General features: G+C 42.0%; 7 protein-coding genes across 20 annotated transcripts in view; 3 read left to right on the top strand and 4 right to left on the bottom strand.

The window, feature by feature from the left end:
* The window catches only part of LOC109902222 (calcium homeostasis modulator protein 5-like), a 5712-nt gene extending 2806 nt beyond the window's left edge, over positions 1-2906 (top strand). The window contains exon 2 of the mRNA XM_020498391.2: positions 1-2906. This exon is cut by the window's left edge and continues 1573 nt beyond it. The gene's annotated coding sequence lies outside the window, so the exon portion shown is untranslated.
* Positions 2907-9517: 6611 nt separating this feature from the next.
* On the bottom strand, positions 9518-11719 carry clec3ba (C-type lectin domain family 3, member Ba). Its single transcript, XM_020497506.2, has 3 exons — positions 11449-11719; positions 11153-11251; positions 9518-10112 (listed from the first exon to the last, which is right to left on the bottom strand). The coding sequence occupies exons 1-3, from the start codon at positions 11543-11545 to the stop codon at positions 9712-9714; spliced, it is 597 nt and encodes a 198-aa protein (XP_020353095.1). The 5' UTR covers positions 11546-11719; the 3' UTR covers positions 9518-9711.
* Positions 11720-25195: 13476 nt separating this feature from the next.
* On the bottom strand, positions 25196-46647 carry LOC109901510 (fasciculation and elongation protein zeta-2). Of its 5 annotated transcripts, XM_031786504.1 has the most exons (10): positions 46056-46647; positions 44953-45061; positions 44632-44748; positions 44164-44299; positions 43735-44006; positions 43306-43386; positions 27511-27586; positions 27236-27301; positions 26988-26998; positions 25207-26252 (listed from the first exon to the last, which is right to left on the bottom strand). In XM_031786504.1, the coding sequence occupies exons 1-10, from the start codon at positions 46577-46579 to the stop codon at positions 26220-26222; spliced, it is 1425 nt and encodes a 474-aa protein (XP_031642364.1). In that variant the 5' UTR covers positions 46580-46647; the 3' UTR covers positions 25207-26219. The 5 variants fall into 5 exon arrangements, with proteins under 5 accessions (XP_031642368.1, XP_031642365.1, XP_031642364.1 ...); XM_031786505.1 differs by lacking the exon at positions 26988-26998 and having other exon boundaries at positions 25201-26252; positions 46056-46644; XM_031786506.1 differs by lacking the exon at positions 43306-43386 and having other exon boundaries at positions 43714-44006; positions 46056-46646.
* Positions 46648-56016: 9369 nt separating this feature from the next.
* On the top strand, positions 56017-68554 carry LOC109902223 (protein cornichon homolog 4-like). 4 transcript variants are annotated; one of them, XM_020498392.2, is made up of 5 exons: positions 58318-58450; positions 58968-59036; positions 65596-65708; positions 67224-67364; positions 67553-68554. In XM_020498392.2, the coding sequence occupies exons 1-5, from the start codon at positions 58382-58384 to the stop codon at positions 67578-67580; spliced, it is 420 nt and encodes a 139-aa protein (XP_020353981.1). In that variant the 5' UTR covers positions 58318-58381; the 3' UTR covers positions 67581-68554. The 4 variants fall into 4 exon arrangements, with proteins under 4 accessions (XP_031642362.1, XP_020353981.1, XP_031642363.1 ...); XM_031786502.1 differs by lacking the exons at positions 58318-58450; positions 58968-59036 and adding an exon at positions 56017-56035; XM_031786503.1 differs by lacking the exon at positions 58318-58450 and having other exon boundaries at positions 58968-59537.
* A 126-nt stretch (positions 68555-68680) lies between these two features.
* On the bottom strand, positions 68681-83896 carry LOC109902224 (WD repeat-containing protein 26-like). Its single transcript, XM_020498394.2, has 14 exons — positions 83199-83896; positions 82245-82344; positions 81995-82051; positions 80961-81097; positions 80483-80580; positions 79605-79761; positions 77462-77600; positions 77152-77292; positions 76790-76909; positions 76531-76676; positions 76350-76428; positions 76127-76256; positions 75638-75832; positions 68681-73391 (listed from the first exon to the last, which is right to left on the bottom strand). Exons 1-14 carry the CDS (start codon positions 83489-83491, stop codon positions 73369-73371), a joined length of 1815 nt encoding a protein of 604 aa, XP_020353983.1. The 5' UTR covers positions 83492-83896; the 3' UTR covers positions 68681-73368.
* A 907-nt stretch (positions 83897-84803) lies between these two features.
* LOC109902225 (adenylate cyclase type 3) lies at positions 84804-118703 on the bottom strand. Of its 2 annotated transcripts, none has more exons than XM_031786500.1 (21): positions 118072-118703; positions 116249-117760; positions 114789-114938; positions 103108-103250; positions 102888-102999; positions 102455-102582; positions 101849-102007; positions 101324-101489; positions 100827-100946; positions 100193-100335; positions 99690-99851; positions 99499-99586; positions 96449-96565; positions 95824-96092; positions 95506-95587; positions 93565-93723; positions 89111-89257; positions 88798-88911; positions 88333-88459; positions 88097-88221; positions 84804-87616 (listed from the first exon to the last, which is right to left on the bottom strand). In XM_031786500.1, the coding sequence occupies exons 2-21, from the start codon at positions 116921-116923 to the stop codon at positions 87434-87436; spliced, it is 3369 nt and encodes a 1122-aa protein (XP_031642360.1). In that variant the 5' UTR covers positions 116924-117760; positions 118072-118703; the 3' UTR covers positions 84804-87433. The 2 variants fall into 2 exon arrangements, with proteins under 2 accessions (XP_031642360.1, XP_031642361.1); XM_031786501.1 differs by having other exon boundaries at positions 100827-100943.
* A 2294-nt stretch (positions 118704-120997) lies between these two features.
* On the top strand, positions 120998-128278 carry LOC109902226 (prolactin regulatory element-binding protein). 6 transcript variants are annotated; one of them, XM_020498397.2, is made up of 10 exons: positions 120998-121210; positions 122609-122785; positions 123007-123196; positions 123555-123805; positions 123909-123989; positions 124133-124260; positions 124380-124553; positions 126819-126891; positions 126977-127136; positions 127240-128278. In XM_020498397.2, the coding sequence occupies exons 2-10, from the start codon at positions 122651-122653 to the stop codon at positions 127332-127334; spliced, it is 1287 nt and encodes a 428-aa protein (XP_020353986.1). In that variant the 5' UTR covers positions 120998-121210; positions 122609-122650; the 3' UTR covers positions 127335-128278. The 6 variants fall into 6 exon arrangements, with proteins under 6 accessions (XP_020353986.1, XP_020353987.1, XP_031642358.1 ...); XM_020498398.2 differs by having other exon boundaries at positions 121005-121210; positions 123558-123805; XM_031786498.1 differs by having other exon boundaries at positions 121207-121465; positions 123558-123805.
* The last annotated feature ends 15901 nt before the right edge of the window (positions 128279-144179 follow it).

Below are 144179 nucleotides of genomic sequence, written 5' to 3'. Positions count from 1 at the left end.
CAAGGGTTTTTCCTTATTTTTTACTATTTTCTACATTGTATAATAATAGTGAAGACATCAAAACTATGAAATGTAATAAAAACAAGGGCTTCGGGGGAACACATAGTCCAGGTAGCCATTTGATTACCTGTTCAGGGGTCTTATGGCTTGGGGGTAAAAACTGTTGAGAAGCCTTTTTGTCCTAGACTTGGCACTCCGGTACCGCTTGCCATGCGGTAGTAGAGAGAACAGTCTATGACTGGGGTGGCTGGGGTCCTTGACAATTTTTAGGGCCTTCCTCTGACACTGCCTGGTGTAGAGGTCCTGGATGGCAGGCAGCTTAGCCGCAGATGTACTGGGCCATACGCACTACCCTCTGTAGTACCTTGCGGTCAGAGGCCGAGCAATTGCCGTACCCGGCAGTGATGCAACCAGGCAGGATGCTCTCGATGTTGCAGCTGTAGAACCTTTTGAGGATCTCAGACCCCATGCCAAATCTTTTTAGTTTCCTGAGGGGGAATAGGCTTTGTCGTGCCCTATTGACAACTGTCTTGGTGTGTTTGGACCATTCTAGTTTGTTGTTGATGTGGACACCAAGGACCTTGAAGTTCTCATTGGGTGCCCATAAAACTGCTGCATTTCTTCCGGCGCCATTTTAAATTCAGGTTGTAACCCAACAAAATGTGGAAAAGCAAAGGTGTGAATACTTTCTGAGACACTGTAGGTGTACGTGTTTAGACCTGCCTTCTCAGACAACCGAGGGCCTCAGGCGCCAAGTGCCTCTCATCTCAGCTCTCTATTACGTCATGTATAACTTCCATAACCTTTGGCTGCTTTGTTTCCTCAGTCTTGGAAGATCAGAAAGCTATTTAATTAAAAACAATCTGAAAAGTAGCTATATACTGAGTGTACAAAACATTAAGGACACCTTCCTAATATTGAGTTGTACAGCCTCAATTCATTGGGGCATGGACTCTACAAGGTGTCGCAAGCGTTCTACAAGGATAACGGCCCGTGTTGACTCTAATGCTTTCCCACAGTTGTATCAAGTTGGCTGGATGTCCTTTGGGTGGTGGACCATTCTTGATATACACAGGAAACTGTTGAGCATGAAAATCCCAGCAGCATTGCATTTCTTGACACAAACCGGTGTGCGTGGCACCTATTACCATACCCCGCTCAAAGGCACTTAAATCTTGTGACTTGCCCATTAACCCTCTGAATGACACACTTACACAATCCACGTCTCAATTGTCTCAAGGCTTAAAAATCATTCTTTAACATGTCTCCTCCCCTTCATCTACACTGATTGAAGTGGTTTAACAAGTGACATCAATAAGAGATCATAGCTTTCAGCTGGATTCACCTGGTCGTTCTAGGTCATGGAAAGAGCAGGTGTCCTTAATGTTTTGTACACTCAGTGTAGCTCTGGTTCGGTTTTCTTTAATTAAACAGCCACTACAAACTTCGGCTAACTTTAGCCACCACAAGCTAGCAGTCAATGGAAGTGATAAAGGGATGGGATCATGTATGTCTTTAATGGCCATATCATCTCCATATTTGGTTTCATGTCACGGCAGGGTAGCCTAGTGGTTAGAGTGTTGGACTAGTAACCGAAAGGTTGCAAGTTCAAATCCCTGAGCTGACAAGGTACAAATCTGTCGTTCTGCCCCTGAACAGGCAGTTAACCCACTGTTCCTAGGCTTTCATTGAAAATAAGAATTTGTTCTTAACTGACTTGCCTAGTTAAATAAAGGTAAAATAAAATTATAGGCAGGGCTCCAAATAAAAATAAATCCTTAAGTACTAATGCATCCAACTTAGAAAGGTTAGGAGCATAATATAAAATTCAGGAGAAAAATTGATTGAGATACTTTATAGCCTATATGAATTCCAGCTACTTCTGAAGCACGTGGCCTAGATATTAATATGTTAAGACATTTGGTTATTACAAAAACCTAATGTTGATACAAATACCTGTTATTGAAATTACAAAGGAATATTAGGTTTGTATGTTGTGTAAAAGCACCATTTTTCTATTGAGTGTAAGTTACCAGGTTGTTAGCTAGAACACTGTACAAGGTGTAGGCCTAAAAGGTTGTTAGCGGCCCGCGAGTAATACTCACTGGGTGAAAAGAGTCAATATCAAGGGATATCTTTATCTATATATTTACAGATATCTAACCTTTTATTCAATACCTTATATGGAATAGACATGCTCCAGATACGCAGATTCTCCAGATTCTCCGTAATGGGACAGTTTCTACATGCATCCAATCCGGACCTACAAAATCTTCCTGCTACCAGGGAGATATTTGGGGTGAGATACATTCAAGACACGCACCTGATACCCGCTTAGGTGCAAAGCTGTCATCAAGGCAAAGAGTGGCTACTTTGAAGAACCTCAGATATAAAATATATAATTATTTTATAACACTTTTTTGGTCACTACATGACTCCATGTGTGTTATTTCATAGTTTTGATGTCTTCACTATTATTCTACCATGTAGAAAATAGTAAAAATAAAGACAAACCCTTGAATGAGTAGGTGTATCCAAACTTTTGACTGGTACTGTATATTTTAAAGTTCAATCTTGTAGGTCTGTGTCATGACTTCCGCCGAAGTCGACTCCTCTCCTTGTTCGGGTGGCGTTCGGCGATCCACGTCACCAGCTTTCTAGCCATCGCCGCTCCATTTTTCATATGTCCATTTGTTTTGTCTTGTTCCATACTGGTTTTCATTCCCCAATCAATCTACATTTATTTAGTCCTCTGTTCCCCATCATGTCTTTGTGTGTAATTGTTCATTGTTAACGGTGTATGTTTACGCGCGATACTTTTATAGTTTATGTTCCGTGTTTTTGGGCACTTATGTCATTTTTGTGCCTATTGTTGAACAGAATAAAAGTTGCGCCTGTTTACTCTACTCTGCTCTCCTGCACCTGACTTCACCTCCCTTACACAGCCTTAACAGTCTGATTGAAAATGTGCTAAATCTGACTTCGAAATGTCCAGCCACCAAATGATTTTATGTATGATATCGGAGGGAATCCAAAATTTCATAATTGTCAAATTATTGAGCACGTGCTGAAAACTCAGAAATGCATCAGAAATCGTCCTTATTTTCTGTTACGTGGGGTGGAACAGGGGAACCCAAGAGCTGACTCAGATGAGGAGACTGGGATGAAGTAACCAAGGTATTTACTGAACCCCAGGGGGGAGATGGAATGAAGTCAGGGGAATCTTGGGCGGGCTGCTGGAAACCAGGTGTGGAGGCTGAGGCTGGAGCGAGAGGGGTTGAGACAGGGTAAGAAGGTCCGGAGGGGAATTCAAGCGGGTAGTAGAGTGGGGAATCCAGGACAGAGGAGCACGATGACGAGACTTGGGACAGGAGACAGGGACCAGAGTCAGAGCGGGCAGAACTGTAGCGGAGAGGAAAACAGCATCAGGCAAGGAAAACAGGATAGCAGGATCTGAACAGTAACAAACGGCTAGAACATGGACTGACTGAGCAGGGATTATGATCCGGTTGCGTGGAAGTGGCAGGGCTGAGTATTTGTAGAGGTCTTGATTATGGAACACGTTGCAGCTGGTGGGGGATCTGTTCTGACTCCAGCACACCTGTCTCCGCGCACACAATCACACACACACACAGAGAGAGAGGGAGAGGGAGAGAATACTGGGCGAGTGGTGGCAGGTCACGGAGACACAGGATGAGCAGTAGAGGGCGTTGCAGAAGCACATGTGACATTTTCAGCAGATCAAGATCTGGATATGGAACCCAGCCAAGAGAGGCATATCTGGATTCAATATAGCTTCCTATCTTGAATGTGCTGTGTAAACACAGGTATTGGATTGAATTACTTAATTTTTACCGAAGGAACTTCAGTTGTGGCAAGTCAGATAAGATAAAGATATACACTGTAGTAAACATATAAACAGCAACATTCACACATGACAGATACAAACGCTTACAAGGTACTGTATACAGTGTAGAGGTCGACCGATTAATCGGAATGGCTGATTAATTAGGGCCGATTTCAAGTTTTCATAACAATCGGAAATGGGTATTTTTGGGCGCCGATTTGCCGATTTATTTATTTACATAAATTTTTTTAGACCTTTATTTAACTAAGTCAGTTAAGAACACATTCTTATTTTCAATCACGGCCTAGGAACGGTGGGTTAACTGCCTTGTTCAGGGGCAGAACGACAGATTTTCACCTTGTCAGCTAGGGGGATCCATTCTTGCAAACTTACAGTTAACTAGTCCAACGCAATAACGACCTGCCTCTCTCTCATTGCACTCCACAAGGAGACTGCCTGTTACGCGAATGTAGTAAGCCAAGGTGAGTTGCTAGCTAGCATTAAACGTATCTTATAGGAAACAATCAATCATAATCACTAGTTAACTACACATGGTTGATGATATTACAAGATATTATCTAACGTGTCCTATGTTGCATATAATCTGACTGAGCATACAAGCATACAAGTATCTAAGTATCTGACTGAGTGGTGGTAGGCAGAAGCAGGCGTGTGAACATTCATTCAAACAGCACTTTCGTGCGTTTTGCCAGCAGCTCTTCGTTGTGCGTCAAACATTGCGCTGTTTATGACTTCAAGCCTATCAACTCCCGAGATGAGGCTGGTGTAACCGAAGTGAAATGGCTAGCAAGTTAGCGCGCGCTAATAGCGTTTCAAACGTCACTAGCTCTGAGCCTTCTAGTAGTTGTTCCCCTTGCCTTCTAGTAGTTGTTCCCCTTGCTCTGCATGCTTCGATGATGGCTGTTGTCGTTGTGTTGCTCCGGCCGCAAACCTGAACCTATAGGGGAGGGTCCGGGTGGGCATCTACTCTCGGTGGCGGCTCCGGTTCGGGACGTAGCCTCCGCTCCCTACGCTGATCCCTCCGCTTCTGTGGAACCGACTGTGGATTGTCGCCGGAGACTCCGGACCGTGAATCGTTGCCGGAGTAATTGGACCATGGATCATCGCTGGAGGAACCGGACCGTGGATCATCACCGGAGGCTCTGAACTGGGAGCCACCGCCAGAGGCTCTGGACTGGGAACCCCCGCCGGAGGCTCCGGACTGCAGCTCGTCGCCAAAGACTCCGGACTGCGGACCGTCGCCGGAGGCTCCGGACCCTCGCTACAGCCTCCGGACTGGGGACCCTCACTGCTGGCTCCTTTCCATGGATCAACACTGGAGGCTTCGTGCCATGGATTACCACTACAGGCTCCGGGCCACGGATCATCACTGGAGGCTTCGTGCCATGGATTACCACTACAGGCTCCGGGCCCTGGATCATCACTGGAGGCTTTGTGCCATGGATTATCACTGAAGGCTCCAGGCCATGGATTATCCCTGGAGGCTTTGTGCCATGGATCATCACTGGAGGCTTCGGACCATGGATCATCACTGGAGGCTTCGTACGTGGAGCCGGAACAGGTCTCACCGGACTGAGGAGACGTACTGGAAGCCTGGTGCGGGGAGCTGCCACAACAATCCTGGCTGGATACCCACTTTAGCTCGGTGAGTGTGGAGAGCTGGCACGGGATGCACTGGGCTCTGAAGGCGCACTGGAGGCATAGTGAGTAGAGCCGGCGCAGGATATGCTGGGCCGTGGAGGCGCACTGGAGGTCTGGAGCATAGAGCTGGCACAACGAGTCCTGGCTGAATCCCCCCTGTAGCACGGCAAGTGCGGGGAGCTGGAACAGGCCACACTGGGTTGTGCTGGCGAACTGGGCATACCGTGCGTAGAGCTGGCGCAGGATATCCTGGACCGAAGTGACGCACCAGAGGCCAGGAGCGCTGAGCCGGCACAATCCGTCCTGGCTGAATGCCCACTCTAGCACGGCAACTGCGGGGAGCTTGCACAGAGCCCCCCGGGCTGTGGATGCGCATTGAAGGCATGGTGCGCAGAACCGGATAACACGGTGCTTGACCGGAGTCAGGTCTGAACCCTGACTTCGCCAATCTCCCGGTGTGCCACCACACCCGGCCAATAGCAAAGAAATACAAAACATAGAATGCCCACCCCACATCACACCCTGACCTAACCAAACAGAGAAATAAAACGTCTCTCTAAGGTCAGGGCATGACACCTAGATTGTAAACTGTCATGGTCAAAACATATTGATACAACAGTAGTTAAGACGGGGAGAAGTATGTCCACAATAAGGTGCTGCTCTTCCTTCTTAACAACACTTTCAACAAGACAGGTCCTACAGGCCTTAGTTTTGTCACACCTTGACTGCTGTTCAGTCGTGTGGTCAGATGCCACAAAAAAAGGACTTAGGAAAATTGTAATTGGCTCAGAACAGGGCAGCACGGCTGGCCCTTGGATGTACACAGAGAACTAATATTAATCATATGCATGTCAATCTCTCCTGGCTCAAAGTGGAGGAGAGACCGACTTCATCACTACTTGTATTTATGAGAGGTATTGACATGGTGACTGCACAGAGCTGTCTGTCTAAACTACTGGCACACAGCTCGGACACCCATGCATACCCCACAAGAGAACAGACTATGGGAGGCACACAGAGACATGACTACATGGAACTCTATTCCACATCAAGTAACTGATGCAAGCAGTAAAATTAGATTTAAAAAAACAGATTTAAAAAACACCTTATGGAACAGTTGGGACTGTGAAGCAACACACACACACAGGCAGGCACACACACACACACACACACACACACAATAACATACGCACTATACACACACACAGGGGCGGCAGCATAGCCTAGTGGTTAAAGCGTTGGACTAGTAACCTAAAAGGTTGCAAGATCAAATCCCCAAGCTGACAAGCTACAAAATCTGTCCATGAACAAGGCAGTTAACCCACTGTTCCTAGGCCGTCATTGAAAATAAGAATTTGTTATTAACTGACTTGCCTAGTTAAATAAAGGTAAAATAAATAAACATACACATGGATTTAGTACTGTAGATTTGTGGTGGAGTAGGGGTCTGAGGGCACACAGTGTGTTGTGAATGTAATGTTTATAAACTGCCTTAATTTTGCTGGAGCAGGTGTGACAGATTACTTCATTGGCAAAATGGACTAACTTAGGCAGAAAATGACAACAACAAACAGTGAGCCATCATATTCATGCATAAAAAACGAATAATGAAAGAAAAGCATTGTAAGATTGAATTTTGTAAAGTTATTGAAAAATGATTGTTATCTATCAATAATTATAAACCTCCTGGCATTGACCACTTAGATGGAAAAGCAATGAGAATAGTAGCTGACTCTATAGCCACACCTATATGTCATATTTTTTTAATCTGCGCCGAGAGGAAAATGTTTGTCCTCAGGCCTGGAGGGAAGCCAAAGTCATTCTGCTACCCAAGAACGGTAAAGTGGCCTTTACTGGTTCTAACAGCCTACTGTGTCAGCTTGCTGCCAGCTCTTAGCAAATTTCTATGTACACAAATGAACAATAGACTTTCAGCATGCGTATAGAGAAGGGGACTCAACATTTACTGCACTGACACAAGTGACTGATGATCGATTGAAAGAAATTGATATTAAGAAGATTGTGGGAGCTGTACTGTTAGATTTCAGTGCAGCCTTTGATATGATTGACCATAACCTGTTACCTGAAAAAACGTATGTGTTATGGCTTTTCAACCTCTGCCATATCGTGGATTCAGAGCTCTCTAATAGAACAGAGAGGGTATTATTTAATGGAAGTTTCTCTAATGTTAAACATGCAAAGTGTGGTCTATCGCAGGGCAGCTACTCTTTTTTATTTTTTACCAATGTCCTGCCACTGGCATTAAAAACAAAGCCTGAGCGTCGATGTATGCTGATGATTCAACCCAATAGGCGTCAACCACAAATAGTGAAATAACTGCAACCCTAAACAAAGAGTTGTAGGCAGTTTTAGAATGGGTGGCCAGTAATAAACTGGTCCTGAACATCTCTTAAACTAAGAGCATTAGTTCTAGACCTCAGCTGAATCTGGTAATGAATGGTGTGGCTGTTGAGCAAGTTGAGCAGACTAAATTCATTAAGTGTTACCATAGACTGTAAATCGTCATGGTCAAAACATATTGATTCAATGGTTGTAAAGATGGGGAGAGGTCTGTCCGTGATAAAGAGATGCTCTGCTTTTTTGACGCCAGACTCCACAAAGCAAGTCCTACAGGCTGTAGTTTTATCTTATCTTGATTATTGCCCAGTCATATGGTCAAGTGCTGCAAAGTAGGACCTAGTTAAGTTGCAGCTGGCACAGAACAGAGCGGCACGTTTTGCTCTTCATTGTAATCAGAGTGCTAACATCAATAATATGTGTAACAGGGTTATATTGGTGATTCCCCGTTGTCACTGTATTGTTATTAAGCCAATGGGTTTTTGGTTTTAGTTTTGTCTTGCCTTCACCTACTCAACATGGCATCTTATTGGCTGGTTTGCGTAGCTTGCTGACGAGGGAGGATGTTTTATTAGAATCGTCCCAGTGAACAAGCACCAAACCAGCGGTAAGTTGTTGGTTGCAAAGCACTGTACACCAAAAGTGATTTTTATACTCCCAAGTGATGATTTAAATGTACAATTTATATAAATTTGTTTGTAAATGTTATTCGAACATCACACATAAGATGCAGCATTTTTTGGTGCATATTTGTTATGCATTTTGTTGTAGAGAATTCCAGCTAATACTAGCTAGCAACTTACTGTGTCTGGTGGGGGGGGGGGTTGTATATTTTGTAGTGCATCACGTGCAGAGTTGGATGGTGAGTTGTGCATTGCATGACGTGCAATTTTGTGCTGTTTCTATCAGGGACATTGTTCAAAATATTATATTGTAAATTGTAATTGTTATATTATTTTGTTAACTACATTGCCCAGTGAACAAGCACCAAACCAGCGTGCGTCACGTGCAGAGTTGGATGGTGAGCTGTGCATTGCATGACGTGCAATTTTGTGCTGTTTCTATCAGAATAAAGCTCCATGACTGGTGCTACAAGTTGGAGCTCGTGTCGATGATTGATTGTACACAACGCAAGAAGAGTACTGTTACATATGCATGCCAGTCTCTCTAGGCTAAGAGTTGAGTAAGGACTGCATCGCTTCTTGTTTTCATAAGTGACATTCATGTGCTGGAAATTCCAATTAGTTTGCATAGCCAACTTACACACAGCACTGACACACACACTTACCCCACCAGACATGCCACCAGGGTTATTTTCACAGTCCCCAAGAACAAATTCAAGGAAACATACAGTATTATACAGAGCCATGATTGCATGGAACTCACTTTCATCTCATATAGCACAAGTGAACAGCAAACCTAATAAATCAACACCTCGCCACACAACGCCTATCCCCCATGTGACCTACTTGTTGTGTATATACTGACATGTATGTGTAAATGATAGACGCAAACGCACACTACATGTTAATATTTGCATGTAAATTGTAAAGTATTTTTTCTGTAATGTCTTTTTCGTTTTTTTGTCAGACCCCAGTAAGACTAGCTGTCCCCATTGGGGATCCTAATAAAACACACAAAATATTCATGTATAAACAGTGCAGCATACCTTGCAGCAGTGGATTTTTTGTGTGTAGTATAGGTTACTTTTAATCATGTTGGTTCCACATTTCAGTGCTGAGACAGGTTATAATACAGATATTACAAAGATTATTGTGCATGCATTATATTTCCATATAGTGTAGGTGTTAAGACTGATACAACAGAACAAAAGCAGTTGGCTCTCAGACGATATTGAACTCGCAGACAGATGCCTTCTCAGCACGACAGCTCTCATCAAACCACTTTCCATTGGCAGTGGTGGAAAGGATGGCACAGTTGTGGGTACGTCCACCGTCTGGTTGGTTGGTAATGTCAGTCTCCCAGTTCTTAAAGCGCAGGTTGGTGCCCGCCTGGTCGAGCCATTCCCCCTCGGTCACCATGTCATTGATGCCCAGCCATATGTGTTCCTCAGGGCCGATGCTCCGGCGGACATAGTCAGCAAGCTGATCGTTGTCGTCCCCTGTCAAAGGGGTGCTGATTGTGCCCCCTTTAGCAATGCAGTCATCGTAGGCTGTGTGGTAGATCTTCTTAGCGGCGTCGGCCAGGAAACACTTGCCAATAATCTTGATGCCTTTCAGGCAAACTGGAAGAACATTTATATCAAAGTTGGATTATTTTTACAGCCCAATATCCAACATCGTCACAGAAAACATTTGATTAAAATACAAGATAATGGCAGAGACTGTGGCTCTCAGAACTATTCATATGTATTGTACTGCCATACAGTGCCTTCAGAAAGTATTCACACCCCTTGACTTGTTCTACATTTTGTTGTGTTACAGCCTGAATTGACATAATAGGGGGTTTAATTTTCTCACTCCAAGGTGGTGTAAACCTCTAAATAATACACGGGACGAGACTCGGAAAACAAGTGCACAATAACACATAACAACAGAACAGGTGCTCACAAGACCAACGGACATGGTAACAATAACCGACAAGGACAATGGGGAACAGAGGGCACATATATACACATACTAATCAGGGGGAATGGGAACCAGGTGTGCGTAATGAGACAAGACAGTTCGGGGTTGGTGGTAATGAATCCAGTTCAGTGGCGCTTTAAAATGCCGGTCTACATAGACCTCCGGAGCTGATGAACGGAAGTATGAATACTGATGTAAATGAGATATGCCTGTATTTCATTTTCAATAAATGTGATTGGATCTCTAAAAACAACATGTTTTCATTTTGTCATTATGGAGTATTGTAGAAAGATGGATGAGAACAAACAAACAAATTCAGGCTGTAACACAACAAAACGTGGAACTAGTCAAGGGGTATGAATACTTTCTGAAGGCACTGTTCATATCAATACATGCATACTTTATTGCATTACTTTATAATCTAGACCAACTGTTTGAACATAACATGTTAGTACATTAAATATTCATGTTAAGGCAACACCCCAAATTGAATGCAGACTCAACAACTTACCTTGACCAATGCAATACATTCCCTGTTGCAGGGCACAGGTGCTCCCTGTCATGTGAAGTGGTCTCTCAGATCGCTTCAGGGCACCACAATATACTTGGACAACCAGATCACTTGTGACTTGCATTTTCACTATGCTTCACTGAGATTAGAGTACAATTTCAATATCAACAGTAACATATCCCTTACCTGATTGCAAGGCTTGCTGCTCTTTCAATAGATTCAACTCCAGCACTATGTTATCAATCTGTTTCTTCAGCTCCTCAATGGCAGCATTATTTTCAGCATCTATGTTGAAGAAATTGGAGAAGAATCAACAAAGTTTTACAACTAGAACTGTACCAAGGAGGATGGTTTATGGTTGAGCAGTATTGTGCTCAACTTCTACCCAAAGTAAATGATAAATTAACATTGACTCAAACATATTGAGCATTTGTTTAAAAAAAAAAAAATCTTTCCACATAGAGATAAAATATGTGTCCTACCTTTCTTTCCGCCCTTTTTCTCAGATGAGGTCTGTTGGAATGTGGATTGCCCGAGGAGGAGAAGGCAAAACAACAAATGCACACCACTGACATGCATGGTGTATATCTTAGTAGCCTATATTGCCACTGATATGATGTGTAAACGACTGTTTATATTTCCACTACTAGCCAGGAAAAATATGTTTCGAGAATCGGCACTCTGGGAGTTGACAGAGGAAATCTCAACTTTGAGAGAACAAATGTTTTACAGATCTCAAACTGGCGTTTGTTCTTTTAGTCCCTTTTTCTTTTGACAAGGGGTGGAGCAGGATGTTCATTGAGGACTTTTTAACCCTGTTGAGGCGGGGGTGACATTAGCTCTATGTGTTAACATAGGTTACCCATATGTTTCCTTTTTGGTTCCCATAATAAAACATTTAAGGGCCATTTTCTATTTTACCATTGGCCTACGTATTTCCCCCTGCACCTTGTATTCTAAATTGAACAACAAGTTGTCGGGCTATTAGAATTAAATGATCAAAGCAGCATTAGTATAATCTTGTATAAACATTAGGCCTATAACTGCATTTATTACCATAACAAAATGTGACAAAGTTGTATTAGTAAACTCGGGCACTCTTTATAGACATCTGTTAAAATTGTAGTAGAATACTGGCTGAGGAACAGGGAGTATGTTTCCTTTGTTCCAGGGGTTCCAATGGTCTATGTGTTGGGTGGATTGGGAGCTCCATAAACCCTGCATCTGGTTGTTCTCAGCTAGCTGGACAAGGTTTGGCTGACATGTGGCAGTCTTACACCATGACAAAAGAGTGTGCGTTTGTTTTTGTATTTCACATGCACAGACCACAGATTCCCATTGTCTCAAACTTGTGGCCACGCCAAAATGCAAATATATCTCACACACTTCATTGCTGTGGGGAGTATAAGAAGAGTTTATTTTCAACATATTTTTCACATTTGTGGTTTTTCATCAGAAATTATGATTTATGGTACCTTCGTGTGTGTGTAAAATATTACTGTTCTCAGATTATAATTTTTTTGCAAAACGCTATACCTTTTTCCATTTTTTTTTTCTTTCACAGGCCTACACACAATACCCCATAATGCCAAAGTGGTATTATGTTTTTAGACATTTTTACAAATGAATAAAACATGAAAAGCTGAAATGTCTTGAGTCAATAAGTATTCAACCCCTTTGTTATGGCAAGCCAAAATACGTTCAGGGGTTATAAATTGGCTTAACAAGCCACATAATAAGTTGCATGGACTCACTCTATGTGCAATAATAGTGTTTAACATTATTTTTGAATGACTACCTCATCTCTGTACTCCACTCAAACAATTATCTGTAAGGTCCCTCAATTGAGCAGTGAATTTCAAACACAGATTCAACAACAAAGACCAGGGAGGATTTCCTGATGCCTTGCAAAGAAGGGCACCTACTGGTAGATGGGTAAAAAAAAGCAGACATTGAATATCCCTTTGAGCATGGTGAAGTTCTTAATTACACTTTGGATAGTGTTTCAACACACAGTCACTACAAAGTTACAGGCGTCCTTCCTAACTCAGTTGCCGGAGAGGAAGGAAATGGCTCAGGGATTTTACCATGAGGCCAATGGTGACTTTAAAACAGTTACAGAGTTAAATGGCTGTGACAGCAGAAAACAGAAAATGGATCAACAACATTGTAGTTACTCCACAATACTATCCTAAATGACATAGTAAAAATAATGAAGCCTGTACAGAATAAAAATATTCCACAACATGCATCCTGTTTGCAACAAGGCACTAAAGTAATACTGCCAAGATTTTGTGAAGCAATTCACGTTTTGTCAAGAATACAAAGTGTTTGTTTGGGGCAAATCCAATACAACACATTAGTACCACTCTCCATATTTGCAAGCATAGTGGTGGCTGCATCATGTTATGTGTATGCTTGTAATCGTTAAGGACTGGGGAGTTTTTCAGGATAAAAAAGACATGTAATGGAGCTAAGCACAGGCAAAATCCTAGAGGAAAACCTGGTTCAGTCTGCTTTCCACAATACACTGGGAGATTAATTCAAATCTACACTGGGGTTGCTTACCAAGAAGACAGTGAATGTTCCTGAGTGGCCGAGTTACAGTTTTGACTTAAATCTACTTATAAATCTATGGCAAGACTTGAAAATGGTTGTCTAGCAATGACCAACAACCAATTTGACAGAGCTTGAAGAATTTAGAAAATATATAATGGGCAAATATTTTACAATCCAGGTGTGGAAAACTCTTAGAGACTTACCGAGAAAGACTCAGCTGTAATCACCAAAGGTGCTTCTACAAAGTATTGACTCAGGGGTTTGAATACTTATGTAAATGAGACATTTCTGTATTTTATTTTCAATACATTTGAAAACATTTCTAAAAACCTGTTTTTACTTTCTCACTATGGGGTATTGTATGTAGATTGGTGAGATTTGGAGAAAAAAAAAGATACTTTTTTTAGTCAAGCTGTAACACAACAAAATGTGGAATAAGTCAAGGGGTATGAACACTTTCTGAAGGTTCTGTATATCCATTGTTTCAGTGGAATGGAATATTTGTATACTGTACATTTGACTGTGATATGTGGTTGTCTCACCAAGCTGTCTTAATATGAATGCACTTAGTCGCTCAGGATCTACGCATCTGCTAAATGTTTCATATACAGATCTCATATTACTGTATTTAATTAATTAATTATTTTATATATATATATATATATATATATATTATTTTAAAAGGCAAGGTTTTGAACGGTGGTGTAGATTCTTAATTTTCTACATTGTAGAATAATATTGAAGACATCAAAACTATGAAATAACACATGGAATCATGTAGTAACCAAAAAAAGTGTTAAACAAATTCTTCAAAGTAGCCACCCTTTGTCTTCATGACAGCTTTGCACATTCTTGGAATTCTCTCAACCAGCTTCATGACCTGGAATGTCTTTCAATTAACAGGTGTGCCTTGTTAAAAGTTAATTTGTGTAATTTATTTCCTTCTTTTTTTCATTTTATTTATATTTTTTCTATCACACTAACCAAACCAAAATAGAGACATAAAAAGGCCTAAGGTCAGGGTGTGATAGTTAGTGTGATAGAAAAAATATAAATAAAATGAAAAAAATAAGGAAATAAATTACACAAATTAACTTTTAACAAGGCACACCTGTTAATGTGATTTGGTGGGCAGTCTATGTTCCTTTTTCTACGTTTTTGTATTTCTTTGTTTTTGACCGGGTATGGTTCTCAATCAGGGACAGCTGTCTATGTTGTCTCTGATTGGGAACCATACTTAGGTAGCTTTTTCCCACAGGGTTTTTGTGGGTAGTTAATTTCTGTTTAGTGTTTTCACCTTACAGGACTGTTTTGGTTATTCTCTTGTTTATTTTTGTTATAGTGTTCAGTTTTAATAAAACAAGCATGAACTCTTACCACGCTGCGCTTTGGTCCGATGATTCCTCTTCTTCAGACGACGAATACCGTTACAGTAACCCCTTTTTCTCCCCAATTTTGTGGTATCCAATTGGTAGTTACAGTCTTGGTTCGGGGGGAACCTATTTCAAAACGAAAACGTGACTCTTCTACAGACACAGATTATTTAATATTTTCACCACCGGGAATGGGAAAGGTCGAAACCGATCTGTTAAAATCAATAAATGATAAACTGGGTATATTTGAACTAGTCAATAAGGTTATAAAAGAGATGAAGGCAAGCCTCGAGATGAGTGATGAAAAAGCTTCGAAATTGGAGAAAGACGCAAACAAGCTAAAAGGGACAGTCAATAAGATTGAAACTGAAGTGAATTAACTTAAAAAGGAGAACACCGTTCTGAGAGAAGCCTTACTTGACATACAGACTAGATCCGACTAGATCCATGAGAGAGAATCTGGTACTTACAGGTATTCAAGAGAAAGAATGAAAAGTTTCTGAATCTGTAGTTAGAGAGTTCCTTCTTACAGCACTTCAGATTCCACGCGAAGCTATCGACTAAATCAAACTCGAACATGTGCACCGCTTCGGACAGAGAGGGCAGAGGTATGAACGCCCAATCGTTGCCAAATTAGCTTTCTTTAAAGATAAAATAATGGTTAAAAGCCTGGGTAAAAGACTTTCTGGCACAGAAATTTGCATGAATGACCAGTTCCTGAAGGAAATTTCAGGATGGCGTAAAGTTCTGTATCCAATTTTCAAGGAAAATAGATTAAAATGGAAACGAGTAGTTCTCGTCGATAAACTATATATTGATAACCGGTTGTTCAGAGACACAAAGACTACTCCATGGCTATTTAAAAAATTACAAAGTTCTTATAGATGAGGAACATAATGAAACACACATTTCTAGCCTGGTTATGGATTGTAATGATACAACAAAACATATAGCTTTTCTATATATCTTCAAATATAACTAATTGGAACACAAAAGCACTAATTCAACATAGTGAAGATAAAAACTCAGTAAACAGAAGGCACAGTATGTGTGGATGGTGTGGTGTGTGTTTTTTGGTTTTGGGAAAGTGTGGCATTGAGTGAGAAAGGAAATGGTTGCATATCTCAGAACCAATGTATTGCTGTGAGCAGGGGTTGTGAGAGAGCTTTCAATGTTGTTCAGATGCTGGATATACTTTTTATAATGAATTGTTCATTTTATTTATTTATTTATTGTCCTATCATGGTGGAACAGCATATATATATATACAGCACATATATATAGCAGCATATATACATATATACATTTCATTTATTTATTGTCCTATCATGGGGAACTACATTTTTAAAATGAATTATACGTCTAATGTATTTATGTATGATCCTATATTGAGGGCTATGGGATCCGGGGGTGGTCTGCCGGGCATTGGGATGACAGCACCACTCAGGATGAGGAGGGCTTTTAGTTGGTGTAATAGTGGGGAACAATTGGAGATTTACTTAGTAGCAATGCAAATATCATGGTACAGCTATATAGACACTCAATCATCATGTTACTTTTTAATGGTACGTTTACAAACATATATTTTGATGAAGTTGTGTCTCATTATGGTAAGTGATGAAATAAGTATAGCCAGTCATAATTGCAATGGCTAAGCAGATAATAAGAAACGACTATCAGTATTTACCTGGCTAAAAGAGAAGGAATATAATATCTATTGTTTACAGGGAACTCATTCAACAATTTTAGATGAAGTTTGGTGAAAAATGGACTGGGGGGGCAAAATATATTTATCCCGTGGGCAAAGAAATTCAAAAGGGGTGATGGTATTAATTAACAGTCATTTTGATCCAAACATGCAAATTGTCCAAACAGATCATCAAGGTAGATGGATTATTTTAAATATGTTATTGTACAATAAACAGATATGTCTTATCAACCTATACAGTCTAAATAGTGATGATCCAAGCTTCTTTGAAAATATATATAAGAATTTATCAACTCTACAAGCAACACTAGACTTTACTATTATGGTGGGAGATTTTAATACGGTCTTAAATACCTCTATGGACCGTAAAGGAAATCACACTACAAACTATCACCCTCAGACACATAAGAAAATCATGAATGTCATGGATATATTGGAATTAGTGGACATACTGCATGGAGACTTAAATACCCTGCCCTAGTGAGATATACATGGAGGAGGATTAATCAAGCTAGTCATCTTGATTACTTTCTTATGTCATTCTCTCTGGCACCAAAAGTTTAAAAAGTGTTGATAAGGGACAGAATGCGGTCAGATCGTCACATAATTGGCATATATATTACTCTTACAGAATTTCCACATGGGTGAGGATATTGGAAATTTTATCAAAGCCTACTAGATGATAAATTGTTTCTAAAAATTTATAACTGACTTTTTCAGACATAACATAGGTACAGCAGATCCCCTTATTGTATGGGACATTTTTAAATGTGCATTTAGAGGCCATGCAATTCAGTGCTCATCCATAAAACAAAAGCAATTTAGATCAAAAGAGTCCATATTAACAAAGGAAATTGAAGGACTAACAGTACAGTTAGATAGCAATAAAAACTGTACAATAGAGCCACAGAATAAGTTAGAGGAAAAACAAAAATAAATAATGGAACTTATTCAAGAAAGATCCAGTGTAATATATTATAAAAATAAAGCGAACTGGATGGAATATGGGGAAAAATGCACCAAATTATTTTTAAATCTTCAATATAGAAATGCTATCAATTTTTTTATTGAGACTTGTTACAAATGATGGAGTCACGCATTGAATGATATTTAGAAAGAGGCAGTAAAGTACTTTAAGAATATATTTTCGTTTCAGTCTCCTCCATCTCCACTAACCGAAGCTAATTGTATGGATTTTTTTTCCTAATAATAATGTAAAATTAACATCTGTACAGAAATACTAATGTGAAGTCCAAAGGAGGAACTTATTGATGCAATTAAAGCCTTTAAGGCTGGGAAAACTCCAGGGCTGGATGGCATACCAGTGGAAGTATATCAAACTTTTTTTTATATACTCAGAGGACCATTATTAGCATGTTTTAACCACTCCTATATAAATGGTAGATTATCAGACATGCAACAAGAAGGTCTGATATCACTATTACTGAAACAGGACCCAAGTGGTATATATAAAGATCCAGTCCATTAAAAAAATTGGAGGCCTCTTACACTTCAGTGTTGTGATGCAAAAATCCTAGCTAAATGCTTGGCACATAGAATTTAAAAAGTATTGTCAGATATTATTCATCCTAATCAGACAGGTTTTTTACATGGACAATACATTGGAGATTATATAAGACAAGTACTGGAAACAATACAATACTATGAAATATCGGGGACACCAGGCCTAGTTTTCATCGCTGATTTTGAAAAGGCTTTTGACAAAGTACGACTGGAGTTTATATATAAATGCCTAGAATTTTTCAATTTTGGGGAGTCTCTTATAAAATGGGTTAAAGTTACGTATAGTAACGCTAGGTGTCAAATAGTAAATAATGGCTACATCTCAGAAAGTTCTAAACTGTATAGAGGAGTAAAACAAGGTTGTCCACTATCGGCATATCTATTTATTATTTCCATCAAAATGTTAGCTGCTAAAATTAGATACAACAATAATATTAAGGGATTAGAAATCCGGGGCTTAAAAGCAAAGGTGTCATTGCACGCTGATGATTTATGTTTTAAAACCACAATTAAGAAACCCTCCACAGCCTCATAGAGGATCTAGATACTTTTGCTAACCTCTCTGGATTAAAACCAAATTATGATAAGTGTCCTATATTACGCATTGGATCACAAAAAAAATCACATTTTACATTACCATGTAGTTTACCAATAACATTATCTGACGGGGATGTGGACATACTCGGTATACATATCCCAAAAGAAAGAAATGATCTCACTCTGATAACTTTTTATAGAACTGTCACGAACCCCGCTTCCTGAGTCTGTGTTTGCCTGTGTTTCTGTCCTGGAGTGTGTTTCCGGTGTCCTGGAACGCACCCTGTCTGGTTGCCGGGCAGATTAGCTTGTTGGGAGATCGATGTTCACCCGCACCTGTATCCCATCAGTAATCTGCACACCTGTCCTGATCATCACCTCTCCCCTTCAAAAGCTCTGACCTGACATCCATTCCCTGCCGGATCGTTAGCCATGAACAGTATGTTGTGCCATAGTATCAGCCTCAAGTTGGATAGAATTTGTTTTGTTGTTTTGTACGTCTTGCTTGCCTTCAACTTACCTCCGTTTGTTCTGTCTTCAGTTACTCACCCGGATCATTTACCCCATTCCCGCCTGGTCATCGGAGGATTCCGCTTCCCCATTGGATCCACCTATTTACTCCCATCAACTCACCACCGCTGCCCGCTACGCCACCTGGATGTATCTACCCACTCACATTCACTTGTAAATAAATACTCACCTTCTTCCTACTCTCCTTGTCCTGGTCTGCTTCTGGGTTCGATTTTGAAGAAACGTGACAAGAACGTTAGCAAAAAAAAGATCTTGCTACCATGGAAAGGAAAATACCTGTCTATTTGTTGAAAATTAACTCTTTAGTCAAATCACAGTTTACCTATTTGCTCATGGTTTCGCATACACCTAGTGACCTGCTTTTTAAATTATATGAACAAAAAATATTCAAATTGATTTGGAATGGCAAGCCAGACAAAATTAAAAGGGCCTATTTATATAACGAATATGAATTCCAGGGCAGAAATTTATGAAATATTAAAGCATTAGACCTCTCACTAAAGGCATCAGTCATACATTAAATCCAAACTGATTCTCTAGCAAATTGGTAGGAATGTCTCACCCCATGTTCAAGAATTGCCTTTTTTCCCTTTATTCAGATTACAACTGCTCACAATCGGTTGTTTGAATAGGAAATAATCTCCAAAATATTGTTATTTTTTAAACAAGGCTTAGAAAGTTGGTTGCAATTTCAGTTTAATCCACCTGAAAAGACCGAACAAATAATACAACAAATATTGTGGTTAAACTAAAATATACTAATTGATTAAAAAAAGATGTATATTTTGATGAAATGTAAAAGGTATACTTTTAATGAATGATATCATAAATAGGACTGGTGGAGTTATGTCACACATGCAGCTAACACAGACAGAAATGTCTGCTCTGCCCAAAATTACAAGCAACTAATTGCAGCATTACCACAAAAATGGAAGAGGCAAGTAAGTAAGGAAGTAAGGAACTTGTCTGTTGGCCCTGCATTAAAGAAATGTTTAAAGAAAAGTGAGATAAATAAAAACATATACCAATTTCATTTAAGGACCAAAAAATTGACAGCTGTGCCATATAAATTACAAAATAGTTGGGAAGAGAATTTTGATGTACCCATTCCATGGCACATGGTTGACGAATTGACACGCAAAACAACGCCAGATTCAAAACTTCTAATTTTTCCATTTAAATTACTTTACAAAATTCTTGCAACCTATAGAATGTTATATTTATGGGAGATACAACCTTCCCAGCTCTGCAGATTTTGCTGTGAGGAGGCAGAGTCATTAGATCATTTATTTTGGCACTGTCCACATGTGCAGCAGCGTAGCCTAGTTGTTAGAGTGTTGGAATAGTAACTGAAAGGTTGCAAGATTGAATCCCTGAGCTGACAAGGTACAAATCTGTTGTTCTGCCCCTGAACAAGGCAGTTAACCTACTGGTCCTAGGTCGTCATTGAAAATAAGAATTTGTTCTTAACTGACTTGCCTAGTAAAAAAAATGTAGCTTGTTTTTGGTCACGGGAATGGCTGAAGAATTGCAACATTTGCCTAGAACGCTGCAGATAGCAATACAGGGTGATTTGAAAAGCCATAGTCAATCAATCAATAATATAATAATTATTTTAGCAAAAATGTGTATCTTTAATTTACAATCTGTAGAAGCTATGAGAATAGAAAGGTTCAGTACTTTTGTGAAACATCACAGCACAGTTGAAAAATATATGGCAAATAAAAATCCAAAATGTATGGTGTTAAGAGATAGATGGGAGGGGTTGAATGGAGATGACAGGGTGGAACTAATAACAAGACAGACAATGTAAAACACACAGGGTCTGTAAAATGTATATAGGTTCAGAAATGTTGTGAAATAGCACAGTTACACATAGAAATCAACCTGGATGGACATCAGAAATAGAGGAAGGACTAAAAACAAACAATATATGAAATAGATTGTGTCTGTAAAATGTGTATAATATGTATAAACTGAAGGTAGAAGCCTAAGTGTTGTTGTTTATTAGTTTACTCCAATTGGGGGAAGGGTGGTAGGGTTTGCGGGGAATAATAAAGGGATATTCTAAAATAAGTATGCATATCTATGTAGGTATGTGTATGTACGTACGTATGTATATATGTGTATATGTATGAATGTGTATGTATGTACAGTATGTGTGTGTATGTATATATATATATATATATATATATATATATATACATACATACATACATACATACAATGGGGCAAAAAAGTATTTAGTCAGCCACCAATTGTGCAAGTTCTCCCACTTAAAAAGATGAGAGAGGCCTGTAATTTTCAAGTATTGAGATAAACTTTTGTTATTGACCAAATACTTATTTTCCACCATCATTTGAAAATAAATTCATAAAAAATCCTACAATGTGATTTTCTGGATTTTTTCCCTAATTTTGTCTGTCATAGTTGAAGTGTACTTATGATGAAAATTACAGGCCTCTCTCATCTTTTTGAGTGGGAGAACTTGCACAATTGGTGGCTGACTAAATACTTTTTTGCCCCACTATACCCCAAAAATATATGGGGGATTGGAAATGACGCAGACAATTACATTGACGGAAGCTGCAATCTATCCGCAATATTAAAGTTGATCTACCCCCCCCCCCCATAATAAATTTTTTAACTGTAACTAAGGGGTCTAGCCCAAACCATGAAAAACAGCCCCACACCACTATTCCTCCTCCACCAAACTTTACACTTGGCACTATGCATTCGGGCAGGTAGCATTCTCCTGGTATCCGCTAAACCTAGGTTCGTCCGTCGGACTGCCAGATGGTGAAGCGGGATTCATCACTGCTGAGAAAGCGTTTCCACTGCTCCAGAGTCCAATGACGGCGAGCTTTATACCACTCTAGCCATCGCTTGGCATTGCGCATGGTGATCTTAAGCTTGTGTGCGGCTGCCCATTTTATAAAGCTCCCGACAAACAGTTGCTTCCAGAGGCCGTTTGGAACTCGGGAGTGAGTGTTGCAACCGAGGACAGACGATTTTTACGTGCTACGTGCTTCAGCACTTGTGTAGCCTACCACTTTGCGGCTGAGCCATTGTTGCTCCTAGATGTTTCCACTTCACAATAAAAGCACTTACAGTTGACCGGGACAGCTCTAGCAGTGCAGAAATTTGACGAACTGACTACCGTAATTGCTGGACTATAAGCCGCTACTTTATTCCCACACTTTGAACCTCGCGGTTTATACGATGACGCGGCTAATTTATGGATTTTTTCCCGCTTTCGCAAGATTCATGCCGCCGCCAAAAAACTGAGCACCGTCACATAATAATGTGACGTAAATCGAGCGCGCTCAAACTTCCCATCATTCTGATTACGGTAGTAATTTTGTCACCGTCATCATGGCAAAGGCACAGAGAAATGCATATGATGCAGCTTTCAAGTTGAAGGCGATCGATCTGGCTGTTGGAAAAAGAAATAGAGCTGCTGCATGAGAGCTTGGCCTTAATGAGTCGATTATAAGACTTTGTAAACAGCAGCATGAGGAACTGACTCAGTGCAAAAAGACAACAAACCTTTCAGAGGGAAGAAAAGCAGATGGCCCAAAGTATTTGCAGCCACTCGACATCAGTGTAAATCGTGCATTTAAGGTGGTGCTCCGTGTTCAGTGGAAGGCTTGGATGACAAGTGGGGAGAAATCCTTCACTAAAATGGGCCGCATGCGAAGAGCAACTTATGGTCAAGTCTGCCAGTGGGTCCTGACAGCGTGGAGCATTGTCAAAAAATCCACTATCATCAACGGGTTTCGAAAGGCTGGACTGCTGCGTGTTGAAGGGGCAGCATGAGCTCAGCGGGGTATTTGCCTCCGGATGAAAGTGATGAGAGCGACAATGAAAACGATCCAACATCGGATGAAGCAATTCTGAGGCTATTCAACTCCGACACCGAAGGAGATGACTTCAGTGGTTTCAGTGCACAGGAGGAGGCTTGGTAGGCTACTGTTTTAATTTTTGTTACAAGCCGTGTTTCGTTAAAGCCTATTTATTTTTGTTACAAGCCGTGTTTCGTTTAAAGGCTGTGTAAAGTTCATTTGTTTCAATGTACCGGTAGGCACCTGCGGCTTATAGACATGTGCGGCGTATTTATGTACAAAATACATATTTTTTTATAATTCAGTGGGTGCGGTTTATATTCAGGTGCGCTTAATAGTCCAGCAATTACGGTAGTTGGAAAGGTAGCATCCTATGACGGTGCCACGTTGAAAGTCACTGAGCTCTTCAGTAAGGCCATTCTACTGCCAATGTTTGAATATGGAGATTGCATGGCTGTGTGCTCGATTTTATACACCTGTCAGCAACGGGTGTGGCTGAAGTAGTCAAATCCATTAACTTGAAGGGATGGCCACATACTTTTGTATATGTAGTGTAGCTGTCACAAATGTATCATTTGTACATTTCTTTATTAAAAATGTAGTTATGGCCCCCCGGGTGGCACAGTGTGCCACCAGAGATTCTGGGTTCGAGCCCAGGCTCTGTCGCAGCCGGCCATCATCCGGGTTTGGCCGGCAGGGATATCCTTGTCTCACTAGCGACTCCTGTGGTGCATGCTGACCAGGACGCCAGGTGTTTCCTCTGACACATTGGTGCAGCTGGCTTCTGGGTTGGATGTGCAGTATGGCTGGTTGGGTTGTATTTCGGAGGATGCATGGCTCTTGACCTTTGGCTCTTGACCTTTGCCACTCCCGTACGGGAGTTGCAGCGATGAGACAAGACTGTAACTACTACCAATTGGGGAGAACAAAGGGGGTATAAAAAACATAGTTATTTATTACATTTGACTATGTAAAAACGAGCAGTACTACTTATTTCTCTGAGTTGAGTTGGATATATAGCATTTTGCACAAAAAAATGACTATTTGTCTTCACTGAAATGAAATCCTCAAGTGATAGATTTTAAACAGATACATGTCTGTCATTGAACCACACCATGCCATGATTAGATAGTGAAAAAGTTAATTTACCGACATATATATATGGTAAATCATATATAATTTTGGTATGAAACTCTTCATGTTTTTTGCAGATGAGGCCTCTATTAAACATGAGATATTCTGTCATGACATGTCTCCATTCATATGCTCCATTTAGCAATAGTGAATGAGTTTATCTCAGTTTACCATGATGAAAATATCAGTTTCCTATCTTGAAATGTAACTCCATTTCGATATAATATGAATGTGAAATATGAATAATATGATATCTCTAGACATCTCTATCTCTAGATCTTTGTTTCATTCTCATTCCAAACAATAGTGATATTCTTGTGGTATCATTAAGTTCTTCATGGGGTGCCATGTGTTGGTTTGGTTGTCACGTGGCCTAATTTGGCATATATCATCCCACTCATCCTGCAATCATGTTCCCACCAGTAGGTACCTACAAGCTTGGCCTAGCTGCCAAAATACCCTTACATTTATTTATTTCATCTGGTTCCTCTCAGCTAGCTGGACATGGTTTGGCTGACACATGGCCAGCTGATAATGAAACAACAGTGTGTTTTGGAGTGTGTTTTTGTATTTCACGTGTATTATATGCACGTGTGATTTACTCTTATCCTCAAGTATCAAGACGCCTACTGCTGAGGTGAAAGACACTGTTACCAAAGGAGACATCTCTCTCACATTTGCACAAACCATTTGTTGTTCCTCTTTCCAATGTTTTTCTCCTAGTTGAAGTTTGAAAAATGTGTTAACTGTCAATGTTTCGTGTTCAATATAACACTAGCTTTATGATTTCCCATGTTCCAATGAGGATTAGACTACAGTGGCATTGAAAGAGCATGGCTCCCTGTTACAATATTAAAAGTACTGGCCGGGGGTATTGGCTAAAAGCAAGGTTGAGTTTGCATAACTAAAATAAGTTTTCTATGTTGTTCCATATCATTGTCATTGACGAGTAGCTGGAGTATGCTGTATGAGCAAGGATAAAAAAAGGGAGTTGACTCAGTAATGAAACAAAACCAGATTAAATTGGGTTTATCATTGACTTTATACATTTATTTGAAATAAAATATTTACAAAGTAAATTAATAGTTTAGCAGATAAGTAGCTTAGTATAATAACATTTTGTCAAAAATAAGTCAATGTACAAAAAATTCTGGCAAATACAAAGGCATCTTAATTTATTGTGTATAGAAATATAATAATGCCCAGCTTGTGTGCACAGCCTTCACAGACTGGCCAGGTCTGGGCTGCATGGTGCCTCTGATTCAGGGCTTCAGTGAGTCATTATTTACTCAAATGCATAGCTAGTAGTCACATCAGTGCTCTGTAATTAGTTACAGTTCTGTTCACATTACCTTAGAAGGAATTGCAAAGTATGACAACAATGGTACTACTACAGTATTTAGCTATGACTACAAAATACATGTGCAGTGCTTTTAGGGATGCCAAATGGTGGACTGAGTTGTGTAGAAAAATGTATGTATTTAGTTCAAGGTTTATTTTATTACTGAAATGTATTTAAGCACTTTAAAAACTAATCTAAAATGTTTCATATCCCTGATATTACAAGTGCTGTGGAGTGCAGCTCAGTCATTTCTGACCTTCAGATTAGGTTAATTCAATTAAGACACAAACCTTTGGATATGAGTAGCTTCGATCTTACTTCAGGGCCAAAAATGTAAGGCTCCCTTTCGTCCAAAAAGGCTGTTGAAATCAGCCACATACAGTAGATGCTACACTAGAATGTATGAGTATCTTTCTTATGACTTTGAGTACTGCATTTTACACTGTACATAAAGTAAAAACTATTTAAAAAAAATACTTGAAGTAATCAAATACACAAGGTATGTGAAATCACCATGCTCAACACGGAGAAAATAAAACTGAATGAGCTATAAAACATCTATGGGTATTACACAAAAAGGAGCAACTTAAGAATAAATTAAGTGTTCTTATGTTTTTATTTTTTATACACTGAGCAAGTCCTCTTCATTTTGCTTGTTGACATTGAAACCAGATCCCTCAACTCATTTCCAAAATGTCAGTTATTGTCCTTCCAGTCTATGTTGGGCAAAGCACTGTGGGAAAAAAACACATATTAATGAGTATGGCTGAGACTAGGTGTGAATGCCAGTTAGGCTACTACGGGAAAATATAAAGTAAGAAATAGAACAGGCTTGGGTGGAGAAAAAGGAATGAAATAGTAAAACAGGAGAAATAAAATAACCAAGTACCTGTATCTAGGTTTGATTAGGAAAACAGTCTCAAGGAATCCAAACACACTTGAAACAGATACGGCAACAATACACAATATGCCAATACAGCCATTTAGTATTCAGTGAGCCCAGAGGGAGAAACCGGTTCCGATGGTTGTAAAAGTAGTGATTCCCAGGGAGCGTTTTAGTAGAACCAGTAAGGTCCATTTAGGATCACTTGAGGATGTGAAGGGTTAGGCAAAGCAAGGTCGTGGGTCAGGGATAACTTTGTGACACCAACGGGAGCAGCAATGGGGTCTACCATACCCTAAACAGCAGCAGTGTGACAGTGAGGGGTGGGGCAGGGCAGTGACAGGACACAACGGCAGGGTACGGTTACATTACACTAAAGCTCAGTGGCCACTAGGGGTGCTCTCACGCAATGAGTGAACTACACCACACAGTACAGTGTCTGAATGTGTGCCACAAACCTCTCTGTCCATGGCTCTCACACCAGAGCTAGCAAGTACAATGCAGTGAGACATTGAACAGAAAATTGAGAATGGAGAGATTTTTTTTAATGAGTGAATTAATGAAGGAAAAAGGAGATCACTCAACTGTAAAGTGCCCTGTACCAAACACACAAAATAAAAGGCACAACAACTTAAATAGTAGAACAGCCTAGTTTAAAATAGCCTAATGTGAAAATCATGAGTTATCAATAAACGTTATGTTCTTGAATTCTACAAAAATTGAGAGACAACAACTATATAAAAATGCAGAGACAAGAGTATGCCAACAACACATAACTCACTGTAATATAGCCTACTAATGTTAAAATGTACATAGAGGCTGAGTGTATTCACCTTTGAGAATGTAGTCTGTCAGAAGGCTGGGCACCTTGTCACTGTCGTCTCTCATAGCTTGCAGGACTGCAACAGAAACACAAACCAATCAGAAAAATGTATTTATTCCAGGAATGTATTTGACCAGGGTATGTCAACCATCTATAACACTAGATAAACAACTGTACCCTGTACTTCAAGTAGCACAAATGTTTTTATTTATTTAAGATTCATGTGATGGGTGGGGGATAAATGCTCTGCACCTTACAGGTGCCACTTACTAAGGTGCCACTTACTTTGGGTAAGGATCTGAAGATCTTCCACCGATGGAGGGCCTCCTTTCTTCTCATATGGAATGACTGTGGTCAGATACTAAGAGAGACCATGGGGTAGAAACAATAGAGAAAAAGAGAGAGAATAAGTACAGTGCCTAGTGAAAGTGTAAACACCCCTTGTACACTTTTCACATTTTTCTGCCTTAATTCAATTACACATTCTATTGTTTTCCTACTGATCTACACAACCTATCCCACATTTTCAAATTGAAATAAGAATTATAGAACATTTTCCAAATTAATAAAATTTAAAAACAAGTCTTGATTGCACATGTCTTCACACCCCAGAGTTAATACTTGGTGGAACCACCATCGGCAGGCATTACAGCTGTGAATCATTTTGAATGAGATCCTACCAACTTTACACAAATGTTCCTCTCACAGCTGTAATGGCTGCCTAAAGTTCTTCCACCAAGTATTAACTATGGTGTGTGAAGACATATGCAATCAAGGCATCTTTGTTTTTTGTTCTATTTAATTAAGATAATTTTCTATAATTTTCCTTTACATTGAAATTGTGTTGTAGGTTGTGTAGATTGGTCAGGGGAAAAAAATCATCTAATTTAATCCCTTTTTACATGTAATTTTAAGGCAGAAAAATATGAAAACTGTGCAAGGGGGGTGTGAAGACTTTCACTAGGCACTGTACATGCTAAAAACAATTGTTCAATTGCTGCTCCAATGTAGAAAGGCAATTGGTGATGTTTGTTAAGACTCCTTAAAGACAGCAGAGAGGTGAGACAGCGAGTAATTCATGTTCAGTTTATGGAAATGTGATGCTGGGTGAATCAGCATTTTTAGGTGGGACTTGCGAAGCAGAAGTCCAGACTTTAAATCTTCGTCATACTTCTGACATTTTATTATTATTATTTAGCACATACTGGTCAGAACCAGTGTGCTTACATACAACTTTAAAAAATATATATATTTAATACTTTTTTTAAATGACATTTTATACTTTTTAAGTTGTACATTTTTTTTGTCCTTTTTGTCCTCCCATCCACTTTCATGGCAATTTCCTCAACATTCTAAAGGCCCCATTGTGACATCATCAATTCCAACATTCCATTCACTGTAAATTAAACAATGCAACTTTTTACACAAATCATATAATTTAACCAGTTAGTCAACAACTATTACAAAATGTTAGAGCATATGAAATCTTCATCTACTTCTATGCTTTTCAAATCTGAATGCAAAACAAACATATTTTATTCTGATAAAGTAACAGCTATTTTAGTAACAGCATCAACAACATTTTCTGAAACTTTTTATAAACAACTGAAATTTAGGCAAAAAGTTATGGGTATGACATCTTCGTCTACTTCTCTGCTATTCAAATCTGGCAACGGATTTAAGAATAGCTTCTACCAATCAACCGATAGAGCTGTTTTAGTAACCAATCAACTGCTCTCTTTATAGATGCTGTTAGTCATGTCAGAAGCTAGCAGGTTCATTACTTACCAACAACCGCTGCATATTCCATTAAAACTGAAACACGTTTTGAAGTTCACTTTCCTTGCTTTGTCTAAAAACACTCATGAATCTAGCAAATAACTTTTCTGGGTCAGAGTGCGGTATTTATTTAGTTTCAAAGCACAAATGTTTGTTAGCATGAACTTCTTATGGATCAAATCCCTTTAGCGGGATTGATTTGACAACATCCGGTGAAATGGCAGAGCACCAAATTCAAATTAAATATATATAAATATTCAACTTTCATGAAATCACACATGCAATGCACCAAATTAAAGCTACACTTGTTGTTAATCCAGCCAACGTGTCAGATTTCAAAAAGGCTTTACGGCGAAAGTAAACCATGCTATTATCTGAGGACAGCACCCCATCAAACAAAGTCAATCATAATTCAACCCGCCAGGCACGACACGGAACTCAGATATAAATATATAATTCATGCCTTACCTTTGACGAGCTTCTTCTGTTGGCACTCCAATATGTTCCATAAACATCACAAATGGTAATTTTGTTCGATTAATTCCATCGTTATATATCCAAAATGTCCATTTATTTGGCGCATTTGATCCAGAAAAACACCGGTTCCAACTCACGCAACATGACTACAAAATATCTCATAAGTTACCTGTAATCTTTGTCCAAACATTTCAAACAACTTTCCTAACACAACTTTAGGTATATTTTAACGTAAATAATCAATAAAATTTAAGACGGGATAAACTGCGTTCAAAACCAGAGGAAAACAAAGTGGAGCGTGCTTTTCAGGTCTATCAAAGAGTACACTTCACTCGACCCTTGTTCTGGACAGCCCTATTTCTTCATTACACAAAGGGAAAACATCAACCAATTTCTAAAGACTGTTGACATCCAGTGGAAGCTATAGGAACTGCAAGCAACTGCCTTAGAATTCTAGATTCCCAATGAAACCCCATTGAAAAGAGAGTGACCTAAAAATAAATAATCCTGGATGGTTTGTCCTCGGAGTTTCGCCTGCCAAATAAGTTCTGTTATACTCACAGACATCATTCAAACAGTTCTCCTCAGTGTTGCCATGTTCGCAGTTTCCTGGCCAAAATTGGGCTACTTGGAAAACGATGTCACGGGTGAAAATGTACTCGTTGCGCGTTTTTGGTTTTTGGGCTATTTCTAAATTGCACCGCAGCAATTTAAAACATATATATTTCACTGTGACCTGCTCCTGACTGTAGGCAGTGAGTCATGCTGTTGCTGAGTGATTGAGAGATCAGGAGTGGTGTGTGTGTTGAGAGAGCACTACAGTTATTGGCTGAGTCAGGTGAGCGAGAGGAACAAGAGCAGCACGCGTGTACGTTGTGACAACTTTTTACCAGTTGTTGGTAGGTTATTTAGATTGTCATTGTGGAGCCACCTTTTTCCATAAAATATGTTCATACTCTAGAACTGATGCACATCAAAAAATAATGGAGACCAGGCACTGGAAAATGACTTTTGGGGCGCACTAGAACACATTACATAAATCCGCTTGGTTTAAACTGCATTCTAAAGTTGACTGCTTAAGTGCTTTATGCATGCTCAGTTCATGGGTATCGGGGGCTGCCCGAGTGGAAATTTTAAATGGAAGTTATGGAACTTCCTCATCTGGTTCTTTTTATGGGGAAAAGTCCTCAATGAAACTGACTTTAGGCTAAATGTGGAGAATTATACATTTGCTTCTTTTGACCATCAAGTAAACCTAGTAATATATATGCCATTGTAGGCTACCATTTTATACAATAAATATGTTGAAATGATGATATCACTGGAGTCATAGCAAATCAATTTGTGAAACCTGTGTAGCCTATCTGGGGCTGCCGAACCAATTTAATAAATAGCTTATAACTTTGTTGTTGTAGCCTTGTGTTATTATGTAGTCATATTAGGCTACAGGTGAAACACATTCAGAAAAATAAACTGGCTGTTGTTTATCTAATTCAGTGATTGAGCCTATTCCAGCAGACTATTGGGGAAAGAAGAACTTATATTTGCAAAATTGCCTTGCTATTCATGTTGAATAAATTAGTCTTCATTTGAATGAAGCAAGTTTACATTTTGCCTACATCTTGTCTAGAATACTGTAGACTATCTGAAATTAGATGTAAGGCCTATACGGGGCTATAGGCTACCTGCCTTTATCTGAGCAGACTATGGTAAAATTGAATTAGAATCAAAAACCCTGAATTTAGTTTGAAGCCTATGCCTATTGAAATGACAAGTCAATGGCGGTTCGTAGTCTTAACATCTGGCACATAATAACAGCACAATTGCCAGAAAAGAGCCTAACATTCATTTCTTTATGTTCATCCAAGTGTTTCTTGCTCAGAGATTTTGAGACCCTCTATTCAACTTTCATCACTCAAACTCTCCTGTGGGATTTATCTATAGTTATGCACATGCACAAAGGGGATAAGGGCACAAGGCGATACCCTGTAACCATTAATAGCCTTGGTTTCATGCATGTTAACATTAGAAGCCTCCTGGCTAAGTTTGTTTTATTCACTGATTTGGCGCACTCTGCCAACCCGGATGTTCTAGCTGTATCTGAATCCTGGCTTAGGAAGACCACCAAAAATTCAGAAATGTTCATCCCAAACTACAACATTTTCAGACAAGATAGAACTGCCAAAGGGGGCGGTGTTGCAATCTACTGCACCATAATTTCAAATAAATTCATCAAAAATCCTACAATGTGATTTTCTGGATTTTTTTCTCATTTTGTTTTTTTTGTCATTTTGTCGTAGGTACACATAGTTGAAGTGTACCTACGATGAAAATTACAGGCCTCATCTTTTTAAGTGGGAGAACTTGCACAATTGGTGGCTGACTAAATACTTTTTTGCCCACTGTAGGTGTCTGGTTAGACTGTAAACTCTCCTTCCAGACCCACATCAAACATCTCCAATCCAAAGTTAAATCTAGAATTGGCCTCCTATTTCGCAACAAAGCATCCTTCAATCATGCTGCCAAACATACCCTTGTAAAACTGACCATCCTACCAATTCTCGTCTTCGGCGATGTCATTTACAAAATCGCCTCCAATACCCTACTCAACAAATTGGATGCAGTCTATCACAGTGCCATCCGTTTTGTCACCAAAGCCCCATATACTACCCACCATTGCGATCTGTACGCTCTCGTTGACTGGCCCTGCACATTTACATGGAACTTTAATTTAATGTAATTTATAAAGTCTTCATATCTCAAAATTAATGTTATGTGGTAAATCTAAATTATATCTAAATGAAAATAATACAAAACTAAAAGTAACTTTTATTTTCATTGCCAATATGTAAAAATAGCCTACATAAAGACAACAAATAAAAACATTGCAACCTGCAGGTAGAAAATATCCTGATAAAAATAAAAATAATCTAAATCACATTGGCTATGCATGACCTGTCTGCAAGGAACTTGCATTGTGTCAGCTATTATATTAACTTGGTCTGGCCTGAAGCTCCTGCTAGCAAACTTGCAACATTGTATAAAATATTCTGGGTCCTCAGAGTTTCCAGCTCCAGTGAACTCTAGACAGACAGACACAGCTGCAGGCTATTTTGCACAAGGGATAAGAAGTAATCAGGTAGACCTATTTTATGACGCTTCCACCGGATCAGAGCATGACATTTCTTCCCCTTTCATGCTGAGCGGTAATCGAAAGGGAGCGAGCTGGAAAGATGTTTCAAATAGGCTGTGTTGAGGAACAACTGTAATTTTCAATGGATGTAAAAACAGACTTTGTCTACTCGCTGCTTGATGTGAAGAAAAAATGACGTTCAGAAATTCCACAGTGATGGTGAGTTAAGACAATCATAAATAGTATTAGATCCTCAAATGGGCACAATTATAGACCTACATTTGCTCACAGACCAAGTAGACTAGTCCTACTTCTATATGCGTAATCAGTTGTGTGTTCCTTACTCAAGATTGACAGGAGTGCTCAAAACAAAAGACAATTAATAAATTGACAACTCATACATGGAATGAAATAAACCATAACTTTTTTCTCACAGCCTAAGTTGTGCGCTCTGCAAACAACGTGTCCACTCCTACAATGACAACGGTAAAACTGTAATAAAAATAATAATATATTGAGTGCATTAACAGAAATTACCAAGGCCAAACAAACATTGTAGATTAGAAATTATGGGAGTTAAGAGTAAATGTACCTCCGGTGATACTGGTGTGACATCCCTGCGGCCTCCGCAATAGATTAGTCCACTCAGACAGGCGTGAAACAGACAGGTTTCTTGTGTGCCATAATTTGTTTATATAAAAGTATGCGGACACCACTTAAAATTTGTGGATTTAGCTATTTCAGCCACACCCGTTGCTGACAGGTGTATAAAATCGAGCACACCACCATGCAATCTCCATAGACAAACATTGGCAGTAGAATGAAGAGCTTAGTGACTTTCAACGTGGCACCGTTATAGGATGCCACCTTTCCAACAAGTCAGTTAGTCAAATTTCTGCCCCGCTAGAGCTGCCCTGGTCAACTGTAAGTGCTTTTATTGTGAAGTGGAAACGTCTAGGAGCAACAATGGCTCAGCCGCGAAGTGGTAGGCCACACAAGTGCTGAACCACGTAGCGTGTAAAAATCGTCTGGAGCAACAACGGCTCAGTCGCAAACAACGACTCAACCAAGTGCTGAAGTGTGTAGCGCATAAAAAATCCTCTGTCTTCGGTTGCAACACTCACTGCCGAGTTCCAAACTGCCTCTGGTAGCAATTTCAGCACCAGAACTGTTCGTTGGGAGCTTCATGAATGGGTTTCCATGGCCGAGCAGCCACACACAAGCTTAAGATCCCCATGCGCAATGCCAAGCGTCGGCTGGAATGGTGTAAAGCTCGCTGTCAGTGGAATTGCGTTCTCTGGAGTGATGAATCATGCTTCACCATCTGGCAGTTCGACAGACGAATCTGGGTTTGACTGATGCCAGGAGAACGCTACCTGCCTGAATGCATAGTGCCAACTGTAAAGTTCAGTGGAGGAGGAATAATGGTCTGGGGCTGTTTTTCATGGCCCCTTAGTTCCAGTGAAGGGAAATCTTAACGCTACAGCATACAATAACATTCAAGATGATTCTTTGCTTCCAACTTTGTGGCAACAGTTTGGGCATGGCCCTTTCCTGTTTCAGCATGACAATGACCCCGTGCACAAACCGAGGTCCATACAGAAATGGTCGGTCGAAATTGGTTTGGAATAACTTTACTGGCCTGCACAGAGCCCTGACCTCAACCCCATCGAACACCTTTGGGATGAATTGGAATGCAGACTGCGAGCCTGGCCTAATCCCCCAACATATGTGCCGACCTCACTAATGCTCTTGTGGCTGAATGGAAGCAAGTCCCTGCCGCAATGTTCCAACATCTAGTGGAAAATAGGGCTAGGCTATATATCAAATTAATGTTTTTGCGCGATATTCCAAATGCCTGTATCGCAGAATCAAGGTTTTTGTATTTTTCGTTTTCATGAGCACTTATGTCGGCTTGTTCTCATGTTATCTTTTTGGTCTCGTCTCGTTCGCTCCTTCTGTGCTGTGTACCTTCCCATTACACCAGAGATCTGTATATAATGACAAGATGCTCATGTCTCCGCCCTAACAACAGGTGTCGTTGTTCGAAAGGAGGGAAGGCAGGCAACAAGCTTAGGTTCAAAATAAGTGCATAGGAATGCATTGGCCTTATTTTGGAAAGATTTTAGCGAGAGTGAAACCTCTCATTTCGCCTCTTCCTCCCAAAAAAACCCTCCCCCTACAACTCACAAAAACAAAGATGAGAGATCACTTCTTCCTCTCTGACAAACGGTTTCAACTTGCTATTTGCATTTGAGGTTTGATCCAACAGAATCGGTCACATGGACACCGAAACACATGGAGACATTATTTCACTGTAATAGAGGAGAAGGTAACCTTTCAAACCATACCCTGTTTATGTTTTAACTCCTCAAATTTCAAGCAGAGCAGACTACTAAAATGGATGTACCAATGAACATTCATTCTGGAAAATGAATGATCAGTTTGTAGCACGCACATTATGGTACCACGTATCGCTAGCAGCATTTTTGTCAAAGAGAGATATACTAGCTGTTTAGTCTGTTTTATAAATGTGCAATAAGAATAAAACAATTATATAAGGAATTGGCAACTCGTTCTCATTCTGAGAAAGAAGGTATGCCACTTTATTTCAACATCTGTTCAAATAGTTGGAGACGGACAGAAGGTTTGTGTTCGTAACAATTCAACTGTTTTGCCTTGTCAGCTGAATTCAGAGCTTGTGAAATTATACCTAGATCCAATTTGGCTAAACTTGAAATAGAAATATTATCTGGTTACTTACTAACACGTGGGCTTGTGCTTGAGAGATTGTTTATGAGACCGGTGTTAATTTTCTATAATGCCTGATACATTATTAGTTGATGTGCATTATGCATAGTTCTGGTTAAATTTGAAACAAAAATAGCATTTTTGTAGACAGACCGGAAAGCCATATCAGTGATTATTACCAAAAAAAAGGAGGTACAACTATTGTGATAAAATAATTAAATTATTAGTGGGTCTTATGGTTGTTGAAGGCATATATTCAGCCTAGGTATAATTTCACAAGCTCTGAATTCATTAGATTATTGCTGACTGATTAAAATACAGTGCATTTTACCTTTTAAATTGTACAACAAAGCTTATTTAGAGAAAACATTAAAAAATATATATTGCGAATATAAGTTTGAGAAAATCGAGATATGAGTTTTAGGCCATATCGCCCAGCCCTAGTGGAAAGCCTTCCCAGAAGTGTGGAGGCTATTATAGCAGCAAAGGTGGGGACCAACTCCATATTAATGCCCATGATTTTTGAATTGAGATGTTCGACGAGCAGGTATCCACATACTTTTGGTCATGTAGTGAATATTTTTCACTGCTCGACTAAATAAATCTCGGTCGACCAACAGCCTATCGACCCAAACAATCGACTAACTGGGGTCAGCCTTAATACACTGCTTTCAGAAAGTATTCATACGCCTTGACTTATTCCACATTATGTTGTGTTACAGCCTGAATTCAAAATGGATTAAATATGTATTTTTCTTACCCATCTACACACAATACCCCATAACAACAAAGTGAAAACATGTTTTTGGAAATGTTAGTAAATTTAAAAAATAAATAAATACAGAAATATCTCATTTACATAAATAAGTAATAACACCCCTATGTCAATACAGGGGTTACCCTTCTACCGAGGGTAACTCCTCTCCCTGTTCGGGCGGCGCTCGGCGTCGCCGGTCTACTAGCCGCTACCGATCTCTTTTTCTGGTTGTTTTGTCTGTGTTCCTTTTCACACCTGGTTTTCAATTGCTTTGATTTCTGTGGGTATATAGGGCACCTGTTACCTGCCGTAATTCGTGCAGGATTAGACTTGTGTGTATTGCGCTCGATTGTATTTGATGTTGGTTGTTTTTTCGCTATTACGCACGTGTATGTAAAGTGTCGGAACTGTGTTTGTTCCTCCGTGTGTTTGCACGAGTTTCTGATTATTCGAGAGCGTAGTTTTGGGATTTTTTTCTGTGCCGTTTTGTATTGGTGGACTATATTATTAAACACGCTTCTCAGACATCCCTGCTCTCCTGCGCCTGACTCCTACACCTCTCAGCAAGACGCATGTTATCACAGAATCCTGCACCAATATAATTATGGAGTCAGCAGGAGCGGACGCACTCCCAGGGTCCGTGGAGGAGCGAGTTCAACACCACACGGCAGTGTTACACCGACTGGGGACCGCCATGGATCAGGTGTAGGAGTTTCCATCGGTGCTACAACGGTGGAGAGTCCAGACCAAGTCTCCACCGTGCACATTACCTCAGAATATGCCGATTTGGCTATCGCCTTCTGTAAAAAGAAGGCGACCCAATTACCACCTCATCGACGAGGGGATTGTGCGATAAATCTCCTGGTAGGCGCTGCACTTCCCAGGAGCACGTGTATCCCCTGTCACAAGAGGAGACGGTGGCTATGGAGACATACATATCGGAATCTCTGGGGCAGGGGTTCATTCAGCCCTCCATCTCACCTGCCTCCTCGAGTTTCTTTTTTGTGAAGAAGGAGGGTGGTCTGCGTCCGTGCATTGACTATAGAGGTCTAAATTCCATCACAGTGGGGTATAGTTACCCGCTACCACTCATTGCCACGGCGATTGAGTCATTTCACGGAGCACGGTTTTTCACAAAACTGGATCTCAGGAGTGCATATAACTTGGTGCGTATCCGGAAGGGAGATGAGTGGAAGACGGCGTTTAGTACCACATCCGGCCATTATGAGTACCTCGTCATGCCGTACGGGTTGAAGAATGCTCCAGCAGTCTTCCAATCTTTTGTGGATGAGATTCTCAGGGATCTGCACGGTCAGGGTGTGGTGGTTTACATCGATGATATTCTGGTCTATTCCACTACACGGGCCGCGCATGTGTCTCTGGTGCGCAGGGTACTTGGGCGACTGTTGGAGCATGACCTGTACGTCAAGGCTGAGAAATGCTCGTTCTTCCTTGGATATTGCATTTCCACATCGGGATTGGTGATGGAGGATGACCGCATTGCAGCCATGAGTAATTGGCCGACTCCAACCACGGTAAAGGAGGTGCAGCGGTTCTTAGGGTTTGCCAACTACTACCGGAGGTTTATCCGGGGTTTTGGGCAGGTGGCTGCGCCCATTACGTCACTGCTGAAGGGGGGGCCGACGCGTCTGGGGTGGTCGGCTGAGGCGGACAGGGCTTTTGGTCGCCTGAAGGCTCTTTTTACCTCGGCTCCCGTGCTGGCGCATCCGGACCCCTCTTTGGCATTTATAGTGGAGGTGGACGCATTCGAGGCTGGGGTTGGAGCCGTGCTCTCCCAGCGCTCTGGTGCGCCACCGAAGCTCCGCCCCTGTGCTTTCTTTTCTCGGAAGCTCAGCCCGGCGGAGCGAAACTATGACGTGGGGGATCGGGAGCTGCTAGCTGTTGTCAGAGCCCTGAAGGTGTGGAGACATTGGCTTGAGGGGGCCCAGCACCCTTTCCTCATCTGGACTGACCACCGTAATCTAGAGTACATTCGGGCAGCGAGGAGACTGAACTCTCGTCAGGCAAGGTGGGACATGTTTTTCATCCGATTTAGGTTTACCATCTCCTATAGACCAGGCTCCCAGAACACTAAGGCAGACTCACTGTCCCGACTATATGATACGGAGGAGCGGGCCATTGATCCTGCGCCCATCCTCCCGGCTTCTTGTCTAGTGGCACCTGTAAGGTGGGAGGTGGACACAGACATTGAGCGAGCATCGCGTGTTGAGCCCACTCCACCACAGTGTCCAGAGGGACGGGTGTATGTTCCGCTGGAGGTTAGAGACAGGTTAATTTGGTGGGCTCACACATCCCCCTCCTCTGGTCACCCGGGGATCGGGAGGACGGTGCGATGTCTTAGTGGGAAGTACTGGTGGCCCACTTTAGCCAAGGACGTGAGGGTTTATGTGTCCTCCTGCTCAGTGTGCGCTCAGTGCAAGGCTCCTAGGCACCTGCCCAGAGGGAAGTTACAACCCCTTCCCGTTCCACAGCGGCCTTGGTAACACCTGTTGGTTGACTTCTTGACCGATCTGCCACCGTCACAGGGCAACACCACGATCCTGGTCGTTGTGGATCGGTTTTCTAAGTCCTGTCGTCTCCTCCCTTTGCCCGGTCTCCCTACGGCCCTACAGACGGTGGAGGCCCTGTTTACTCACGTCTTCCGGCACTACGGGGTGCCTGAGGATATTGTTTCTGATCGGGGTCCCCAGTTCACGTCCGGGGTGTGGAAGGCGTTCATGGAACGTTTGGGGGTCTCGGTCAGCCTGACCTCTGGGTTTCACCCCGAGAGTAATGGGCAGGTGGAAAGAGTGAACCAGGATGTGGGTAGGTTTCTGCGGTCGTATTGCCAGGACCGGCCAGGGGAGTGGGCGAAGTACATCCCCTGGGCGGAGATGGCCCAGAACTCACTCCTCCACTCCTCTACGAACCTGTCGCCCTTCCAATGTGTGTTGGGCTATCAGCCGGTCCTGGTACCATGGCATCAGAGCCAGACCGAGGCTCCTGCGGTGGACGATTGGGTGAAACGCTCAAGGGAAACCTGGGAGGCCTCCCACGGGTACCTTAAACGGGCCGAAGGGCGGCAGAAGGCCAGTGCCGACCGCCATCGCAGCGAGGCCCCGGTGTACACACCGGGGGACCGGGTCTGGCTCTCGACCCGAAACCTGCCCCTCCACCTGCCCTGCCGGAAGCTGGGTCCGCGGTTTGTGGGGCCATTCAAAGTCCTGAGGAGAATAAATGAGGTGTGTTATAGGTTACAGCTCCCCCCGTATTACCGTATTAACCCCTCGTTTCATGTGTCTCTCCTCAGGCCGGTGGTGGCTGGTCCACTTCAAGAAGATGAGGTGCGGGAGGTCCCCCCCCCCCCCCCCTGGACATCGGGGGGTGCCGGCGTATGCAGTTCGGTCCATACTGGACTCGAGGCGTCGGGTGGGGGGTCTTCAGTACCTCGTGGACTGGGAGGGGTACGGTCCGGAGGAGAGATGCTGGGTGCCGGTGGAGGACGTACTGGATCCACCTATGCTAAGGGAGTTTCACCGCCTCCATCCGGATCGCCCTGCGCCTCGACCTCCGGGTCGTCCTCGAGGCTGGCGTCGTCGCGCGTCGGGGGGGGGGGGGGTACTGTACTTCTACCGAGGGTAACTCCTCTCCCTGTTCGGGTGGCGCTCGGCGTCGCTGGTCTACTAGCCACTACCGATCCCTTTTTCTTTTTCTGGTTGTTTTGTCTGTGTTCCTTTTCACACCTGGTTTTCAATTGCTTTGATTTCTGTGGGTATATAGGGCACCTGTTACCTGCCGTAATTCGTGCAGGATTAGACTTGTGTGTATTGCGCTCGATTGTATTTGATGTTGGTTGTTTTTTCGCTATTACGCACGTGTATGTAACGTGTCGGAACTGTGTTTGTTCCTCCGTGTGTTTGCACGAGTTTCTGATTATTCGAGAGCGTAGTTTTGGGATTTTTTTCTGTGCCGTTTTGTATTGGTGGACTATATTATTAAACACGCTTCTCAGACATCCCTGCTCTCCTGCGCCTGACTCCTACACCTCTCACCAAGACGCATGTTATCACAACATGTTAGAATCCCCTCTGGCAACAATTACAGCTGTGAGTCTATCTGGGTAAGTCTCTAAGAGCTTTGCACACCTGAATTGTACAATATTTGCACATTATTCTTTTTAAAATTCTTCAAGCTCTGTCAAGTTGGTTGTTGAACATTACTAGACAGCCATGTCGATTTTTTTAAAGACGATTTAAGTCAAAACTGTAACTAGGCCACTCAGGAACATTCAATGTCATCTTGGTAAGCATCTCCAGTGTAGACTTGGCCTTGTGTTTTAGGTTATTGTCCTGCTGAAAGGTGAATTTGTCTCCCAGTGTCTGTAGGAAAGCAGACTGAACCAGGTTTTCCTGTAGGATTTTGCCTGTGCTTAGCTCTGTTCCATGTATTTTTATTCTAAAACACTCCCTAGTCCTTGCTGATGACAAGCATACCCATAACATGATGCAGTTGTGTTGGATTTGCCCCAAACACAACACTGTGTATTGAGGACATGAAGTTCATTTCTTTGCCACATTTTTTTGCACATAATTTAGTGCCTTATTGCAAACAGGATGCATGTTTTGGAATATTTGTATTCTGTACAGGCTTCCTTCTTTATTCTCTGTCATTTAGGTTAGTATTGTGGAGTAACTAGTATTGTGGGCCAGTGACACGAAATCTCAATTGAATCCATTTAAAATTCAGGCTGTAACACAACAAAATATGGAAAAAGTCAAGGGGTGTGAATACGTTCTGAAGGCACTGTAGTTCTTCAACTACCACACAAACTTTTTTTTGTGTGTGTGTGAATTTTCCCCCGTTTTCTCCCCAATTTCGTGGTATCCAATTGTTTTTTTAGTAGCTACTATCTTGTCTCATCGCTACAACTCCCGTACGGGCTCGGGAGAGACTAAGGTTGAAAGTTATGTGTCCTCCGATACACAACCCAACCAAGCCGCACTGCTTCTTAACACAATGCGCATCCAACCCGGAAGCCAGCCGCACCAGTGTGTCGGAGGAAACACCGTGCACCTGGCAACCTTGGTTAGCGCGCACTGCGCCCGGCCCGCCACAGGAGTCGCTGGTGCGCAATGAGACAAGGATATCCCACCGGCCAACCCCTCCCTAACCCGGACGATGCTAGGCCGGACGATGCCCTTAACCACTGCGCCACCTTGGAGGCCACAAATACTTTTAAAGAGTTGTCACCACTAGATATTTCTCTCCCAAAATAATAGCGTACAACTTTCTAATCATTACATCATCATTCACCTAAAATCAAACTTTGAATGTAAATTGTGCATCTATTTATCTGAAACCCACAGCATGATTGATTCAGAGTTTCTTTGCTTTCCTAAGAATGTTGCCCACATGATCCGGCTTTTTATTCCCATCTTCTAACAAAAGAATGCTTTGTTCTGTGTTTCTTCTTTAACTTCTTGATGCACACAATCTGTTACCGGGATCATTTGTCAACATCCGCTGAATTGCAGAGCGCCAAATTCAAATTAAATTACTATTTTTTTTTCAATTTTAATGAAATCACAAGTGCAATATAGCAAAACACAGCTTAGCTTGTTGTCTGATTTCAAAAAAGCTTTTCGGCGAAAGCATACCAAGCGTTTATATAAGGACATCTCTCTCAGTAGACAAAACATTACAAACAGCTAGCCGCCAAGTAGATTGGTCACGAAAGTCAGAAAAGCAATAAAATGAACCGCTTACCTTTGATGATCTTCGGATGTTTGCACTCACGAGACTCCCAGTTACACAATAAATGTTCCTTTTGTTCCATAAAGATTATTTTTATAGCCAAAATACCTCCATTTGGTTGGCGCGTTATGTTCAGAAATCCACAAGCTTGAGCGGTCACTACCAGGCTCGAGCGGTCACTTCCAAATGGTCACGTCCTGACCTTAGTTCCTTTTTTAGGCCTCTATTTTGGTTTGGTCAGGGCGTGAGTTGGGATGGGCATTCAATGTTTTTCAGTCTTTGTTTTGTTCTGTGTGTTGTATTTCTATGTGCCTGGTATGGTTCCCAATCAGAGGCAGCTGTCAATCGTTGTCTCGGATTGAGAACCATACTTAGGTAGCCTGTTCCCACCTGTGTTTGTGGGTAGTTATTTTCTGTTTAGTGTTTTTGTTGCACCTTACAGAACTGTTCGTTTGTCGGTTTGTTGTTTTTGTTCTGCTATTCATCTTCATTAAAAGTATTATGAATACGTACCACACTGCATTTTGCTCCTCTTCTCCTTCTCCCGACAACAATCCTTACACAAATAGTATCCGTAAAGTTCGTAGAAACATGTCAAACGTTTTTTATAATCAATCCTCAGGTTGTTTTTACAATCGAAAATATTTCAACCGGGACTGTAGCTTCTTCAATAGGAGAGAGAGAGAAAATGTCTGCTCCAAGCTGTTGCGCATGCAAAACGCTGCTGGCACCCAGCAATACAATGACGCCATGTGATCTTTCTTGCGAATTCTTCAAAATAAAAGCCTGAAACTATGTCTAAAGACTGTTCACACCATGGGGAAGCAATAGGAAAAGGAATCTGGTTGATATCCCTTTAAATGGAGTGAAGGCAGGCAATGGAACAGAGAGCTTTCAGGAAAAACAGCACTTCCTTGTTGGATTTTCCTCAGGTTTTCGCCTGCAATATCAGTTCTGTTATACTCACAGACAATATTTTGACAGTTTTGGAACCTTTAGAGTGTTTCTATCCTAATCTGATTATATGCATATTCAAGATTCTGGGCCTGAGAAATAGGCAGTTTTTCATCCAAACATCAAAATACTGCCCCCTACACTCAACAGGTTAAGTTTTCATAGCAACAACTGTAGCTGAGACCTTTTTGTGATCTAACTTCCCTTACAATCCAAATTAATATGGTTGATATAGTAGTTTATCAAAGTAGTTATTTTACGACAATAAACGTTGACTATATGCAACTGCTTTGCTTTAAATAGTAAAGTAAAATGTGTTAAACTTCTACCACTAACACAAAAATACTTTTAAAGAGTTAAAGCAAGTCCCACCAATTGTACTTCATGTACAATTACCATCTAGTTGACCAACAAAAACACACACAGCACCAATGAAGAGGGCAACAGACAGAGAGAAAGAGAGAAATATAGGCACCTGTCTTTCAATGCCACCACTCCCAAAAGTTTGCCAGAAGCCATTTTGAATGGCAGAGGAGAGGCCCTCCATGCTGAAGCGCTGGAGAGGAAGGAAGTGATGCAGAGAAATGGGAAGTAAGAGGCACACAAACAGGAAACAAGCAGGTGAAGAGAGAAGGAACCATACGCAAGGTTTAAAAGGTCAAAAATGCCAAAACAATAAACCAGTAAATTAGTTTGTAAAAAGAGCAAAGTAATAAGGTATCAAGAAAGTAATAAGGGGGACATCTGCACAAGCAATAAATAAGTTGTATAAGGTTTGAATACATTTTAAAAGGTTACTAAAACTGTCCACTCTGAATGTAAGCAATGCCATGAAACAGTGGATCAGCAGGCATTGTGTGTGTGTTTGTGTGTGTGCACGCACAGCATGGATGGTGTCACTCACTGATCCTAGTGCTTGTGTTCTCTCTGGTCGGCCCTGCGGGGCCCCGGCACCACTCTTGAGTTTTTTCTTTTTCTTCAGTAGTTCCTTGTGTTCCTTTTGTCTGTTCTGCACATCTATCAGGATAGAGATGAAGCTGTTCTTCACCTCTTTTTCAAAGTCCAGTTCGTCCCTGAGGGCCAGGTGTTGAATCAGCTCCTCACTGTAACGTCTGATGACCGTCTCCACCTCCTCTAGCCGCTCATTCAGCTCTGATAAACACAGGGTCCTCTCTCCTACACACACACACACACACACACACACACACACAACCACACACAGACAGAAATGTAGCATAAGAATGCAAACACACTTTCAACCTCCCTCTAACCCTCCCTCACACCATTTGCACACACATGCACACACACACCTAATTGACAGCGATATACTCACGCTCTTCATAGCTGTGGTTTGTTCTGGAGCGCTGGATGTTTAGAGAGAGCATGGAGAGGTCTGACTGAGAGGGGTGGTTCTGCTCTGACTCCAGGTCAGGAGAGTCCTGCATCATCTCCTCTATCTCCTCAATAACCTACAATACACAAGGTAACACCACACATTTGGGATCAATTGCATCGGACATAGAGAAATTCTATGTAGTGCTATTCCATTTCTTGGAATAACATTTTATTCTTGAATTGACTGGAAATGTCAATAGAATAGACTCCAACTCTGGTTAACACACAAACACCGGCTCAGTCCACCTGTCATCTGTCTATGTGAAGCACATTCAAGCAACAGGTACAAGCCCCATACCCAGCTCTGCTCCACTGTATTCTATCGTTGATAAAGTGCAGGTCAATCTTGGTCTATTCCAGGCAGAGCTGTGGGTTGGTAGGTTGGTAAATTGGTGGGTAGCCCTACCTGTTCTGCGGTGAAGAGGGGTTCGTCATTGAGGCAGGAGACGATGATGGTGTGCATGTCCATCTGTTCCCTCAGCTCCTCATCGTCGGACAGCTCCAGTGTTGCATCATCCACCCTCTGACAGGTCAGGGGAAGGGATTTAATCAAAACTAAATCCTGGCACAATGAAATCTGAATTTTAGATTGGAGCTATAAACAGATTGGACAGGAAGGTAGGGGCAGGGAGAGGGGGAGTGGTAGAGATATAGGGAGAAAGAGAGAGTGGGGATGGAAGGAAAGGGGCAAAGAGAGAGCCCTCTATGAAGCAAGAACTTGACTCACTGGTTTGTTTTCGAGGTTTAGACTGGGGAGATGGAGGGTGCGGGTTCTAGACTGTTTCCAGTCTACTGCCATGACATTACCATAATTATCTGCAAGAGCATTCCAGATCCTGTGTGGGAAATGAGATGAGAGACACATAAAAGTGAACACCACCGTCTCTAGGTCCAAAGCCCATGTAGAGAAGTGATAGCTAACTTCTAATAATGGTCAACAGTGGTTATATTTGGGATAATGACACTGCACTGTGCATGTAGCCAAATATTGGTTACCAAGTGACAGATGCCACAAGGTCACAAACATCTTACAAAAGATTTACCCAGATGATACTGTACATTTTCGATCAAAAACATGCATGGGAAGCAGTAAAATGAGGACTAATCCTCCAGCTGTGCGATATGTTGGGCTGTTGATAAATGCTACAGCCGCACTGCTTTAAGACAGTATTATGAATATTGAAAAGGTGAGACATTAATAACTAATATATCATTTATAAACAGCATGGTATTAGGCTAACTATTTATTAACCACAGACAGATCAGTGGGATAAACTATCTCTACCCAAGGCATTATCCAAATCTTTCATCTTTTAGGAGGGGATAAATGTGAATTGTCCTATTCTGAACTCCAGGGAGGGGTATTTGGGTCAACATTCTAATCTAGAGTTTAGTGGGATGTCTTTGTTAGGCATATTTGGGACACCATGCACGGACATGTTTTCAACAGAGATTATGTGAGTTCTAAAATCTAGTTTTCACGGAGAAGTCACATGACCACTGATAACGTTGCTTATTGACAGGTCATCAGCATAACTGGCAGTGAGCATAGCAACAATAATGCATGAAAAACATACATTTTTATAAACGTAAACTTCTAGTGAAATTTATGTAACCTTACTGTAAGCCTATAGCAATATTCTCGAATAGGTGTAAATATGATATACGCCTATCTAATACAATGTTGAATGTTGGCAGCTTGCATCAACTATCAATACACGTGACTGCATGTATGAGTGGAACGCAATTATGCAGAGCGAGACATTGAAATGTGATAGTATGTTGCAAGGGACGAACTGACTTTGGCCACGAGTCACTTAGCTTACTCACTCGTCGTTTCTCAGTGTTGTGTCCTCGGCGATAATGTTTACAGGGGCAATGTTCTCAGCTTTGGTGTTGAAATTTCGGAAACACATGGTCAATTTCTCGTCTAAATTGTTCACCAGATCTTCCGTGGACTTTAAGCTGCCCATTTCGCCCGAAAAGCTGTTGTTGAGCTCTGGAAGGACCTTCAGAACGTCTGTCACCTGTTCGACAACAAAGTTTACTCGTTCCATCCGAGTCCCCTGCTCTGAAACCGGCTCAAATTCCTTAAAATCGTGCCACTCATCATCGAAATGCGCAAAGGGCGCCGCCATGCCTGCCGGGCGAAACACCCTATGTGCCTCTGATGAATGATGTATGCGGCGAAGTAATGTCAGGACACTGCATCCTCCAGTGCGAGCTGTGTCTCTGTGGACCCGTCCGAAAACTATTTTTCGCCACCTCCAAGGTCCTAACCTCTTGGGGTTTGCAGATCTATACAAACAGGATATGTGCAATATGGTAATATAACATTCGGGGAGCATACGCATTATTGCTTACACCCTTCTGGGTTTTACAGATCTGCAATCACTGAACACTAAGGTCAAAGGAAAATGGAGCCTGGGGTTCCTTTCAGTTCGGGCTTCCCTCTCACAAAATGACCCTTTGACACAAAAACGTAACCAAATGTACTGACATAGATAGAGGCCAAACAAATTATCTGGCAGATTATTTTCAATAATCTAAAACATTAAATAATTTGTGGTCCCAAGACCCAAACTATGGAGTGTAATGACATTTACACAATAATAGTAGATAAGCTAGGCTCCAGTCAAATTCAGACCAGTCACCAGAGAATGACTAGACATTTTGATGTTTCAGGGACTAATTTGACATTGGTTTGCAAACATTCTGAGCCAACACCTTTTTGCTCTTGTATAGCAACACTACAAAGCAGCACCCCAACATCTGAAAAAGAAGAAATATGTTTCCTTTGGAAAGAATGACAGAATGTTCAACTGCACAACACATGCATGACAACATAATTCTTTCATACTAATTAGCCTATTGTAAAGTAACACTTTCCTTGACACCCAGCTTCATGTCATGTTATGACAGTCATAACCCTGTCATAATATGTCATAACAGCTAACATAACTTGTCATAACCTGTCATATTATGGTCATAGCACTGTCATGACCCATATATTTACACCTGTTGTGACATATGTTGCATTATTTTATGTTTGGTTATGACACCTACAAGAGTGTCAAACCCCACATTTATTCAAATGTATTTTTTCCCTGCCAAAAAGGTTCCTTTTGTTTGAAAATGTGTTTCTTAAGTCCTTTGTTGTTGTTGTAATGAATTCTTTACAGTCATGCATTTTTTTCATCATATTTTAAATAACTTGTAGAAAATACACTGTCATTAAGCATTATGACCATCCTGTGCCACTTCACTTGGACTAAGAAAATGCACTTTATGATACTGTCAAGAAGCTTTATGACCATCCTATGTCACTTTAGTTGGACTAAGAAAATACACTTTATGACACTGTCAAGAAGAATTATGACCATCATAATCATATAGGCCTATCACATACATGCCCTTATGTCAGTCATCAGTAAAAAAAAAAGGGTTGTCTTGTCCTGCTTCTGAAATCTGCTCCTGCATTCATCCCAGCAAAAGAGCGTTTGTCACGCCCTGACCATAGTTTGCTTTGTATGTTTCTATGTTTTGTTTGGTCAGGGTGTGATCTGAGTGGGCATTCTATGTTGGATGTCTAGTTTCTGTTTCTGTGTTTGGCCTGATATGGTTCTCAATCAGAGGCAGGTGTTAGTCGTTGTCTTTGATTGGGAACCATATTTAGGTAGCCTGTTTTGTCATTGTGGGTTGTGGGTGATTGTCTATGTTAGTTGCTTGTGTCAGCACAGTTCTTATTATAGCTTCACGGTCGTTATTCGTTTATTGTTTTGTATAGTTTGTTCAAGTGTTCTCTGTACATTAAATTCACAATGAGCACATACCATGCTGCATTTTGGTCCTCCGATCCTTCCAACTACTCCTCCTCAGACGAGGAGGACGACGATCGTGACAGAATCACCCACCAACCAAGGACCAAGCAGCGTCAACTTCCCGTGCTTACCGTAAGGAGCCAAGGAGGGAACCAGAGCCGGTCAGGGTGGTGTTGGAGGTGAGCGAAGCAGAGACAGTGAAGGAGTTAATGGGGAAATTGGAGGAGAGAGTTATGAGGGATGTGCTGTGTTGGTGCTCTGGCACGACATCCGCCCGGCGGAGCGTGTCAGGATTTGATGTCACCTGGGTCGGCTCTCCATACTCGTCCTGAGGTGCGTGCTAGTCGTCTGGTGAAGACTGTGCCAGCCTCACGCACCAGGCCTCCTGTGCACCTCCCTAGCCCTGCACGTCCTGTACCAGCTCAGCGCTACAGCGCTCCTAGCTGTGCCAACCGTGGCGGGCGTTGCACTGGTCAGGCTCCGTGTTATGCGGTGGAACGCACGGTGTTCCCAGTACGCGTGCTTAGCCCGGTGCGCTACATCCCAGCTCCCCACAACTGCCGGGCTAGGGTGAAGATTCAGCCAGAGGGCGGATGGTGCCAGCCCTGCTCTCAAGATCTCCAGTGCGCCTTCACGGTCCGGTCTATCCAGTGCCACCTCCACGCACCAGCCCTCCGGTGGCAGCCCCCCGCACCAGGCTGTCTCTCCGTCTTTTGTCTACAGGTGCTCCCGCCTGTCCAGCGCTACTACTCCTCCTCTCCAGCGATGCCAGAGTCTCCCGTCTGTCCTGAGCCGCCAGAGTCTCCCGTCTGTCCTGAGCCGCCAGAGTCTCCCGTCTGTCCTGAGCCGCCAGAGTCTCCCGTCTGTCCTGAGCCGCCAGAGTCTCCCGTCTGTCCTGAGCCGCCAGAGTCTCCCGTCTGTCCTGAGCCGCCAGAGTCTCCCGTCTGTCCTGAGCCGCCAGAGTCTCCCGTCTGTCCTGAGCCGCCAGAGTCTCCCGTCTGTCCTGAGCCGCCAGAGTCTCCCGTCTGTCCTGAGCCGCCAGAGTCTCCCGTCTGTCCTGAGCCGCCAGAGTCTCCCGTCTGTCCTGAGCCGCCAGAGTCTCCCCTCTGTCCTGAGCCGCCAGAGTCTCCCCTCTGTCCTGAGCCGCCAGAGTCTCCCCTCTGTCCTGAGCCGCCAGAGTCTCCCCTTTGTACTGTCACACTCTGACCATAGTTTGCGTTGTTTGTTTCTATGTTTTGGTTGGTCAGGGTGTAATATGAGTGGGCATTCTATGTTGTATGTCTAGTTTGTCTGTTTTGATGTGTTTGTACTGATATGGTTCTCAATCAGAGGCAGGTGTTAGTCATTGTCTCTGATTGGGAAGCATATTTAGGTAGCCTGTTTTGTCATTGTGGGGTGTGGGTGATTGTTCCCGTTTCCAGTGTTCCTGTGTTTGTGTTCACGTTACGGGACTGTTTCGTCTTCGTTCATTTTGTCGGTTTATCGTTTTTTTTCATTGATCAAGTATTCTATTAAAATGGATAATCATCACGCTGCATTTTGGTCCTCCTCTCTTTCGCCCGACGAAGAATGTTACAATATCTACATAGGTGTACAGAGGCCCATTATCAGCAACCATCACTCCTGTGTTCCAATGGCACGTTGTGTTAGCTAATCCAAGTTTATCATTTTAAAAGGCTAATTGATCATTAGAAAACCCTTTTGCAATTACGTTAGCACAGCTGAAAACTGTGGTCCTGATTTAAAGAAGCAATAAAACTTGCCTTCTTTAGATTAGTTGAGTATCTAGAGCATCAGCATTTGTGGGTTCGATAACAGGCTCAAAATGGCCAGAAACAAATAACTTATTTCTTAAACTTGTCAGTTTAGTCTTGTTCTGCGAAATGAAGACTATTCCATGCGAGAAATTGCCAAGAAACTGAAGATCTCGTACAATGCTATTTCCCTCATTAAAATGCAAATAAATTTTTAACATGCGTTTTTCTGGAGTTTTTTGTTGTTATTCTTTCTCTCACTGTTCAAATAAACCTACCATAAAAATTAGACTGATCATTTCTTTGTCAGTGGCAAACGTACAAAATCAGCAGGGGATCAAATATTTTTCCCCCTCAGTGTACATACAGTGTTTATAGAAAGTCTACACCCCCTTGAACAAAAAAACTAAAATGTGAGTTACAAAGTGGGATTGAAATAGATTTAATAGCATTTTTTGTCATTGATATACACAAAATACTCTAATGTCAAAGTGAAAAGAAAATTCTACAAATTCTACAAATTAAATAACTCAAATAGTCATTTCATTAGTATTCCCCCATTTCTTTAGGCAAGCCTAAATGAGTTCAGAAGTAATATTTGGCTTAACAAATCAGATACGTTAAATAGACTCACTCTGTATGAAATAATAGGGGTTGGCAATGATTTTTTAATAACTACCCCTTCCTCTGTCCCCCAAACATACAACATCTGTAAGTTCCCTCAGTCAAGTATTGAATTTCAAGCAAAGATTCAACTACAAAGACAAAGGAACTTTTCGAAAGCCTCATACAGAAGGGCAGTGATTTGTTGATGGGTAAGAATAACAAATTAGACATTGAACATATCTTTATGCATGGTGACATTAATAATTATGCTGTGGATGATGTATTAAACCACCCAGACACATCAAAGATGCAGTCGTCCTTCTGATCTGAGCTGCAGGACAGGAAGGAAACAGCTTCACCATGAGACCATTGGTGATTTTATTGTTGACTTCAATGGCTGTGATGGGAGAAAACTGAGAACTGGTAAACAACATTATAGTGACTCCACAATACTGACTTAACAGAATGAAAATAAATGAAAAAATATGCATATGTATGCAACAAGGCACTAAAGTAATGTGCAAAAAAACAGCATAGGAATACACTTTTTGGACTAAATGCAAGCCTTATGTGTATTTCTTCTTATTTGCTATCATGGCGTTCGCACATTTTGATTGTGCATACCGCCACCTACTGTGCGGTAGTGTGTGGGTCAATCACTTACATTTTGTGATTAAACAATGAAAAAGAAAGGCCGGAAAGGAAAATACTGCACCACCAACTAACCCTACACGCACAGTACCAGTCAACCAGCTTCATGAGGTAGTTACCTAGAATGCATTTCAATTAACATGTGTGCCTTGTTAAAAGTTAAGTTATGGAATTTCTTTCTTTATTAATGCGTTTGAGCCAATCAGTTGTGTTGTGACAAGGTAGGGTTGGTATACAGAAGACAGCCTCTATAGTAAAAGACCAAGTCCATATTATGGCAAGAACAGCTCAAATAAGCAAAGAGAAATGAAAGTCCACCATTACTTTAACTTCTTATGGCTGGGGGCAGTATTGAGTAGCTTGGATGAATAAGATGCCCAGAGTAAACTGCCTGCTACTCAGGCCCAGAAGCTAAGATATGCATATTATTAATAGATTTGGATGGAAAACACTCTGAAGTTTCTAAAATTGTTTGAATGATGTCTGTGAGTATAACATAACTCATATGGCAGGTAAAAATCTGAGAAAAAATCCAGCCAGGAAGTGGGAAATCTGAGGTTTGTAGGTTTTCAAGTCTTTGCCTATCCAATATACAGTGTCTATGGGGTCATATTGCTCTTCCTAAGGCTTCCACTAGATGGCAACAGTCTTTAGAACCTTGTTTCAGGCTTCTACTGTGAAGGGGGAGAGAATAAGAGCTGATTGACTAAGAGGTCTGGCAGAATGCCATGAGCTCAGTCAGGCGCGCGCCCGTGAGAGTTAGCTATGTTCCATTTCCTTTCTATAGACAAAGGAATTCTCCGGTTGAAACGATATTGAAGATTTATGTTAACATCCTAAAGATTGATTCTATACATCGTTTGACATGTTTCTACGAACTGTAATGAACTTTTCGTCTGGCCTGTGCCTCGTGAATTTGGATTTGTGAACTAAACGCGTAAACAAAAAGGAGGTATTTGGACATAAATTATGGACTTTATCGAACAAAACAAACATTTGTGGAACTGGGATTCCTGGGAGTGCATTCTGATGAAGATAATCAAAGGTAAGTGAATATTTATAATGCTATTTCTGACTTATGTTGACTCCACCACATGGCGGGTATCTGTATGGCTTGTTTTGGTCTCTGAGCGCTGTACTCAGATTATTGCATGGTGTGCTTTTTCCCGTAAAGCTGTTTTGAAATCTGACACAGCGGTTGCATTAAGGAGAAGTGTGTGTATGTGTATATATATATATATAATAATATAATTAATAATAATATAATATAATATAATATATAATATAATATAATATAATTAAACATAATTCCATGTATAACACTTGTATTTTCATCAACATTTATGATGAGTATTTCTGTAAATTGATGTGGCTCTCTGCAAAATCAGATTGGAAGCAAAACATTACTGACCATAACGCGCCAACGTAAACTGAGATTTTTGAAAGCCTTTTTGAAATTGGACACTGTGGTGGGATTAACAACAAGTTTATCTTTAAAATGGTGTATAATACTTGTATGTTTAAGGAATTCTAATTATGAGATTTCTGTTTAAATTTGGCGCCCTGCACTTTCACTGGCTGTTGTCATATCGATCCCGTTAACGGGATTTCAGCCGTAAGACGTTATAAGGCATGAAGGTCAGTCAATCTGGAAAATGTCAAGAACTTTGAAAGTTTTTCAAATGCAGTCGCTAAAACCAGCAAGCGCTATGATTAAACTTGCTCTCATGTGGACCGCCACAGGAAAGGATGATCCAGAGTTACCTCTGCTGCAGAGGATAAGTTCATTAGAGTTACCAGCCTCAGAAATCGGCAATTAACTGCACCTCAGAATGCAGCCCAAATAAATGCTTCAGAGTTCAAGAAACAGACACATCTCAACATCAACTCTTCAGAAGAGACTGTGTGAATCAGGCCTTCATGGTCAAATTGCTGAAAGAAATCACTACTAAAGGACACCAATAATAAGAAGAAACTTGCTTGGGCCAAGAAACACGAGCAATGGACATTAGACAAGTGGAAATCTGTCCTTTGGTCTGATGTGTCCAAATTTGAAATGTTTGGTTCCAACCGCAATGTCTTTGTGAGATGCAGAGTTGGTGAACGGATGATCTCTGCATGTGTGATTCCCACTGTGAAGCATGGAGGAGGAGGTGTGATGGTGTGGGAGTGCTTTGCTTTATTTAAAATTCAAGGCACACTTAACCAGCATGGCTACCACAGCATTCTGCAGCAATACGCCATGCCATCTGTTTTGCACTTAGTGGGACTTTCATTTGTTTTTCAACCCAAAGCACACCTCCAGGCTGTGTTAGGGCTATTTGACCAAGAAGGAGAGTGATGGAGTGCTGCATCAGATGACCTGGCCTCTACAATCACACGACCTCAACGCAATTGAGATGTTTTGGGATAAGTTGGACCGCAGAGTGAAGGAAAAGCAGCCAACAAGTGCTCAGCATATGTGGAAACTCCTTCAAGACTGTTGAAAAAGCAATCCAGGTGACTACTTCATGAATCTGGTTGAGAGAATGCCAAGCGTGTGCAAAGCTGTCATCAAGACAAAGGGTTGCTACTTTGAAGAATCTAAAATATAACATGTTGTAACGGCTGTTGGTGGAAGAAGGTGATTAACAGAACAACCAAAACAGTTCTGTCTGGTGCAGACACACAAATACAGAAAACAACTACCCACAAACACCAGGTGGGAACAGGCTACTATGGTTCTCAATCAGAGACAACGATTGACAGCTGCCTCTGATTGGGAACCATACCAGGCCAATCACATAGAAATACAAACATAGAACAAAACATAGAATACCCACCCACATCACACCCTGACCAAACTAAAAAATAGAAACATACAAAGCAATCTACGGTCAGGGCGTGACACATGTTTAACACTTTTTTGGTTACCACATAATTCCCTTTGTGTAATTTTGTAGTTTTGATGTCTACAATGTAGAAATCAGTACAAATAAAGAAAAACCCTTGAATGAGTAGGGGTGTCCACACTTTTGAATGGTACTGTATATACACCATTATTTAATACAAATCTAAATCCCCACCCCATTCCACTACTTTGTCCCTAACTGATCCTACACCAGGCCAACGGACTGGGAGAAAGGGACTCGTTCGTTCAACACACCTTGAAACTCTTCTGCAGTAAAACCTTGTACACCCAAGTACTTCTCTGCAGCTGATAACCATGGCAATGAACGCTAAGAAGCCTACTACTCACCCTTGACCAATCATCCTCAACTCTCTTCACTGCCTCAGTATACGACACCTTCTGTTCTACTCTGACCCTGGCAACCTCAACCTTTCTCTCACACCGGGCACTTCTGATCCCCAGCAACATGGGCACCCCCACAATTGACACAGTTTTTTCCACCGATACTACAAATTTGTTCGTCCCATGCCCTCCTGCACACTTCTCACATCTCCCTCCTACACACTGCTGCAACATGACCATAAGCTTGGCATCTGAAACACCTTAGTGGTTCCGACACAAGTTATTTGGACTGACTGGATAACTGACATATCCTAACATGACTTTATCAGGTAAAGATTCTGCTTCAAAACTCAAAAGGACAGATATTGTCTTCTCAGTTTCACCACGCTCACCACTGGGTCTGCGTCGCACCAATCAGAGGGTGTCACAGACACAGAGATTTTTCCATTTCAGTTATAAGTTCCAGTCATCTCCTGGGATTTCTTTTAGGTAGCATTCTTTGTTTTTGCCAAGGCCCGTATGCGTCCTTCAGAAATGTGAGTATATATTTCTTATTCTTCATGTGTTTATGTTGTGGACACACTCTGCTATGATTTTTTTGTTTCTCTTTGTTATACTAATTGGTGTTTTTCAGCACAATAAGAGCTAAGACCTCAATATTTGTGGTAAACTCTACACAGTTGTGTTCTGTGAGTGTCACTAAGTAGGCGGATACCCCATTTCACGGGTGCACAATTCATAGGTTAGGCTGCAGAGAGCAGTATGAATGGCCAATACACACAATAGAATGATTGGAAAGGTGATTCCCCACAGTCAAAGTCCTGCAATAAGAGCTAAGACGGATGTTATGGATGTTAAACTGGTGAGTTTTTTGATGCTACCAAACATGCATTTGCACACTGCAGTCAGTGCACAACTGAGCCAAAGGCGCTGTTAATGTCATTAGCAAGCCATTTGTTTTCTCAGCAGTTTGAGTAACGTTAGTGTCCTGTCTGACAGTGAAATGTGGCTCAGTTAGGTAGCTCTTACTGTAACTTGGACTATGGAGTAGCTAGCTACTAGTAGTATTATGGCATTTGGATGTAAACTAACGTTAGCTAGCTTCTGTGTCAAGGTCAGCAGTTGTTGTTTGGCTCTAGCTAGCTAGCTAATGGCTGAAGTTATTTGTGTAACAAACCATCCATAAACAAATATAGCTAACTCCCTTTCTTTGCCTTTTCGTTAGCTAGCTAGCTGACTGGTGTTACCTAGCTACAGAGGTTAGCTGCTGGACTTTTTCTAGCTAATAATGTTAACAGCAGCTGTGTTGTTGCAGAGCAACTGAGTTTCTGACCTGGTTAAATAGATCTCTGAGATTTGGCTGAGTTGATTTGCAAATTTAAAAAAAGCTGGTATCTCAAACCTAAAAGAGTTCAATGGCTGTCCCCATAGGATAACCCTTTGAAAAACCCTTTTTGGTTCCAGATAGAACCTATTGGTTCCATGTAGAACATTCTCCGCAGAGGAGTCTACATGGAACCCCAAAGGGTTCTACCTGGAAACAAAAAGGGTCCTTCAAAGGGTGCACCTATGGAGACACCCGAAGAACCCCTTTGGAAAACTAAGAGTGTAGTGTAGGTAGATCCAATTGATATACCACCACGTTCTAATAGAATACCATTGTAAAGCAAATAAAATCCTATTTAATCTCGCCTTTTTTTTCAGGTGCAAAACCCTTGTGTCCTGATTCAACAGACACCTACCATGGTGAGTCATGTAAAGTTTCTTCCTTTTCTCTCTTGCTCATTCTCCCTGTCGCGCACTCAAACTCACATACGTGCGCAGTTGCAGAGAAGAGGAAGAGATTTGCCAATAACCTCCATTTCTAACAATGTTTGTTGCTGAAATGATATGTCAGACATCTTTTGAACAAGATTATATGTTATTGTCTCTTTAGTGCCTCTTTACACATACTTACATTTTTACAAGTAGCTTTCTTCTTTTAAGACTGCCAAGCTGTCCTCAATTGGGGGAACATCTGTCAGGGACAATGTCCTCAGAATTATGGAGTGTGTGTTTCTAAAAGGTTGTATGAATATCACAACATGTATTAGGATTAAGCTAAACTTTACCATTTAAAATGGGTTAACAATGGTCATTATCCAACTTCTGTCTAACGTTGATATCTTCTTTCTTAAAATGTTTCAGATTGATGACTAATTCATTAAATTCCCACTTCAATATGAAGGGACAGAGGAGCAAACATGCCTTTGATACGACTTTTTGTCGATTCTGTTAAAGATATTTTACTGTGCGTTATTGTTCTGTCGTGTTGTCATGACTGTCTTGTGAGGATCACAATGGGTCAGATCAGCTTGGAAATGGCTGACAATAACCAGACCTTCTCCCACCCGCAGAGGGGAGGATGGAACTGGTGTGGGTGTTTTGATAATACCTCCACACCCAGTCATAAATTAAGCAGGAGAGGACTCTCTCTCTACCCTCCAGTATTGGCTAAAGGAATGTCCCTTTGTCTCCAGAGACTTTTGCCCACCCAAAACTCTTAACGTCCAAAAAGTGGATAATGGAACAATAATTCTAACAAAGAATTTTGGGAATGGTCAGTGGGGAAATGTAGAAAACTAATGTCATATTGTTTTTCATTGTGTGATGTCATTAAAAACAAACTGTATGGACGAAATTCTGTAACTTGGAAAGGAAACCACCTTTATCTGTCAAGTTTCATCCAATACGTTGTGCATAGGACATGAACAATGCTGAAAGTATTTTTGTTAGGATAGATATTTGATTTTAGGAGTTATAAGGGATAACTTCTAATCATACCCTTTGCACATTAAGTAGCCACACCCTGAGTGAGGTCAGAAGAGCGTGTCAGACGGAAGGAGCCGTCCTTTTGGCCAGAGTGCATAACAAGTCTTGGTAATGAAATTCACATTAGACCAGAAAAGTGTGTGTGGAGCAATCGCTACACGTCGGAAATGGTTGGAACTTTGAACCTCAACACGAGGTGAAGAAATAAACTCATCTTCCTTTAGACCAGAGAGACGAAAAGCTGCAGCTCACGTCCATAGTGGTCAGAATTCTGAACCCTGAATAATCAACACGAGGAGGAGGTTCAGAATGATGAATATGATAAGAGGTAATGATTAATAAGGTGACTGTTTATCAATTAAATAGATATATACAGTTAAAGTCAGACAGTTTACATACACCTTAGCCAAATACATTTAAACTCAGTAAATCCCGGGTTTTCACAATTCCTGACATTTAATCCAAGTAAAAAATCCCTGTTTTAGGTCAGGATCACCACTTTATTTTAAAGTGAATTATAGTAGAGAGTGATTTATTTCAGCTTTTATTTCTTTCATCACATTCCCAGTGGGTCAGAAGTTTACATACACTCAATTAGTATTTGGTAGCATTGCCTTTAAATTGTTTAACTTGGGTCAAATGCATCGGGTAGCTTTCCACAAGCTTCCCACGAGAGGTTGGGTGAATTTTGGCCCATTTCTCCTGACAGAGCTGATGTAACTGAGTCAGGTTTGTAGGCCTCCTTGCTCGCACACAATGTTTCAGTTCTGTCCACAAATGTTCTATAGGATTGATGTCAGGGCTTTGTGATGGCCACTCCAATACCTTGACTTTGTTGTCCTTGAGCCATTTTGCCACAACTTTGGAAGTATGCTTGGGGTTATTGTCCATTTGGAAGACCCATTTGCGACCAAGCTTTAACTTCCTGACTGATGTCTTGAGATGTTGCTTCAATATATGCACGTAATTTTTCCTAAATGAACAAATGTCCAGAGAGGATTGCGTTTACGAATTACCGATTTATTAACTAAACTCATCACAGGCTGTTTGGCTGTAGCCCACGCCAAATAAATCAAGGAAAACAGTATCAAACAAAGGTGACCAATCTCTTATTAAGAGAAAAGAGGGAGAACAATGACTAAGTATGGTCTTAAACTTGCGGTGCTCCACCCCCTTCCAAACTATCTACTACAGTTCGACAGGTGGCAGTATAGGTAAAACCTGACCCTTCACACCAATTTTAAAATAACCGGAAATAGCAGTGAATGCGGAAGACGAAAGATGGAGGCGGCTGTGTTCATTCTATCGCTGGTCGACTGCTGTGCTTTGATTTTTCTGGCGGTGTACTTCGTATCCTTTTCTTGAACATTAGCTAATAGGTTGTGTACTGGATCTCTAGTACTATTCTTTGTTACAATCCATACGTTTTTAGCGCTCGTGCTTTGTGGGTCCATGTCTGTGGTAGATAAGTGCTAGTTAACGGTGGCCGTGATTTAGCCATTATCAAACGGATCAATCCAATCCCTACTGCTGTGTCTTGATAAACAGACGTTAGCGAACTAGCCAGTAAGGGCCAGTTAGCCAACGCCCTGTTCGTCCTTTGCACTTTAAAATGTCGATCTTCAGGCTGTCAACAGAAATGTTGACATATTTTAGATGCAGTGTCTGCTGCTTGTTTTTTCCTAGCAAAAGTTCAGTGGTTAAACAGACCGTGAGTCCCAGTTACTCACACATTCCTAAGTATTCAATGGCTTCCTCGCTTGAGTTAGCTGACATTCAGAATATAGAGAAACTGTTACTGTATAGCTAAACGTTAGCCTTATACATCTCTGCCAAGACAGTTTACATACCTTAACTTCATGAATAGGTAATTACCCTCTCCGATCTAGAATGTGACTACATCAATGCACGAGCCTGCTGTTCGAAGTTAAACAGAGTAAGCACAGTTGTCATGGGTCATTTCCTTTCAAATATATAGTTTTGCTTGTACACGCAGCTAGCTAGCTCTCGAGAACCCATGGGCATAGCCCCCCTTTACGGCTTTCGGTTAAAGGTGTAGACCACAACTAACTCACTGTAAACTATAATCCCGACACTGTTTTAACGGTTCGAAACATAAAATCTCGTTTGCGATAAGGTTTTGGAAACATTTGGGACTTAACTTTCACATTAGCAAGACATAATATTTCAAATTCCAAAAGATACATTTGTGAATCGCAAATCGAGCATCACCGGGCTACATTTTGGTGTGCCGACGTTTCCCAATGTTCTTGAATTTCGGATTTCGTTTTAAGATAGTTATAAATGGCAGAGCACCCAGCTAATAAAGCGAGATATCCCACCTTGTTACCCACTCCGCAATGCCGGGAGGCAGCCTGTGGTCAAAACGAGTGCAATCATTTTTACAAGGATAAACGCCCCCTACCGGTTCAACCTGGTGAGCTAAATCGAACTCGATTTCTTTTTTTCTTTTTTTTACACAGCAGGGTGTAACTTTGATAAACTGTACAGTAAGTGTATTTTTGATATGAAAGTTAGCTGCAATATGTAACTTTTTGGCCACTGGGTCAAATTCCCATATAAATGTGTGTTATAGATCTGTCTTTCTCATTGAAAGCAAGTCTAAGAAGAGGTAGATGTTTTATGTGCGAATTCTGTGCTTACGTTTCGTTTTTGCGTCTTTACTTTAGGTTTTGTACACCATTTTCACTCAAACAAATGAAATTACAATATTTTTGGTTATGGAAGATATTTCACAACGGTTTAGAATGGTACAATGTCAGAAACTGACATTTTTATTAAGTTCCAAACATTTCCAAAACCCTATCGCAAGTGAGGCGTATTTACGTTTAGACAGTGCATTTGGGTAGGGTCAGTACATTTCCCACTGCAAAAAGGATGTGGAATGCCATAGAGCCCCACAGTGGATGTGTCATAATACCCATAACCTAACGGTCAAACAGGAAAGTTGTTCCAATCGTTTTCCACCCATCTAAAAATCCCCTATGTGAAAAATTAAATTCTTAAAATAAGTGCTGTGTTTCGTGTAGGCTTACACTGGCGTTATCTTTTGATAACCATGTTCTATCTCGGACAAGGTGATTTGTCAATATATTCTGTTCCATTAACTCTGATTCGAAAATGCTAATTAAGATCAAAGTAGACATCATGCAAAACTACAAATCCCTGCAAGCACCTGCAAACCATCGCAAGCTGACACCTTTGCTAACAGGTACTGTGTCAATTTAAAACTTGCACGAGACAGTTCACAGAATTGTCCATTTAAAAGGAATTCAGCCAATTTATTCATTACTACATTTACCTAACATTAGATAATTAATCGAGTTCATTTTGCCTTGATTCGGCAGTCTCGTCCAGATCATCCTGACATTTGTAGTTCTTTATGATAGCCACATTAGCAGCTAACTAGCCGTTCATTTTTTTGTGTGTGGGGGGGGGGGGGGGGGTAAATACAGGCAATATATATATTTTTTATTTATTTATTTTTATTTCACCTTTATTTAACCAGGTAGGCTAGTTGAGAACAAGTTCTCATTTGCAACTGCGACCTGGCCAAGATAAAGCATAGCAGTGTGAGCAGACAACAAAGAGTTACACATGGAGTAAACAATTAACAAGTCAATAACACAGTAGAAACCAAAGGGGGAGTCTATATACAATGTGTGCAAAAGGCATGAGGAGGTAGGCAAATAATTACAATTTTGCAGATTAACACTGGAGTGATGAATGATCAGATGGTCATGTACAGGTAGAGATATTGGTGTGCAAAAGAGCAGAAAAGTAAATAAATAAAAACAGTATGGGGATGAGGTAGGTGAGAAAGGGTGGGCTATTTACCAATAGACTATGTACAGCTGCAGCTTTGATAAAAGTAACTTTATCCTAGAGCAGGAGTGGCAAAGGCCGACCTGATTCAATATGGCCCGCGGACCTCAGATCACATAAAGAATTTGCGATGGTAAAGTATTTATTATTCAAATTAAAAGCATAATGAATACTCGCCTTTGTGTAATGATATAACTCCGACCGCTTTTGGGGACATTTATTTTGAAGGCACGTATAAGTAACAACTGCAGGAGGACAGGCAGTGGCTGACACACACGTTACAAATAGTAGCTAGCTAGAAATTGCGCTAAAATGAGTTTTTCCAAAGAAAAGGAAAGTAGACAATGAATGTAGGGTGTTCCAGCAATAGTGGACTTAGAAATATTTCTTTATTGAGGTATCAGGGAAAGCTGTGTGCAAGGAGAGCATTGCTGTCTTGAAAGACGACAACTTATCCCGACACTTTCAGACGAAGCATGCAGAGAAATATAGGAATATGTCTTCTGAGCAGAGGGCAAGTGCATCGAAATAGTTGCAAAAGCAGCAAGGACTTTTCACAAAACTGCATTCAGCAAACGACGGAATTGCGAGTGCTAATCTAAGTACTGTCCTACACAATTGCTAAACATAGCAAGCCATTCGCTGAGGACGAATTCATTAAATAATGTTTCATAGACTCTGCAGCAATACTTTGCCCCGACAAGAAAGAGCTGTTTGAAAATGTTTCCCTGTCAAGACGAACAGCGACACGGCATGTTGAGGACGTCACAGAATATGGAACAACAGTTGATAGACAAGGCAAAGGATTTCACCTATTTCTCCTTGGCCCTGGATGAGAGCAGTGATGTATGTGACACGGCGCAGTTGTTAATATTCTTATGAGGCATAACCCCAGACTTTGAAATGGCAGAGGACTTTGCTTCGGTGCAGTCAGTGAAGAGCACAACCACAGTGAAATATTCATTGGAGGAGATTAATAAGTGTGTGACCACTGATGGGTGCCCAAACTTCACAGGAAAAAACGTTGGCTTTTTTGAAAATGATACAAGATCAAGTAGCTGAGCTGAACCCAGATCAGAACATTATTTTCCTGCATTGCATATTTAATCAGCAGGTGCTCTGAAAATGTGTTCTGAAAATGAGCCATGTTGTGCATGCAGTCACTAAAGTGGTAAACTTCATAAGAGCAAAATCTTTAAACCACAGGAAATTTGTCTCACAGTTGGAAGAGACCGAGTCGGATCACACACAAACGTGAGATGGCTCAGTTTGGGGAGGGTGCTTAAAAGGGTGTGGGACCTGAAGTCGGAGATTGCTGAGTTTTTGCAAATTAAAGGAAAATATGTGGATTTCCATCAACTGCCAGAGAAAGAATGGTTGGCTGATTTTTGCCTTCACTGTGGACATCATGGCCTTCATGAATGAACTGAATTCCAAACTACAAGGAAGGGCCTTTTTGCACATCAGATGTACAGCCTTGTCAAAGCCTTCAAGGGTAAGTTACTCTTCCTGACCTGCCAAGTAGAAGCCAACAATATCACCCACCTTCCGACACTACTAGTCTGTTCCCTATCAAGATGACCAGCGGGAGAAGTATACATCACTGCTGCGTGCTTTGAACGGTGAGTTTTCTCGTCGTTTTTGAGTATTTCAAATGTTGGAAAATAACATGCTGTTGGTTTCCTTTCAACTTCAATGTGGATAACGCTCCCACTGACCTGCAACTTGAGCTTATCGATCTTCAGTCTGATGCAGTGATTGGAGAACTATTCAGAACAATGTCCCTGACGAGGTTCTATGCATCTCTCGATGAACAAAACTTTCCAAAGATTAGGAGTCATGCTCAGATGTTTGTACTGTTTGGGTCAACCTAGGTATGTGAACAGACATTTTCAGTGATGAAATGTAACAAGTCAAGGCACAGATCATCTCTTACTGACTCACACCTCTCAGAAATCCTGCACATAGAGATGTCAGAAACTAAACCTGACTGAACTGCTGTAGTTAATGCCCATCAGAGTCTTCACTCCTTACTGATTGAGTAGTTGAAATGTACTGTTGAGTTCTCTCTCTTGTGTTTTTGTACATACCCGTTAACAAGAGTTCTGTCCGTGGTGCTGAATGCACAGTGTACTTTTCCCTCCGTGTAGTGCATTGCATGTTGAATAATGAAAATAACTACCAAAAGGAGAGCATGGATGTGGTTTATATCTGCATTTTAAAAAAGTAAAATAAGTAGCATATCTGGATGTGATTTACAGTAGATATATCTGTCAACAGTCATACACATGATGTATAATCCTGTAATATGATTTAGGCCTGCGATGGCTAAAATATATTCTAATGAGGCTCTCCATGGAAAAGAATTGCCCAGGCCTGTCCTAGAGAGATTTACACAGTTATCAAGAAGTCACTCAACATGAGAAACAGCCTTTATTTGAAGTGTTTCTAAAATCCCCTATGAGAGAAATGAATGGTGGAAAAATGATTGGAACCGTTTCCCTGTTCGACCGCCAGGTTTAATGGGTATTATGACTCATACTGTGGTATTCTATAGGACTCGTGATAAGTACAAGCTGTGCACCTGAGTGCAGAGCAGACATGAGAAAGAACGTCATATTTTGTTAATGTTGGTATAGGTTAAGGGAGTGAACAATATTTAAAATAAGGTTTACATGGAGAAAATCGGACCTCTCTGAAATGAAAATGGATGGCCCTACCTTCACTAAAATATATTTGACATAAACCCCCCCTTGAACGCGTCAACATTTTATTCTTTATCAACCCTCCCCTGTACCCAAAATAATAATTAAAACAAAAAGTAGATGGCAACTTTGACTCTCCTGAACTGCCCCCATAGTCCTACACAGCACAGCCATTGGTTAATAAACTGCGCACAAAAATGTTTTTGATTACCCAGAGCAGGCCAGGGCTCAGGGTTGGATTATCCATTGCAGTGTGTAATGTAGCCTAGTTTCATTTACACCATCCCAGCAGCTATCTTAGAACTATAACTTTGCTCTGTGCTTTTCGAGCATGCACTTCGTAGCCAATAGGCTATGGATCGTTTGATTGAGAACACACTAAATAGCCTATAGGCGCACTTGATATTGAGTGCCCAGCGGAGAATCCAAGATGAGGGGCGGGATCGGGCACACATTGATTAACAAGCAACAACTTCTAAAACACATAGAAATATTGACATTTCAATCAATTACAAATTACATGACCCTCCCCTGGACTAGATTTAATAAAATACTAAACCCTCCACTTGACTAATTAAAAAAGCATGACCTTCCTCCAGGTAACCATTCTATAAATGTCGATCCATCCCTAAATCCCTATCAAATCACTTTTTGGCAGGATCCCTTTTGATTTAAGTAAAACTTTCCAGACATGGTTGTCCATGGAAAAAGTGGTCAGAAAGTGACTTTTTGGACCTGATTGCCAAAAGGTTCAGGAGATAAAGGTGCCAAGAGTTTACCAATTATGTGTACCCCACCATACCATGAGACATCCAGGTCTTCTTCACTAGAAAGATAGTTTAGTGTGATATCATTTTAAAAGCTTACAAACAGTGTGGTCAAACTATTTTATTTATTTGAAAAATATGTTTGAATACAGAATGTCATTTTGAAACCTTGAACATCTATAATCAAAAAAAGTGTTAAATTTTTTTCTTTTCGTTCTCATATATCCTATTTCACATCATCTGAGGTTTTTGGTTGAGACACAACATGCCCTTGAATACATGGGGGGGGGGTCATTTCAATCATAGAAATATAATTCATAGAATGGAACCAACCCTTCAGACCACTGTAATTTAGCTGGTACTCTATTGACATTTAAAATGAATTGACATTTGTACTTCTAATTTCTACCACAAAGATGACCGCCCATCGTCGACTGTCAACTTAGGCATGTCTATTCTATTATCTACATTTCTATGATTTCAATGGGTTTCCTATGGATGATTGACAGTATAATTTAAAACAACAGATATTCCCATTCAAGTCAACATTCTCTGATGTGTGGACATCCAACTATCTTTGTGGTACCATTCAAGATTTGACATTTCAATTTTATTCCCATATTTGAACATGTATCAGCCAAAACATGACACCCACCTTGTATTCAAGAGCATGTTGTCTTAACCGATGACACAACACAAACATCTTAGACTATGTATAATAGGGTCTAAGGTACAACATATGCGAATAGCGTTTTTAGATAATTGATGTTAAAGGACATTATAAAAATAAATCTAGAAATTGTCAAACAATTTGACAACCCTGTTTTGTAAGGTTTTAAATGATATAAATCTCAACTGTTTATCTTTTCCAGTGATGACGACATGGTATGCAAAATGGGTTAACTTTGAGCACCTTTTATCTCGTGAATGTTTTGGAATTCAGGTCCCTAAAGTCACTTTCTGAGCACTTTTCCAATGGTTAAATAGGCCTATGTATGGAAGGCTTCATTCAAATCAAAAGGTGTGCAGTCAAAAAGTTATTGAATTCAAATGGATTTACCCTACATGTATGTAGTAACTTTCAGCTTCCTGACTTATACCTCTGTGGCCCATTGTCTTTTATTTATTGTGTCCTGTATGCTTGTGCTCATATACTTTTCATAATGTGCATCTGCAGTGGGTTGTACCAGAGCTGGTAGGCCAGGCCCTGGCAACAGTGCTGATGCTTGTCTCCCTGCACTGGTTTGTCTTCCTACTCAACCTGCCTGTGGCCACCTGGAACATGTACAGGTAAGTACGTTATACCTTTTTGTTTGTGATGACAACTGAATGTTAATGACCAACGGCTTCTTGTCCTATGTGGACAATAAAGACACTTTTGTGTCTGAGGGGTGAGGGGTTCCGCTCAGAGCTGTCATCAGTGGCTGTACAATAAGATATACTTTATTTTACATTAATATTAAAATTCATTTCTCGACGTCAGCATATGAACACAACACTATACACTTGAAGTCAGAAATTTACATACACCTTAGCAAATACATTTCAACTCAGTTTTTCCACAATTCCTGACATTTAATGCCAGTAAAAATTCTTAGGTCAAGTTAGGATCACCACTTATTTTAAGAATTGTCAGAATAATAGTAGAGTGATTTATTTCAGGTTTTATTTCTTTCATCACATTCCCAGTGGGCCAGAAGTTTACATACACTCAATTAGTATTTGGTAGCATTGCCATAAAAAAATTTTTTTTACTTGGGTCAAGCGTTTCGGGTAGCCTTCCACAAACTTCCCACAATAAGTTGCGTGAATTTTGGCCCATTCCTCCAGACAGAGCTGGTGTAACTGAGTCAGGTTTGTAGGCCTTCCTTGCTTGCACACGCCTTTTCAGTTCTGCCCACAAATGTTCTATAGGATTGAGGTCAGGGCTTTGTGATGGCCACTCCCATACCTTGACTTTGTTGTCCTTAAGCCATTTTGCCACAACTTTGGAAGTATGCTTGGGGTCATTGTCCGTTTGGAAGACCCATTTGCGACCAAGCTTTATCTTCCTGACTGATGTCTTGAGATGTTGCTTCAATATATCCACATAATTTTCCTCCCTCATGAAGCCATCTATTTTGTGAAGTGCACCAGTCCCTCCTGCAGCAAAGCACCCCCACAATATGCTGCTGCTACCCCCGTGCTTCATGATTGGGATGGTGTTCTTTGGCTTGAAAGCCTCCCCCTTTTTCCTCCAAACATAACGATGGTCATCATGGCCAAACAGTTGTATTTTTGTTTCATCAGACCAGAGGACATTTCTCTAAATAGTACGATCTTTTTCCCCATATGCAGTTGCAAACCGTTGTCTGCCTTTTTTATGGCAGTTTTGGAGCAGTTGCTTCTTCCTTGCTGAGCGGCCTTTCAGGTTATGTCGATATAGGACTCGTTTTACTGGGGATATAGATACTTTTGTACCTGTTTCCTCCAGCATGTCAAGCAAAGAGGCACTGAGTTTAAGGTATGCCTTGAAATACATCCACAGGTACACCTCCAATTGACTCAAAAGTATGTCAATTATCCTGTCAGAAGCTTCTAAAGCCATGATATAATTTTCTGGAATTTTCAAAGCTGTTTAAAGGCACCGTCAACTTAGTGTATGTAAACTTCTGACCCACTAGAATTGTGATACAGTGAATTATAAGTTAAATAATCTGTCTGTAAACAATTGTTGGAAAAATTACTTGTCATGCACAAAGTAGATGTCTACACACCCTTTGTTCTAGTGTCTCGAGTGTTGTCTACCTATTGTTTATCTGACAGGGTTTGGAAGGTGCCCATGGGAAACATGGGGGTGTTTGACCCCACTGAAATCCACAACCGGGGACAACTAAAGTCTCACATGAAAGAGTCCATGATCAAACTCGGCTTCCACCTGCTCTGCTTCTTCATCTACCTGTACAGGTAAGAGACTGGCCCTTGCTGTCTGGGATTCTATATGCTAGCCGCTGTCACGTTACAGTACTAACATAGCTAATCTTACTGCTCCTTTATTTATTGCTTAGTACAGGATAACATATGTTTAGCCTGAGCTTAAGTTTTGTTTTAAAGTAATTTCTTCACTTGTCACACGATTCCTTTCTCCTCCACAGCATGATCCTGGCACTGATCAACGATTGAGATCCCCATGGCTGTTTTAATCCAATCGGCCAAATCACAAACTATTCAGAATGTGGTGTTCAATATGTCCTGGTCCTCAGCTCAGCTGAAGTCACCTGACATTACACTCCCCTTGGACACCTAATCATTGCTCAGCCCCCTCCTCCCCTCCATTACGTACTTCTGTGTTCTCATAACTGCCCTGGAATTGTGTGCGTGCTTTCGTTCAGCCTGTGTCCAACAATGCTGTCCATGCACTGCTCCTCTGGGCAGATGGAAAACATGACAATCATACAGGCTAGATGGTGCATACGATTGGCTAACATATTTTCAGCCAAGAGCCTATCACAACAGCTAGCACATCCTCTTGCAGCCTGCCAAACATCATCTTTGATATGTCAGTGCCATATTTGATTGTCATATTTATTTTTTTGTCTCTTGTCAACATGCTGGAAAATCCTTGAATATCCTTTGCAGAATACTAACCTGTGTTTTGGAGATTTATTTCTATATTTTCTTGGTCTCTTAACATCAATAAGTTGTAGATCTGACATTCACTGACTGCTGAAAGTTGCACATTTGATTGGTATTATAAAATAGTGTTCTCAGGGGAATACATGCACCTGGATTGGAAAATGTTTTTCAACCCTATTTTTATCACTCGACTGTGTATCAATGGGCAATATAACCTCGATTCAATCCGTAGCACTGAAGAGCAATTTCTTTTAAGGTCATTTCCAATTGAGCTGATATGTAAAGTCTTTAAATTTGTGTAGTGTTTCAGATTGAATCAAATCCCTTGTCTGTATTATAGTTGTATTACATTTCACTATGTATGTTATTTGTGCAGTTTGAGAATGACCATGTTCCAGCCAAATGTATTTCTCCATGGGGAAAGGGTGCGTGTTATATTAAATCAAACTAAAATTACTCGCTTTTTATATGCTTTTGAAAATAATTTGTGGGGTTTCTTAAATAAACTTGAAAGAGAACAATTGGTGTATTTTTCTTGTGAGATTATATTGTGGTAGGGCTAATACTGTCGTCCAAAGTCCTGTTTTGAAAATATAATTTCCGTGACTTTCGTAAGCTGCTAATCATTAAAGCCATCACTCATGGTCTTAAAACCCTGAATGCTTTATTGAAAATATGCATACATAACGTTACATAACAGTACAATCACTTAAATGCAAAACGGATTCTTCCGAACCTAGCTGCTAACAAACTTAATAATGGCTTCTCACCTCGCCAAGCGTTTACAGCAAGGAGAAGGAAATAAGGTACGTCTCAAGAACAACTTGCATAAACTGAACCTAGAACACATGTGATTGTTTGATCTGTACTGAGGTGTGTGGTGTGTGTATACATATTTTTATATCTATCGGTCTTCTGTAATAGAACAAGCTGGTGGTGGCTGTAATGACCTGTGGGCAGGCGCTCGCCTGATGCAGGGGAGATCTGTGTCACAGAAAAATGCTTAGCCTATACGCTGTTCTTACTCTCATTATACATCCCATTAACATACAGATATATAGCACATCAGAAAAGCTTATTTTGCTTGACTGTCCAACAGGAACAATTTGTACATGTACAAATGAATACATGTTAAATTGTGGAAAAATACATGGTTGAAGAGGCCAATGATAGTACAGGGGAAATTAGAAAAAAACTAAAGCCATAAACAGATAAGCAAGTTTTTTCAAAGACATTTTATGTCAGCCTGTATTGAATACATAAATCAGGAAAAGGAAAAACAAAGCAGCAAATAAATGCTAATTTCACCACAGCTAGAGAAAAAATAAAGGTGAGGGAACAAGTGAGACGAGGGAAATGGAGGACACATAAATGAGATCAATGTCAAGGAAAACCCAGTTAACCCCGTTGATGTTAAGGGTGATACAACCCAGTTCAAACAGCAAGTTTAAGCAATTCCTTCACCACCTAACCACTCCACAACTAAACTCAGCAAAAAAAGAAACGTCCCTTTTTCAGGACCCGGTCTTTCAAAGATAATTCGTAAAAATCAAAATAACTTCACACATCTTCATTGTAAAGGGTTTAAACACTGTTTCCCATGCTTGTTCAATGAACCATAAACAATTAATGAACATGCACCTGTGGAACGGTCATTAAGACACTAACAGCTTAAAGACAGTAGGCAATTAAGGTCACAGTTATGAAAACTTAGGACACTAAAGAGGCCTTTCCACTGACTCTGAAAAACACCAAAAGAAAGATGCCCAAGCTTATCTGCGTGAACGTGCCTTAGGCATGCTGCAAGGAGGCATGAGGACTGCAGACGTGGGCAGGGCAATGAATTGCAATGTCCGTACAGTGAGACGCCTAAGTCAGCACTACAGGGAGGCAGGTCGGACAGTAGATCGTCCTCGCAGTGGCAGACCACGTGTAACAACACCTGCACAGGGTCGGTACATCCGAACATCACACCTGCGGGACTGGAACAGGATGGCAACAACAACTGCCCGAGTTACACCAGAAATGCACAATCCCTCTATCAGTGCTCAGACTGTCCGCAATAGGCTGAGAGGCTGGACTGAGGGCTTGTAGGCCTGTTGTAAGGCAGGTCCTCACCAGACATCACCGGCAACAACGTCGCCTGTGGGCACAAACCCACCGTCACTGGACTGGCAAAACGTGCTCTACACTGACGAGTCGCTGTTTTGTCTCACCAGGTGTGATGGTCGGACTCGCGTTTATCGTCGAAGGAATGAGCGTTACACTGAGGCCTGTACTCTGGAGTGGGATCGATTTGGAGGTGGAGGGTCCGTCATGGTCTGGGGCGGTGTGTCACAGCATCATCGGACTGAGCTTGTTGTCATTGCAGGCAATCAACGCTGTGGGTTACAGGGAAGACATCCTCTTCCCTCATGTGGTACCCTTCCTGCAGGCTCATCCTGACATGACCCTTCAGCATGTCAATGCCATACTGCTCGTTTTTTACGTGATTTCCTGCAAGACAGGAATGTCAGTGTTTGCCATGGCCAGTGAAGAGGCCGGATCTCAATCTCATTGAGCACGTCTGGGACCTGTTGGATCGGAGGGTGAGGGCCATTCTCCCCAGAAATGTCCGGGAACTTGCAGGTGCCTTGGTGGAAGAGTGGGGTACCATCTCACAGCAAGAACTGGCAAATCTGGTGCAGTCCATGAGGAGATGGACTGTAGTACTTAATGCAGCTGGTAGCCACACCAGATACTGACTGCTACTTTTGACCCCCCCTTTGATCAGGGACACATTATTCAATTTCTGTTAGTCACATGTCTGTGGAACTTGTTCAGTTTATGTCTCAGTTGTTGAATCTTGTTATGTTCATACATATATTTACACATGTTAAGTTTGCTGAAAATAAACACAGTTAACAGTGAGACGTTTCTTTTTTTGCTCAGTTTATAACCTCCTAAACATTCCCATTAGAAAGTTAGCCTCAGCACGTGCTTCACTAGGTCTAGCATGGACTCTGAAGAGTAAGAGCATAGCCACCATATAATCAAATGCTATTTAGCTGAACCACAGGTGGTCAAAATTGTTTCTTCTGGCAGCAGTGAGGCCTAAGCAACATGCACATCAATCTCACCATCCCATCCTTTGGGGAAACAAAGCTACATCCAAGTTAAAAGGGTATTTAACTGTGTTAAAAAACACTAAACAAACGTAATCATCATAACCATACAAGCATCTCCAAGATTCACTTAGATTTGTGGATTTTATATCCATCCGATTCAGTTAAAATGCCTGTAAGTCCTGTCATTTAAAAATAGCTAAAAGTTTGAGGTGAAATAAAATATGTCATTATTTTCAGCGTGTAAAAACCCCAATCTCATATACGTTGAGAGGTTTATTAGAGGCAATAAATAAACCAATAAAAATTACTTTCCTGTTGAAAGAACAACATAGACATACAGTGCCGTGAAAAGTATTTGCCCCCTTCCTGATTTTGGCATATTTTTGATACTGAATGTTATCAGATCTTCAATCAAAACCCAGTATTAGATAAAGGGAACCCGAATTTATAAAAAAAATGTATTAACAAAGTTATGCAACACCCAATTACCCTGTGTGAAAAACTAATTACCCCCTTACACTCCATAACTGGTTGTGCCAACTTTAGCTGCAATGACTGCAACCAAATGCTTCCTCTAGTTGTTGATCAGTGTCTCACATCGCTGTGGAGGACATTTCACCCACTCTTGCATGCAGAAATGCTTTAACGATATGCTTTAGCAATATTTTGGGATTTTCAAGCATGAACTGCTTTTGTCAAGTCCTGCCACAACATCTCAATTGGGATTAGGTCTGGACTTTGACTAATCCATTCCAAAACACAACATTTGTTACTTTTTAACCATTTTCATGTAGACTTGATTGGGTGTTTTGGATCATTGTCTTGCTGCATGACCCAGCCCATCGCAGAGTTGACAGGTCACCACCCCTCAGCTCACAGACTGATGGCCTGATATTCTCCTGTAGAATTCTCTGATACAGAGCAGAATTCATGGTTCCTTCTATTAAGGCAAGCCGTCCAGCTCCTAAGGCAGCAAAGCATCCCCAAAACATCCCACTACTTCCATTAAGACTCTTGGAAGAATGTTCTATGGACAGATGATTCAAAAGTATAACTTTTATAATGACATGTGTACCATTACGCCTGGCAAAAACCAAACACTGCATTCCAAAATAAAAAGTATGATGGTGGTAGTGTGATAGTTTGAGGATGCTTTGCTGCCTCAGGACCTGGGTGACTTGCCTTAATAGAACAAACCATGAATTCTGCTCTGTATCAGAGAATTCTACAGGAGAATGTCAGGCTATCCGTCCGTGAGCTGAAGCTGAAGTGCAGCTGGGTCATGCAGCGAGACATGATCCAAAACACACAATCAAGTCTACCTGAAAATGGCTAAAAAGCAACAAATTTGATGTTTTGGAATGGCCTAGTCAAAGTCCAGACCTAATCCCAATTGAGATGTTGTGGCAGGACTTGAAACATGCAGTTCATGCTGGAAAACCTACAATGTCGCTGAGTTAAAGCAGTTCTGCATGGAAGAGTGGGCCAAAATTCCTCCACAGACTGATCAACAACTACAGGAAGCGTTTGGTTCGAGTCATTGTAGCTAAAGATGGCACAACCAGTTACTGAGTGTAAGGGTGCAATTACTTTTTCACACAGGGGAATTGGGTGTTGCATAACTTTGTTTATGAAATAAGTATGTCATTGTTGTGTTATTTGTTCACTCAGGTTCCCTTTATCTAATATTCGGTTTTGGTTGAAGATCTGATAACATTTAGTATCAAAAATATGCAAAAGTAGAGAATTAAAAAGGGGCAAATACTTTTTCACGGCACTGTATATACCCATACCACTCTCCACCACTACAGCCCTCTCTCTATATATCAACGTACTAATCATGACAATAAATAATACTATCAATAATAAATAATAAACTCTCGACGAGGCAGGTGAAAGGTGGCAGACCTGGGGTTAGCTCCAAGACGAAAGAGGATGGAGCCTGGCTGAACACAGGAGGTGCAACAGACATATCAGACACTGTGAGCCACACAGGTAAGAAGAGGTGGGAGGTCAGTCAAGGTGCCTGCTTGGTAATCAGTTAATTTAAGTGATTTGTCTGACATCTCCGTGTGTGTGACGTTATCACCTGCCACTGGAGCACAGCCCCAGAGCAAAACCTTCAGAAAGCAGCTGTCAAAACGCAATAGTTTCTCTGCTTCATTCGTTAGAGTTTAGTGTTTTTCTCCTGGATTCGAGAAGTAGTGTCTTCTGCTCCAGGGTCACCATCAGCTGTCCATGCTACAACATTCTTTCAGGGAGAGAGAGAAACAGAACAGCATTTTCATTTATTGTTTACTTTTTGAACATTTATTTTTGCCCATCCCCTTCTTCGGATGACAAAAATAAACAGTTCTACAGTCTTTTATTTTCTTGTTACATGTAGTCTACACACGTTTTACATAGATGCCACTTTTGATTTTCTTTACAGTAGTTACATAGCAAGAATAAAATAATTTGATATTTTTATATACATTACATCTATATAGACTAGTACTTATTTATACATTACGTTGTCAGTCATAACTATTATAGAACATGAGCTTTTAAAACCACCCCTCAGCGACTCTCAGACCATCCCACCTATCACCTTAACCCCACCCCTCAGCGACTCTCAGACCATCCCACCTATCACCTTAACCCCACCCCTCAGCGACTCTCAGACCATCCCACCTATCACCTTAACCCCACCCCTCAGCGACTCTCAGACCATCCCACCTATCACCTTAACCCCACCCCTCAGCGACTCTCAGACCATCCCACCTATCACCTTAACCCCACCCCTCAGCGACTCTCAGACCATCCCACATATCACCTTAACCCCACCCCTCAGCGACTCTCAGACCATCCCACCTATCACCTTAACCCCACCCCTCAGCGACTCTCAGACCATCCCACCTATCACCTTAACCCCACCCCTCAGCGACTCTCAGACCATCCCGCCTATCACCTTAACCCCACCCCTCAGCGACTCTCAGACCATCCCGCCTATCACCTTAACCCCACCCCTCAGCGACTCTCAGACCATCCCGCCTATCACCTTAACCCCACCCCTCAGCGACTCTCAGACCATCCCGCCTATCACCTTAACCCCACCCCTCAGCGACTCTCAGACCATCCCGCCTATCACCTTAACCCCACCCCTCAGCGACTCTCAGACCATCCCGCCTATCACCTTAACCCCACCCCTCAGCGACTCTCAGACCATCCCACCTATCACCTTAACCCCACCCCTCAGCGACTCTCAGACCATCCCACCTATCACCTTAACCCCACCCCTCAGCGACTCTCAGACCATCCCACCTATCACCTTAACCCCACCCCTCAGCGACTCTCAGACCATCCCACCTATCACCTTAACCCCACCCCTCAGCGACTCTCAGACCATCCCGCCTATCACCTTAACCCCACCCCTCAGCGACTCTCAGACCATCCCACCTATCACCTTAACCCCACCCCTCAGCGACTCCCAGACCATCCCACCTATCACCTTAACCCCACCCCTCAGCGACTCTCAGACCATCCCACCTATCACCTTAACCCCACCCCTCAGCGACTCTCAGACCATCCCGCCTATCACCTTAACCCCACCCCTCAGCGACTCCCAGACCATCCCACCTATCACCTTAACCCCACCCCTCAGCTACTCTCAGACCATCCCACCTATCACCTTAACCCCACCCCTCAGCTACTCTCAGACCATCCCACCTATCACCTTAACCCCACCCCTCAGCTACTCTCAGACCATCCCACCTATCACCTTAACCCCACCCCTCAGCGACTCTCAGACCATCCCACCTATCACCTTAACCCCACCCCTCAGCGACTTTTAGACCATCCCACCTATCACCTTAACCCCACCCCTCAGCGACTCTCAGACCATCCCACCTATCACCTTAACCCCACCGCTCAGCGACTCCCAGACCATCCCACCTATCACCTTAACCCCACCCCTCAGCTACTCTCAGACCATCCCACCTATATCACCTTAACCCCACCCCTCAGCGACTCTCAGACCATCCCGCCTATCACCTTAACCCCACCCCTCAGCGACTCCCAGACCATCCCACCTATCGCCGTAAACTGCCCATCGTATGATTTCCATGTGCCATATATTTTTCAACTGTGCCGTTTCACATAAATTCTGAACCTGTCTAATCCTATAGGATCTACAGATTGTATGTTAAAGATCCACATTTTTACCCAAAGTACAATTATATTGTTGAGTGATTATGGCTTTCCAAATCTACCAACAATGCCGTATGTAGAGTTAATTATAGAAGAGGCACTTGCATGTATATTACCTTTAACTTCTTGGTCCACCCCTACACAATAGACTTAAAAACCTTTCAAATTGTATTTTACATCACTTTGTCTCATAATTACAGTGTAGAGACTATGGTAATAATATACACTGAACCCAAAAACATATGGCAGATATAAAGAGGGCTCTATGCCACTAGTTAAAGTATGATGACCAGTCAAATAAATCCGTACCGTTTAGCCCCTCAGCGTCCTGGACATCAAGGAAAGGGGCGGGCCCCCAGATTCGGACAGTGCCGTCGTCTGAGGCGCTGGCCAGGAGACCGGGCACTACAGGATTCCAGCTCACACAGTTCACTGTACGTGAATGACCTGTCAACTCTGCGATGGGCAGCTCACTGCGCCTGTGCCAGATGTACACTTTGTGATCTGTAGATGGAGGACACACAGTATAAACCAGACCATGTGAGTGTTAAACATTCGCCTCTACCTTTTCCTGGGTCATGTTCATTAGGCAACAAATGGAAGAAAACAGACAAACAGGGAGGGACTACCTGGCCTTTTTCCTTTGCAAACTGTTTGAAAACGTTTTCTGTTGCATGAGCTAATAAACAGCCCTGATGTGTGAGTTAGTGTGGTTATACTGACAGGCTTACAAAGAATACTGAAAGTAATGTCAAAGCATAATTTGGACACATCGACTAGAAGAGGACGTGGCCTTACCCTCACTCCCACTGGCGATGAAGTCTTCGTTGTGTCCTCCAAAACAGGAGTGGATGGTGTAGAAGCCCTGTGTCACACCCTGATACTTCCTCACCAGCACCCGGTCATGTAGGTCCCACAGGTGCACACCCTACAGACAGGCAGAATATTGACCGGTGCACTCTCAGACAGCTCGACATAAACCTGACCAACCCCCCCCCCAAAGAAAAGCCAAACCACTCACCTGAGTAGCCACATTCAGCAGAGCTAACCTCCCGTTCTTTGAAACTGTGAAAGACATGATTGGATGGTCCTCCTGGACTCTGTGGAAATGCAGCACAAACACAGAACTTGCATAAGCACAGGATGGGCCTCGTGCATATAGAGACAATGATTAGATATGACAATGGATGGGACTAACTCACATGTTTCTGTCCGTAAGGTCCTCAAAGTTGTAACCACGGATACGCTGGTGTGTGTCTGATGCTAGGACGGTCCGAGCGTCACCCAGGCACCACAGGCATTGAACCCTTACTCCTTCCCACGAGTCCAGCAGGTTACCATCCAGATCCTGGGGATAAGGTTATATCAACCTAAATGTACTGATTAGTCCCAACACACACAATAGCTCAATCTGCCCTTATGCGGAGACAGACAAGTTACACCCTGATGGAAGACACTCACACACTGGTAGAATTGGCCCCTCTGGCCTCCAGTGACAAAGCGTTTGCCGTCTGGATTCCAAGCCACACTGGTCAGACTGTCCTCGTGTGATTGGCTCATTTTTGTCCGCAACTCACCCGTCTGGCCAATGACAAGAGACATGGGTGAGTGAGCAGGGAGGACTTTTTTTTAAACCTTTAAACTTTTTTAATGCCTAGTAATAACATGACAATAAAAACTACAATTTTCATCCTGGTGAGAGTAAGATGTGGAAGTCATCTCTAATTTACACGCAACACAATCATTGACGAATATAACTTTGTAGAGGACTTTTGATCTTTCCAACAGCAAGCATTCTGGATAAAAAGTAAATCCAACATTACCTGTACGTTCCACAGCCACAGCTCTGAGCAGTCATCGGGGCCACAGGCAATCAAGTAAGTGTCATCAGGGCTCCAGGCCAGGTATGAGACACCGTAGGCGTGGCCCTCTAGAGTCTTCATCAGCTTCAACTGGTGACTCTCCTGTCAATCAGCAGCACAGTTATTACCACAGCTAATAATTTCCCCCAAAGTTCACATCTTCCTGCCCCTGCCACCCCTTTGAAACCCCCCTCTCTTATATGCTGTTTACTAAAACCTGATACACTTATCAGCATGATAATGGTTCATCTGTAATGAGAAAGGTTCCTACTGTGTTGACATGCCACACGATGACTGTGGTGTCTTTGGATCCCGTGGCCAGTTTGGTGCCGTCATTGGAGAACTTGCAGAACCACACTTCATTGCAGTGTTCGGTGAGGATCTGCTGGGTGTAGCAAGGGAACTGTTTCCTGTAGATAACAACACTCAGACGTCAAGGAGAGAGGGCATATAGGAGAGAATAAGGTTTTGTTAATTCCAGGAATAGACCTTATCACCCTGTGTGGGTACCTAATTTATATATTTTTAAACCAGGGCAGATAATGACAATGCGCTAAGGTTTTAGCATTGGTTTAAAGGAATCACTTAATTTCCTATCCAGTTAGAAAATGTGACCGTCAGAAAACGAACATTAGTCAATGGCGCGTGAATACATATGATCTATACTAGAGTTTGACCGATTATGATTTTTCAACACCGATACCGATTATTGGAGGACCAAAAAAAAGCCGCTACCGATTAATCTGCCGATTTTTTTTTTGTAATAAGGACAATTACAACAATACTGAATTAACACTTATTTTAACTTAACATAAAACATCAATAAAATCAATTTAGCCTCAAATAAATAATGAAACATGTTCAATTTGGTTTAAATAATGCAAAAACAAAGTGTTGGAGAAGAAAGTAATATGTGCCATGTAAAAAAGCTAACGTTTAGGTTCCTTGCTCAGAACATGAGAACATATGAAAGTTGGTGGTTCCTTTTAACATGAGACTTCAATAGTCCAAGGTAAGAGGTTTTAGGTTGTAGTTAATATAGTATTTATAGGACTATTTCTCTCTATACCATTTGTATTTCATATACCTTTGACTATTGGATGTTCTTATAGGCACTATAGTATTGACAGTGTAACAGTATAGCTTCCGTCCCCCTCCTCGCCCCTACCTGGGCTCAAACCAGGAACACATCAACAACAGCCACACTCGAAGCATCGTTACCCATCGCTCCACAAAAGCCGCGGCCCTTACAGCGCAAGGGGAATAACTACTCCAAATCTAAAAGCGAGTGACGTTTGAAACAGTATTAGCGCACACCCAGCTAACTAGCTAGCCATTTCACATTGGTTACACCAGCCATTAGGCTGATAGGCTTGAAGTCATAAACAGCGCTGTGCTTGTGAAGAGCTGCTGGCAAAACGCACGAAAGTGCTGTTTGAATGAATGATTACAGGCCTGCTGCTGCTCAGTCAGACCGCTCTATCAAATCAGACTTAATTATAACATAATAACACACAGAAATACGAGCCTTTGGTCATTAATATGATCAAATCCGGAAACTATCATTTCGAAAACAAAACGTTTATTATTTCAGTGAAATACGGAACCGTTCTGTATTTTTTAAAATCTAACGGGTGGCATCCCTAAGTCTAAATATTCCTGTTACATTGCACAACCTTCAAAGTATGTCATAATTACGTAAAATTCTGGCAAATTAGTTCGCAATGAGCCAGGCAGCCCAAACTGTTGCATATACTCTGACTCTGTGTGCAATGACACAATTTCACCTGGTTAATATTGCCTGCTAAACTGGATCAGTAGTTATAACTAGTGATTATGAATGATTGTTTTTTATAAGATAAGTTTAATGCTAGCTAGCAATTTACCTTGGCTTCTGCTGCGTTCGCGTAACAGGCAGGCTACTCGTGGAGTGCAATGGTTAGAGCGTTGGACTAGTTAACTGTGGTTGCAAGATTGGAACCCCTGAGCTGACAAGGTGAAAATCTGTCGTTCTGCCCCTGAACAAGGCAGTTAACCCACAGTTCCTAGGCAGTCATTGAAAATAAGAATGTGTTCTTAACTGACTTGCCTAGTTAAATAAAAGGTATAAAAACAAAATTATAATTATTTTTATTTAAAAAAAATTAGAATCGGAAATCGGCGCCCAAAAATACCGATTTCCGATTGTTATGAAAACTTGAAATCGGCCCTAATTAATCGGCCATTCCGATTAATCGGTCGACCTCTAATCTATACAAACAATCTTGTGACATAACCATAATAGAAGCAAAACAAACTATTACTGGGAATTAAGACCATTACAGCTACAGCTACGGTCCAAGGCAAGGCAATTTTGACGGCCAAATTAATGGAATGAACACAGAAAGGACAGACAAATATAGACAGAGCCTTACCGGCTGCAGGCGTGGTCCAGGAGGAGGGACACAGAGTCCAGGCCACTGTCCAGTTTGGTGTTGTGGTAGAGGCAACGCTCTCTCTGCAGCTCCACAGCCTGCCTCAGCAGGGTCTGCAGCCGGCGCGGAGGCAGCATCACAGAGGGAGGCAGGTACGCTGCAGACAGGAGAAGGGAGGGAACGAGGCACAGTGTGATAAGATAGGAATGAGGGGAACATAGAGAGAGGGAGAGAGATACATTGTTTAAAAGAAAGTCTATTCTTAAAATGTCACTCGGAAAAGAAGAGGAACAAAATATGTGTTTAAAGACCATCAATTCCGTTTCTAATCTGGAGAGTGTTAGGTTCTGAATGAACCTATTAAAACTCACGGACGCTTAATAAAGCTCAAACCAAACATTTTCACACAAGCACTGATATTTAACCCTTCTCCTACGCTGAGTCTCCTCCTACACATCTGAACAGCCAATGCATCTCTGTTGCTAGACAGAACCTTAGTGATACCTGTTCTTCCTCACTTCATCTGACCTGACCTCTGCCCCAAAGTGCTCACTCCTTCCCAACTCACGGCTGTCATGTTGACTCGTTCCAGACTGTGTCTTTTCTCCTCCCATAGGGTCCCTGATGGCTAACAATAACATATCCGGACAGAATGTAAACGTTATACAGTTCACTCTCTCCCTCAGTGACATGAATAAGTATATTTCATATTCTCAGAACCCAACAAGAGGAATACATTTGATAATAAAGGTGAACTCATCTTAAAACCGGGGGGAAGGCTGAATGGGAGGATGTGGTATGTGTGGGTGTGTGAGCTGTGCGTGTGTGTGTGAGATGTGCGTGTGTGTGTGTATGTGTGCGTGTAAGATGGCACTAACTCTGTAACTTGTCCAGGAGTTTAGTGCGGGAGGCAGTGCCTTTGCCCTCCCACTCTGCCTTTGCTCTCAGGTCCTCTGCATGGCTGCACATCAGGTACCTTGGAAATAGATGACATCGGTATTAGGCTGCCCTGCAGGACTCACCCCCAGCACCACGGAGACAGTCAGCTAGAATAATGGGATTTCCTGTCTAACTCAACATCAGCTCAAATTCAAAGAGGAGCAAAAAATGTGTCTTTAACAAATCCATACCATCGACCATACGGAATGAGGATTTGGCTATATTCCAACACAAACACTCCTCACTGATGGAATAGTTAGTTGTCACATTGCAATGGACGTGGATCAAATTAGTTTTAAAAGGTACTACAAGTGACAGTAGTTTCAATTTCAAAAGAGGCTTAGCTATATCTCTGTGATCTAGGCCATTTCTTTAGGGTGTGGTAGGGCATTAGGACTGTTGATCAGAGGTAGCTACCCGCTCAGGATGTGGATGCGCTCTGTGTTGTATTTGAGGGGAGTGAGCTCAGCTCTCAGGACCTGCAGCGCCTCCAGGACCTTGGCATCCTCCAGACACTCCAGGTACTTCTGCTGCAGGAGCAGGAACTTCATCCGCTATAGAGGAGAAAATAAGACAGACAGGGGAGGAAAATATGAGTTAAGCACATGCATCTTAAAACTTATCAAAATGGTTGTCTATGAAGAAAATGTAGCCTACACATCCTACTATTTTACTCTGACAAGCAATAGTTGTCAATGTCTTGTCCGCATTCTACTGTAGCTAGTGCTGAGTGACTAACTGAAATGTCGGTTATTTTTGGCTTTTTAAACAACTAATTGACCGATTTCAGTTCAATTATTTGAATTCCATTTTATTCCGTTTTTTTTCTTCTCTATGAGTGCAATTTCTCTAGAGATAAATCAGATCAATCCTTAACTGCGCAATGTAGTAGTTAGTTTCCAACAGGCCAATATTATACATAGTTTGGTGTAGAAAACATGGTAATTACCTACAATGACCATAATCAAGAGACAGAAGAACACACAATCAATAGGGATAGAGAGCAGTTGCTTTGTGTGGTATCGCTACCTGAAAATACATAATCTAAGATTGATAGATGGTAGCAGTAATAAAAGTATGCCTTATTTACTTGTGAAGAACTACTAAAATAGTGATTTTGTTAGACAGCATAAGCATCAGCTCTATAGAGATGAGATGATGATGTGGAATGAAATAATAGCAATCAAATAGGCCTAAAACAAATGTAACATACAAAACAACTGAAATATTTTATTAAATGTGTATAGATTATGGTTAATAAGTGATAAGCTGTAATTAATTGTTTTATTCTGTGTTACAGCATTCAACCCACATAATGCATAGTGCATTTAATGTTAAAAAACAAGAATTGAAAAGTGTTTTTTAATGTAATTTTTATATATAATCAAAACCGAAATGGACCTCAAAATGCACCAATCACTCAGCACTAACTGTAGCACTGTTGGGCTTACCACAATAGCACTTGGAGAATGCATCAATGCTTTTAGCTCATTCAGGTCACTTTCAGCCTATATTCAAACCCAAAAAATAGACACAGGTTATTTTCTGTTTTCTAACTACTGTACATTTCAACTTAATAAGCTAAATTGTTTAAAACGTTTGAGAGAAATGTATAAAATAAGTCAACAAGTAGAATAGATGTGTTGTGTACCTCTAAGGTTAGATGATTAAAAATAAAAACATCTCAAATGGTTTCATCACCTTGTCCCACTCTCCTTCCACCACATGGTTGCGGAACTTCGTGGCAGAGGGATGCTCCAGTCTGCAGCCAGACTCCTGCATCAACAGGTCCACTGTCTGACTGTAGATGAGAGGGGGAGGGTTAAGCACTTGCAATGGAGAAATACAAAGTATTTGCAAATACCATTATTTTATGTACAGATATTCAACACTAAAATATTTGTTACATTTCTTATTTTGTCAGAGCCCTGACCAAGTTATAAAAAAAGTAATAATTAATTTGAATCGTGTTTACTAACTTATTACTTGGTCAAGTACAACATCACAATGCCTGATCATTGTATCTTTATCAATGGCAAGTCCTAAACAATTCGACTTGTGCTGTATCAAATATGTAGACATATCTTTAACGTTGGAGGCAAATGTTGTGACGGTTCAATTTTCTAATTTCTTTAACGAAAACAGATCGATTTCATGTGACCTTGTGTCTTGATTGACATGCAAATACTATCGAGTAACCAAACATTCTCAAAGCATTCTGGACTAGATTTTCCAGTTCCCATGGTCTTGGCAACTCCCAAGAGTAATGTCATTATGAGCATATTTTTAATTACACTTAAAACATATATAAGTATGCATATGGCTGATGATTAGGGAAGTGTTGTTTCTTTAGGCTACTTAACGAGAACTGCATGTTCTTGTCATTTCATGAAGTCCCATGTCTGGACCCCAAAGTAACTAGCTTCCTACCAAGACTAGCTAAATTGTGTAATAATGGGCCATCTTTCTCCCTTCATACATTTTCTAAAGGACCCGTGCTGTATTCCATTTACCTCTACAAAGCCCCTCTGTTTATCTCACCGAACTAGTCGCTGTCAACATGATGACTTGCTTTATTCGCGTTTATTATGAAGAACATGATTTAGCATCAGCTGACAGCTAGCTAGGAAGCGAACGTTAGCTAACGTTACTTACTTAAGTCCTAAATCGTGTAAATGTTGCCCTATAAGTCTAATGACATCTTCCTCTGACTGAGAAAGACGTTTCTTCTTTTTCACGGAGTTTGCATCCGAAGACACGGTGTTGTTGGATGCTGCTGGGGCTGGGATACCGTCGTTGTTACTGACAGAGTTCCCATTGTTTGTTGTGGATAGTCCATTAACGTTAGTGTGAGCTTCCCCGGCGGAGGACGACTCTCCGTTTCGCTCACTGTTGTTTAGGCAGGACAGCTCCGAATCTTGACCCTGCCCTGCCCCGTTGGCCTGCATGTTATTAATGTTGATGTGGGCTATACTGTTCGGATTGAATCGAATGATAGGAGCAACGGGTGAATTGGGAAAAGTTCAAATCCCCACAACTGTAGACAGGGCCGCTGACCCAATTGCAGCCCCAAGCCCCCCTGCTCCCTCCGCCACCGAAGCTCGGTATTTCTTTCGCGGTGGCGGCGACGCTCCGCCGGTTTCCGAGTCGGAGGAAGCGGAGGCCAGAGTTAATTCACCGAGGGTGTTGGTGACAGAATGATGTAAAGTTGGGGCTAGCAAAGGTGTCAGAGACGAGACAATAACTAGTTTTATCGCTGAGCTTCTCTTGTTATTGTTGCTCTCCAGACAGCTGCAGACCCATTATGGATATTGAGACGCGGTGACGTCACCGGAAATTCCGACACTCCCTTGTGTCCGGGTAGTCCATAGGTGGTGCCCTTGAAGATCATACTGAACTGTTTGTTTCACTAGTTAATATACCTTAAATGTATATGTTTTGTTTTATATTTTAATTGTTTAATTATCTCTCGGAAAAAATATAACTAGTTTAATATAAATCTTCAGTTTAAACAATAACATCGCCCGTCCTGTATGTAACCACGGTAGCCAAACGCAACCACTCTCAAATTCATAGAGCTATGTCTGCATGGACTGACCATCCATGACGTCAAAATTATAGAATTAACCAGTTGAGGCTGTATAGCTTTTGTTTCAAATTACATTGTTTACAAACATTGAAGTAAAACAGCTTATATTTTCAGTTCTGATGGAGTATGACAATTGACCTAAGATCATGAGACAATATGTTATATTATTCAATAATCAATGGATTATTATTATATATACCATTAATTTAAAAGTCTAAAAATGGAAGTTCAATTGCAGGTTGCCCCTCTAAGTTTTTTTCAAGGTACATCAAAAAGGGGAACTCCTCTCAGTTAAGCAAAATTAGTTCAAATGTATTTTCAACATATTGTGCTCATTGGGTTCTGCAACTTCTGCATGCAATGGATCAGACATCACACTCTCACACATATGCAACAACTTTATGCTATCCAAAGAGGAGACAACAGACCTACCCAAAACACACTGAATTAAAGAAAGTATTAGAGACAATGGTTTAAATATTTTTTTTTAATCAATACACTTGAAAATGACAAATCATTTAAATGAAATACATTATTAACTTAACTTTAAACTCAAACACAAATAGTTTACAGACCATTCAAAGTGCCATTTTATTCCCAAGCCTGAGGTTCTTTAAAATACAAATCGAGAAACAGCAAAGACCTGCATTTTGGCCACATTTTCAGGGACCAAAGCCATTCCTTCAACATTGGCACTTTTACATTGGTTTAAAAAAGGAAATCTGTCCCTGACATCTGCAATAAATTAATTTAATGAACAGTAAACTGTATGTACAACTCAGATTCATTAGTCCTTTATCCCTTCACTTTAAATATAATCTCAGAATGAATGAAACTTAGTTATAAAAATATTAATTAAAGGGCCAGCAATGTTTTAATTTGTGTAAGGGGCAAGCGAGGACAGCGGGTTGTAGAAGAATAAACTATTGCACTTTCATCCAATTTTGGAGAAAAGACACTGATGGGGATACAATACGAGCAAAAGAAACTCACCCGCATCTGCAATACTGTTCACCTTACATACAGTCAAACAAACAAACATACAGTGCTTTCAAAAAGTACGTTAACACATTTTTCATACTGAATTTAATCAGATCTTCAACCAAAACCTAATATTAGATCATGGGAACCTGAGTGAACAAATAACACAACAATTACATCCTTATTTCATAAACAAAGTTATGCAACACCCAAATGCCCGTGTGAAAAAGTAATTCCCCCTTACACTCAATAACTACTTGTGACACCTTTAGCTTCAATGACTCCAACCAAATGCTTCCTGGAGTTGTTGATCAGTCTCTCATGTCGCTGTGGAGGAATTTTGGCCCACTCTTCCATACAGAACTGCTTTAACTCAGCGACATTTGTAGGTTTTCAAGCATGAACTGCTCATTTAAAGTCCTGCCACATCTTAATTGGGATTAGGTATGGACTTTTGACTAGGCCATTCCAAAACTTCAACTGTGTTACTTTTTAGCCATTGATTGTGTGTTTTGGATTATTGTCTTGCTGCATGACCCAGCTGTGCTTCAGCTTCAGCTCACAGACAGTCTGACATTCTCCTGTAGAATTCACTGATACAGCAAGTATTTTGCTACACTCGCAATAACATCTGCTAAATATGTGTATGTGACCAATAACATTTTATTTGATACAGAGCATCATTTATGGTTCCTTCCTTCTATTACGGCAAGTCATCCAAGTGCTTCCAGGTGTTTTTGTGGGGCAAATTTAAGTCAAATTTAATCCAAAACAGTCAAGTCTACCTGAAAATGGCTAAAAAGCAGCAAAATTGAAGTTTTGGAATAGCCTAGTCAAAATCCAGACCTAATCCCAATTGAGATGTTGTGGCAGGAATTGAAAGGAGCAGTTCATGTTTGAAGACCCACAAATGTCACTGAGTTAAAGCAGTTCTGCATGCAAGAGTGGGACAAAAGTCTTCCACGGCGATGTGAGACTGATCAACAACTACAGGAAGCATTTGGTTGCAATCATGGCAGCTAATGGTGGCACAACCAGGAGTGTAAAGGGGCAATTCATTTTTCACACAGGGGAATTGGGTGTTGTTATTTAAATAAATAAAATAAGTATACATTTGTTTGTTATTTGTAAACTGATGTTCCCTTGATCTAATATTAGATTCTGGTTGAAGATCTGCTAGTTCAGTATCAAAAACATGTAAAAATTGAGAAAATCCGAAAAGGGGGCAAATACCTTTTCAGGGCACTGCATTTCTACCCACCGGAATACCCATAATGGCCACAGGTGTCAGCTACTCACAAAGACCTGGTGACCACAAACTCTAAAATACCATGAATCACTCTTGCTTTACAACATGCATGCACAAACCTGCAATGCCTCCAAAAAACCCACAAAAACATTCAACCTGTCTCCAATTTCGCACCTGAGGACTCACACCTGGGTTCTGTACCCACTGTCAGAATAGCCTCAGATGCCGTAAAGAAATGAAAGGTGCCAATGTAAGCCCAGGGGGGAAGAGAAGAGAAGGCATGTGTTCCAAATTCATGGCAAACAGAAAGAGGGCATGGCAACATTACTTGATTCCAGATCGGAAAGAAAGTGAGAAAGAACACTTTGCAGGCTTACACACACACACACACACACACACACACACACACACACACACACACACACACACACACACACACACACACACACACACACACACACACACACACACACACACACACACACACACACACACACACACACACACACACACACACTGCATTAACTTTCAAACACTCTACCATCTTATCTCAGGTCATCTTCATCTCCAAGCAGTTTGGAGATACTGTAATAAACACAATGAAATCCATTATTTTCCAAATATAAAGTATTTTGTAAAAGGGGGAAAGTATTCAAAATGAGGCATTTAGTCCAACAGCCTGGCTGCATCTGGCTTGAGTGATGGCATTGTAGTGAATTCATTAATGTGTTTGTCAGACGGTCTGTGTCTGAAGAGTGTTTGTCTAAGAATGTGTGTAAATATGTGTAACTATACAGTAGCGTGATATGTGTTCATAAGTCTGTAGTGGAAGTATCTGAGCATTATTTTGAAAAGCTTTGTAGTTTGCAAAAAAAGTATTTGAACAGGCAGGGTGGGGGAGGCGGGACAAATCTTCTCTCTTTGCAAGATGTACATATCCTCTTATATTCTTTGCAATTCTGAAAGATGGAGTGTTGGTATAAGCATTATTTCAGATCTCACTTATACATTAGAATGTATTTTTCTGATTATGTGTGTGCGTTTGTGTTTCTGTGAGCGTTGACACGCAGGTCAGGAGTTGTCCACCACTTGGTGTGGCAGGGTGACCGAGGAGCCGTTGATGAAGGATCCCTGTTTTTCTCTACCCTTCAGAAAGTAGGTAAGCAGCTCTCCTTTCCCCTTCACAAAGATGGGTCCCCTCCTCACAAAACGGAATCCGTACTCCTTCAAGATGTGGTAGCAATCTTCCACCACCTGGGGGAAGCAGAATCACATTGAATTTTAGGTGATGAATCTCAATATGCATACAGATCCAGCCAACATGTTTTCTGCCCAGATTTGTTAATCCACTTAAAGATATTCCCTGATGTCACATCCCACGATCTAAATAGTAATCAAACAAAGTAGGATTATTCTTGTGTTATTATAGCCATCTGGGAGACAATGGCTGCATTCCAGGCCGACCACATTTCAGTCAACCAATGGTTTCATGCCACATCATCGACTGCGCAGTCAGGTATCAGATTGCTATATGTGGGTTTGAGATCTTGCAGGTGACTGCAATGCATCAATCCTTGTAGGCTATCAAGTGTTCCTGCTCAGTCCTCACCTGAAATCAGGTACATCAACGACCTTGCGGGCCAATGACCTACAGCTATAACTGATTGTCTGGTTGTCACCTCACTACTTATCACATCCTGCATCTCGTCGCACAGTTTTATGGAGAGGCCTTACCTGGATGTTACCCATGACCCCTGTGGACTCCATGCGACTGGCCACATTCACAGTGTTGCCCCAGATGTCATAGTGAGGCTTCCGGGCGCCAATCACTCCTGCCAGCACCCCCCCTTTATTCAAACCTGGGGAGAGGAGGAAGTATGGGATACATGATATGCATGCAGTACAAAACTAGGACACGCTCTCCATTCTCCTCTCACCTTAAAATATATGGCTGAAAAGTTAGCACTGACCTATGCGTAGCATAAAGTTGTTGAAGGACTGGTAGTTGATGTTCATGAGCGTGACCTTCATGGCCAGAGCAAAGTCAGCCAGATCTGCCAAATGCTGCCAGCGCTCTCTGTCAGTCAGCTCTTCTTTCTGCACAACAGAGCCCTCTACCTTAACCATCTTCATCACCATCATCAAGTTAAGTGAATTAATTTGATCACCCCCACCGCCACCACCACGATCATCATCACCCATAAAATTACAGAGGGTAAAAGATCAGTACTAAAGCTCTAGATCACATTTCTGACCTGCTACCACAAACAGTAGAAGATGCTCTAGACTGAGTTCATCAGGAGCTCTGCTGTTTAGCTATAGGAGTTCACATGATTATGTCATACTATAGGAGTTTACATAATATAGTTTACACGGCTAGTTTAAGCCTCCCCTGACCCAGACCCATTGGCTGATGACCATGGTAATGAGCTGACCTTCAGACAGGCGTAGCCGTTGCTGACATTGGGAGTGACACCTGATGCTGCCATGTAGGTGCTGCCAATGGTTTTGATTTTGGTGATGCAGCGGAACTGAGACTCGTCCAGGAGCTGTCAGAGGTTAAAGGTCACGGGTTGAAAGGTCAAGTCTCAAAGTGTTAGGCAGCATCTTTAATTCCTATACAGTGGCATGCATCAGGAATAGGGAGTAATAACATACAGTACCTCCATTGTTATAGCAAGCTAGTTCCAACATTTGCACGATTGTTACAAGTCACAAAATGAAATTATGCATTCATGAGCTTCTTACACTGTCAAAATCGGAGATGATTTCGTTTAGGAACCTGAGGCACTCAATCCCCCCGTTGTTGATGCTCTCCTCTGTGTAGAAGTCCGAGAAGTTGGGGATGGAGGCGAACATCACCCCAATCTCATCATATGACTGGCTGTACAGCTCCTGGAAGGGGCATACATTTCGGATTAACAGACATAGATAACTCAAGAGTATAACTCCAGCTGTAACCATTGCAATAGCTAAACAAACCTTACCTGTTATGCCCTGATCTGTTTCACCTGTCCTTGTTATTGTCTCCACCCTCTCCAGGTGTCGCTTATTTTTCCAGTGTATTTATCCCTGTGTTTCCTGTCTCTCTGTGCCAGTTCGTCTTGTATGTTTCCAAGTCAACCAGCGGTTTCCCCGTTCTGCTTTTTGCATTCTCCTTTTTCTAGTCCTCCCGGTTTTGACCTTTGCCTGTTTCTGGACTTTGCACCCGCCTGCCTTGACCACGAGCCTGCCTGCCACTCTGTACCTCCTGTACTCTGATCTGGTTTGGACCTTTTTGCCTGTCCACATACCATTCTCTTGCCTACCCCTTTGGATTAATAAACATTGCATGACTCCAACCATCTGCCTCCTGTGTCTGCATTTGGGTCTCTCCTTGTGCCTTGATAGTACCACTGTGATAACATGGGGGATGATCACCGCACACAGTGACCATGGCTGATACCTCTTTCTCAACTTCAGGAACTATACATGTATTGGTCCCACTTCACATTGACTGCCTTAAAACCTATGTATTTACTAGGCCTGGCACAATTACCATATAACCAATGGCTATGGATGAAGACCATCATGACAATTAAATAACTGTCATATCCATTAAATAAATATATATACACGTTTGGACAAAACCTACTCATTGAACGTTTTTTTCTTTATTTTTTACTATTTTCTACATTGTAGGATAATAGTGAAGACATCAAAACTATGAAAAAACACATATGGAATCATGTAGTAAGCAAACAAGTGTTAAACAAATAAATGTATATTACTCAAAGTAGCCACCCTTTGCCTTGATAACAGCTTTGCACATTCTTGGCATTCTCTCAACCAGCTTCATGAGGTAGTCACCTGGAATGTAATTTCAATTAACAGGTATGCCTTGTTAAAAGTTAATTTGTGGAATTTCTTTCCTTAATGAGTGGTGTTGTGACAAGTTAGGGGTGGTACACAGAAGATAGCCCTATTTGGTAAAAGACCAAGCCAATATTATGGCAAGATAAGCTCAAATAAGCAACAGGAAACAGTACGTCATTACTTTAAGACATGAAGGTCAGTCAATCCGGAAAACTGCAAGAACTTTTAAAGTTTCTTCAAGTGCAGTCGCAAAAACCATTAAGTGCTATGATGAAACTGGCTCTCATGAGGACCGCCACAGGAAAGGAAGACCCACAGTTACCTCTGCTGCAGAGTATAAGTTCATTAGAGTTAACTGCACCTCATATTGCAGCCCAAATTTCTGCAAAGAAACCACTACTAAAAGACACCAATAATAAGAGACTTGCTTCGGCCAAGAAACATGAGTAATGGACATTAGACCGGCGGAAATCTGTTCTTTGGTCTGATGATTACAAATTTGAGATTTTTGTCTCTAGCCGCCGTGTCTCTGTAAAACGCAGAGTTGGTGAACGAATGATCTCCGCATGTGTTGTTTCCACCTTGAAGCATGGAGGAGGTGTGATGGTGTGGAGGTGCTTTGCTGGTGACACTGTCTGTGATTTATTTCAAATTCACGCGATACGCCATCCCATCTGGTTTGCACTTAGTGGTACTATCATTTGTTTTTCAACAGGACTATGACCCAACACACCTCCAGGCTGTGTAAGGGCTATTTGACCAAGAAGGAGAGTGATGGAGTGCTGCATCAGATGACGTGGCCCCCACAATCACTCGACCGCAACCCAATTGAGATGGTTTGCGATGAGTCTTCCCAAACATGCTCAGCATGTGTGGGAACTCCTTCAAGACTGTTGGAAAACATTCCCGGTGAAGCTGGTTGAGAGAATGCCAAGTGTGTGCAAAGCTGTCATCAAGGAAAAGGGTGGCTACTTTGAAGAATTTCAAATATAAATTATATTTTGATTGGTTTAACACTTTTTTGCTTACTACATGATTCCATATGTGTTATTTCATAGTTTTGATGTCTTCACTATATTTCTACAATGTAGAAAACAGTAAAAAATAAAGAAAAACCCTTGAATGAGTAGGTGTGTCCAAACTTTTGACTGGTACTGTATATGAACGACCAGCTGACTGAAGACAGGATGGCCGGCCATTCGTGCAGTTGAGTCAGTTTCTGCTGTAACATGGACTCTACAACGTGATGAAACTTTGTTGCTCCTTGCTGAAACATGCAAGGTGTTGTAGCAAACAAGGCTTCGGTTGCCTAGGCAACACCCCACTCCCTGCAGCAGCAGCACAATGCAGTTAGGAGCAGAGGAGAAAATGTGCCTTTAAAAAATATTTATACACTGAGTGTATAAAACATTAGGGACACCTTCTCTTTCCATGACAGACTGGCCAGGTGAATCCAGGTGAAAGCTATGATCCCTTGTTGATATCACCAGTTAAATCCACTTCAAATCAGTGTAGATGAAGGTGAAGGAGACAGGTTAAAGAAGGATTTTTAAGCCTTAAGACATGGTTTGTGTATGTGTGCCATTCAGAGGGTGAATGGGCAAGACTAAATATTTAAGTGCCTTTGAACGGGGTATGGTAGCAGGTGCCAGGCGCACCTGTTTGAGTGTCAAAAACTGCAACACTGCTGGGTTTTTCACGCTCAACAATTTCCTGTGTGTATCAAGAATGCTGCACAACCCAAAGGACATCCAGCCAACTTCACACAACTGTGGGAAGCATTGGAGTCAACATGGGCCAGCATCCCTGTGGAACACCTTCGACACCATGTAGAGTCCAGGCTGGGGGTGCAACTCAATATTAGGAAGGGGTTCCTAATGTTTTGTACACTTAGTGTTCACATGTTTCGTACATCTATTATAATTGTTTTGCTATTCGAACGGTTATAACGGTGAACACGTTTATTTGGCTGACTAATAACTGTCATCCAAAATTCTACCGTCTCAGCCCTAGAATTTACATTGTTGCTACATTGTAGGTGCGGTCAGGGCAATAAAGTGTGACAATTCTGGTCACATATGGTCCTAAATGCATTTACAGGGTTACATATTACTTTCAAGGACACAACGTGTGCTTCAGAAGTAGCTAGAATACTTCAAGGCCCAATATACATTAGGCTATATCTTAATCGATGAAAAAAATATTTTCAGTGCTATCAAATGACATTTTTTAATTTAGAGCTCTGGGTTTTTATATAATTTTGCATATTTTTTTATACTGAATGTTATCAGACCAAAACCTAATATTACATAAGGGGAACCTGAATTTACAAATAACAAAAAAAAATTGGATACGACCCCAAACCATCACACTACCACCACCATGCTTGACTGTTGGTATGAGGTTCTTACTGTGGAATGCAGTGTTTGATTTTCGCCAGGCATAATGGGACCCATGTCGTCCAAAAAGTTGATTCATGTTTGCTAAAACACAACTGGAAGATCATCAAGACTCTTGGGAGAATGTTATATGGACAGATGACTGAAAAGTATAACTTTAGTCAACTTTTTGGACGACATGGGTCCCATTATGCGTGGCAAAAACCAAACACTGCATTCCACAGTAAGAACCTCATAACAACGGTCAAGCAGGTAGTGTGATGGTTTGGGGATGCTTTGCTGCCTCAGGACCTGGACGACTTGCCTTAATAGAACAAACCATGAATTTTGCTCTGTATCAGATCATTCTACAGTCTGTGAGCTAAAGTACAACCGGGTCATGCAGCAAGATGAGAATCCAAAAAACACAAAGTCTACATGAAGATGGCTAAAAGGCAAACAAGTCAACATTTTTGAATGGCCTACTCAAAGTCCAGACTGGATCCCAATTGGGATGTTGTGGCAGGACTTGAAAAAAGCAGTTCATGCTTGAAAACCCACAAATGTCGCTGAATTACAGCAGATCTGCATGGAAGAGTGGGACAAAATTCCTCCACAGCGACGTGAGAGACTGATAATCAACTACAGGAAGTGCTTGGTTCGAGTCATTGCAGCTAATGGTGGCACAAGCAGTTACTGAGTGTGAGGGGGAATTACTTTTTCACACAGGGGCATTGGGTGTTGCATAACTTTATGACATAAATAAAATAAGTATGTAATTGTTGTGTTATTTGTTCACTCAGGTTCCATTTATCTAGTATTAGGTTTTGGTTGAATATCTGATAACATTTAGTATCAAAAATATGCAAAAGTAGAGAATTAAAAAGGGCAAATACTTTTTCACAGCACTGTATATTTACCATGAAGGAAGAAGCCGGTACTGCATCTACAGTAGTAAAGCTGTCTCACCTCGTCCCTTTTCTTGGAGCCCAGGAAGTGGCGTGCTACGTGCTCTGGCAGCATGTTAGTGACCAGCGCCTCGTTCCAGCGCCTCATCTCATACACCTTCTCCTTCTGCTCATGGACCTCAATCTTCCACAAGAACAGAGTACGGGCTAGCTTCTCCACCTAAAAGTCAGGGACATGGTGGCAGGAGACAGGAAATAGGTTCAAATAGAGGTGGGGAGGTTAACAAGAATGGAGAGGAAGCAGAACATGTGTAAAATAGTGAAGGTAGTGATGACTTAGTGAGGTTGGAAGGTATATACAGTGGGGCAAAAAAGTATTTAGTCAGCCACCAATTGTGCAAGTTTTCCCACTTAAAAAGATGAGAGAGGCCTGTAATTTTCATCATAGGTACACTTCAACTATGACAGATAAAATGAGGGAAAAACATCCAGAAAATCACATTGTAGGATTTTTTATGAATTTATTTGCAAATTATGGTGGAAAATAAGTATTTGGTCAATAACAAAAGTTTATCTCAATACTTTGTTATATACCCTTTGTTGGCAATGACAGAGGTCCAATGTCTTCTGTCTTCACAAGTCTTCACAAGGTTTTCACACACTGTTGCTGGTATTGTGGGCCATTCCTCCATGCAGATCTCCTCTAGAGCAGTGATGTTTTGGGGCTGTTGCTGGGCAACACGGACATTCAACTCCCTCCAAAGATTTTCTATGGGGTTGAGATCTCGAGACTGGCTAGGCCACTCCAGGACCTTGAAATGCTTCTTACGAAGCCACTCCTTCGTTGCCCGGGCGGTGTGTTTGGGATCATTGTCATGCTGAAAGACCCAGCCACGTTTCATCTTCAATGCCCTTGCTGAAGGAAGGAGGTTTTCAGTCAAAATCTCACGATACATGGCTCCATTCATTCTTTCCTTTACACGGATCAGTCGTCCTGGTCCCTTTGCAGAAAAACAGCCCCAAAGCATGATGTTTCCACCCCCATGCTTCACAGTAGGTATGGTTTTCTTTGGATGCAACTCAGCATTCTTTGTCCTCCAAACACGACGAGTTGAGTTTTTACCAAAAAGTTATATTTTGGTTTCATCTGACCATATGACATTCTCCCAATCTTCTTCGGGATCATCCAAATGCTCTCTAGCAAACTTCAGACGGGCCTGGACATGTACTGGCTTAAGCAGGGGGACACATCTGGCACTGCAGGATTTGAGTCCCTGGCGGCGTAGTGTGTTACTGATGGTAGGCTTTTTTACTTTGGTCCCAGCTCTCTGCAGCTCATTCACTAGGTCCCCCTGTGTGGTTCTGGGATTTTTGCTCACCGTTCTTGTGATCATTTTGACCCCACGGGGTGAGATCTTGCGTGGAGCCCCAGATCGAGGGAGATTATCAGTGGTCTTGTATTTCTTTCATTTCCTAATAATTGCTCCCACAGTTGATTTCTTCAAACCAAGCTGCTTACCTATTGCAGATTCAGTCTTCCCAGCCTGGTGCAGGTCTACAATTTTGTTTCTGGTGTCCTTTGACAGCTCTTTGGTCATGCACATAGTGGAGTTTGGAGTGTGAGTGTTTGAGGTTGTGGACAGGTGTCTTTTATACTGATAACAAGTTCAAACAGGTGCCATTAATACAGGTAACGAGTGGAGGACAGAGGAGCCTCTTAAAGAAGAAGTTACAGGTCTGTGAGAGCCAGAAATCTTGCTTGTTTGTAGGTGACCAAATACTTATTTTCCACCATAATTTGCAAATAAATTCATAAAAAATCCTACAATGTGATTTTCTGGATTTTTTCCCCCTCATTTTATCTGTCATAGTTGAAGTGTACCTATTATGAAAATTACAGGCCTCTCTCATCTTTTTAAGTGGGAGAACTTGAACAATTGGTGGCTGACTAAATACTTTTTTGCCCCACTGTAACTAGTAGATTTCTGCCACAGCAACTTACATGTCGAGAAAAGTAGTAGAAACTGATCATCATGATGAAGATCATCACAGTCATGGCATATTTGGAGGGAACCAGGTAAGACCTAAAAACAGAGCACAGAGATAATCAGAAATCACCGGCATGCTCACATTGTTTACAGAACAGCAATATCACACTAAACATGGCAATCAGAGTTGCGGTTAATTTCATTTCAATTCAGTCAACTGAAATTCCAATTACAGTTTTACTAATTGAAAATAAATTATGACCACACATCCATAAACTGATGACCACCACTCACACCTGTTATACAGCTTATAACACCACAACCACATCCACCTGTAGTCCTGGAAGCGGGCCATATCGTAGCGGTCAAATATGTCCCTCCAGCTGTAGATGTTGACGATGCCCGTCGCTATGGTGATGAGGAGCATGAGTGTGACCTTGACCATGTGGCTGACCTGCACCAGCATGGTGGTCGCCATGAGTGCCAGCACAGCGATGTAGCTGTAGTACTTGGGGTTGTCCAGGCAGCCCTCTGCCCCGGATTGGACAACAGAGGAAGGAGGGGCAATTGTGGCGTTTCCCGAGGGACGGGGACAGCTCAGCTACAGGGCGTGGACAGAGAGGGGATAGAGGCCAAATGTCAATGCAAGGCCCGAGACACCACTCAATCGGGTTCTAGTGCTTCCTCCAAACTTACCTGGACCCCTTTTAAAAATCCTTGGTTTCACTTCCATCTTGTGGCTTTATTATGAATTTAAAACATTTAACTGCAATGCGTGCTGTTGCATATGGATGGTATGCATGCATGTCAATACCAAAAACGGACCCTTAAGCAAAACCATGGTTTATGGGAAGGCTTGTGTGTTGGCATGCTACTGCATAATTCAACACCAGAAAGCCATTGTTCTCAGTGTTGCGATTTTTTTTTTCTACTGGACTAACGATGAACGTTTCTCACCATGTCCACAATGTCGGCCATGGTGAGGATGAAGATTGCTGCCATGGCCCATGTGTTCCGTGCCCAGCGGGTGTGGTCGATCCATGTGGAGAAAGACACCAGCCTCTTAGGGAAAACCTAGGAGGAAAAATAACATGTTGGTCATCAACAGAAATATCATTAACCAGTCACGTGAACTACCAGTAATATATATCATCATCATCATCACCACCATTGTTGTATTTTGAGTAATGTTTTACAACACTCTTTTATTGACACCTGTGGTATATGTGGGGCAATGGCGGAACATGAAAAATGTTTTAACTATGATTGATGGTGACGGCCGTCTTTGCTCTCTGTAACCAACAAAGTAATACAATTGTAATCATCAACGTAATCATGTTCAGTTTTCAAACGCATCGTCAGATGGAAACCATAGTAGAGGTCAGGGTATTTCTCCGAGTGAGTTTGTACAGATGAAGATTATTCATTTGCGCCAGTTTGCTACAGCATAAAAATAAAAATAAATGATTATGTGGATTATAGTTATTGGACATTTCTGTTGGGATTGATGCATTTCTCATAAGAGAAAATCAAGTCTGAAATGTCAAAGTGGTAAACTCCAGAAGCATTTCTAAACCTCAAATACACTACAAGTTGTACATTGTACAGGAAAGTTCTCCTGCAACAGTAGGCCGTCATTGTAAATAAGAATTTGTTCTTAACTAACTTGCCTAGTTAAATAAAGGTGATCTTAAAACAGGGTGTTCAAATTAAGAGCCTACATCTGTACTATTAGTGACTTTCATGTTAGTGACAGTACAGTATACTACTATATAGTGCTGTATCTGTCAACGGTCATTTCAGATGAGCTGTGACAAACCTCATTGAACCATCAATCATGCCATTAGGAGTCATGCATCAGTCCAACCAGAGGGCTTCTCTATGAACATCTATGATGTGCAGGGATTGATTTTCCATAGATAAAGAATAGTCACTGGAGTGGAACTACTGTTGCGCGAGGGGACTCAGATATCCAAGGTTAAATCTGATCTCATTGGGTACAGTACATTCTTTCAGCAGCTGAACAATAATCTGGTCCATTTAGCTTCAAGTAAAAGCATTTCATTATGTAGCACTAAAAGCTCTTTTTAAATGGCTCTGGGGTGAATTGTATATGTGAGTGTGTGTGGTTTCTGGTGGTCATGTGGTTGACATTGTACTGTGACAGGCACAGACATGTCGACATGGACATGCATTTCGCCCTCGATATAGTAGTTGTTTATCTGTTTGTTTATGTGTGTACAGTGCATTCGGAAAGTATTCAGACCACTTCCCCTTTTCCACATTTTGTGACCTTATATTTTTACATTATATTTTTCCTCATCAATCTACACACAATATACATTTTTGTAAATATATATAAAAAAAACACAAATACCTTATTCTAAAATAGATTGTTAACTAGGCAAGCCAGTTAAGAACAAATTATTATTTACAATGACGGCCTACCCCGGCCAAACCCTCCCCTAACCCAGACGACGCTGGGCCAATTGTGCACCGCCCTATGGGACTCCCAATCACAGCCGGTTGTGATACAGCCCGGGATTGAACCAGGGTCTGTAGTGATGCCTCTAACACTGAGATGCAGTGCCTTAGACCACTGCGCCACTCGGGAGCTAATTTACATAAGTACTCAGACCCTTTGCTATGAGACACGAAATAGAGCTAAGTTGCATTCTGTTTCCATTGATCATCCTTGAGATGTTTCTACAACTTGTTTGGAGTCCACCTGTGGTAAATTCAACTGATTGGGCATGATTTGGAAAAGCACAAACCTGTCTATATACGGTTCCACAGTTGACAGTGCATGTCAGAGCAAAAACCAAGCCATGAGGTCAAAGGAATTGTCCGTAGAGCTTCGAGACAGGATTGTGTCTGGGGAAGGGTACCAAAACATTTCTGCAGCAATGAAGGTCCCCAAAAAACAGAGAGGCCTCCATCATTCTTAAATGGAATAAATTTGGAACCACCAAGACTCTTCCTAGAGCTGACTGCCCGGCCAAACTGAGCAATCGGGGGAGAAGGGCCTTGGTCAGGGAGATGACCAAGAACCCGATGATCACTCTGACAGAGCTCCAGAGATTCTCTGTGGAGATGGTTAAAACCTTCCAGAAGGACAACCATCTCTGCAGCACTCCACCAATCAGGCCTTTATGGTAGAGTGGCCAGATGGAAGCCACTTCTCAGTAAAAGACACATGACAGCCCGCTTGGAATTTTCCAAAAGGCACCTAAAGGACTCACAAGATTCTCTAGTTCTTTGTCATTATAGGGTATTGTGTGTAGATTGATGAGGAGAAACATTTTCATAAATTTTAGAATAAGGCTGTAACTTAACAAAATGTTGAATAAGCTAAGGGTCTGAATACTTTCTGAATGCACTGTATGTGTGTGTCTGTGTGTGTGTCTGTGTGTGTGTGTGTGTGTGTGTGTGTGTGTGTGTGTGTGTGTGTGTGTGTGTCTGTGCACACACGGTGCACAGATACAGTGCATGGGGTCCAAAACCCTTGTGGGCAATGTGGGGATGGGGGAGGAGTGTTGCCGTTAGGGTGATAGTAGCAGTCGATAGTGGTAGCTACATAACTGTCTGTAGCAGTCAATAAATGTGACGTTCCATGACCTGGCTCATGAGGTTAGATCAAAAGTGCTGATGCGTGACAGAAGAATGTATGTATGGGGTGCTGATTAGACACATTCTTTACCACATTCAGCTTACATAACATTGGGAGTGTATGTACACATCAAATGCACAGCATCATGAGATGCTTAGCACGTCTAAGTTATTTAACTACGATATGTTGATGCACTATCACAACTACCTTATTTTTACTCAAGAGTATACCACAACAAATATCTTCATATCTACAGATTTATTATGTTGTGGAAAATGTTCTATGATAAAATATGATTTGGCTGTGGGTTAACTGTTGCTCGCTCTGAAAGGCTTGCTTCTCTTTGGTTGGATGTTGAGCAAAGTGTGATAGTGGAGCAGGGGGAAGGGGCACTCACTCGAGGGAAGATGGCCGCCAGAGAGCAGACAGTTAGGACGAGCAGCAGGACCTCTCCCACAGCTAGGGTCACGTAGTTTGCTATCATCCTGTCAACCGCAAGACCACACAGAAAATAAGGAACACGAGAGAGAGAGAGAGAGAGAGACAGAGACAGAGACAGAGACAGAGAGAGTGTTTAGGTGCACTCACCGAGGGTCTATGAGGACCTCCATGGCTGCAGTGAACAAGAGCACTACACAGGAACAGCTGAAGGCAGCTCCGCTCTGCTTCTCCTTTTCTACAGAGTAGCGGGTCTCCAGCTCAGGGTCCACAAAGCGCAGGGACAGACGGTTGGTGCGTTTCCCCTTCAAACTGACAGGGCAGAGGGAGGGTTCACACGGTCTGTCTGCTCACATAACCATAGGATTCATACCTGGCTGCACAAGGCTCACTCACACACCCTCTGCTACTGGTTGTTTCTCTATGACTATCACACACACACGCATACACAGATACACACAGGCTGGCAAAATTCTGTGAATTTAAAATAAATTCCCTGGTTTTCCCAAAATGCCTGGTTGGGGGATTCCCGGAATCAGCATGAAATCCAGAATCCGCCAAACAGGATTTCAGGAAAAGCAGGGAATTTATTTAATGTTCCTGGAATTTTGTAACCCAACACACACCCTCACTCTCACTCTCTGTCTACTCACGCTTGTACGGTCTCTCTCTCCAGCAGTGCCTCATTGAGCAGTTTGTTGAGCTCCTGTTCGTTCTCTTGCGCATCAATCACCCTCTCGGCCAGGTCCCGCAGTCTTAGCCTCCGCCGAGGGTTGGGGAACGAAGGGTTCACCACCTGGAGTCACAAGGTGGCATTCCTGTTCTGTCATTACACCACCCACTGGATGCACCCCGATTCTCCACACTTCTTCTAAAGTGTGCACTTGCACACTCCCTCATGGATTTAACAATGGTCGAAACTCTCTCCAGCCAATACTTACACCAATTCAATGCTTTTAGATCCATGATGGGGAGTGTGCAAGTGCACACTTAATGAGAAGGGTGGAGAATCTGGAAGTAGCCACTCTTCATTCAGGTTTGAAGTGGAGAAGGTAGCACACGTTGGAGCAACTCCTGTCTTGGAGACAGCCAAAGTATTTGGAGGTTTTTGTACTAGCCAGCACACCCCTGAATTTACATATCGAGGTCTAAATATAAGACAATGATGAGTTAATCATTTGAATAGGTGTACTAATCCTAAACTGGAACAAAGGCCTGCACACACTGTGCACTTGTAGGACACAGAGTTGCAATCCTGTGTGTTAGGGGGTAAAGGTCATATGTTACCCGTGTGTCCAGCTCCTCTGGCTCGTCTGGTGTGGTGCAGGCTGTGTGGAGACTCCCATTACACTCAGTGGTGTTGATCAACAATGGAGAGTTCCCATTGGATGACATCACAGACAACTTCTGATAGGAAACGAAGAGACAGGAAGGAGGAGAGAGAGAGAGAGAGAGAATGTGAGGTGTGTTACAGTGACTGTGGTGTGTTGACAGGAGGAATCTGGAGAGAAGAAAATATTGACATTTTTGCAACGCTTTCTTTTACAGCCTGTTGTAAGCTGTTACTTACCGGGTATTTTCATGGTATTAACTAGGAAACTACGCTGGTAAATACCTCAAAGAATTCAACTAAATTGGTGACTGGTACCAAAGTTACAGACAAAAGTTATTTCTTAGTAACTACTACCTGGTTGTAAAATAAAGTTTTACGGAGGTTTTTTCTCAGTGAGACGAACCTGTAAGAATAAAGGTTGAATAAAACTAGGTGCTGAGGCAATACTCACCACCCCGTTGATGCCGTTCTTTCCCAGGGGCCCCTTGGGCACCACCACCAGGTAGGAGTCGATGCCCCTCTCCTTCAGGTACTCACAGCGGTCCCCCCCGTTCCCCGGCTCCATATCAAACTCCCCGTGCAGACACTCCATGGTGGCTTGGGAGATGTGCACACGCCTGCCACAAAGGTCAGGGGTTATAGGTTATAGGTCAGAGAGCCTGGCATATCAATGGCAGGGCGGGTGGAGGCTGACCCTATGCCCTCCCTATTGCAAACTGACTAATTCCTGCTGTCGCCCTCTTATTTGATATACAGTACATCAACATTTCCTTACAGACTTCATAACTTATTGCTAGCAATAATTCATTTTGTATTGGTATGTAGGGTTTGTATTGGGCACAAACACATTTGACAAATATGAGTGCATGAGGCAGGTAAATCTTGCCTGTGCATCATCTAAGGTTGTAGTAAAGATCTGTAAATAGAGTTTGGGAAAATGTAATAACTTAGAAGGGTTTAACCAGTTCCTTCTTACCCCGGTATTCCCCCCGCCTCCATCTTATTGGCCACGGTGACGTCAGTGGACCAGACGTCATACTGCCACCGCTTCTGTCCCAGGACGCCCCCCAGGACAGTGCCAGTGTGTACCCCCACACGCATGTCCACATCTGTCCCGGTCTTCTCACGAACATACCTACAGGACAACCCAGTCACCGTGACACAAAGCCAAGAAGAACCACCCTAGCCAGTCTTTCCCCTACCATTTGTTTTGCCTCCAGCACATCACATTATTCCTACTCTATGTGCAAATCTCAAATGACACCCTATTCACCACAAGTACAGAAGGACCTCTGAGATGTGAACACGTCTGAAAAGGAAGTCAATCGGAATACTGAAAGGTTTGGACTTAAAAGCGCATCAAACCTTTTAAGAAAATATGAATTGTGTATTTTTTTCTCAGCATTTATCCAGATACTGTAGATGTCAGACCTGTTTTCAGCACATGAAAGTAATATGTCCTACAGTAGTAGGCTCCCTTTGGCCCTACGTGGGTGAATAGGATGTCCTTTGACACATGCAGCCTATACCACAAACCACTTTAACGTTTCTACAGTCCACATTTCCATTGGGTGCTACTCACGAAATGGCCTCCACCATGGCCAGGCCCATCATGATGGAGCAGGCAGCGTGGTCCTCTCTGTAGTCTGGCAGGCCACAGATGCAGTAGTAACAGTCTCCCAGGATCTTTATTCTCAACTGGTGGTATTTCTACACAGAAACACACACACAGAAACACACACACACAGTGAGGTAGTGGAGAGGCCGGAACATTCAAATAAGTGATTTCATCTGTATGTGAAATGATGTGATTATTCATTTAAATTAACTTTCATCTATAAATAAATCTGTTTAAAAGATTAGTATACATGCCAACCAATATACATTTTTAGTCAGTAAGTAATATATTTATGTGTGTGTGTGTGTGTGTGTGTGTGTGTGTGTGTGTGTGTGTGTGTGTGTGTGTGTGTGTGTGTGTGTGTGTGTGTGTGTGTGTGTGTGTGTGTGTGACTCACGGCAGCCAGCTTGTCAAAGCGGGCAAACAGTTCATTGAGGAGCTTGACCAGCTCATGGGCACTGCATGATGATGACAGCTGAGTGAATCCCACAATGTCTGCAAACAAAATACTGAAGGAGAAAGGGGATTTACATGCAGTCATCACGTCATCCTGCCTCTGTGTTATATAACTTAGTATACTCTATAAGTTATGTTCTCCTAGCCATTTATAGTCTTACCTGACGTTTTCGTGGCGATACATGTACATGGTGTTGAACTGCTGCATCTCCTTCTGTCCAGTCTGACTGGCTTCTTTCTTCTTCATGTCCTGTAACATCTCGTCTGCTATATGCTTGGGCAGGATGGACAGCAAGAGACGCTCCTGTGGATGACAGGGAGAGTGGTGAGGTTTCAGTCGATATGAGGAGACTCTAAAGAGCCTCAATAGACGCAGGCACAGCTTACAATAAAGGCACTTCATTGTGTGTGATTGGCAGCAGAATGAATCAATGACTCAATCAGAATCAGAAAAGATTCAGTGACCTGATCAAACCACTTTCTATAACAAAGGAAACCGTCAGTTGAAAACTGTCCAAAGGAAACTGTCCGTTGCCATCCCAAAGCCTCCACTTCCATTTATATCTACTTCTATCACCCTTCAACCAATAGATGTGCTCAAACAGTACATACAGTGCATTTGGAAAGTATTCAGACCCCTTGACTTTTTCAACATTTTGTTCAATTACAGCCTTATTCTAAAATAGATTTAAAAAATAACTGTTTCCCCTCATCAATTTACACACAATACCCCATAATGACAGAGCTAAAACAGTTTTTTAAATTAATTCTTTTACATTTTTGCAAATGTATTAAAAATAAAAACCAGAAATACCTTATTTACATAAGTACTCAGACCCATTGTTATGAGACTCGAAATTGAGATCAGGTGCATCCTGTTACCAATGATCATCCTTAAGATGTTTCTACAACTTGATTGGAGTGCACCTGTGGTAAATTCAATTGATTAGACATGATTTGGAAAGGCACAAACCTGTCTATATAAGGTCCCACAGCTGACAGTGCATGTCAGAGCAAAAACCAAGCCATGAGGTCAAAGGAATTGTCCGTAGAGCTCCGAGACAGGATTGTCTCGAAACACAGATCTGGGGAAGGGTACCAAAACATTTCTGCAGCATTGAAGGTCCCCAAGAACACAGTGACCTCCATCATTATTAAATGGAAGAAGTTTGAAACCACCAAGACTACCTTGAGCTGGCTACAAACTGAACAATCAGGGGAGAAGGGCCTTGGTCAGGCAGGTAACCAAGAACCAGACTGTCACTCTGACAGAGCTCTAAAGCTCCTATGTGGAGATGGGAAAACCTTCCAGAAGGACAACCATTTCTGCAGCACTCCACCAATCAGGCCTTTATGGGAGGGTGGCCAGACGGAAGCCACTCTTCAGTAAAAAGTCACATGACAGCCCACTTGGAGTTTGACGAAAGGCACCTAAAGGACTCTCAGACCATGAGAAACAAGATTATCTGGTCTGATGAAACCAAGTTTGAACTCTTTGGCCTGAATGCCAATCGTCGCATCTGGAGGAAACCTGCCACTCTCCCAACGGTGAAGCAAGGTGGTGGAATCATCATGCAGTGGGGAAATTTAAAAGCGGCAGGGACTGGGAGACTAGTCAGGATCAAGGGAAAGATGAACGGAGCAAAGCGCAGAGAGATTCTTGATGAAACCCTGCTCGAGAGCACTCAGGACCTCAGACTGGGGTGAAGCTTCACCTTCCAACAGGACAACGACCCCACCTTCACAATAAATCCATGATCTATTTTAGAAAATGTAGTAAATTTCAGAATAACAGAAGAGCATACTCTGAGTTTTCCTTATGTTAGGTCCTGATCTGGCTATGCCAAATGGCTGTGGGCTACACTAGTTCATTCAGCAGACAAGATTTGCTTTGACTTCCAAGGCATTATTTTATAGTATAAAGAATACAATTGAACAAAGCTGAATAAAATAGAAAGGATATTTTCTCCAAATGATTTGAGGGAGTGCGGACGCGGCTCTTCTGTGATGTGCGGTTATCAAAGAAATAGGTACTCCTATATGCTTAATTTAGAGTTAATATTGTAACTTTAGTTGTTCTACAAACGTTGGGCTATATGTTTTGTTTGTTAATAAACTCTGCAAAAAATAAGAAATGTTCCTTTTTCAGGACCCAGTCTTTCAAAGATATTTGGATTTTTACGAATTAACTTCACAGATCTTCATTGAAGAGGGTTTAAAAACTGTTTTCCGTGCTTGTTCAATTAACCTTAAACAATTAATGAACATGCACCTGTGGAAGGGTCGTTAAGACACTAACAGCTTACAGAGGGTAGGAAATGAAGGTCACAGTTATGAAAACGTAGGCCTTTCTACTAATTCTGAATAACACCAAAAGAAAGATGCCCAGGGTCCCTGTTCATCTGCGTGAACATGCCTTAGGCATGCTGCAAGGAGGCATGAGGACTGCAGATGTGGCCGGTGCAATAAATTGCAATGTCCGTACTGTGAGACGCCTAAGACAGCACTACAGGGAGACAGGATGGACAACTGATCATCCTCGCAGTGGCAGACCACGTGTAACAACACCTGGACAGGTTCGGTACATCCAAACATCACATCTGTGGGATACAGGTACAGGATGGCAACAACAACTGCCAGAGTTACACCAGGAATGTACAATCCATCAGTGCTCAGACTGTCCGCATTAGGCTGAGAGAGGCTGGACTGAGGGCTTGTAGGCCTGTTGTAAGGCAGGTCCTCACCAGACATCACCGGCAACTACGTCGCCTATGGGCACAAACCCATCGTCGCTGGACCAGACAGGACTGGCAAGAAGTGCTCTTCACTGATGAGTTTCGCTGTTTTGTCTCATCAGGGGTGATGGTCAGATTCATTTTTATCGTCGAAGGAATGAGCGTTACACCGAGGCCTGTACTCTGGAGCTGGATCGATGACCCTCCAGCATGACAATGCCACCAGCCATTCTGCATATTCTGTGTGTGATTTCCTGCAAGACAGGAATGTCAGTGTTCTGCCATGGCCAGCGAAGAGCCCAGATCTCAATCCAACTGAGCACGTCTGGGACCTGTTGGATAGGAGGGTGAGGGCTAGGGCCATTCCCCCCAGAAATGTCCGGGAACTTGCAGGTGCCTTGGTGGAAGAGTGGGATAACATCTCACAGCAAGAACTGGCTAATCTGGTGCAGTTCATGAGGAGGAGATGCACTGCAGGACTTAATGTAGCTAGTGGCCACACCAGATACTTACTGTTACTTTTGATTTTGACACTCCCTTTGTTCAGGGACACATTCTATTTATGTTAGTCACATGACTGTGGACCTTGTTCAGTTTATGTCTTAGTTGTTGTGTTCATACACATATTTACACATTTTAAGTTTGCTGAAAGTAAACACAGTTGACAGTGAGAGGACGTTTCTATTTTTGCAGAGTTTACATTGTAATGCTGCATGATGCAACTCTAATGATGATTTGAAAAAGGTTGCTTGAAAGGCATGAGCTCTGCTTTGTTTATTGTGCAGGCTGTACACACTACATCAGTCACTAATTCACAATTTGATAAGCACTTGATAATGCCTAGAATTTCACAGCAGCATCCTGTGTGGCCGTAATGCACCCTAAAAAAATCCAGGCCTTTTGCGCCCAGTGGCCGTTGTGATGGAGTACTGCATGCGCCATCACGTGATCGGGTCTTTCTCACAGGCTACAAGTGAAGACAGACACATTTCGGACACAACTGCTTGCGTCCTTATCCAATTCCTAGGTGCATATTGAAGATATTGGAAGAACTGTTCAAATTTACTTTTCGTCAGCCAACAAGATAAGTAGGCATAACGAACAGCAAAAGCACTAGCCTATGTCAATCTACACTGCTCAAAAAAATTAAGGGAACACTAAAATAACACATCCTAGATCTGAATGAATGAAATATTCTTATTAAATACTTTTTTCTTTACATAGTTGAATGTGCTGACAACAAAATCACACAAAAATTATCAATGGAAATCAAATTTATCAACCCATGGAGGTCTGGATTTGGAGTCACACTCAAAATTAAAGTGGATAACCACACTACAGGCTGATCCAACTTTGATGTAATGTCCTTAAAACAAGTCAAAATGAGGCTCAGTAGTGCGATGGCCTCCACGTGCCTGTATGACATCCCTACAACGCCTGGGCATGCTCCTGATGAGGTGGTGGATGGTCTCCTGAGGGATCTCCTCCCAGACCTGGACTAAAGCATCCGCCGACTCCTGGACAGTCTGTGGTGCAGCAGTCTGTTGGTGGATGGAGCGAGATATGATGTCCCAGATGTGCTCAATTGGATTCAGGTCTGGGGAACGGGCAGGCCAGTCCATAGCATCAATGCCTTCCTCTTGCAGGAACTGCTGACACACTCCAGCCACATGAGGTCTAGCATTGTCTTGCATTAGGAGGAACCCCAAAGAAATGCCACCCCACACCATGACTGACCCACCGCCAAACCGGTCATGCTGGAGGATGTTGCAGGCAGCAGAACATTCTCCACTGCGTCTCCAGACTCTGTCACGTCTGTCACATGTGCTCAGTGTGAACCTGCTTTCATCTGTGAAGAGCAAAGGGCGCCAGTGGTGAATTTGCCAATCTTGGTGTTCTCTGGCAAATGCCAAACGTCCTGCACGGTGTTGGGCTGTAAGCACAACCCCCACCTGTGGATGTCGGGCCCTCATACCACCCTCATGGAGTCTGTTTCTGACCGTTTGAGCAGACACATGCACATTTGTGGCCTGCTGGAGGTCATTTTGCAGGGCTCTGGCAGTGCTCCTCCTGCTCCTCCTTGCACAAATGCGGAGGTAGCGGTCCTGCTGCTGGGTTGTTGCCCTCCTACGGCCTCCTCCACATCTCCTGATGTACTGGCCTGTCTCCTGGTAGCGCCTCCATGCTCTGGACACTACGCTGACAAGACACAGCAAACCTTCTTGCCACAGCTCGCATTGATGTGCCATCTTGGATGAGCTGCACTACCTGAGCCACCTGTGTGGGTTGTAGACTCCGTCTCATGCTACCGCTAGAGTGAAAGCACCGCCAGCATTCAAAAGTGACCAAAACATCAGCCAGGAAGCATAGGAACTGAGAAGTGGTCTGTGGTCACCACCTGCAGAACCACTCCTTTATTGGGGGTGTCTTGCTAATTGCCTATAATTTCCACCTGTTGTCTATTCCATTTGCACAACAGCATGTGAAATGTATTGTCAATCAGTGTTGCTTCCTAAGTGGACAGTTTGATTCCACAGAAGTGTGATTGTGATTTACATTGTGTTTAAGTGTTCCCTTTATTTTTTTGAGCAGTGTACTATCCCCCATAGTACAAAAGTCTACCTATTCTATTCTGTGTGAGTAATACATATTCCAAACATAGTCTGGGACAGTTGTGGGATGTGATAGATCCCAAAAGAATACAAAAAAACTTTTTGACACAATGTGGCTGACGCAACAGATCAGAATGCTTAGCTTAAAATGTTGATAAACTATTAGGGTATTTCTTCACATTATAAGTGCAGCAAAGCACACATGGTAGTAGGCTATAAGTGTGAATGTTCTATTAGCGGAAAACACCATTATCAAAAGCGAATGCAAATGCAATTATACATGTAATGCTTTTTTATAAAGCTGCATTTTTATGGTGAATATTATCTTCCCCAAACTTGAAACTCACACGCTGCTTACGTATGCCAGTTAGGCTCTACACCCCTTGTAAAGCGGATTAATATGTTTAATTTTAAGAAGTTATTTGGCCACTTTACCTGTGATACAAACATTATTAAAACATATAGGCCCGTGGGCTAGGCTACATGAGGTGTACGACAATGATTTTAAAAAGTAGCAAAAAAAGACTGTTTTCTTATGCTGGGCATCATTCAGAATTGATAATATATCATTCACAAGTGATAAGCTAATATTGTATTTACATATACTAAATAATATATGTGTGAAATTGGTTTTGATTTAGAATGGACCATTATCATTTACCTGTTTCAAAACAAGGGCAGCGGTAAAATTTACATGTCACCTATGCACTTAAATAGTGAATGGAGGACGCTTTTCCCGGTGGTTTGTTTTCATGCCAGCTAGGTAGGCTATGCTCCTGTTGTAAATATAAGCAATGTGCGCAATATTAGGAAAGTTGAGAAATAAATAGTAGGCCTAGTCTATAGAAAGCTGATGTGAGCCCCCTCTTTTTAGTAGAGGCCATCACTCTGTTTTCTTGCACAATTGCATAGCCTATTGAAACGTTACGCAACATGAGCTCATGGGCTCTCATGAAGTGTTTGATTAGATTTTCAAATACTTTTGCATTGATGTCAGAGTGATTAGCGGGACAATACAGTGCTGAGTACTAGGCAGTTAGCAAGTTTTGTAGGCTACTAATGACCAGCAGCAGCATCTGAGCTTGGAGAAGCCTAATTACCGTGACTAAATGGCCATGTGGAATTTGACTGCCTTCATGACCGCAGGTGTGGCGGTAGTACAGTCACCGAAATAGCTCTAGGAGAGACCTGAAAATAGCCGTGCAGCAACGCTCCCCATCCAACCTGACAGAGCTTGAGAGGATCTGCAGAGAAGAATGGGAGAAATTCCCTACATATAGGTGAGCCAAGCTTGTAGCTTCATACCTGAGAAGACTCGAGGCTGTAATCGCTGCCAAAGGTGCTTCAACAAAGTACTGAGTAAAGGGTCTGAATACTTATGTAAATGTGATATTTCCGTTTACATTTTTTCAAAATTTCCACAAAAAAACCAACTGTTTTTGGTTTGTCATTATGGGGTATTGTGTGTAGATTCATGAGAATTTTGTTGCGCTACAGCCTTATTCTAAAATTGATTAAATTGTTGAATCAATTTTAGAATAAGGCTGTAGTGTAACAAAATTAGGAAAAAGTCAAGTGTTTGAATACTTTCCAAATGCATTGTACATGTTAAAAATCACATCCCATGGTATGTATTAGAGATACGAAACTGCAAAATACCAATCCTTTACGTGGTTCTACTCTGATTTAGCCACTGTCTCCTGTATTCCTGACCCAGAGTTGGCTCTAGAAAATGTATCCTCCATATGTAATTCCTCTGGCATATAAATAAGCCCCTTTTAAACAATTCAGAGTCAAAGACAGAAAACCAAGGGTTAGATCTTCAGAGCTATCTGAGCTAGAGGTTGACCGATTATGATTTTTCAATGCTGATACCGATTATTGGAGGACCAAAAAAAGCCGATACCGATTAATCGGCCGATTTTTTTATTTATTTATTTGTAATAATGACAATTACAACAATACTGAATAAAAACTTATTTTAACTTAATATAATATATTAATAAAATCAATTTAGCCTCAAATAAATAATGAAACATGTTCAATTTGGTTTAAATAATGCAAAAACAAAGTGTTGGAGAAGAAAGTAAAAGTGCAATATGTGCCATGTAAGAAAGCTAACATTTAAGTTCCTTGCTCAGAACATGAGAACATATGAAAGTTGGTGGTTCCTTTTAACATGAGACTTCAATATTCCCAGGTAAGAAGTTTTAGGTTGTAGTTATTATAGGAATTATAGGACTATTTCTCTCTATACCATTTGTATTTCATATACCTTTGACTATTGGATGTTCTTATAGGCACTTTATTATTGCCAGTGTAACAGTATAGCTTCCATCCCTCTCCTCGCCGCTATCTGGGCTCGAACCAGGAACACATCGACAACAGCCACCCTCAAAGCAGCGTTACCCATGCAGTGCAAGGGGAACAACTACTCCAAGTCTCAGAGCGAGTGACGTTTGAAACGCTATTAGCGCGCACCCCGCTAACTAGCTAGCCATTTCACATCGGTTACACAAGCCTCATCTCGGGAATTGATAGGCTTAAAGTCATAAAGAGCGCAATGCTTGAAGCACATCGAAGAGCTGCTGGCAAAACGCACGAAAGTGCTGTTTGAATGAATGCTTACGAGCCTGCTGGTGCCTACCATCGCTCAGTCAGACTGCTCTATCAAATCATAGACTTAATTATAACATAATAACACACAGAAATACGAGTCTTAGGTCATTAATATAGTCGAATCCAGAAACTATAATTTCAAAAACAAAACGTTTATTCTTTCAGTGAAATACGGAACCGTTCCCTATTTTATCTAACGGATGGCATCCCTAAGTCTAAATATTGCTGTTACATTGCACAACCTTCAATGTTTTTTTTTTTTTTTTTTACCTTTATTTTACTAGGCAAGTCAGTTAAGAACAAATTCTTATTTTCAATGACGGCCTAGGAACAGTGGGTTAACTGCCTGTTCAAGGGCAGAACGACAGATTTTGTACCTTGTCAGCTCAGGGATTTGAACTTGCAACCTTTCGGTTAGTAGTCCAATGCTCTAACCACTAGGCTACACTGCCGCCCCGGCAGTGTTATGTCATAATTACACCAAATTCTGGCAAATTAGTTTGCAATGAGCCAGGCGGCCCAAACTGTTGTATATACCCTGACTCTGCGTGCAATGAACGCAAGAGAAGTGACACAATTTCACCTGGTTAATTTTATCCAGGCAGGCTTTTTATTTGCCAGAAATTGTGGTTAAATTGACCCTGGTAAGTTAATCAACTGCTCTTCCTCTGCCAGCCTCGATGGTTAACCCATCAACTTCTAGTGAATCTTTGTTTTTATTTCAACAATTTACTATATGTGATGTGCTAAATGCCTTGTTTAAGACTGGTAAAAAAAATCCACTGGGGCTGATATTCTTGATCCATTCTTGCTGCAGCTCTCTGCCCCACTGATTACTGAATCAATAACCCATATTTTTTACCTGACTATTATATCTGGTACTATCCCCAAGGTTTGGAAGGCGGCCCATGTACTCCCCCTTCACAAACGTGCAGACCCTTGTGATCTAAATGATTAAATCACCCTATTTCTAAACTTTCTTGCCTTAGAATCTTTGATTAATTCTCAGATAAGATCTTTCTTATTTTTAAAATGTATTCTAAATGTACATCAGTCGGGTTTTAGACCAGCTCACAGCACTATCTCTGCTGGATCCCTAGTTATAAATGATGTAGTTAACTGTATGGATAAAAGGCTTTAGATACTTTTGATCACTCATGGCTAATTCAGAGTCTTTCCTCAATTGACCTAGACCAGATTGCATGTAACTAGTTTTAAAATGTATTGACAGATAAAACTCAATGTGTATATCTACTGATGGTGTTAAATAAGGTTTCCTGGATATTACGAAAGGTGTCCTACAGGGGTCGATTCTGGTCCTGTGCTTTTTAACATTAACAATATCGACATGTTTTTTTTTTTTTAAGAAGAAACTGCACTTGTATGCCAATGATACTGTTGTGTATGCTATTGCTCCCACGGTTGAGCAGGCTCTATCTGAACTACAGTCTTCCTTCATTGTATTACAGAAAAACTTTATTGACCATGGAATTAGTATTGCATGCAGGCAAAACTGTTCTCTAGACCACATAGAAATAACTCTGATGATTGAAGCATGTCATTTGGATAGTGTCCATATTGATTGTGTCCCTGCTTACAAATATCTGGTTAGATTTAAAGCTGTCTTTTAAAAAGCATATTGATGAGTTATGAAGCGGATAATAAAAATGGTCTTCTATTGTTATGATTTTTATGAATAATGACTAAATGATGTATACATTTAACATAAGAAAGGAATGTATGTGTGTGTCGAAAGAGAACGAAGAGAAGCATTAACCTATGTTTGAACTGACCCGGGTGTAACTCTGGGGAAGATAAGATAGGACAGGGAGAGCCCCTCCAGAGGTCTCGTATCTGGGGGAGACTGAAACTGTCAGCTGAGTGGTAATAAACTGTGGTGAAACTCATGAGAAAATCCCTATGTTGGTGTGTATGTATGTGTGTAGGGTAAGAGAAAGTTATAAAAGGAAGGTCTTTGTATATGTACAGGAGCGCTCTGGTAAATAAACCTTACTGACTGTTGTAAACTGGCCTCTGTATTTCATTTTAATAAGAACCTTACAAATTCTTAGTAATAGACAGAGTATTTTAAGTGAAGTTCAGTTTATGAACATTGAGAACAAAATTCTCATAACATCTATAGAAATAAGTCCAGCCCCTCTAGTAGAAAGTAGATTATTCAGTCGACGTTCCTATCGGTCCTAGACTATGGCGACATCATCTATATGAAGTCAGCTGCCACTTCTTTAAAGCTGTTAGGTGCAGTTTAACATAGTGCACTGCGCTTTAATACGGGCTAAAATGTTTGTACTCGTAGTCACTGCATTCTTTTGATTTATTAGTATCCCCATTAGCGACAGCTTGTCTTACTGGGGTCCGACAGACAATTGGTTGGCCCTCTGATGTCACGTAGGTTGATACATTGCTATGTTTTTATTTAGAAATCCCTTTTACAAAACGTCCCACTGTACCTAACTTCTTTACTAAACTTTAGACATACGAGTTACCACACTCTGTCTCAGGGATGGCTAACTCTGGAAAATCCTTTGGTTGCTACTGAGTTAGGTAAATCAGCTTTTAGTTTCATTGCACCTTATTTATGGAATAATCTTCAAAATGTTCTTACATTTGATATCTGGGTGCCTCTAGGGGAATTCAGTAAGCTGATTGAGAACCTTATTTACTATTTTTTAACCTGACAAAGGCTTATTACTGATGAATGTGTTTGTATTTTACAACCGTGTTTCTTTCTGCTTGCATTTTGATGTGTGTATTTTCTGTTATATCTGTAATGCAGGGCTTATCTGTAAAAGAGACCTTGGTCTCAGTATGACTCCCTGATAAAATAATAAACATCCAACGGACAAACATGATATATAATCACATATTACACAGTACATAGACATATAGACCTATAACTTTTCTCCCTGTTAAAAGCACTGTCCCTATACACAAATCTGATTGGCCTAAAACTATCACTCATAAGTCCATCTGAACAGATTCCACCCTTGATGACCCACGACCAGAAACATAAACATTGGAAAACACAAACGCATCAGGCAAACAAAAGCCTTGAGTTCACACACACGTGGAGGGAGGAAAACAAATAACGTGGCAGGGTTTTTCTACATTCTTATCAAAACCTGACGGAGAGAGACAAAAAAAATGGGCAAGCGAGTCAGCAGAGTGATTACTGCGGACATCGTCTCAGGAGGCCGGTCGCCATAGTAACCTGCAGCGACCGGATGCTCCTTGATTGGCTGGCGGCCCTTGTATCCCGGCAGCCCATGCTTCTCCATTAGTATTCTGGGAGAGTCTCTCTCTCCCTCCCTCTCTCTCCCTCACTTCCATAATCACCCCTTTCCTCTCAGCGCTCTCTCTCTTTCTGAGCTCTATATAGCAGTGACCGTCTGTTCCATAAATAGTAGCAATCAAGAATGCCCAATGGCCACAGCTGTGAGACGGGGAGGGAGGGGAAATGACTGCTGACACAGTGCTAACTCAAACAGACAAAATATGCACAAGCACACATACACACACACACACACGTAATTAGCTTAGTGTACGTGTACTGTAACCGTAGATCAATATGGAGCTATAGATACTAAGAATTTGGTTTAAATTCCCTTTGGCTTCAACATAAATAAAACAGGCCTGAATCAGAATCACATACATTCAAACCAGGGCACTACTCTGGCACTGCCACATGATCCTTATTGCCCCCCACTCTCTAACCCACCACTCAAACCTACCAACCTCTGTCACTTTTCTCTCTCTGCACATGTTGTCTCCTGCCCTATATTGTATATGCCCCTCTGTCCTCCCGCCATATGTTTTTACCAACACTTCCTCCCTGTCTCAGTCTGTCAGTCTCACCTGTTGCTGGCTCTGTTCCTCCAGATTGAGTTTGACCTCCAGGGACTGCCGTGCTTCCAGGAAGGCCTTGCGGTGTTTCCGGTCTGCCATGTAGTAGGACATGACGCCCACAGTGATGGCACACACATAGATCACTATGTTGGCCAGCAGCTGGAGAACGCCAGAGTCATTAGACACACACATTTACACACGACATGCACACACCACCTGCACTATAACAAACACACAAACAGGCACGCACAGTAGCCTTTCACTGTTAGTCTACACCTGTCGTTTACGAAGCATGTGACAAATACAAATTTGATTTGACATAAGGACACACTCTGAACGCTGTGGGGAGGAGCCAAGTGTAGACTTATCATGATCTAGGCTAGTGGTATCTTACTGAATTGCTGCAGCCATGAATGTGGCAGACAGGAAAAAAGAAACCAGCACTCTAAATAAACCATTACCAAACTCTTATAGGTTGCAGTGAGGTGGCTACTGATGAGTTCAATTTCAAACAAAGTTTGTATACTGCACTGTTTTGATTGAATAATATTTTGATTCGCTCATCTTGAAGCTCTGATAGGGTGGTTGGTATTTTATTGGGCTGCCTGCCTCTCATTGGATTAATGTGACATTATGATAAAGACATGAGCATACTGAGAACCAAAAACTGTGGACCATTTGAGAACAGTATTGATGTCAAACAAGAGAATGACCTTTAAAATAACAAATATAGACAAATGACAAAACCACAGAGGCTTTTTTATTGCCATTGATAATTCTACCTAAGACTCTTTTAGTTGGTAGGAGATACTGAGACCCCAGCCTCTGCTCTGTCACTGAAACATTTGATAGCGTCAGCCTATTTGCAGACTCATCAGTAACACCTACTCATTGTAGATGCTGTAAGACAATTACAGGGCATAATGTGACATAAATAGTACATAGACTTGAGGCTAATCTTCTGCATGATGAATTTATTTCAACACACCAGTTGTTGTGATCAGGAAAGCTTGCATGACTTACCTGCACTGTCATTTTAACATTATTAAATCTGTTGTATATACCCTAGTAATTGCTCATAATTCCTCGAGTTGCAAGTGTAGCATGTTGCACTGTTCCTAGTTATTTTATGAGCTACTTCACAAGATATGTTCACATCTCTCTACCTGTCACCCTACTATCTACCGTGCCTCCCCCCCCACACACACACCTGCCTGTCTCCAACTCCACTTGCAACTTCATCCAACTCTTATGTGTCCACCCACCCCAGGTGTTTCCTGAACCACTCTCACCCGTCTCCCTCTCCACCTGCAACTTCCTTCTCCTCCTGCATGTGTCCTCAGCCCCCATTCTTACCCGTCTCCCACTCTACCTGCAACTTCAACCCCCATCACAACTCACCCACTCCCACTCCCGCTGCAATTCATCCTCCACCCAAGGTGTGTCCTCAGCCCCATCCCCACTCTCACCTGTCTCCCGAGGGCAGCCCCCTGGATATCCTCCTGCTGCTGCTGAGCAATGGTGACCCCCAGCACTAGGGTGTGGACCCCGCACGACACGGATGTGATCAGCACAATGGGCGTGAGCCGCAAGGGCAGTGTCAGGAAGAAGGAGAAGCTAAAGAATGCCTGCCAGCCCACTGTGTCACTGGCCTGGTGGAAGCGGGCATAGTTCAGGCCCAGGTAGCAGAAGATCTGGGCCGCTATGAGCACCCACAGGGCGTAGGGCACCACACGTCTCGAGATGCGGTCGGGTAGCAGGCCGTAGCGGCACAACACATAGAGTAGGATGTCTGATGCCAGGCCCAGTGATGCCACCACCACAGAGGCCAGCTTTTCGCCTGTGTAGACCACAGCGCACATGACAATGATGTAGCTGTCAAACAGGGCAGCAAACACAACCAGAACCAGTAGGGTTTCGTGTCGCTGCCGCCGGAAATAGGTCTGATAGAGGTTCTCCAGAGACTCGGGTGCAAAGGTGAGCCGCATGAAGCGTGGGAGGCAGAGGCAGCACCCTTGGCTGCGAACCGTTACCTCGTGTGAGCGCCCCACGGCATGGCCTGGGTCCGATGGTAGGGTCACAGAGCAGTCCGCCGAATACTCTGCTGAGTACTCCGGCTCTGAGAAGGCCCGGTTGCGAGGCATCGTGAATAATGACTACGTTTTGTATTCTTCCTGTGACCTCGTCGTAAAAAAGTGGAAATCTGTTTGTAGTTCTGCAGGTGTAAAACTCCTCAAGGTACTGTTGTAAGGTTCAAACGTAGGCCTACATCGTGCTCTCTCATCGGGTTTCCTTTTATTCTCCTGCGTGTAAACTGAACCCTTTGCCCTGAGGTGTCACGAATGTCCTTTAAATCCCACGTAGTGTCTTGATTATCAGGATCTGCACTTTGGAATAGCTTTGCTCACATATTTGTTAGTTACACGCCTCTGACAGTGTCAGTTGATTCACCAATCCAATGTTCTCTAAATGTAGGCCTAAGGCAAAAGGAGCCCATGGAAAATTCACTAAGAATAAAGTGGGGGCGATAATATAGCTTTGTTTCTTTTCGAATACAAAACTTTGTTTACATTGCCACCCTTCTCTCCATATTCATTGCATCAAGGTCGTCGCCAATGTTCACATGGGGTTTCCATGGTGAAAACTCAAAAGAAGTGAAGAATATGGGATGCTGTTTGATCATGAATTGTGGCCCCTCCACCTGAGATAACGCCTGACTAGCAATCCACGTTGGGAAAAACAGGGATTTATAAGAAAATTACAGGGAAATATGGACAGCCTTTGCAAGTTTTGCAAAAGAGGCCTAGATTCGTTTCTTCTTTGCAGTTGACAGACTGATCCCGAGAGCAATGTCTTTCGTTCCCTTCCAATATTTAGCTTGAGAAAACTGTGCCTCTGTCCTCAATTGATAATAACCCCGGAGCACTATGCGGGACTTCTGATTTGACAGTGCACACAGGAAATCGGCTACATGTTGCGCTCTATGAAAAAGACAAAAACGTTAGAACTTGTAAAATGGATGTCCAAAATGACACCATCGAGACTATCCATTTAAAATACTTAAGTATGTTTTGCCGTGTTATTAAGCAACACGGTTTTCCAGCCTACAGTATAAGGACATCATATTTACATATTTCTTGCCCTCATTACACATATTGATGAGTTTGTTGCCTGTGATTTCAGGGTTAAATCGCGTGGCTACATTTCTATTTCGAAAAGGTGCTAGAGGACTGCTATTGTCATACCCACTTAAATGATCGAATGACTGAAAATAATAAGCGTCATTATTTACCCATTCGGTATCCATTTAACATGTGGTGATGGCCAAAGATGAACGTGATCTTTCAATGTAGGTTTTCATTCTCCAGTGACTCGACGTTTGGCATCTCCTGTCTATCTATCCCTTTTAAAATGCCGCATGTGAACAGAGATTTTGTACCAGATGCTGTAAAAACCATCCGCATATTGTTGCATCCGCTTACAGAGCCACGAAAAAGCCACTTTCGATCTCCTATAGGTGGTGCTCGCTCTTTTAAGGATTAGATGCCACTTGTAATCAAAACAGTGCGTTTGGGGTGTTTGTTATAAGAATAACATGAACATGTCCCTCTCGACGAGTAATAGACTACAATGGACTCTCGCCTTCTGCAGAAAACACGGACAGCTCTGCTTTTTCGCCCTCGATCTTCACTTTCACCCCTGATAAGCCCGTCCCAGTCTTTAGATCACCCCCCTTGCCTCCCATGTACAAAGTCAGAAATTAGGACACACAATTCCAAATAGGATAACTAAATGTAAATAGCATATCGTTATTCATTATGACTGGATGAACTAACATGACACTTGATTTCATATTATGGATTAATTGCCATTAAAGGTCGCATAATGTTTTCCCGCCTCCTAGCCATACCAGCACAATGTCTGAGTGCACTAATAGACTCTGACCATTATCACACCAAATTATTAACTTCTACAGTTAAATAAAGGTTTTAAAAAAGAAGGAAAAAATATTCGAAGTTTGGGCCTACCCCTGGATCCAACAAACACCGTAAAAGAAATATGCATGTCACTTGAACCAGTCTTTGGGAGGGAACAATTGATAGCGTACTTATCGACAACTGTTCCCGCATCGGCTTGAACAATCCAAACATGAGCAGCAGTCCATTACACAACATCAGTTTATTTTGCTCACGCCCACCCTATTTTAAGTCAACGGTCACTTACACAGTTTAGAAAATCATATAGCGGGTGCAGTAAAATGCCAAACAGTGTGTGTGTGGAGCAGGAACTGAGTCTAGTCTATGTGCTCCAGGGCTGTTCATGCACCATATGGCGTCGTTGTTCATTATTATTTTTTGACTATTAGATGCGTTCAGGTTGTTGTGTCTGGTCATTTGTTTGTGTCCCAGAAACACTACTGGCTGTGCCGAACCTGCCGAGACAGGCTTCTTTCGTTGACACTGTCATTAGACCTGTATTGATTATTCCACTGAAACCCTGTATTGAACGTGTGGTCAATACCCAGACCATTGACCTTTTTTTACTGGAAACAAACTCATCAACAACTCCCTCCCTTCCTCTCAGGCCCAAATTGAACAATCTTACTTCCCCATAAATTCATTCCGCTATAGCCTGGGGTGTTTGATGCCCCATATCACAAGGTCCTCTCCCTTGTCACCATGCCCCCCCCCCCCCATAAACACACCCCTTGATCTTACTTTTGCTTCATTTTCTAAGTGCATGATGTATCAATTTGGATTTTGTTAAGGAAGCAGAGGTTAGAGACCACGAGAACACATGTGGACATATTTTTGAGAATGGAGAATTAACCTACCGCTACGGATATGTGCCTCGATGCAGCCCATTCAAATAGATGAGGCTTGTAGGTAACACTCTGTAAAAGTGATTCATTAATTGCTGGATCCCAAGACTGATGTTGCCGTGGAGAGACAGATTTCCCCAGAGAACAGCCAACAATAATTATTAAACAGTGCTCTTTACCACCAGCAAAGGCTGAGGTAGGACAGATGAAGATGGTGTGCAAAATTAGACACAGATTATGGGAGGCAATGGATTAGGGTACATCCTTTAACAGTTGACAGATGATTATGTAATGTCATGATTTTATTCAGAGGCATAACAATTGATTGCTTTGCTAAAGCGGATTTATACAAGTCTGGTTTTCAGAATGATCTCTTCCCAGTAGAAATGGGCAAGGGAAGGGAGTGACAAATGAATCCTGTTTATTGTGTCTAACCATGTCTCTCATCAGGTGAGGGTTTTCTCTAGATTCATAAATGAACATTGTCCTATAACAATATCACAATCATGCTCTCAGTATCACTATTGTTTTAGAGAGACCATTTTTTTCATCATCCCTCTCATGTGATTAAGCCAATACACTGTAACTATTTGAATGACCCTGTTGGGCAGAATCAGAATAGAACATCAGATGTGCATATTGTTTTCTATGGCATTGGCCACAGAGGACAAAGAAAAACATATTATTTGCATGAGGAAAGTGTTATTATCAATACATTGTTTGGCCAATATAGGCCTGTGCAAATCTTTTCTGCTGTCCATGATCTACAGAAGGTTTTAGCTCTATGTAGAATAGAATACATCTATGTAAAACATTTGTTTGCAAATATTTGTCTCTTGTTTTGCAATGCTATCAAAATGTTTATTGTGTTTAGAAAAACAACAACAATACAGTTAAATCAATACAGTGTCACAGAAAAATGAGATATATGTTTCACCGGATATATAAATCTGAAGCCTCCGGTTGGCATTTCCGCTCACCACCAAATATGGTTATGAGAGGAAGCCCAGTGGCTGGCAGTGGGAGAAGATGGAGTGAGATGGATTTGGGATTTTGATCTTAATAGTTTTCTGTTCCCCAAACTAGAATCTGTTATGAACAGAGTGGACCAAGTTTTGTAGACTTTTACCCTTTGCCAAAGTTAAAAATACATGTATAAAAATGCGTTGTTAGGTAGCGCAAGAACAAATGGAGTTATTGCACACGCACACTCCACAGAGTAGACGTTACCTAACGGAAATATGCAAATGTTGGCTAGAACGCACCAATAGGATTTCGCTAACTCGTGCTCGGCTCTGCCCACCTTGCATGTTCTGCCCACTATGATTACTTTTCGCCCATTGGAAACGACGGGGTGTGGTCTATCTAGGGCTAGTTCAAATGTTGTTGTTTTTTACAGTGTACGTACAGCGGCGTCTTTAATGACGTGGTCGCTCAGATTGCACGCTGCTGACGTGTATGTAGGGAAGTAGCAAGCTGGCTACCTAGCTAGCTAGCAACTTTAGCGTTATTTTCATTAGATATGTGCAGCCAGTGACAGCTCATAATGGGAATAGCCAACTAATTGAAATAATTGGCGTCAGAAGAGAAATCGGAGCAGATTACACAGGTAGAGTTTGCAAGACCTCATACATGAGCATACACTACCCAGTGCACCATTCATGCTCAATTAGCTAACGTTAATGATTGGCTGGCATGCTAAAAGCTTAGATGGCGAGTTAGCTAGCTAGTTAAACTGTCTTGTACAGATTTATTGTGCAGTGACAATTGCAAAGATTTGAAGTTATGTAGCTAGCTAGCTAACAAGACTTTCGCGATGGGATGTTTAGCGAGCTAACATTAAAATAACAACACCTGTTCTAGGGTGGGTATAATTTGTGGAACGTTCCAACAGGAATATGTTCCAAAAACTTCGTTGCCAACATATAACGCATATAATGTAGCACGATCAATTAACCTTGCTGACGAATAGGCATCAACTCACCACGTAGTTTATTCTTAATGTTTGTCCATAGGCTAACAGAGTGAGGACAGACATTTTTCGGAATAAACGTGGTGAGTTAAACACAATGAAATAGCCCACTCCCTACCCGGTATTTTATTCGGCCGCAATACAACTTTGTACGCGTTGTTTGTTTGGAAACCTTGTTATTTACGAAGTTTTGGAACAGATTCCTGTTGGAAAGTTCCACAAATTATACCCACCCCTGTTCTAGTTAGTTAGCAAACGATGTAGCAAGCGCCTTAGGCTTGACAGGTAGAAGATACCATCCCTACAGTTACTCTTGTTTGCACCGGAGGTCGTAACGCAATCATGGTTACATTAACACACCTTGGAGTCGGCGCGAGATATGGGTCAGAAAACCTACTTAATTGCAGGGATGGGATATGCCACTGTACTCCAAATGTTACCTTTATCCACACTGCTCCATCGAGAAGATTGAAATACTGCTAGTTTTCCCAGAAAACGTCACTTTTCATCCTCAGCTAGCATGAAGCCAAAAATGGCAGTTTCCCAGGAAAACTAGCAGTATCTTCTCAATGGAGCAGTGTGGATAAAGGTACAATTTGGAGTACAGTGGCATATCCCATCACTGCATTGAGGTACGTTTTCTGACCCAAATCTCACGCCGGCTCCATACGGTCTTAATGTAATTATGATTGTGTTCCCAGCTCAGTGTAAACACCTGTAATGGTAGGGTCAGGATCTTCTAAAACAGGAAAAATATGTGTACTGTCTTTAATACACAATTTTCCACCACCATTTTCGGGCTACTTAGGATGTTGCAAACCGTGTTCAGCCAAGGGTGTGCAGCATCCTAAGTTGTCTGAAAATTGTATTTAACTTCTGGAATCCCACGGACTGTTTTGTGCAACCAAATACAGTTAAAAGCAACACTAGTGTATATAAATACACCAGCATTGCTAAAAGCAAGAATCTAGCTACTATTGTGTAATTATAGTTTTTTGTCTTGTATTTTGAGTACTCATGCATCTGTTTCTACAGACAAGGAATTTGCCCTGAAGTGGATTGATTCCTTCAAGAGCCATGGGCAAACGGAGGATGCCAGACCTGTATAGGGCCCCCTTCCCCCTCTACACAATCAAAGTGGACCCCAAAACAGGATGGGTGATCACTGCAGGAGGGGGAGGCGGTTCCAAGACAGGCATAAAGAATGCAGTGGTAAGCTACTGAATGTTTAGGTCATGTAATGGTTTTGCTCTATGGGCACAATCTCTCAATTTCTAGTCTCTTCTCTGTCTTCACACCCTTTTACCTTGCATGTATTATGTAAGTGTGAAAATGCAGAAACATTGTAGACATTGTGATTCAGCATTTATTTTTATTTTGATTTTGATGAGTAATGTTGTACAGTATTTGCTAAGTTGGGACTGTCTTTTCAGCACTTCCTGGGTTTGGAGTTGGTAGGAGACCAGCACTGTGCCACTCTGGTGCACTCTCATGACACAGACACGCGTGCCACCATGAACCTGGCAATAGGCGGGGACGTGATCGCCGCAGGGCAGGACGGCAGATGCAGCCTCATGCGCTTCAGACAACACCAGCCCAGGGGCAAGGCCGCAGCCAAAGACGGTAAGGAAGGGACACCCCCAAAAACCTGCCATTCACTTTTATAAACCTCTTCATACACAAAGTTCAAATGATCTTTACAGATATATTTACTGTAACATCATTCCTATCTTACATTTAATCTCTTACATCTGTGTTTCTCAATCCTGGTCCTGGTGACCCAAAGGGCTGCACATAATTATTTTTGCACTAACACACCTGATTCATCTAATTAACTCATCATGAAGCCTTTGATTATTTAAATCACGTATGTTTGTGGTAGGGGGAAAAAACAAAAAATGTGCATCCCTTTGGGTCCCCAGGAGAATGATTGGGCAACACTGCCTTACATTAACACATCACTATGCCCCTTATTTTCCAGCAGGGGGTGGCAGTGAGAAGGGTGCAGCTAGGAGACGAGCTGGGAAAGGGGGTAAGGGTAGTGAGGGAGCTGCTGCTAGGGGCAATGTGTCTGAGATGAATGATAACACCACCCAGATCTCTGTTGACACGTTTGGGGAGGTGCAGTCGGACCTCAACCCCCAGGACCCCCTCCAGAAGTGTGTGAGGTTCAGTCCTGATCTCAGCCTCCTATTGACTGGCGGGACAGACGGACACATCAGAGTGTGGGAGGTGAGTTTAAGTTATGCCAAAATAGCCGCCATGTTGCGACTTCTCCCCAATTGTTACTGTGCAGGGTTTGAGCTTGACTGTAATGCCTCTGCTCTCTCACCAGTACCCCTCCTTAAAAGAGAAGTTGGACTTCAAAGCCCATGAGGGGGAAATTGAAGACCTGGACATCAGTCCGAATAACAAGGTACTAAACAGCTAATAAGTATATGACCTCAATGTCTGTCTGTGTTGGAATCACAGTAATGAGAAGGTTATAAACATAATGTGCAAGCTAAACTGGTAAGTGTTTTCTGACCTGTGTGTGTGTTCTTTTGTGTTTCTGTGTAGCACCTTGTGACGGTGGGCCGGGACTTTGCCTGCAGTATATGGAGTGGCAACCAGCTAGCCATGAGCCTCTGTTGGCATGAGAAGATGCCTCAGATAGCAGCAAAGTCATACCGCTATATGTCTTGCAGGCAAGCACATACCCCTTTCTCCTACAAATGTTCATATACCCTGTTACATCACCGACATATGGCTCTGATCCAATAGCCACACTAGCATACCACATATGTTTTTTCATTCTCCCGTTTAGGTTTGGAAAAGTTGAGGACCAGAAAGACACCCTGAGGCTCTACACCGTCCAGATCCCACACAAACGAGACAGAAAACCTCCACAATGCTACCTCTCTAAATGGGATGGCCAGAATTTCCTACCCATGCTGACGAACCCCTGCGGCACTGAGGTCATCTCCACCCTGGCTGTCAGGTGAGGGACGATGGAGATGATACCTAGGATTCAATCAATCTTTCCTTGCCCCCCCCCTTCTGAATTGGAGAAGGTCCCTCCACTCAGACCTTCTTTTCCAATGCATTTTGAGTAGGCAAATCAGAAAGGATGTGAGGAATTGAGCAAAGATGAATTGAGAAAGAGCCTTATTTGTTAATCTCTGATAAGGTTGCGCAACTGCTCATTGCAGGTATTTCTCTGTGACGTTACTGTGTCATAAATGTAGGGCTGATATGGCCAAAATATCATATCACAATATTTCTCACATTTATGTTATGTTTTTGAATAGTAACATTTCTAAATTTGCTTTATGCGTTAGTTGTGCATGATCCTAGGGTGGCTACACATACATTTGAAGTGATTTTCAAAGGAGCTTTCTCTGTTCTGTACAATCAAACTTCAACCAAAAGTTGATCTAATTTGACCATTTCCACACTGCCACGTAGGTGCGCACAATATATGCACAAAAAAAATCAAGGCCTTATTTTTAACTAAGTATTGCGATTTTAGGTCAAAACACTTGGGTGTTGGAATCATGGATATAGAATGATTATTCTACACTCACTGGAGAGTTTTAGGTACATCACCCCATTCACAAAAAGGGATTGCTCCTACAGACAGTGAGTTACGTGGCTTGCTATATAAAGCAGGCAGACGGGCATTGAGGCATTGTTACTGTTCGATTGAACGTTAGAATGGGCAAAGCGAGTGACCTAAGTGACATTTAGTGTGGTATGAACGCCGCTGCCAGGCATGCCGGATCCAGTATCTCAAACGTCTGGCCTCATGGTGTTTTTCACGCACGACTTTGTCTAGGGTTTACCTGAGAATGGTGCGACAAACAAAGAAATCCAGTCAGCAACAGTCCTGTGAAACAGCTCGTTGATGAGAAAGGTTGAAGGGAAAATGGCAAGAATCTTTTGCACTCTGACAAACAAATAACAGTGCAGTACAACAGTGGTGTGCAAAATGGCATCTCGGAACGCACAACTCATGGATGCGCAATTGTACCAGACGACCACACCGGGTTCCACTCCTGTCAGCTAAAGAAGAAGCGGCTCCAGTGGCCACGCAGTCACCAACACTGGACAATTGAGGAGTGGGAAAACATTGCCTGGTCTGATGACTGATGTTGCGTCATGCTGATGGCAGAGTCATGATTTGATGTAAGCAGAATCCATGGACCCATCCTGCCTGGTGTCAATGGTACAGGGTGGTGGTGTACTGGTGTGGGGAATTTATTCCTGGCACACATTAGGTCCCTTCACACCAATTGATCAACAATCACTTCCAACACCTTTTGTAAAATCAATGCCTCAAAGATTTCAGGCTATTCTGGAGGCAAAGGGGGTCCAACCCAGTACTAGTTTGGTGTACCTAAAACTGTCTGGTGAGCGTTAGAATGTAATAGTGGGCACTTTGAATACACTATTTGATAGGTCAATGAATGAAAAAGCCAAGCAAGCGTTCATAGAACATGGAATTTCAATACTAATTGGAGGTGTTGTTGTGACAGGGTAGGAACCAAAGTGTTGGTAAGTGTTTCCCATGGGAGTGGAACCCTATAAACTTTGGCTACATTAGAAGTTTCTCTTACTTCATGTAGCTAGCTAATATATTCATGCTTTGCCTATTCCTCTCTGATTTAGAAAACACTGTTGCATAAACAACATGCTGATTTAGGCCTACACCAGCACTGGTATCAGGCTGTATTGGCTAGCTACATTTGCTCAAACTCAGTACATTTATTAGCTAACTAGCGATTTGCATTAGCAGCTAAAACGATTTTAGCCACAACGTTCTAAGAAAAGACAAACTAGCTGTTTGCAGACAGTAAGATACAAACTAATAGTGTAATTATAGAACACTTATATTAGCAAAGTGGAAAGCAACATCGCTGTCATCAACATTGTTTAATCTGCTGCATTGACCATGCAGTGAAGGCAAATGATCTTGTGGTCTAACAGCAACTGCGCTCCTTCAGTGACGGGGCAGAGCTTGGGGAGAGAGACGACTCAAGTTGCAGAGTAAACTATTTTTTAAAAACGGAGTGGCGTATCGCATTTTAACAAACCAAACATTGAAATACCGTTACAGAAGGTGAAGTAAAAACTCAAACTGGTCTGTGCATCAATACAGTATACTGCCTATCCCTGAATAAATGTAATTGTTGTAGATATTTGTTCTTCCCTGTTAACCAGGAGTCAGTGGCTCTTTTTTTAAAATTCTCGCTGTGTTCCACAGTGACTCTGGGACTTTTCTCGGCCTTGGGACAGTGACGGGATCAGTAGCAATCTATGTCGCCTTTTCACTACAGGTAGACAAACACACACACAAATAATTAGCTCCCTTAGCTTATCCCTGTGTAACTCCCTATTTATCTTGTCTCATTGTCTCTGTAGAAGTTGTACTATGTGCAGGAGTCCCACGGCATTGTGGTGACCGATCTGGCTTTCCTGCCTGACACTCCCAAAGGCCAGAGCCTCAAAGGGAACAACGAGGCAGCCATGTTGAGTGTGGCTGTGGACAGCCGCTGTCAGATGCACACGGTACGAAACCGAAGTAAGTGGTTTGAATTGGTAGCATTGATTTAGCATTGTGAGCAGTATTGTCTTTTCCTTCACCCTCCATTGTTCTCTCTCTCCCTGTATCTTCACTGTCCCAGGATCCTTCCCTATCTGGCTGGTGCTGTTCTTCTGTGGCCTCATGGTGGTGGGAGCCGTCCTGCTCCTGCGGCACCTCTTCCCAGGATTCATTTAGACATTGACGGGGATGTTAATTGGAGGGAGAATGAAGGAATCCCAGACCGCCCTACAATCATCTTCAACAACCACAACCTCTGAGGAACTCCCCTGACGCAACTCAACCCTGGAACATGCATCCATCTCCTACCTATAGCCATCTTACCACACTTACCGAACCGTGGAACATTTTAACCACACTTTCCCAACCCTGGACTACATCTACTAGAGCCATTTGCCCACTCTTAACTCTATCCTCCCAACCCAACAGCATTCCCTATATCAATGACAATACCCTTAACCAATATTTGTATCCCCCATCCTTCCCTGTCACCCCTAGCCCTGATTCAGGACAGCACAGTGAACCATCCTTGCTCCTTCCACCCACAATTCTGCAAGACTCAAGAATTTCTCTTTTTTTCTTGATCTGTATCAATCAGTCATAATCTTCTTTTTGATTTTATACCATGGTGGGGAGTTAAGGGCTCAGCTTCAGTTCTATATCATCATGAATGTGCAAGGGGTGGGGCTTTTTTATCATAGATATTTAAGAAAATGTAAAATTATAAATATAAAATGTGAATCATTGCTCTGTCTGTCTCCATCTGTCCTGTGCATACATAAACACACACTTGTAATTTTAGCAAGTTGGTTGGATAACATTTCTGCATATGGACTTTCTGTACCAGTTTCCATTGAGGCCTGTTTTTCCTGCTTTGCCCACTAGTGGGCATCATAGACCAAATGTTTGTATCTAATATTGTTCATCCCAGACTGGAAAGCAGTCCAGGCAACAGGGCATCATGACCTTCAGGAAAAACTAAATAAATTGTGTTTGTGGACTCCCCTTTAGCTCCATTTCCAATATTGAAAGACCTGGCAAGTTCTTCTCTGAAGGCTCCTGTATAGTATCTCTAATTGTCTCCTTTCAGGCCTATTCCAGCATTAAACCAGATTGACAGGTGGAAGAGTGGTCTTTTTCTGCTCCACACAGCTCCGTAGATGTGTTTATGTACAACCATTCACTCTGGGCCCGGGGCTTGCTCTGATTCGTCAGAGCTGGACTGACTGATTCATATTAATGTGGTGGTCCTGAGTGCTCTAGCCACTCTCACAGGTCATTTAACACTACTTAGCTAAGATGGTAGAAAGCTATAATGTTCCTATATAAAAGATGAGGCAGGCTATGATCCAGTGTAGGTGATGGTTTTCTGTATCTTGCAGAGTCTACATACTTTATATTAGCATTGTATGGTCTTTTGTAGCATGGCATTCAAGATTCTGCATTTTCTAGACCAAAGCACCATGGAGAGTGTTTGGTTTGTTTCAAATGGCTGACTAACACTATCATCAAGCTGTATAGTTCATCTTTGTTTGTTTCAACCAATTAAACACTTTATTGGAATCTCTATTGTCGAGGCTTAATGGCCTTCAACTAAAGAGCTTTAATGATTTTCTCTTCCACTTTCTTCACACTCTTTAAAATAATGCCACCAGTCCGTCTGGGTACCTGAATATGTAACAGCTTGGTTCTGGCCCCTAGTCTCACCACCATCCCTCTACATGCCTGGCATAAGCACTTGCGTTGTTGCAGAGATGGAAAGGTTGCTGTGATACACTGGGACGTGTTCATTAAGCACCAAATGGAAGACGACGGACTAAAACAGGGAGGGACTACCTGGACTTATCCAATAAGAAAGGCACATTTTAGTTTCCCATTGCAAAACTTTTTTGGAAATGATTTCCGTTGTGTACCCTTATTGAACATGACCCAGGGGCATAATAACAGGGCACAAGGTTGAAAATATTAGAGATACAAATTAGAGGTATAAAATGGACATTCTCTACCATGCGGAATAAAGAACTTTGTAATCTGGGACATTTTAAATGTTTGGTCCCACCAGTTCACATCATAACCTTTATAGGTGCTTTGCCAGTGACAACAAAGACACTTCTTTAGGAAACAAGAAACCTTGAGAGGCTTGCATTGCTGGCATGTTGGCCGCAATATTGTTTGGCTTTGGCATACACGACACATTGGATGGGGTTTTAGCCTTAAACCAGCCAGCAGTTGGATTACATTTTTTTAAATCAGAATTGACTTGCCAATGTTCCCTCCTCTACTTGAAGGCCTTTGATCACTGATGGGTAGAACTTCAAGGAGTGTGTGCTCTACCTCTGTTCAATTTCTGTTACAGCGGGCAGGCAGAATATACCTTTAAAAGGTTGAATGAAGACGGTTTTATTTCAATATCAAATCATTTCTGGGTAACTATTAAGTACCTTAAAGTGATTACTTTCAATTAAAATTAGCAAAAAGAATCAAAAATGAGCAAAGAGCAATTTCTCAAGCAAGAATTTTGTTCGGACTGTGGAGTGGTCTGAGTGTGGAGGGGAAAACTGAAAACTATCTGTTCTTGGCAGAGAGGTTTGGAACTCTTTCTTATTGTTCTATTAACCTGGCAGGCCAAAACTCCATCCCACCAAGTCAGTCAGAAATTCCAGGCAGTCTTTTCAAACAGCTCTTCCACTAAAAGGGTACTATCATAATTTTCACAATTTCACAATATTATTCCAACCTCATAATGTGGAAGTATATACAGTGTAAAACACAGGAAATCACATTTTTGATTGCACTGGGCCTTTAAAGACATTCTCTGGTACTTTTGTATACTTTTTAGCCAGTAGTCTGAAAGTAGTCCCTGAAAATTGCTTACTATGTGCAGATATGTGCACCATCTCATTGATCTCGCGCTCGCTCTGCCAAACACTGAGTCGTTGGGCCTGCCCTGCAACCTCATTTGTTAACGCTGGGCAGCCCTTTTGCCAGTTGTCACTCAAATGCGAGGGGCTGAAGCTCATTGGCTAGAACACAAATTGCTAGGGGGCTGTCCCATATCGAGGAAATGTAGGGAAAATGTCACGGGACAGTTTCAAGAAACTAGAGATTTTGTGGCTAATTGTGGTAAGACAGTCATTCTGCTCATTGATTATGAATGTGTAACAGGGTTGGTTATGTTTCTACTTGACAGTGCAGAAATATGTATTTGATGTTTTATGTACACATTTTGCTTGGTTGAATTTACATATCAATAAGGTGTTATGCCATCGGTCATGCCTGCAGATCGCAAAGAGATCGCAAATTTAAATTCTTCCCACTCTGATATTGACATTCAAGTGGTAGGTCACATTCTAAAATACTGTATTCTATTTCCATATTTATAATGCGTAAGAGTTCACTATGCACATATGTCCTGATGTGTACAGTGGCTTGCGGAAGTATTCATCCCCCCTTGCCATTTCTCCTATTTTGTTGCCTTACAACCTGGAATTAAAATAGATTTGGGGGGGGGGTTGTATCATTTGATTTACACAACATGCCTACCACCATATTTTTTATTGTTAAACAAACAACAAGTAAGACAAAAAAACATAAAACCTGAGTCTGCATAACTATTCACCCCCCCCAAAGTCAATACTTTGTAGAGCCACCTTTTGCAGAAATTACAGCTGCAAGTCTCTTGGGGTATGTCTCTATAAGCTTGGCACATCTAGCCACTGGGATTTTTGCCCATTCCTCAAAGCAAAAACTGCTCTAGCTCCTTCAAGTTGGATGGGTTCCGCTGGTGTACAGCAATTTTTAAGTCATACCACAGATTCTCAATTGAATTGAGGTCTGGGCTTTGACTAGGCTTTTCCAAGACATTTAAATGTTTCCCCTTAAACCACTCAAGTGTTGCTTTAGCAGTATGCTTAGGGTCATTGTCCTGCTGGAAGGTGAACCTCCGTCCCAGTCTCAAATCTCTGGAAGACTGAAACAGGTTTCCCTCAAGAATTTCCCTGTATTTAGCGCCATCCATCATTCCTTTAATTCTGACCAATTTCTCAGTCCCTGTCGATGGAAAAACATCCCCACAGCATGATGCTGCCACCACCATGCTTGGTGTTGGGGATGGGGGTGAGGTTCTTGGGGGTGATGAGAGGTGTTGGGTTTGCAGCAGATCTAGCGTTTTCTTTGATGGCCAAAAATATCAATTTTAGTCTCATCTGACCAGAGTACCTTCTTCCATATGTTTGGGGAGTCTCCCACATGCCTTTTAGCAAACACCAAATGTGTTTGCTTATTTTTTTCTTTAAGCAATGGCTTTTTTTCTGGCCACTCTTCTGTAAAGCCCAGCTCTGTGGAGTGTATGGCTTAAAGTGGTCCTATGGACAGATACTCCAATCTCCGCTGTGGAGATTTGCAGCTCCTTCAGGGTTATCCTTGGTCTCTTCGTTGTCTCTCTGATTAATGCACTCCTTGCCTGGTCTGTGAGTTTTGGTGGGCGGCCCTCCCTTGGCAGGTCTGTTGTGGTGCCATATTCTTTCAATTTTTGAATAATGGATTGAATGGTGCTCCGTGGGATGTTCAAAGTTTATGATATTTTTTATAACCCAACCCTGATCTGTACTTCTCCACAACTTTGTCCCTGACCGGTTTGGAGAGCTCCTTGGTCTTCATAGTGCTCCGTGGGATGTTCAAAGTTTATGATATTTTTTATAACCCAACCCTGATCTGTACTTCTCCACAACTTTGTCCCTGACCGGTTTGGAGAGCTCCTTGGTCTTCATAGTGCTTGGTGGTGCCCCTTGCTTAGTGGTGTTGCAGACTCTGGGGCCTTTCAGAACAGGTGTATACTGAGATCATGTGACAGAACATGTGACACTTAGATTGCACACAGGTGGACTTTATTTAACTAATTATGTGACTTCTGAAGGTAATTGGTTGCACCATATCTTATTCAGGGGCTTTATAGCAAAGGGGGTGAATACATATGCACGCACCACTTTTATTTTTATTTTTTAAATTTTTTTAAACAAGTTCTTTTTTAAATTTCACTTCAACAATTTTGAGTATTTTGTGTTTGTCCATTACATGAAATCCAAATAAAAATCCATTTAAATTACAGGTTGTAATGAAACTAAATAGGAAAAACGCCAAGGGGGTGAATAATTTTGCAAGGCACTGTATATACAGTATATATGTGTATGGTAACTGTTAGATATTGGGGGAATCCTGGGATCTGCTTTTGTATGTTATTGCTGTAAGAGCGAGTTAGCTAGCATGCTCTAATTGTAATGGTCACATTAGCTCCCTGCAAATTCACAATTATTTCCATGCTAACAGACTAATCACGAATCTACAACCATCAACATACTGTTGTCCTGAATATCTAATGTGCTTCTGTGTGTCTATTGTCAGGTACTTACATTTATTGTATTTTGTACTATTTTTGTCATTGTTATGATGTTTGATTATAAAATACCCTGTCTAATATTGACATTCAAGTGACGAATCAAGAAATCTACAGCCATAAACATATTGTTGTCCTGCACATCTAATGTGCTTCCTTGTGTCTATTGTCAGAATAAACACAAATCAACTGGCATCACTGGCTGGACAGTCCTTTCTTTAAAAACACAACGCAAGAGAGTCACGAAGTATGATCACATCTGTTACACTACTGGTGCTGAAACCAGTCATCTTGTCTTCGCTGGACAGCTTTTACACATGCATGAACTACACCAAATCAAATCAAATTTTATTGGTCGCATATATATTTTTAGCAGATGTTATTTGGGGGGGAAGCTAAATGCTTGTGTTCCTAGCTCCTGCAGCTCCAGCAATATGAACTAGACATTGACACATCCAGCCCAAATCGAGAGGTTTAAAAATGACTTAGTTGCTAAAGTACCGGAGCATGTCTTTAAGGCCTTCAATGAAAACAAATGTGTGCATGTGTTCACTCACACAGTGTGTTTGGCCAGCAGGTGGCACTGTGTGCCTGGCAAATTATTGCTGTACAGTGGTGAAAGTCCCCATGTTGTTGATCTAACCTACATTCTGATTCAGTTAAAGCAGCACAACCTTCCCACACATCCAAGCCAGTCATCACGGGTTGGGGGGATAGACTCAGACCTCTCAGACTCAGAGGTCTATGGTTTCTCCAGAGAAGTTCAAGGCCACTTCACAATGGCAGTGTGTGTTTCATTATGAAGCTCTCTATATGCTGTCTGTCCAGCCAGCCATCCCTGGTTTACTTGTCTATATGAGAGATCGAAGGGGCAAGTATCAGTCATCATTGTGCTGAAAATCCTGAGCTTCATCAGTGAGACAAAATTACGTCCTGAAAGATCAGCAGCCATGTTTGCGCAACCCCCTCGCCCCTCCAAAACATCATTCTTCTCACCAAATTGTGAAGCCGATTCAGACATTTCCCCAAATACACCCCCGCCCTCCAGCCAGCCTCCTCCACCCCACGGCCCGCCCCTACATCAGCACAAGGCAGGAAACCCAACTCCCACCTCTCACCTACATCGCAGCCCAGCAGGAAATGAATTCCCCAGACAGGCCAGTGTCTCAAACTCCATGAAGAGGAAGAAACACCATCTCTTTCTCTTTTTTTCACCTCCTGTCCTCCCAACAACGCACATACCCTGTCGGCCCGCTGTCTTAAACCAGACCAGTAAAATGGTTTCAATTTGTCTAAGGAATTGACTGGTGACATGGGGCAAAATGGCTAGACAGAGGGGGAAGTTTGTTTTCTCCATAGTGGTGACTAAGCCAGTGACCATGATTATCTGTCTCATCGTGGTGATTGTTTTGGCATACCTCTGATAATACAGTAATACAGTAATAATGCAGACCAGGGTCATGTGTCTCAGTGGATGGGTTTGGTTGGCTGGCCAGTCAGCCTGGTCTGCACAGAGCATTGGGGACTCCTGTTCAAATGAGACTACTAAAACACTGTTGTTTTCATGAATGGATATGTGAGTTCATGGATCAAACCTTGTGGGACAACATGGACTCAGGGGTAGATGTAGCATAGCAAATGTAAATGCGGTACACTCCAATTAGCATGATAGGTAATGATTTTTATGGTATGTATTAATTTGTGCATGTCCATTATCCATTTCATATGAATCATGAATTCATACGAATTACAATTTGTGTGAAATGTTACAAATTGCAATTTGAACAATATATTACGAATTGCAATTCATACAATATTTTACGAATTTGCAAAATGCATGATATGTTACGAATTCCAATTTGTTGTGGCTAATGCTAGCTAGGTGGCTAACATTAGGTAAGCTAGGGGTTAGGGTTTAAGGTTAGGGTTAAGATTAGGTGAAGGGTTAGCTAACATGCTAAGTGGTTGCAAAGTAGCTAAAAAGTAGTAAGTAGTTGCAAAGTTGCTAATTAGCTAAAATTGTCTGTGATGAGATTTGAACGTTTGCGTTATATGCCTACCCATCCACCCTGACCAGCCACTCTACTTTTGTTTTTGCCTTAAGTAACCTTCTGTCTTATGTAACCATCACAAACTTAACATATCATATAAATTACTACTAATTGGAGGGTCCCTGATTTACATTTACTATGTTACGTTTAGTCTATGAGGCCAGGCTGTGTGGGACCACTGGTTCAGATACTGTCATGTTGAATTACAGGGAAACGTTGATCTTCTTTGCACTTCTCTTCGCTTCTTGTGTAAAAAGAACGCTTCAAACTCACCCAGTTGGATACAGTTATGGTATCAGAGAGCAGCCCTTTAAGTGGATTTCAAAGATGTGAGAGAGAAATCATAAAACTTGCATGTTTCCACTATAAAGGCAGGCCTCTCCCATTGCTGTTTCAGGTGTGTTGAAGATCAAGCATTTCGAATTAGGGAAGGAAAAAAATGCATTCTCCCGGAAGAAAAGGTTTCCCGGGGTCAAAAGCACATAAAATACAGTCTTAAATGTAGTACAGTTAAGCAACCATGAAGGGTAATGTGAAACAGACAAGCAGGGCAAACATTATACCTACCTTTACCACTATCAGCACGGCAAACAACTAAGATTAAAAAAAGACCCCTCCCCCTCCCACACACACACACACACACACACGCTAAACCCCATACATTGCCTTCAGAAAGTATTCATATCCCTGTCGTGTCTTTGGCTATGCCGGATTAAGTGATATGACATGCTATAATATAAAATACTTTCTCCGTAATATAATATTACCTGATTGAGCTAATCATGTAAATGTAATTAACTAGAGAGTCGGGGCACCACGAAAAAAATATTTATAGAGCTGTTATCTTCCGAATAAACTCTTAAAGACCTAGTAATATTTTACATCAATAGCAGTCAATATTAATCGTCACCTTAATTCAGTCTCATCTGAAAGTTGTAAATTCTTGGTTATCTTCACGAGCCCTGGCTAACAAGTTGAATCAGCAATACAAAATTGGGTTTAATTATTTATTTACTAAATACCTAACTAATCACACAGAATTACACATACACATAATTAATCATAACTTGATTACAAATTACGTCATAAAGGAAAACGTCCCTAGCGGGCGGAACAGATATGACAGCTTGTTACGCAAAAGAAAAGGGGCTGGGTTTGAGTGAAAGAGCGGGAAGACTGAGGAACAAAGGGAGAAGCTGTGCTATCGTAAATACAGTATCTTATGCATTCTAAATTACCGCCCATTTGGAAAAGGAAAATGCATATTTAATATTTACTCTGAGCTGCGCTTAGGTTGGTGGTAGATGGAAGGCCGTGTTGCAAAACTGAGTCCTTTGTCCTTTGAAGAATGTCTCTGGTGGTCAATTGAATACGTTGTAGTAACGTCGTTGTGTGGTAGACGGTATACTCTGTCTGTTCCTTCCTAACCTGCATTTGCAGCTGCTGTTGCTAACTCAACGGCTAGGAGGTATCACTTCTGTAGTGAATAAGAGTTCAAAGTTCATACCATTCGCAACCAAGCTCACGCTGATGTTGGCTTTGTAGTTATTATCTGAACCATTCTGACATCGGATCATCGTCCTCACATCCTCGGAACAGGAGGTTATATTGTCGTCAAGGCTTTATATAGGAAGGGAGAAAAGGGGTGTGTTTCATAGTTTACGAACCTACTGTATGTCTCTTCACGTGGGCGGGCCACTGAGTCAGGCCTAATTCACTCATGAAAACCCAAATCTCACATTTTAGAAGTTAAAATCACATTTCATCCTATCACGAATAATTTCATATTCAAACATTTAAATTGAACAACAATTCCATGTGAATCCGATAACTCTGATGTGTAGACTTTCCACTGTAGAGTTTATGTCATCTTATCATTGATGAGAATGTCTCAGATGACAACCGAACTGACATCATATTCATTAAGTACCACCGCATATGTTCAAATGGTCGGATTACCAGAATATAGTTCATTTCCCCCACCTTCTGATGTTCCCAGAATCTCTATGTTAACCAGGGTGTTTGCAAATGTAACATCAGTAGGGTAGAGAGAGAAAAAAGGGGGGAAGAGGTATTTATGACTGTCATAAACCTACCCCCAGGCCAACGTCATGACACCCCATTGACTTATTTCACATTTTGTTGTGTTACAGCCTGACTTCAAAATTTATGAAATACATATTTTGGTGGCTAACATTAGCCACTTAGGTAACGTTAGCCACAACAAATTGGAAATCATAACAATAATGTTTTGAAAATCCGTAAAAATATTGTACAAATTGCTACAACAACCCTTACATCCTTGTGTTCTCCATCGATCATCATATGCATCAAAGCCATATCGGAACATTGGTATCCCACGTGTCTGTTAATTGAGTATTGCATAAGAAGGCTACACTGGAGCTTTTTCTCTGACTATGGCTATCAGGACAGTGTTTGACGTAGAGCCCTGCACAGGCATGAATTTTAAGCCTATGCCCGCGACGTTCAGGATCTATCCTACCCAGGCCTGATTGCTTAAAGGCCCAGCACTGCCTGAAACCCGAAATAACTTCCCCCATTAGTAAATCCATTAACTGCTACTCTCTGTCTGTCACTTGTTCCCTGTGCACAGCTCACTCTATGCGTTCTGCTCATGGAGCTCAGAGTCTGTGAGTATCTATAGCAACTGCTCTGCTCAATGAAGAGACATGAGAGAGCTGTTAGCTACTTTTTGTCTCTCTAAACTCAGGCAAAACTCAAGGAACATCATTATTTTCTTTGAAACAATCTCTCCTGCCTCATATTTGACATAGTTGAAGCACTTCTGATACCATGTTATGATCTTAGTCAGATATGACTGTACTACGCAGCAGAGCACGAGTAAATGGCTCAGCTTCAAAATGTTAATGATCAATTTAGTGATACCCTAGCCCTGCCCGTACTCTAGTTATTGATAAAAATGCAGGCCCTACCTGGCCCTAACCCAATGTCTAATGTTGGGGCCCATCGGGCTCGGGTCGGGTAGCAGAGCTCTAGTTTGAAGAAGTCGTCCCCTCCTGGTAGCCTCTGCAGCCCAGAAGCCTAACCTTTCATAGCCACATCACAGCAGCATAGCGCACAGCAGTGGAGAGGCCAGGCCAGCTGCCTTTGACTTAAACCTCCCGTCTACTCATCTCCATCTCTCAGCCCTCTCTTGGATGGGAGAGAGGGAATTCCTCATTATCGTATGGTCCTCTCTATAGATATAAAACGTTTTATATGAATTATATACGACCACTCTTAAGGTCTTTTCATCCATTATTGGGAACCGACAAAGAGCGAGGAACCACTTTGAACAAAATGTGTAACATACCTTTGTACAGCACCCTAAGTGGTACAATAAATAGGCTGTGTCTGCATGCATGTGTATGTAGGCTATTTCATGTTTGACTTTGATTATGTGTGTTTGTTAGAGTGAGTGTAATTGTGTGGCATAGAACTGAAACAGTGTAGTGTGCTTATGTCTCTTTCTGTGTGTGTTTGCAGTGTGGTGAGTGAATATGTATTTGAGTGCACTGTATGTGTGGCTGTGTATTTGAGGTGAGTACAGCATATGGGGGATGGAGTGACTATGTGCTTGGGGATTGAGTGACTGTGTGTGTGTGTGGGAGAGTGCTGTAGTCTAGCAGTGTGATTGTATGAGGTGGAGGGGTAGCCAGAGTGGCACCAGGTACAGTGCTTTATCAGAGATGGAACACATTAGAGTGTGTTATTGCTTCAGCATGTTTCAGCCCACACTTTACTTCACTCCCACTCACACCTAATCACAACCAGTTTGAATTGGAAGGGTTAGGGGTTAGCTTTAAATTCCACAGATAAATTATACATTTATTTTAATTTGCGCTCAACCCTGTCTCTTTGTGAGTGTCTCTGTGTGTGTGTGTGTGTGTGTGTATGTGTGTGTGTTGTGTGTGTGTGTGTGTGTGTTGTGTGTGTGTGTGTGTGTGTGTGTGTATTGCGTGCTGTGTGGGTGTGCATACTGTATCTGTCTGGGTGTGTGTGTTCATTTGGCTTCCAAACCTGTGAACTTGGCAACGTAAGATGAAACAGAAAAATACTGCTTGAGATTGTTGGTGGTCGAATGTACAGTAAAACGTTATCAGCCCTGAGTTTAATTTTGTGGTGGGCAGAGAAAGAAAGAAAAATAGTTTGTTTTTGACAAGAAGCTGTAGGGATGGGCTGGAAAGAAAATAGCACATTTCTGTGTCAGGGACTTTAATTGTATGGCCCCTTAATCTGGAATGATTCACCCCCATGTCTGGGAGACAAAAAGTTTTTAAATGTGGACTAGAGCCTCATCTCGATCTCCCTCCCATACCTTCCAGTGGCCATGCGCTGTTTATTCTCATCCGACCATTGTTTGAACACTGCTGACCCATCTCACCAACTCAGGGTGGTATGCTAAACAGGCAGTCTTGCTGGCACGGATTAAACAAACACACACACACACACGCATATATACATACAGCCACATGCGCACAGCAGACAGATATAGGCTGTAGACTTGATAGAGGGGTGTGCCTCTGTAGACGCCAAGTCCTACCCAAAACCTGGCAGGCCTATGTCGTTCTAAACATTGGTGTTCTAATGGTATCTGTCAATGCCATTTCAAAACGTCATAACTTTCCCCACAGGAGAGGTCAAATATAATCAGATTACATGGGATGGAATGACACCTGATGAGATAACTAAAGCCCATGTGTTATAGTCTAGTCTAGCGTCTAAGCTCTTACCCTAGCAGCAATCCCAGGCCAGTGGTGACCTAGCCACAATGAGCCAGGCAGTGAGTAAGCCGGGATTTCCAGCGAGAAAACCCTGTCTCCCATCCCACACACTCACAACACAGACACACCACAAGTGTCTGCACTGGGGCCCCTCTTCACTGACGTCAGCCATGGAGTCAGCCGGCCCACGGCTGGAGTGGAAATCTGTCGCACACAGCTAAAAGTAGCCATGTCTGTGGATGTGTGTGTAAATACGCCAGAGCCCAAATAGAAGGCCACAATGAACAAGAGGAGAAAAACAACAAACAAGAAATAAAGGATGTAAAAGAATCTGTTTTTCCTTTTCATGAACAAAATCTCCCAAGACAACAAACAATATAAATCTCTTTAACTCTTTCGATATAAAAAAAAGCATAACCCTGCAATGCCTGACCAAGCATGTCCTATACATACAAAATATGACCATTTTAATTGGCACACCACCACATACACACACAACCAATAGCTACAGTAAGTTGAATTTGCTGGCAGAACAGTGTTGACGTTATGACTCTCCTGGCTTGTGCTCACAGGACAGTAGACAGTAGACACAGAGCGGAACTGGACCATGGCAGCCAAGCTGTACAGAAAGCCACAGACATGTTATTGAGGCTGTGACGCAAAGCCCTGCGTGTCAACCAAGCTATATATAACCAGCAGTAGGATGTTTGTTTGTGTGTCACACGTCATTGTTTCTAATCATACTGTGCATTGTGCCATGTGCGTAGAGTCTGGCCTACAAGAAAGCCTTGGTGGCGAACCTTAACTACGGTTCTGCCCACCCATTTAGTCACAGTCTGTCTGGGCCATAGACGGGTTAGCTGACAGCATCACGAAAACAATGCACACGCCTCAATGTGGCAGAAGTCTGTTTGTTTATTTATGTTTTCAATTAACATTGGAGACTAAATATAGTTTAGATGTTGTGAACAATGTAAGCCAACCCCATCTGTTTTGTCCCATAGTTGCGCACATGTCGGTTTTGTTGCTAAACAACCAACCCATCTAACGGTCTGAGCACTTTCTCCCAGCCTGATATACAGTGGAGAGAACAAGTATTTGATACAAATCAAATCAAATGTATTTATATAGCCCTTCGTACATCAGCTGATATCTCAAAGTGCTGTACAGAAACCCAGCCTAAAACCCCAAACAGCAAGCAATGCAGGTGTAGAAGCACGGTGGCTATGAAAAACTCCCTAGAAAGGCCAAAACCTAGGAAGAAACCTAGAGAGGAACGAGGCTATGTGGGGTGGCCAGTCCTCTTCTGGCTGTGCCGGGTGGAGATTATAACAGAACATGGCCAAGATGTTCAAATGTTCATAAATGACCAGCATGGTCCAATAATAATAAGGCAGAACAGTTGAAAACTGGAGCAGCAGCACGGCCAGGTGGACTGGGGACAGCAAGGAGTCATCATGTCAGTCAGGTAGTCCTGAGGGCTCAGGTCCTCCGAGAGAGAGAAAGAAAGAGAGAAAGAGAGAATTAGAGAGAGCACACTTAAATTCACACAGGACACCGAATAGGACAGGAGAAGTACTCCAGATATAACAAACTGACCCTAGCCCCCCGACACATAAACTACTGCAGCATAAATACTTGAGGCTGAGACAGGAGGGGTCAGGAGACACTGTGGCCCCATCCGAGGACACCCCCGGACAGGGCCAAACAGGAAGGATATAACCCCACCCACTTTGCCAAAGCACAGCCCCCACACCACTAGAGGGATATCTTCAACCACCAACTACACTGCCGATTTTCCGGTTTTCCTACTTACAAAGCATGTAGAGGTCTGTAATTTTTATCATAGGTACACTCCAACTGTGAGAGACGGAATCTAAAATCCAGAAAATCACATTGTATGATTTTTATGTAATTAATTTGCATTTTATTGCATGACATAAGTATTTGATACATCAGAAAAGCAAAACTTAATATTTGGTACAGAAACCTTTGTTTGCAATTACAGAGATCATACGTTTCCTGTAGTTCTTGACCAGGTTTTCACACACTGCAGCAGGGATTTTGGCCCATTCCTCCATACAGACCTTCTCCAGATCCTTCAGGTTTCGGGGCTGTCGCGGGGCAATACGATACTTCAGCTCCCTCCAAAGATGTTCTATTGGGTTCAGGTCTGAGACTGGTTAGGCCACTCCAGGACCTTGAGATGCTTCTTACGGAGCCACTCCTTAGTTGCCCTGGCTGTGTGTTTCGGGTCGTTGTCATGCTGGAAGACCCGGCTACGACCCATCTTCAATGCTCTTACTGAGGGAAGGAGGTTGTTGGCCAAGAACTCACGATACATGGCCCCATCCATCCTCCCCTCAATACGGTGCAGTCGTCATGTCCCCTTTGCAGAAAAGCATCCCCAAAGAATGATGTTTCCACCTCCATGCTTCATGGTTGGGATGGTGTTCTTGGGGTTGCACTCATCCTTCTTCTTCCTCCAAACACGGTGAGTGGAGTTTAGACCAAAAAGCTCTATTTTAGTCTCATCAGACCACATGACCTTCTCCCATTCCTCCTCTGGGTCATCCAGATGGTCATTGGCAAACTTCAGACGGACCTGGACATACACTGGCTTGAGCAGGGGGACCTTGCGTGCGCTGCAGGATTTTAATCCATGACGGTGTAGTGTGTTACTAATGGTTTTCTTTGAGACTGTAGTCCCAGCTCTCTTCAGGTCATTGACCAGGTCCTGCCGTGTAGTTCTGGGCTGATCCCTCCCCTTCCTCATGATCATTGATGCCCCACGAGGTGAGATCTTGCATGGAGCCCCAGACCGAGGGTGATTGACCGTCATCTTGACCTTCTTCCATTTTCTAATAATTGTGCCAACAGTTGTTGCCTTCTCACCAAGCTGCTTGCCTATTATCCTGTAGCCCATCCCAGCCTTGTGCAGGTCTACAATTCTATCCCTGATGTCCTTACACAGCTCTCTGGTCTTGGCCATTGTGGAGATGTTGGAGTCTGTTTGATTGAGTGTGTGGACAGGTGTCTTTTATACAGGTAACGGAGTTCAAACAGGTGCAGTTAATACAGGTAATGAGTGGAGAACAGGAGGGCTTCTTAAAGAAAAGCTAACAGGTCTGTGAGAGCCGGAATTCTTACTGGTTGGTAGGTAATCAAATACTTATGTCATGCAATAAAATGCAAATGAATGACTTAAAAATCATACAATGTAATTTTCTTGATTTTTGATCAAATATTTTTTAGATTCCGTCTCTCACAGTTGAAGTGTACCTATGATAAAAAATTACAGACCTCTACATGCTTTGCAAGTAGGAAAACCGGAAAAATCGGCAGTGTATCAAATACTTGTTCTCCCCACTGTATACCACTCTGGTGATAACAGGGTGCCACGGGAGAGTGGGGGCGTTTTGGGGGCGTCTGGTTATCGGTACCAGACTGAATAATTTTTACTCTTATTTTTGTTGTCCCTCTGTCCGACTGTCTGTCTGACTCCCTCCTTCCCTTTCCCTCTGTCTGGCTGTGGGTGACTTGAACAGTCTTGGCCCATTGAGCAGCATGGGGCTTGCCTGCTGAGGCGAGACAGTGGGAAAACTGATGCTGCGACAGGACAGGGGTAACTGGATCATTATGTTCCACAGACAAGTTTGAAGTCTTCTAAAACGACTCACATCTTCACTTGTCAACATTTAGAAATGATATATTACTGCATCATGGGTTATTTCTGGTATCTCTCACAGACCCACAGTCTGGCCTGGTAAACTCGCAGTGATGACAGAGATATGGGTAAACTTGGTCAGCCAGCCCATGGAGCTAAAGCCATGTGTGGCACGTCACAGACACCCGTTGTGGGGCTTGTGGTGGGGGGCTCCCTGCTGGTGACGGCACCACTTTCTCTTCCGCCCGCTCTTTAAAACGCAAGCGGCACAATGAAATTATATGTCTAGCCCAGGGCAAACATTGTGTGATTCAACGTGACGCGGTTTGATCCCTAGTAGTAGCGTATGATTTTTGTGTGGTGGTGGTGCTACGAGAGAGGTAGCATGTATGTTTATGTGTGTGCGTTTGCCGCAGGGCTGATGAGTTAGATCAGCGATTAAGCTTTGGTTTGCAGTGATGAGACATCCTCCTCTCACAGGCGGGCCTCTGTCTCTCACAGCACTGGATAGTTAGCAGAGAAAACACGAGCAGGGGCCATTTTGACTCCTGTGGGGTGAAATAAATCAGAGGGTCTCTCCAGCTGTTCCTCAATCAGTCCAGTCCAGATTGAGTCAGGCTGAGGAAGCAGTGCTGGGGGGCAGTGGGGCTCTCACATGTGGGCTGTTAGGCTCATTACTTGGAGGTCAGGTACCAGTCTGCAGACCACCTGTGATGGTGATGATCACACGTGGCTAACGGCTAGCTAGAGGTCCATTTCTCTATGCTGGGATGAGAGGGACCAGGGGATTTAAAAGAGTACAGTCCCACTCTCCCTGGATAGTGTCCCTACAGTGTTAGTGGGGGTGGTGATCCCAAATATATCTGGTCTGAATCCCAAACATCTCCCCTTCAACCCTGCTATGCCACTTTAAATAATGGCACTTTAATAATGTTTACATATCATACATTACTCATGTCACATGCATATACTGTATTTTATACCATCTACTGCACCTTGCCTATGCCGCTCAGCCATCGCTCATCCATATACTTATATGTACATATTCTCATTCGCCCCTTTAGATTTGGGTAGTTGTTGGGAATTGTTAAATTACTTGTTAGATACTACTGTACTGTTGGAACTAGAAGCACAAGCATTTCGCTACACTCACATTAACATCTGCTA

Source organism: Oncorhynchus kisutch, linkage group LG13 (genome assembly GCF_002021735.2).
Source record: "Oncorhynchus kisutch isolate 150728-3 linkage group LG13, Okis_V2, whole genome shotgun sequence".
NCBI lineage: Eukaryota > Metazoa > Chordata > Actinopteri > Salmoniformes > Salmonidae > Oncorhynchus > Oncorhynchus kisutch.
Note: the sequence above shows the minus strand (reverse complement) of the source record. Positions and strands in the feature narration are given on the sequence as shown.

What these genes read in the sequence shown, in the direction of transcription:
- clec3ba (XM_020497506.2), bottom strand. Translation starts at nt 11,545, where the DNA reads ATGCATGTCAGTGGTGTGCATTTGTTGTTTTGCCTTCTCCTCCTCGGG. An exon ending in GAAAAAGGGCGGAAAGAAAG is followed by an intron (nt 11,252 to 11,448) that starts GTAGGACACATA and finishes TCTTCAACATAG; the next exon opens with ATGCTGAAAATAATGCTGCC. An exon ending in GCAGCAAGCCTTGCAATCAG is followed by an intron (nt 10,113 to 11,152) that starts GTAAGGGATATG and finishes ATGTTCTTCCAG; the next exon opens with TTTGCCTGAAAGGCATCAAG.
- LOC109901510 (XM_031786504.1), bottom strand. Translation starts at nt 46,579, where the DNA reads ATGCGTATGCTCCCCGAATGTTATATTACCATATTGCACATATCCTGT. An exon ending in ACAACACTGAGAAACGACGA is followed by an intron (nt 45,062 to 46,055) that starts GTGAGTAAGCTA and finishes TTTCCCACACAG; the next exon opens with GATCTGGAATGCTCTTGCAG. An exon ending in GAACACAAGCACTAGGATCA is followed by an intron (nt 43,387 to 43,734) that starts GTGAGTGACACC and finishes CTTCCTCTCCAG; the next exon opens with CGCTTCAGCATGGAGGGCCT.
- LOC109902223 (XM_020498392.2), top strand. Translation starts at nt 58,382, where the DNA reads ATGGAGGCGGCTGTGTTCATTCTATCGCTGGTCGACTGCTGTGCTTTG. An exon ending in GCTGTTCGAAGTTAAACAGA is followed by an intron (nt 59,037 to 65,595) that starts GTAAGCACAGTT and finishes GTGCATCTGCAG; the next exon opens with TGGGTTGTACCAGAGCTGGT. An exon ending in GCCACCTGGAACATGTACAG is followed by an intron (nt 65,709 to 67,223) that starts GTAAGTACGTTA and finishes TTTATCTGACAG; the next exon opens with GGTTTGGAAGGTGCCCATGG.
- LOC109902224 (XM_020498394.2), bottom strand. Translation starts at nt 83,491, where the DNA reads ATGCAGGCCAACGGGGCAGGGCAGGGTCAAGATTCGGAGCTGTCCTGC. An exon ending in TGTGGCTGTGGAACGTACAG is followed by an intron (nt 76,910 to 77,151) that starts GTAATGTTGGAT and finishes GTCATTGGCCAG; the next exon opens with ACGGGTGAGTTGCGGACAAA. An exon ending in TGCTGAATGTGGCTACTCAG is followed by an intron (nt 76,257 to 76,349) that starts GTGAGTGGTTTG and finishes GCCTGTCTGTAG; the next exon opens with GGTGTGCACCTGTGGGACCT.
- LOC109902225 (XM_031786500.1), bottom strand. Translation starts at nt 116,923, where the DNA reads ATGCCTCGCAACCGGGCCTTCTCAGAGCCGGAGTACTCAGCAGAGTAT. An exon ending in AGAACGGCATCAACGGGGTG is followed by an intron (nt 100,947 to 101,323) that starts GTGAGTATTGCC and finishes GTTTCCTATCAG; the next exon opens with AAGTTGTCTGTGATGTCATC. An exon ending in GCTCCAAGAAAAGGGACGAG is followed by an intron (nt 89,258 to 93,564) that starts GTGAGACAGCTT and finishes TGCCCCTTCCAG; the next exon opens with GAGCTGTACAGCCAGTCATA.
- LOC109902226 (XM_020498397.2), top strand. Translation starts at nt 122,651, where the DNA reads ATGGGCAAACGGAGGATGCCAGACCTGTATAGGGCCCCCTTCCCCCTC. An exon ending in CAAGGCCGCAGCCAAAGACG is followed by an intron (nt 123,197 to 123,554) that starts GTAAGGAAGGGA and finishes CTTATTTTCCAG; the next exon opens with CAGGGGGTGGCAGTGAGAAG. An exon ending in ATCTCCACCCTGGCTGTCAG is followed by an intron (nt 124,554 to 126,818) that starts GTGAGGGACGAT and finishes TGTGTTCCACAG; the next exon opens with TGACTCTGGGACTTTTCTCG.